This window comes from Anolis carolinensis, unplaced genomic scaffold (assembly GCF_035594765.1).
Source record: "Anolis carolinensis isolate JA03-04 unplaced genomic scaffold, rAnoCar3.1.pri scaffold_8, whole genome shotgun sequence".
NCBI lineage: Eukaryota > Metazoa > Chordata > Lepidosauria > Squamata > Dactyloidae > Anolis > Anolis carolinensis.
In genome coordinates, this window is record NW_026943819.1 from 2,015,242 (window position 1) to 2,139,897 (window position 124,656).

The 124,656-nt window shown below is 42.8% G+C and overlaps 4 protein-coding genes and 1 long non-coding RNA gene across 8 annotated transcripts; 2 read left to right on the forward strand and 3 right to left on the reverse strand.

Moving 5' to 3' along the window:
- The first annotated feature begins 4,264 nt into the window (after positions 1-4,264).
- On the forward strand, positions 4,265-65,713 carry sik2 (salt inducible kinase 2). Its single transcript, XM_062960787.1, has 15 exons — positions 4,265-4,556; positions 14,531-14,647; positions 17,355-17,418; positions 28,256-28,417; positions 36,290-36,414; positions 38,913-39,036; positions 41,086-41,306; positions 44,284-44,436; positions 46,799-46,963; positions 54,303-54,531; positions 58,712-59,002; positions 59,665-59,837; positions 59,957-60,070; positions 60,374-60,465; positions 61,935-65,713. The coding sequence occupies exons 1-15, from the start codon at positions 4,344-4,346 to the stop codon at positions 62,530-62,532; spliced, it is 2,841 nt and encodes a 946-aa protein (XP_062816857.1). The 5' UTR covers positions 4,265-4,343; the 3' UTR covers positions 62,533-65,713.
- Positions 65,714-73,763: 8,050 nt separating this feature from the next.
- On the reverse strand, positions 73,764-106,892 carry LOC100554974 (ALG9 alpha-1,2-mannosyltransferase). The gene is made up of 21 exons (XM_062961233.1): positions 106,770-106,892; positions 105,251-105,450; positions 104,998-105,154; positions 103,963-104,166; positions 103,332-103,490; positions 101,636-102,772; positions 99,896-100,159; positions 96,018-96,156; positions 94,810-94,944; positions 94,506-94,576; positions 94,239-94,327; positions 92,727-92,862; positions 91,242-91,329; positions 89,741-89,846; positions 88,402-88,524; positions 84,330-84,484; positions 84,013-84,142; positions 83,767-83,914; positions 80,723-80,852; positions 79,369-79,499; positions 73,764-75,369 (listed from the first exon to the last, which is right to left on the reverse strand). Exons 2-21 carry the CDS (start codon positions 105,435-105,437, stop codon positions 75,243-75,245), a joined length of 3,816 nt encoding a protein of 1,271 aa, XP_062817303.1. The 5' UTR covers positions 105,438-105,450; positions 106,770-106,892; the 3' UTR covers positions 73,764-75,242.
- Positions 84,585-87,708, reverse strand: LOC134293403 (uncharacterized). Its single transcript, XR_010000367.1, has 2 exons — positions 85,315-87,708; positions 84,585-85,190 (listed from the first exon to the last, which is right to left on the reverse strand). It is a non-coding gene; the product is annotated as an uncharacterized LOC134293403 (long non-coding RNA).
- Positions 106,893-106,926: 34 nt separating the features above from the next.
- On the forward strand, positions 106,927-112,752 carry cfap68 (cilia and flagella associated protein 68). Of its 4 annotated transcripts, none has more exons than XM_062960793.1 (4): positions 106,927-107,076; positions 110,317-110,544; positions 112,057-112,123; positions 112,418-112,752. In XM_062960793.1, exons 2-4 carry the CDS (start codon positions 110,320-110,322, stop codon positions 112,594-112,596), a joined length of 471 nt encoding a protein of 156 aa, XP_062816863.1. In that variant the 5' UTR covers positions 106,927-107,076; positions 110,317-110,319; the 3' UTR covers positions 112,597-112,752. The 4 variants fall into 4 exon arrangements, with proteins under 4 accessions (XP_062816863.1, XP_062816862.1, XP_062816861.1 ...); XM_062960792.1 differs by having other exon boundaries at positions 106,927-107,067; XM_062960791.1 differs by lacking the exon at positions 106,927-107,076 and adding an exon at positions 107,390-108,436.
- A 1,433-nt stretch (positions 112,753-114,185) lies between these two features.
- Positions 114,186-118,542, reverse strand: cryab (crystallin alpha B). The gene is made up of 3 exons (XM_062960790.1): positions 118,099-118,542; positions 114,680-114,802; positions 114,186-114,530 (listed from the first exon to the last, which is right to left on the reverse strand). Exons 1-3 carry the CDS (start codon positions 118,318-118,320, stop codon positions 114,327-114,329), a joined length of 549 nt encoding a protein of 182 aa, XP_062816860.1. The 5' UTR covers positions 118,321-118,542; the 3' UTR covers positions 114,186-114,326.
- Between the last annotated feature and the right edge of the window lie 6,114 nt (positions 118,543-124,656).

The window sequence follows — 124,656 nt, forward strand, 5'->3', positions numbered from 1 at the left end:
CTGGAAAATGTTAAATTGCCTCTGTGTCTGTCTATATGTTTCGTATGTCTAATGGCATTGAACGTTTGCCATGTAGATGTGCATTGTGATCCGCCCTGAGTCCCCTTCGGGGTGAGAAAGAAGGACGGAAGATAAATACTGTAAATAAAATAAACTAAATAATGGAGACTCCAAAACACGCATCCTATAAAATAAGGACTGTCACCCAATGAAATAAATTTTATCAAATCATACAATGGATAACTCGATAATTAGTTAGACGTGCATATTGCTAGGTTAAATAAGGGACAGTTCCTCTCCTCTTTGTGTAGAAGAGAGACTTTCAACACATGCAAGAAACACGACACTAGAAAAGCAAAAGTACGCAGCGACACTAGATGGCGCCTGAGTTTTATATTTGATGCAACCGAAGCCATAATTTTCCGACTTTTTTGACAAATACGTATACAATAGGTCAGACTCGTGACCGTTGCAGAGTTCTGGAAAAACGCAATTGCATTTGCAGGAAGAAAGCTCTGGAAAGGAGGCCCTGGCCTCTCGTTTTAATCCTTTCTAGCGGAAAAAGTGTTGCAGGTTTAATTGATTTGACTTTTCAGATTCAAACTGCATTAGTGTAGACCCAGATGGCCCCATCCACACCGCATATAATGTAGTTTGAAACTGCATTAGATCGTCAGTATAGACCAGGCATGAGCAAACTTGGGCCCTCCGGGTGTTTTGGACTCCAACTCCCACAATTCCTAACAGCCTATCGGCTGTTAGGAATTGTGGGAGTTGGAGTCCAAAACACCCGGAGGGCCCAAGTTTGCTCATGCCTGGTATAGAACTAAATAATGCAGTTCAATGTAGTTAAGCTGCGTTATATGAGTCTACAATCTATCTATACAGTAGAGTCTCACTTATCCAACATAAACGGGCCGGCAGAATGTTGGATAAGCGAGTATGTTTGATAATAAGGAGGCATTAAGGAAAAGCCTATTAAACATCAAATTAGGTTATGATTTTACAAATGAAGCACCAAAACATCATGTTAGACAACAAATTTGGCAGAAAAAATAGTTCAATACGCAGTAATGCTATGTAGTAATTACTGTATTTACGAATTCAGCACCAAAATATCACGATATATTGAAAACATTGACTACAAAAATGTGTTGGACAATCCAGAACGTTGGATAAGCAAGTGTTGGATAAGTGAGACTCTACTGTATATATAAAAGGAGAATGGCATCGCTCCACCGGGCAAAACAACAAAACTAAAGGCCCCCCCAACCTAGAAAATTGACAACACAACCCCTCATCCACGTCTCTATGTTCTTACAAACAAACTACACATCCCTAGTAGAAAACGGCCAGGCTTTGAAGCAGTGAGGCTATTCACTGCAATTCCAATTGGCCACAGCAACGCGTGGCAGGGCACAGCTAGTAACCATATAATGCAGTTTTGAACTAAATTTTATATGGCAGCGTAGTTCCAGCCTTAGGGAACAGTTTTCAGTCTTACTTAGGAAAGCAGAATATAAATAAAATAACTACCAATGCACCAAACAGCAATTAAAGTGGTGTCAAATTGCATTTGGTCCACAGTGTAGATGCACCCAAAGACAACAAGTTGAACCATACAATATTTAAAACTGAATTGGGATCTTTGGGAGAAATGTCCCCAAAGTACTTTTAAAGGAATAATTACATATTCGAGCCCCTTAATGAATCAGCGGTGACCTATGAGGAAGGGATAACAAATGGCCTTGCGAAAGGAGCGAGGCCGCGGCTCGTGTATTATCGTCCTATAGCCGTTTCCAGACACTATTCTTAGCCCGCTTTGCTTGCATCAAGCCTCGTCTCCAAAGGGCTGGAAGGCTGACTCATTCTGCCCGCCGGAAACTTCTTGCGAGGGATAAATATGGAAGGCAGTCAGGCATCTGCGAGCCATACACGCAGTAAGTCAGCGCCGACAGAAGTGTCCAAATTAAAAGGAGGATAACAACCATAAAACCCTACCGACTCGACATGTTTTGGAGAAGAGTGGGCACAACTGGACCAAACACAGAAATAATTTCCATAACAGTGTCGGCTCTGTATAAAGCAAACCCAAGATTACAAGATAATTAGATTTATGTGCTGGAATTTCGGAGGCGTTGGGGTGGAAATCAGATAACCGCATCGTCTCCGGTCTTTATTGTCCAATCTTGGGAAGGAATAAAAAGCAGGCTATAAACAACAATAGTATTTCAATATAATAATATTTTAATTTTTAATATATTTATAAATATATATGTTGTATATGCATATGTATATGCATATAATATTGATATTTACCTTTACCTAATAATATTATAATGAAATACAATATTATACAATATTATACTAATATACAATATAATAATATTAATTATATATATTAAATGTAATATTACTAATAATATTACCATATAATGATATAGTAAAAGGTTAAGGTTAAGGTTTTCCCCTGACGTTAAGTCCAGTCATGACCAACTCTGGGGGTTGGTCCTCATCTCCATTTCTAAGCTGAAGAGCCGGCATTGTCCGTAGACACCTCCAAGGTCATGTGGCCATAGGCATGACTGCATGGAGCGCCGTTAATGATATAGTACAATATAGTAATTTAATGCTTATATTGTGCTATGCTAATAATATATTGTATGTTCATTTGATTTGTAAGCTGCTCCGAGTTCCCTTCGGGGTAAGAAGAGCGGGATATAAATATAGTAAATAAATAAATAATATTTGTTTATCCAACGTTCTGCCAGCCTGTTTATGTTGGACAAGTGAGACGCTACTGTATTAAGGTTGTTGTATGTTTTCCAGGCTGTATGGCCATGCTCCAGAAGCATTCTCTCCTGACGTTTCGCCCACATCTATGGCAGGCATCCTCAGAGGTTGTGAAGTATGGAGAAACTCAGCAAGAAAGGTTTATATATATCTGTGGGAAGTCCGGGTGAGGGAAGAACTCTTGTCAGTTGGAGGCCAGCGTGAATGTTTCAGTTAATCACCCTAATTTGCATTGAATTGCTTCATCTACTGGCTACTTTCTGCCTGGGGGCATTCTTTGTTAACTGCCCCTACCGTAGTTCCCATGTCTCAGAGTGTTGCTTCTTATTTACTGTTCTGATTTTTGAGTTTTTTTTAATATTGGTAGCCAGATTTTGTTCATGGTTTCCTCCTTTCTGTTGAAGTTGTCCACATGTATGTGTAGTCTGACATGATAGCTGTTGGAGTGGTCAAGCATTTCTGTGTTCTCAAATAATATACTGTGGACTTCCCACAGATATATATAAACCTTCCTTGCTTAGTTTCTCCATACCTCACAACCTCTAAGGATGCCTGCCATAGATGTGGGTGAAACGTCAGGAGAGAATACTCCTAGAACATGGCCATACAGCCTGGAAAACTCTTCTGTTTTCAGTGTTGCTTCTTATTTACTGTTCTGATTTTTGAGTTTTTTTTAGTACTGATAGCCATATTTTGTTCATTTTCATGGTTTCCTCCTTTCTGTTGAAGTTGTCCACATGCTTGTGAATTTCAATGGCTTCTCTGTGTCGTCTGACATGATAGTCGTTGGAGTGGTCAAGCATTTCTGTGTTCTCAAATAATATACTGCGTCCAGGTTGATTCATCAAGTGCTCTGCTATGGCTGATTTTGAGTATTGAAAAACTCAAAAATCAGAACAGTAAATAAGAAGCAACACTCTGAAAACAGAAGAGTTCCAGGGGCAGTTAATGACTCTGAACAAAGGATGCCCCCAGGCAGAAAAGCCAGGAAATGAACCTTTTCAATGCTAATTAAGGTGATTAACTACAACATTCACACTGGCCTCCAACTGACAAGAGTTCTTCTCTCACCCTGGACTTTCCACAGATATATATATTTAAACCTTCCTTGCTTAGTTTCTCCATGCCTCACAACCTCTGAGGATGCCTGCCATTGATGTGGGCGAAACGTCAGGAGAGAATACTTCTGGAACATGGCCAGACAGCCCGGAAAACATACAACAACCCTGTGATCCCGGCCATGAAAGCCTTCTACTGTATTACATTTGCTATTTTACCTTCACAACAAAATATGCCCAGCTTCTCCCCAAGGCCCGACTGGACAGGCCTGAGGGAGCGGGCGCTTAAATACCGCGCGGGGGTCGACGGGAAGGCGAGTGGGCGGGGACGGGGAGGTTGCCGTGGAGACGCGCAGGCGCGGCGGCGGTGACGGCAGCGATGACGCGAGAGGGGGCGTGTCCCGGGCCCGGGCCGGAGCTGTCTCGGCGGCTCAGTCCTCCGCGAGGTAGCGGCGGAGGCGGACGTGGCTGGGAGGGGCTGCGCAGGGCAGCATGGTGATGGCCGAGCCCCGGCGCCTTCCCCCGGCCGCCGCTCCGGCCTCGCCCGCCTCCTCCTCGCTCCTGCTCCCGCCGCCGCCGCCGCCTCCTCCGCCCCGAGGGGGTCCCGGCCCGGTCCGCGTCGGCTTCTACGAGATCGAGGGCACGCTGGGCAAGGGCAACTTCGCCGTGGTCAAGCTGGGCCGGCACCGCATCACCCGCAGCGAGGTGAGGGGACGCAAACAGGCCTCCACTCCCAGCCTCAGGCCCTTTCCATTTTCCTCTCAGCCGCTTAAGGGAAAAGGAGAAGTTGGGCCTTCTCTTCAGGTGTTTTGGACTCCAACTCCCAGCATGCCTCACAGCCTCAGGCCCAAGGGCCTGAGGCTGTGAGGCATGCTGGGAGTTGGAGTCCAAAACACCTGAAGAGAAGGCCCAACTTCTCCCAGGCCTAGTTCATAATAATAATAATAATACATGTCTTATCCGCCTCTCCTCAAGGCTTGCTGGAATCACTGGGTTGTTGTGACTTTTCAGGGCTGTCTGGCCATGTCCCAGAAGCACTCTCTCCCGACGTTTCGCCCCCATCTATGGCAGGCCTCCTCAGAGGTTGTGAGGGATCTTGGAAACTAGGTTAGTGAGGTTTATATATCTGTGGAATGATGTCCAGGGTGTCTGTTAGATGTTGTCATTAATCACCTTGATTAGCATTAATGGCTTTTGCCAGCTACATTCCTCCCTAGGGGAATCCTTTGTTGGGAGGTGTTAGCTGGCCCAGACTGTTTCCTGTCTGGAATTCCTCTGTTTCCTGAGTGTTGTTCTTTATTTACTGTCTTGATTTTAGAGTTTTTAAAGGTTTTGTTGTTGTTGTTGTTGTTAGAGAGGAGAGGCAAATAATACATTATATTATTATTATTATTATTATTATAAGAGGGAGCGAATGGTATTTATTTATTTATTTACTACATTTATATCCCTCTCTCCTCACCCTGAAGGGGACTCAGCAGCTTGCAAATCAAATGAACATACATTATATTATTAGAATAGCACAATATAAGCATTAAATTACTATATTGTACTATATCACTAACGGCGCTCCATGCAGTCATGCTGGCCACATGACCTTGGAGGTGTCTACGGACAACGCCTGCTCTTCGGCTTAGAAATGGAGATGAGCACCAACCCCCAGAGTCGGACATGACTGGACTTAAAGTCAGGGGAAAGCTTTACCTTTACCTTTTTGCTATATCATTATATGGTAATATCATTAGTAATATTACATTTAATATATAATATATAATTAATATTATTATATTGTATTATTAGTAGTATAATATTGTATTCCATTATAATACTGTAATCAATATTATATATATTATTAGAGGAGAGAGACGAGTAATACAGTAGAGTTTTTTAAATACTGGGAGCCAGATTTTGTTTATTTTCATGGTTTCTTCCTTTCTGTTCAAATTGTCCACTTGTTTGTGGATTTCGGTGGCTTCTCTGTGTCGTCTGACATGATGGTTGTGTGTAAGCCGCCTTGAGTCTCCCCTAGGGGTAGAGAAAGGCAGGTTATTAATAGGGGTAAATAAAATAAATAAACTAGGCTAGTGAGGTTTATATATCTGGAAGGTCTTGCCTGTTTGAAGAAAGTGTGAATGTTGCAATTAATCACTGGGGGAAAAGAAGGAATCTATGTTAATTGCTGCAATAACATGTTTCATGTGTATCTCTATGTTTGATATTTTATAGTTTTAATGGTTTAATCTATACTTATGTGTTTTTTATTTAGATATGTGGTATATTTTTATACATATTTGAGGCATTGAATTTTGCTATTTATTATGTTGCAAACCGCTTTGAGTCCCCCAGAGGTGAGAAAAGCAGTACAGAAATGCAGTTAATTATAATGATAATAATAATTCTGTGTTGTCTAGCCATCTTCCAGAAGCATTCTCTCCTGATGTTTCACCCCCATCTGTGCCAGGCATCCTCAGAGGTTCTGAGGCCTGTTGGAAAGTAGGCAACTGAGGTTTATATATCTGTGGAATGAAGTCCAGGGTGGGAGAAAGAACTCCTGTCTGTTTGAGGCAAGCATAAATGTTGCAGTTAATCACCTGATTGGGTTGTTGTGTGTTTTCTGGGCACGTCCCAGAAGCATTCTCTCCTGACGTTTTGCTCACATCTATGGCAGGCATCCTCAGAGGTTGAGAGGCCTGATCACCTCAATTATCTAAAATCACCTGATTAGCATTTCATAGAATCATAGAGTTGGAAGAGACCTCATGGGCCATCCAGTCCAACCCCCTGCCAAGAAGCAGGAAAATCACAACTAATGTTTCTAGGCTGGAGTTCCAGCAGACTGAAGTTCTTTCTCCCACCCCGGACCTTCCACAGAGATTGATCATCTTCCCCACTTCTTTCAAAACTGAAGGAGTCAGTTTCTGAGAAATGAGAGACGCTGTCCTGTTGGAGACCTCCCATTCAAAACAAGAATAGATAGATCCCGGGAGCAACTTATTGTGAAAAATAAGGCCCCATCTCCACTGACCGTTTAATGCAGTTTCACAACAGTGTTGAAGAAGGTGGATGATTACAGAAAAAATCCTAGAACTACTTCAAAGCCCAGATGGTAATTATGCAAACAATACTAATATACCTTATTTCTTTCACGTGCTTTGGTGAGTAGAACTGCATTAAATGGCCTGTGTAGATAAGACCTTGGAAATGAGTGTTTACTTTAATTTACAGAGACCAAAAAATTTGCATTAAACCAGATTTTAGAAAGATTTAATGATCTCTGTTACAGCGGGCCTGTTCTTTACCCCGTTTTGCCCTGTTCCCAGCCCTATAACTGTAGCTGTATCTGAAGCTTGGCTGTTGTATTCCATCTGCGGAAGTGGATTGCCATCCATGAAAACGTGTTAAAATGCATCAGTCTTAAAGATGGAACCCTGAAATGTTTCCCCCCTGAGCCCCAGATGAGGACACGAAGCCCATAATCCCATTTTTGGCTACGAAAGCAAGATAAACTTGAGAAGATGAAAGTAAGGGGGACACTTAAAATGTGGAAAGGTTTTGAAATCCAAAGAGCCCCAAAGGAAAAGAAATAGGACAGAATGAGCTGTGAGAATCTCCCTTGTGGTTAGTGTTCCTAAAAGGAGAACGTGGCAGTGATAAATTGGTGGTGGCCCCTTTGAAACCAGAGGAGAAAAAGCTGATATTTTTCAGAATTGGAGTTTGGTGTTGTATGGAGGAGGAAATAGAAATTAGAATGCAGGAACAGGAGACATTCCGTGATTGAGTCATCAAAGAAGTGCAAGGATTTGACATCAGGAAGGGCACTGCATCTCAAGAAAAGAATAGTTTGATTGTGGTCATGGTGTGTGTGTTTACAATAAGGTTAGTCTGAGAAGGACATCTTGCAATGGGGAATTGGTGGCGTGATTCAAATAATAATAATAGGAAGGTAGAGGTTTTGTTATTAAGTAGGATCTGGCTTAGAAAAGGATTGCATCTTCCATTGTTGTTATGTGTTGTCGAAGGCTTTCATGGCCAGAATCACAGGGTTGTTGTGTGTTTTCTGGTCTGTATGGCCATGTTCCAGAAGTATTCCCTCCTGATGTTTCACCCACATCTATGGCAGGCATCCTGACAACCTCTGAGGATGCCTGCCATAGATGTGGGCGAAACGTCAGGAGAGAATACTTCTGGAACATGGCCATACAGACCGGAAAACATACAACAATCCATTGTTGTTGTTATTATTATTCAAGTGAGACTGGTCTCTGGGCAAATGATTCCCCCAGACTAAGGAAGAAACCTCTTTTGGTGCTCACGAGGACAGCCTTTTTTCTTCTGTTTTCACTCGCTTCTGTTCTTTTTTGGACACGGACGGCCTTTGCCTCTCCTGGCGTTTTATACTTGTAGCCTTGACCACAGTCACTTCCTTTCCAGGAGCTGGGAATGAGGTGGGATGTATGATTTCCTTTGTCCCCTTTTTTTTTCTCACATAGCAACAGCAAGTGAGGCAAAGAAGTTAATCCAGGTTTGGCACAATCTTGGCATCTCAGTCGAAGAGGGAAGGGAGAAGTGGTTCCTTTTCCCTTTCATAGCTTCCCAAGCGAGAAAGTCGTGGCAAACTTCACCATGACTTTTGCTCCCAGGAAACAGTATTTAGGGGCTTCAGATCTAGACTGGAGTGGTGTGTGTGTGTGTGTGTGTGTATATATATATGTGTGTGTGTGTGTGTGTGTATGTATATATATATATTTCTTGGATCAAAATGATCGTAGGACTTGTGGTTTCATCGGTTCCAAATCACAACCTTTGGGCCTCAAAGTGTTAAATCGTACATCCTTTTTAAGCAGAACGCAAAACTCTTTTCCTTGACCTGGCGTCAGCTTAAAGGAGGATGTCTCTGTTTTACCTCCAGAGTATATGAATCATCCCGTCTGCGTATTGAATTAAGGCCATAGGAAGCTACATATTAAACGCAGTGCAAATCTTGGAGGGGGAAAAAAGAATGCAGAGAGTACACGTAATTACAGTTTACTGAATAGATAGGTAGCTGGGCTAAGTATTACATTGGAACAACGTTGGTTGTGTAATATTGGAGCATCTAAAACCAATGTTTTTGTAAAGAAATTGAGGCTAGCGAACGTTTGCTCCTAATGAAAATTAGTTTCCTAACTGATGTGGTTTCTCAATCATTTCTCTCTACTCTTAAAGTTTTATAGAGTGTTTTCCGATGGCCTTAAACAAGTTTGAGAAGCTATCCGTATTACAAAAAGGAATCCAAAATGCTAAATTAGTTCCTGTGTACAAGAACAGGCTGACAACTAGAAATATCATCTTTCTGTCATGTACATTTGCTTCATTCATGACATAAAACCCAAAATCTCAGTTTTGAGAGAGAAGGTGGGCCAATGTCGAATAAATAAATAGAAGCATAGATCCAACAAAATGGCTATTTCTTTTCAAAATATTTTGTTCTTTACAACCCGAGTTTTGTGAACCAGTGCCTTCAAAGAATGCTATAATTTTTGCTTAGATCTTTAAATTAGAGGAATACATAATTTGAAACCTGAGTAACGTGCAATAATTAGCCTATCCAGTTGGGCATTCTATGTTTAGGAGTATGGAATATGCATTCATAGTTAAGCCTTCCTCTTGCAGAAAGGAAACATAAATTCAAATGGGTTTCATTCTTAGTGAGACCAGTTTGCCCACTTCAGATTTGAAAGGCATTTACCTCAATGACAGCTGCCAACATGGAGAGATTCCAGTCTTGTGGCCATCCTGGTAATATCTCCTGAGTACTTTTCTTATTCTTCACTTAGCTTTCTATTTCTATCCATCATCCCATCTCTTGAAGCCCAAGTGAGCTCAAGTGCAACTTGCATCATGTTGTCTTCTAGTAGTTCAGCCTCATTCAAAGTTGCATCAATACTGCCGTCTCGCTTATGTTTTAAAGCTATTTGTTGCTTCATTTAGTATTATCTGGTACTATATTTGTAGGCAATGAATGGGGGTGTCACTTTGGTCTGTACATAGTTTGATGTGCATTTGAACAAGCCAGATTGAATTATAGCGATCTTCCTGATGATGTCCTTCTCCCGTTTTCTCCTGCATGATTGTCTTGTCTCCTACTTTGCCTAACTTGTGGCTTGCTATCCAGTTATCATGAGCTACAGTTAGTTGAAATAAGCAAGCTTTAGGAGTTATGGTATGAAGTTGCCATTTTGATCATGCTACCTGAAATTAAAGAACAACCCAATTAAAAACAATAGTTATTGGATCTAATCTTGTTTGATCTAACCATAAATCGTAGTTTGAGGTCTGGATGACACGGCAAACAGCAACCGAACAAAAGCTTCCCAACTCTGTCTGGTTGTGAATTAGAGGGAGAAGGGTATGAACCCAGGGCTTGCTATGTCTTGTCCCTCTTTGTTTGCTCTTAGTAAACTTTAGAGCTGAAGAGCTGGGGTAGTAAGTAGCATACTCTACTTGAAACATTTGAGCGTCTCGAAATCCCATTGTCTCAGTCAGAAGGTTCATAAATTATGTGAGTTCTCCTTCAAAAACAACTGATAATAGGCATCAGATGCTTTAATGTGACAAGCAGTCGCTACCACATTATTTTCACTTATCTACGTACTAAATCAAAGACCTTGTAGCATATCTCTTGTTCAAAGACACCAGTGTTGGATCCCCCTTTGGGGGCTTCAGAAGGAGGAGTGTGTTCCTCATTTCAATTTGCCTTACTCCTTTTTTATTTGTCCCAATTGTTGACCATCGTCGTGTCTTGAGGTTTAGGCTTATTTGGCCGTGTGCCGACACCTGAAAACCACGCTGTGGATGTGCTGATTCTTTGGTCCACAACTCCAGAAGGTTTTGGGGGAGGATATGACTTTGTGGGGAAGTTGTCTTGCAAAGCCACACATGACTCCACTTTATTACCCCAACCCCTGCTTTCTGTTCTTCTTCTCTTTTCATGCCGCATCACGTAGCCATATATGTTAGAAGCTGTTACTTAGGTAGGCATTTGAAACCAGTCTCCATATCAAGTTCATACAGTATATTTTGAAGAGTATAAAAACCACTTGAATTGGGATGTTGCTTGCAAACACTTAGTTACTTGGTCAGTAATGCCCATTCTTTGCTTTATGACAGTCTGCTTCCTTCTGTATGTGTGTGCCACCATTTTTAGACATAGTGGTTTCTTAGAGACAGGTAATTGTGCAGAAATATTTGTCCATAATGTATAATAATAATAATAATAATCTGTCAGAGGAATAGGGTAGACTATATTCACTTCAGTGGGAAAGGATAAATAGAACTGGGCATGATGCATTTAGTGAAATTAGGTGCTGCAATAGTTTTTTAAAAATCTGAATTGTATAGAAAACCTAACACGATGGTCCTGTGGAAAAAGGGCACAAACACCAAGTATTGGTACAAAGTGTTCCCTAGAAAAGGATGTGACTGTGACGACTGGTATTGCATTTACACTTCCAGAGACAGTCTCTTTGGAAGCTGGCTCTACCCAAAATGCTTTGGCATTAATTTAGGATCTTGTTCCCGAAGCTGAGGAAATTATGTGGAAGCCATTAAAGTGCACATCCTCAGATTTGCTGTGAAATGCCTGACTTACTGGGAACTGGATTTCTTGGAACCGCATAGCTTGAAGACCTTCAGTTGAAATAATTTATTTCGTCATTGTTTGGAAAGGTTATATGAAGATAGCTGTCACGTGCAGAGAGCAAGGGAGCAGCGGAAAACTGGAGTGACACTGTGAAACTGGAAGCAAGTTTACAGCAGAACTGCTCCTGTCTCTTGACATGGTGTCTGTCTTTGGGGTGTTCTGAATTGGTAGCCTTAGCCACAGGTGAATGCTGTAAGACGAATATATTGCATTGTTGAGATACAAAATAATGGAATTAACTAGCAGAGTATAACTAGTTGGAACCCCCAGGGCTACATCTACTCCCTTTCAGTTTCAGCTAGACCATTTAAAAATGTATTTTCCAATTTAGTTTCCATTACAGCAGCTTTATCCCACCTGCATTTTCTTGCATTCTTCTGAATTGAGGCCAAAACCTGTGGTTGCTTCTTTGGTAGTTAACTATCAGAGGCAACGCTGATGGAATTGTTCCAAAAGTGTGTAGACAGTCTATGTTTCGCAATACAGTAGAGTTGGAAGGACAACAATTTGGTCTCCTTACAAATGTTCCGGTCCTCAAACACCCTCTGCTCTTACTGCACAAAGCTGAACATATAAATGCCACAGTTTTCCTAATAGGCATATATAAGTACCTGAGGATTTGTTTTCCACGTAAACAGGAGCTGATTCCAAAAGAACGAAGGCTAATGTTTTGAGTTCATCTTTAAAGTTCATAGTTTGCAGCAAGCCGTAGACAGTTTATGGCTAAATTTTTGCAACCATTTTGAGTTTGTCTTTATAATTCATAGTCTACCTTTTTTCAACAATTGCCTTCAGTTTTTCACATGGAATTGCATCTGCCTTTTCATGCACAGCTTTCCCAAATAGAAATTATTTTGGACCAGAGAACAGCATTGCAAAATTAAGGGAAATGAAGAAACCAAAGGCTCTAAGTTTTTGGCCTATGAATCAGTTGAGAAAATGTGTATTAGGTTAGCTTTTATGAAAATGCATGCCAATGTAAATTCCATCAATTTCCACATGAAACTTGGTGGGGGGACCATTGTTGCTGCTTATAACCCTGGTTTTCCTACTGATGGACAATTCGTTGCCATGGCTATGAATGAAGAATAATATCCTAGAATTGCTGGATAGGGCAGCTGAATTATCTTCAGATGCGTTCAGTACTTTTTCGCAGGGGCTCATCCTAGTCTCATGACAGCGGTGGCCCTATTTCTATTGTGTGCCGTGCGATGTACCCATAGCCCTGCTGCTGTATTGTCTTGGGCCTGTATTATTTATTGATCTATAATACATCATACTTTTGTGAACTGTTGTGGGTCAGGGTTCAACTAGAAATGCCAGGCAGAAAAAAGGCTAGTATTTGAGTACTCCAGCCGACAAGGACACATGCTTTGTTTGAATGTTTTCATGGCTCCCTGTGAACTACTGCCTTGATATCTTTGCTTTTTGCAATGGAGGCAAGGGCTTGCATACACATCATTATGCGCAGTGCCCTTGGTGAATGGCGCGCAAGGTGCCTGGGCCGGATAAGAACGCCTTCCCTAGTAAAATGTGTATCTTCTCATGATTCAGTTGGCTTTCCCTATTCTTTAAATTAAAAGCTGAGCTAATCTTAATGATATATTATGACGCTTTCGCAGGTTGGTTATCTGTTGGGTAAACAAAGGAAGTATGTGCTTTATTCTTCTACAAAAGGGTATTGATTTGCACCTTTCTTAATGTGCACTTGATCTTATTACAGAGAAGAAATGCGCCTCGAAGTAGCTTTTTACAGGTGTGGGGCCTTGAGCCCTTAAATATATATATAGACAGCCTTGAAGTTGTTGGAATTAGCAACACTTCAGACTTATGGCAGAGGAGGGAACCTTTCTCAATTCTGTCACATCTGGATAATAGTCCACCTGCAGATCCCATTTTCCTGTTGTGGCTGACTAGCTTCTGTGGATCTTCCCAGTAAATAAAAAGGGTCTTTCCATGGAACATTGGAAGAGGCTCAAAGATCTGCTTGGACCGCATCACCACTTGGAAAATATCCCCTGAAAAAAAAAAGAGATCCTCATTCTCAAATATGAGAAAAGCCTTCTGTCCCCAGAGTGACCAGCCACAAACCAGACCTTGTTGGCACACAGTGCCTGCTTGCTTGTTTTTCCCAGCCATCGATCTTCAGAAATGTCCTCTTGACATTTTATAGTCTTCCTGGCTAGTAATTACCTGATTACTAGCCACTTGCAAGCGTGGCCTGACTTGTTTTGAAGCCATCTAGGTTGGCAGCCCTCACTATGTATTGCTGAGGGCAGTTCCATCAATTTTAACTGTGAGCTGTACAAAGAAGCACTTCGTTTCGCAGTTTTGCAATTCACCTCGATTGATGCCTCTCCTAGATGCCAATTCACCTAGATGCCTCTCCTCCACAATCAAAGAGTATGGTATGCTATTCCGAAGCTTGGTCAGATAATATGGTAAATATCATTAGAAGGAACCAAGGCATTCATGAAAGGGAGTGTATAAAAAGGTGTATTAAAAGGGAGTGTAACACCAACATAGAAGAGTTGAAGCATCCATTGACAATTTTCTTTTCAATGACATTTTTTGGTCTTGCGCTGTTTTTTAGGCTTGGCACACATAATAGCGAATTGCGGGGGGGTGGAGTTAGGTATTTTATTTTCTATAAAATACCAGTGCCCTAAAGAATGCACAATGATCGCATAGGATCCCTGAGGATTTTTAAATCAGGGATTATTACATTTATGAATTTTGCTAGTAGGAGCAAAGTAGGAGCTATTTTGAGATTCATAAAGACCCCTTTTCCCCATGATAATTAACTCTTCCTGAGACCACTGCGACCCCCACCAATGACTGATCAAAACCCAACTAGGCACACAGAGCCCCCATGACCCACTCTAGATCAATATGCCCAACTTTGAATACTGGTGGGTTTTGAGGAGAATTGGTTTGCATAATCTGGTTTGGGAACATTAACTCAAAATCCCCTTTGTGTGCATTTATTTCATCCCAGGTGGCGATAAAGATTATTGACAAGTCTCAGCTGGATTCTGTGAACCTGGAGAAGATTTATCGCGAAGTGCAGATCATGAAAATGCTGGATCATCCACACATCATCAAGCTTTATCAGGTCTGTAGCCATCCTTCCTCTCAAGTTGGTGGAGATCGAGCTTCTTGCCCCATAAAGTTGTGTCAATTTGTCTAACTTCTCTTGATTCCAGCTCTTGTGTAGTCACCCATTCAGGTTTTACACACCTGAAAGTGTGTAAAGTTTGTTTGTGCTCAATTCTGTGTAGTTGTTGACATCTGAATAGCTTTCAAGGATTCATAAATTGCCAGAGGTGGTAGATGTCCATTGGCGTGAACTGTATAACAAGAAATTATCTATGTACACAGATCTGATCATGATGATTTGGTCTTGCTACCCTTCCCTCTATTCTTTTTATTGGAAAGGGCATGCTTTAGGTCTGTTTGATACTATGAAGATCAGAGGAAACAAAGTAATTATCTTGGGGTTTTTTCCCCCCAGTGTTGTTATTTTTGTTTTCTTTGTCTACTCTAAAAGTAGCAAAGAAGTTGCTTACAGTTGCTGTGAGTTTTCCAGACTATATGGCCGTATTCCAGGAGCATTCTCTCTTGACGTTTCGCCCACATCTATGGCAGGCATCCTCAGAGGTTGTGAGGTCTGTTTGAAACTACGCCAGTGGGGTTTATATATCTGTGGAATAACGTCCAGGGTGGGAGAAAGAATTCTTGTCTGTTTGAGGCAAGCATGAATGTTGAAACTGGCCACCTTGATTAGCATTGCAGCTTCAAAGCCTGGCTGCTTCCTGCCTAGGGGATCCTTTGTTGGGAGGCCCTGGTTGGTTCCTGTCTTGAATTCCCCTGTTTTCTGAGTGTTGCTCTTTATTCGTCTTGATTCTGGTACTTTTTAGTACTGGTAACCAGTATAAAAATACTGGCTCTTCCTCCCACCCTGGACATTGTTCCACTGATATATAAACCCCACTTGGCTAGTTTCCAACAGACCTCACAAACTCTGAGGATGCCTGCCATGGATGTGGGCGAAACATCAGGAGAGAATGATTCTGGAACATGGCCATATAGTCTGGAAAACCAACCCAGTGATTCCAGCAACAACACAAAGCCCACACAGCTTTATTTTCACATAGCAAGAAACTCTGGCTCAGTTCATGCTGAATTTTTCAAAGTCTGAACTCACGGAGGAACCTAGCTCTAAAGGTATCAGCCGTTATTCAACAGTCATTCGTGATTAAACCCAAATCTCGTCCCAGTCTCGCTCTTTGGGTGTTCTAACAAGCATGGAGCTTGTGGAATCAATGAAACTTCCTTTCTCACGGAGTCCTGTTGGTTTTCCAATTTCCAGTTTAAGAGGAAAGTTCTGCGGCTGCCGGTTCAGAAGTGCAGCTCACAGTTCAGCCAATTAAATAGTGTTGAGCAGTGAACCTCAAAGGTAGTATAAAGCTTGGAGCGTGAGTTTTCTAATTTACGGGGTTTATGCCAAGTTGTGTGGTTGAATTGGAAAAACGTGTGTGTGTGTGTGTGTGTTTAGAGGTGCCTAAGTTTGTATGGCTGACTTTATACAAGTTTCTTTTTCTCTTGTCCTGAATACTAAGAGGGCGGAGGAAAACATCCCTCTTTCATGACTCAGTTGTTTTTCTCTCTTAGTCAGACACGGCTTGAGAGATTGATTGGGTTGCTCATGCCTCTTGTGGAACCTAAGGGCCCGTGTGTCCTATAAATATAAACTAGGATGAAATGTCAGTGTCGTTGCTTCCCCCCATTGGATTCGTGCCTTTTTGTTTGCTGAATTCTGAGAATTCTTGCTGAATTTCCTGGTGTTTTTAGAGTCATGCACCTCCGCTGCTTCCTTGATCAAAGCCACAAAAGGTGTCGCTGGGTTTGAAACTCTTTGCCTGTAATAAAAGGATGCAAACATTTTTCTAAATTGGAGTAAAGGAAAGAGTTATTAGCAAAAACAGCACAGCAATTGAATTCCTTCCTCTGGAAATGTTTCCACCAATAGTCACCTTAAACCTGCCTTGAATGGGGGTGTTCTTTAAATATGAAGTAACCCTTTTGGGGGGACATGCATGATACATGTTACAACTGTTACATAAACCAAATGTGTGTTGAATAATTACATACAGTAGAGTCCCGCTTATCCGACTTCCACTTCGATCTCATGACTTCTCGGTCAGTAGTGATTTATTGCAGCTGGCTACTAACCAGCTGTGACACAGCCTGGCCCTAGATGCAAGTCAGTACAGTAAATATGCATTAGATTCGAATAAATACAGTATCTTTTTCTTTCAATACTCTTTATACATTTTGGATAATCCTAATTTCCTTCCAGCAAAGGGAACCAGTTGGCAAATGCTGGACAAAAAGAATCAAATATAGGGCTATTGACAAACAAGAGAGAAGCTTGCGGAAATGGCAAACAAATTCAAAACAAAGCAACACCGAGAAGAAAACGGCTCAAATAAAATACAGGAGCAAACCACCATGATTCTGATACTTTGTGGGTGACTTCTCCCAGTTCAGCATCCTTCGTGTCTGTTTCTCCAAAATGTCAAGTGTTGGCTCGGAACCTTTTGCCTACGTTTTGCAATTATTCCTGGAAAACGTAAATTTCTCTTACTCTTTGTTTAGAGAAGCTTGATCGTAAACCCGTTAAGTAAACAGCGGCGGTGAAGCTTTTAGTGGCTACTTGTGATGTGTTTGGGGACAAAGTAGAAAAAGGAGTTTCTAGGAATTGCTTCTTTCCCCTCTTTTTGCCCAGTTCAACTAATGTGTGGCTTCTCTGTCCACAGGTGATGGAGACCAAGAGTATGTTGTACCTGGTGACGGAATATGCCAAAAATGGAGAAATATTCGGTAAGCCATCTCACAGTAAAAATAGCTTGCTAGCTTATTTTGATGACGGCGTGCTCTGAATTATTTGGGGATTGTTTTGATTTTAAACGTGGAAGATTTATATCTGCTTTATGCTGCACCCAGTGTTTCCTTCAGGCATAATAAAGCAATAGCTAATTCAACTTTTAAGAAATCCTTGCTGTGCTGGTTCCTTAAATGTAAGGAAGGATAGAGAAGAATATGGGAAAATGCAGTTAAGAGGGTCATATTCTGTTCAGTTAGTTGCTTGAGGGAGCGGTTGAGGTCTTTAGAAAAAGGCTTTCTGAACCATGGTTTGAACCTGTTTTAATCTCTTTAATCCAGCCATCTTGGGCGGTGGCTGAACACGATAAGGCTTTGAATACCTTCCAGGATTTGCGGCTCTTCTGGTTTTTTTGCAAAGCAAAGCAGATGATCAGCCGTAGAAACATCTTCATACATCACATGTTTTGGGCACATGTTGTATCATGGTATCTGCAGACCTGTTGGTTAAATGATGGAGTGGTATCTTTAAAATCCTGCAAGTTGGCTCTCTATATCCATAGATGCTGCATCAACGCATTCAACCTTGGTTGTGCCATTTTGTATTAGGGGCACTATTTCCCTACATTGCTGTATATAATGCGGCTTGAGCATCCCCAGATTTTGGCATCTATAGGGGAACCAAACCCGATTGGAGACCAAAGACCCACGTGTTTTAATTTGGGAGGAGAGGATGTTCCAGGATAAAGCAGTGACATCAGAGTCATGGCCTAATTGTTGAAATGTTTGAAAACCAGTGCCCGAGGCCCCATCGACACTGCCTTCTAATCCAGTGTCTGAATCCAGATGATCTGCTTTGAGCTGGATTTATATGGAAATGTAGACTCGTATAATTCAGTTCAAAGCAGATAATATAGATTTAAAAATTGGATTATATGGCTGTGTAATGTAAATTAATCACACCAATTTCTGTATAATGTGGAGTTATGTGTTCGGGGGGGGGGGGGGGACAGACTATGGGGTGAGCCCACTGTATGTTTCATATCTTACTGTTTTTACTTTGCGTCTCTCGCTGCCTCTCAAATCGTTCATGGGGGTAGTTTGGGAAACTCAATGCCTTGATGCTGGGACAATCCGTACTTCCCATGTCCCCAAGTGTGAAATTTGAGCAATCCTCTGTTGTTCCCTCTCAGACGCGGCGCGTCTCTCTCCAGCGTTTGCAGAGATGTCTCCTGAGAGGAAATGCAGGAATGAGGGCACCAACCTGCGTGCGAGGACAAAACCAACACTCTTCTGTTCATTATCACTTTATCTTTTCCCACAGCAATTGTTTTTGGGCTGTATCCATGTCATGTAGATGAGGCTTCCTGTAATTCACCGGCTGCTTTGCTTGAGATGGCTAATTATCGTTAGCATTCTAGATAGCAATCCATGTCTACATTGCCAAAGGCAGCATGGATTTGGAGACTACACACAAACACACAGACAGACACTTAAATATATATATTTATACAGACACATATACCTACAGGTAGACATGCAGAGGTCCAGATAAGGTTGAAATCTGCCTTGATCTTTATGTTGTATTCCAGCCTGCACCTGAGTTGTCAAGTGAGCCTGAGGTTGGGCCTGTTCAAACTTCACCCATAATATTATTATACTTACGAAATGAATTTACAAGCCATTTGTAGTAATAGGAGCTATTTTAGAAAGTGGTTGTTTCCCTCTTATGTACAAATGAGGAAATTCTAAACAAAATGCATCAATGGTTGTTCATAGAATCATAGAATTGAAAGAGACTGCAAGGGTCATCTAGTTCAGTCCCCTGCCATACATGTGTTGTTGCTGCTGCTGCTGCTGCTGTTGTTGTTATCCCGCACTTTTTTCCCAGGACTGGGGCCTAAAGCAATCTTAGAAGTGTTCAAATTGCAAATAGCTAAATAAATCAGTTTAAAAACCATTCAAGTAAAACACAGTTTAAAAAAATTGAAAAAGCTAGAAGCAATTCAACTCAAACAGTTGTCACAAGACCAAGTGCTGGGCGCAGCAGAGGTGACTTTCACGAAAACGTTCCTCAACAATAGGTCTGAAAGATCGTATGTTTGTGTAAGTCATGGCTTAAGCACATTGCGGTTACATCATCCAGGAACAGAACGCAGACCGGCATTCATTCCTGAAACCTGGCTTCAGGTCTGGAACGGCCTGCTTGCTAATCTGGGTGAGATATTCTACGAAGGGGAAAGCGACACTGAAGCAGTTAAGGGGAAAATCTTGCTGAAGTCTCTGCCTCTAGTATAAATGATAGACCGTCAGTGTTGATTTTTCAGTATTTTTGGGTGGAGGAAAGACTCTTTTGACAGAAAACTGACTGGAGCTAAATTCATGCTGGAGGAGAGGGCTTTAGGGATTGGCGAACGGAGGAGGTGGAGATGCCAGGAGGCAATGCCCTCCTGTTTGCTTAATGCCTCTGCTTTAGAGCAAGCCTTGCTGAACTGGCAGCAGTCCTGAACATGTTTGTCTGTGCTGTATTTTTGCTCTGGGAGCTTATCATTGAACTGTACCTTGCGGCGTCCTGGGTGTTGGTCAACCAGATGTGCACGAGAATGTTTTATAAGAGCCCCAAAGCAAGCCTGCTATTGATAACGAAAGCTGGCAAAGAAAATCAAACTCCCTTGTGCCGCTGAAGGGCTTCCTCCTCTTATTGATGCCAACCAAATTATTTAGCTGGATTCTTAACCCAACAAGCTATAACATTGAACCCTTTTTAAAACTATGCCTTTCAGTACCCAGCTGGGTGTCAGCACCCCATTTCTTGGCTGCACGTAGACATTCTGTATGCAGGCAAAGTGAGATTTCAACAGCAGCAGCTTTTGCTTATCTAAGATACTGTTTTCAGTGACCTCCTTGCCCTCTCCTGTACCTGAAGTGTTTTAAAAGCTTTATAAACGTACTTCAAATATTCAGTCAGCAGGACATAAAAGGAATAAGCTCTGGGGCAGTTATCAGACCTCTCCATCAGAGATTGGTTGTTTCTGTTTGAAGAACACTCCTACAAATCAATGCTGGGTGTCCTTACACATTTTCTTGGATGTTCACAACTGCAAGTGTACCTTTTGACCTACGGTGGTCTCGTCGATGTTACGTAAGGATACTCAGGAGTAGTTTTGCCCGTTCCTTCTTTGGAAACATAGACTACAGCATTTGGCATTCGCTGCTGGTCTTTCATCCAAGGACTAACCAACACTGGCCCTGCTTAGCTTCCAAGATCTGGTGCTTTTGTAAAAAAAAGCTTTAGAAATACCTGTTGGGAAAAAATCAGAATGGTCGATTTGTGCTTAATTTCTGTTAGGTCATGTGTTTGGAAATACCAGCCCGTTCCAAGTTCTTCCACATGTTTTACCTCCAAATAAGGAACATACTGCTGAGAGCGGGACAGGAAGCCACTTCGCTTCCAAGCGAAAGGCCTCTTGATTCCAGCAATTGTTTTGCTCAAGTCTGAGGAGGTTTCCAGATTTCTACTGAATTGCCCTGAGCAATTGGAGAAGGCGAAACGTGTCTGTAACGCGAGTGTCAGAGGATAGGCGTAGCTTACTAATATCTGGAAAGCGAAGGAGGATGTAGTTGCTGCTTTTTGAGTGTAAAGTTAAGGATTATTGATGTGAACCATAGTATATAACTGGGGGTGGAGTGCTTCCTTGAAAGGGCCAAGTCTTTTGAGAGCGCTCTAGGTTGGACTACTGCAACGCACTCTCCGTAGGGCTGCCTTTGAAGACTGTTCAGAAGGCTTGCTTAGTATTGAATGGCGGGGTTTGTGGGAGCTAAATAAAAGTTTTCCATCACATTATGACTGGTTTGGTGTACCTGTATTGACTCCCTGTTCATTTCTGAGCTAGTTTAAAGGCTGGGCTGTAGCACAGCTGGGAAATCACCAGCAGTAATAAGATCTACCAACTGAAAGGTGGCCAGTTCGAAGCCCGGTCAGGGTGAGCACCCGACCGTCAAGCCCAGCTTACTGTTTACCCTAAGCAGTTTGAAAACAGCTTAGAGTTGTAAGTAGAGAAATTAGGTACCGCAAATTGTGGGGGCGGTATTTTACGGTACCATAAAGAACAAGACCAGAAATGAGGTGACCAAAAGGAAGGGGGAAGGAAGAAGTTCTGATGGCTCTTCATCATAGTGAACGGGGCAACAGCACCCCACTGTGACTGAATCCGAGCTCAATCTCCAAGGCACCAAAAACTGGACTTCAAGACAACATACCTCCTTTCTGTCTGTTCTTAAGCGGCCGAGGGGAAAAAGGAAAGGGCCTGAGGCTGTTAGGAATGGTGGGAGTTGGAGTCCAAAACACCTGGAGGGCGCAAGTTGGCCCATAACTGCACTAAAGCCTATTTCTATGACTCTGTTTCTGTGACACAAGAAGAGTTATTGGCCCTTTCCATTGGAGTTTCCCCTGGCTGTATATAATGGGAAACTAGTCCTGAGACTTGGTCTTGCAATATCCCTAATAAGCAAGTCATCGTCCCTGGAGAGAAAGCTGCAGCTTAAATTATTATCTTGAAGTCGGCTCTTCCAAATCTCCTTAGAGCAAGGTCCAGCTGGTGTGTCGTGTAGAATAGCCGTCTGTCATCAGAACCAACGAGTTGCCTTCTGCTTCAAATCCTAGACATCCAGCATCTCTATTTTCTCCTGGATTTGTGTCAGCGACTGAAAAGCACCAATAGCCACACTTTGACCATCTTGAGTTAGTGCAGCTTTATAACGATGTCTTGACACTAATTATAATCAACAAGGCCCATCGTTGAAAGGGCTGTCTGTCATAAAACTGTCAGTCTCTACTGTGCCGTCTGTGGCCGCTAGTTTATATTTATTCATACAAGAATAATGTGTTGTTTTATTTCATAATGTCTTTATTATCTCTCAGTTCAAAGACGTTCACAGCAGCTCAAAACATAAAACAGTCCACAATAATCATCAGATTAGATGAGAACCGAAACAGAACTTCATAGGTTAGAATAAAGGCTCATAAAGGAATTAAGGGAGAAAATGAATGAAATGAAAAGATTGTAACAGTGCATCTGAACACCAGTAATGAAAGAGCCAGGAAGAAACCTTAGTGCTATTACAGATGACATACAGTTTCTTGCCAATATGTGGTCCTCTGGTGGTGGATCCTCGCCAATATGTGGTCTTTAGGTATGGATCCTCGCCAATATGTGGACCTGTAGATATGGATCCTCACCAATATGTTGTCATCCTGAAATGGATCCTTGCCAATATGTGGTCTTCTAGAGATGGATCCTCACCAATATGTAGCCTTCTAGAGTTGGATCCTTGCCAACATGTGGTCCTCTAGAGATGGATCCTCGCCAATATGTGGTCCTCTGGAGATGGATCCTTTCCAATATGCCATCTTCTAGAGATGGATCCTCACCAATATGTGGTCCTCTAGATATGGATCCTTGCCAACATGTGGTCCTCTAAGGATGGATCCTTGCCAACATGTGGTCCTCTGGAGATGGATCTCGTCAATATGTGGTCCTCTGGAGATGGATTCTCACCAATATGTGGTCCTCTAGATATGGATCCTTGCCAACATGTGGTCCTCTAGGGATGGATCCTTGCCAACATGTGGTCCTCTGGAGATGGATTCTCACCAATATCTGGTCCTCTGGAGATGGATTGAGAGAAAAGTCCAGTACTTTCCACTGAGGAGGCAGGTTTTGCCCTGACGGGGCATTGTTTTTCAAAGCCTTGCCTTTGCTTTGAGGGATTTGTTGGTGTTCACGGAATCAATATTCTTTGATAGAGAATTGTGGACGTAGCTCTTGTGCATCTTCTTAGTGGGGAAATGAGTTTCCCGACTCATTTCTTGGCTCTTGCGTCCTTTGATGTAAATGCGCGCCTGACACATTAAGCACTCTTTGTATTTTCCCCAGAGAGACAGAAGGGACGTCCTGATTGGGAAAAAGGAAAAAGATGTGGGGTGCAGGGACAGATGCGTTTCTGACAGACTGTCAATGAACTAATCCGGTCAGAATTGGCTTGCTTTTGCCGGGGGCTTCCCAAACCTGTCGCTATTGAGAAATTAAATTTTCTAGGCCATCTCCATTCGGCCTGCTGCAATTGCATAACCAGTTTGACTGAAATCCGTAAGTAAAACCATTAATCAGATCTTACGACGAGATTATTACAAACAGGAGCAGGCCTTGCATCCATCATTACATCATCTCCTTTTGTTTACATTTTAAAAAGCAAAAGCTTTGACCTCCGCCAAGCGAATTCAGCTGAGCTTTGCGCTTAGGAATTGCTCATTCCTATCACAGCATTAGTAGCTCGCCAGTGTCAATCAAGTATATTATGCAGCATTGTTTGTATGTTCATTTTTCTGCTTTGGTGGGGAGGGACCTCAGTTCTTTCCACTGAAAGATCTCCCCAAGTGCTTCTGGATGACTGAGCACATTTTAAAAAATGGAATTCAGAGTCCATTTTACTGTGTGTTTATACAGAATCATGAATGACAGTCCGAAACCACCCTTGGGTTTCACATGTCATTCTTCACTGCTCCATTGATATTAGAATTAGCAGTGGACACCCAGCTTGCCTCCTTTGCAGGATCTGAATCAAACCCTATCCTAGCAACCCAAGCTAGTGAAAAAGGAGCAACAAGCCTCTCTTAGAGAACTCGCTGAGCATCAGAGATGGAAGCAATCCTGAATTTGAGATTCACTTTGGCTCGGTCAGGCCACATCTCCTTTGGAGTAAAGGCGATTGTTGACATTTCTAAGCCAAAGAGCTGACATTGTCTGTAGATACCTCCAGTCTTCCAGCCAGGGCAGTACGTATTGATATACTCACATTTGCATGTTTTCAAACAGCTTGGTTGGCAGAAGCTGGGGCTAACAGTGGGAGCTCACCCTGCTCCGCGGATTCAAACTGCCGACCTTCCGATCAGCAAGGTCAGGAGCTCAGCAGTTTAACCTTCTGAGCCACTGCAGCCATTTAACTCATACATTCCCCAGTAAGCTTTTTTTTCCTTCCAAAGTTTCCACAGAGATGCCAGACATAATTATAATTAACACGCACAATCTCTAGAAAATAACTCCTGCAGATTGTAATGGAAGCCACAAAGTCTTGTGACTTCTTTCAAACTGACAAATGAATTACCCTGTGTAACACGATTTTTGTTCCTGGGTTATAAAAGTCCTTTCGTAATTGGTTTGATCACAAAAACCTGGAAAAAGTTGATTAAACTGGCAAAACTTTGTGTTTTGCGGGAGGGACATCCTGCAGCACATTTTGCTATAGTTTATCAATGCATATGCCATAGAGTCTCAGCTGATTCAACCCAGCTTGTGCAGCCACGAAAACAAAGTTTCTGGAGCAGAACTACAATGTAGAATAATAATAATAATAATATTAAGGATACAAAAATAAAGCTATAATAATAATAATAATTATTATTATTATTATTATTATTATTATAGCTTTATTTTTGTATCCTGCCTCCGTCTCCTCGAATCGGGGCAGCTTAAATGGGGACAAGACTGGTCAAACATGGGTTAAAAAGATATTCAGTAATTTAAAACATTATATCACATAAAACCACATAAAACATATCAGCAGCAGTTTAGAATCTGAATAATAGTAAATACTGGAAATTCAGAGGGTCTGGGTTTCAAAGCTAGTACTGCACAATAAAGAGGAAATAATACTTTCAAACCAGGAACAGATTTTTTTTCAAATTTTGTGTTATTCTTGACGCTTTAGAGGACTCTGGCGTCCTTTTTTCCCCTCTGAGCCCACTTCCTCTTTGGCGTCCCCATTCCTTCAAGCCTCCTTACGTGTGTGTGGCTACATACACACCAGCTGACGTCAACCTGTAAGGCAGGATCACACTCCAAGCACCGGCTGACATGGATTGAAATGCATGAAAGCCGAAGCCGTCCGAAACGCATGAGTCTTGTCAGGTGCCCACAAGGCTCTGGGTTTTGCTGCAACGTGGCTGCTCGTGGGGAAACGGGTTGAATGGGAATCCCTCCCAGACAGAATGGGCCACCTTTTTCATCTCATCCGCTTGTTCCTGTTAGAGAGAATATTTGCACAAAGCCAGAGAGAGAGAGAGAGAGAGAATAACAAAATAAGGACGACGTGTCCCAGATTCCTACCGATCCAAAACAAATGTCTCGCCTTTCCTTTACGGCCTTTCTCTCTTCATACTAACACCAACAATCACCGTCTGTCGTGTTCCTTCTTTGAAATCTGCCTGTCCTCTGCTCCCCAGATTCCCTCTGTTGCCAAGGTGTTTGCTATATAGTGCAAAAGCACTATGGTTATCCTCTATCTCAGTGTTGGCAGCTGTCTGTCCATCTTTTCTTCGTCTCTGGAATCATGCACCTCTTGCGCTTATTCTATTGCTCTGCCCTGTATTTCTAACATTCTTGAAGCAGCACTTTCATGACTTTGCAGCAGGAAATGGGCCAACTTGGGTTCTCGGTGTTTTGGACTTCAACTCCCAGAATTCCTAACAGCTCCAGGCTCTTTCCTTTCCCCCCTCAGCTGCTTAAGTGTCATGAAAGTATGCATGTCTGAAAAGAGTGTTACCAACATGGAAAGTTTGGACAGCTCTGGCATAAACTGAAAAAGAGGCATGAGCAAGAGAAACCCTTTGCGGAGAAGAATGCTGACAGTTTGATATTCTGGAAAACCCCGTTAGGAAACAACTGAGATTCCAGAGCCATGCAGTCATGGCCATTCTTCCTGCTAAATATACCCTTCTGAGAAAGCCAAATGTCTACCAGCAAAATGCCCCAGGGCTTTGAGCTGAAAGTTTGTCATTCCCTTCCCATGTCTGCTAATACTTGGTTAGCGTAACCCTCGGGCCCTTGGTCGCGATTCCTTCCTTCCTTCCTTCCTTCCTTCCTTCCTTCCTTCCTTCCTTCCTTCCTTCCTTCCAAGGAGCGCTCTACGTCTCCCTTCCGATTCCCAAGCCGCCTACTTTGGGACGGAGGCAGTTAAACGTCCAGCGCAGCGGCTTATCTGTCAAGGAGTGGGTCGTGGCGGATTTCAGCCCTGATTCCTTGTGGGTTTTGTGCTAGCCAAGTTCCCCTCATTACGTTCTGATCATAAACAAACAGCTTAACTGGTCCTGTAAATTAGATTTGTTCTTTTGACAATTTTATGTGCTGCTGAAATATTGCCAGAGGAGAATGTTTGTTCCTTCTCTCGGTATATTAAGCTTCAATTATTGCGTGTTCCAAGATGTAGAAGGTTGTTTTTCTCTGCTGCTCCTTTTCCCCTCCAGCGATGTGGGGATTACGGTCTCCGGCCGTCATCCGTCACATCGGAAAGCAGACTTCCTCCAGTAATTAATAAGTCTGCAATCATCTCTATGCCGAGAACAACCAAGGCCTTGAGGGTAAGGGGTGTAATGTAATTGCAGCTTAGAAGGGTGCATTGAGAGTTGTTCCTTGATTCACTGAAAGTGTGGGCCGGTTTGTACTATGCCTCTGGATGATCTTGAATGAGTCACACTCTCTCAGCCTCTGAAAAGGCCAAGGCAACCCCCAATTAAGACACACAATAACAACAAAATACTGTGCCAGTGGGGCAATGGGTTAAAAACTTTTGTCAGCAATATTTTCAATTGGTCATGGGAGTTCTGGGTACCAGGTTTGGTTCAATTCCATCATTGGTGGAGTTCAAAGTGCTCTTTGATTGTGGGTGAACTATAAATCCCAGCAACTTCAACTCCCAAATGACAAAATCACCCCCCACCCAACTTCACCAGTATTCAAATTTGAGCGTATCGGGTATTTGTGCCAAATTTGGTCCAGTGAATGAAAATACATCTTGCATATCAAATATTTACATTAGGATTCATAACAGTAGCAAACGACAGTTCTGAAGTAGCAACGAAAATAATTGTATGTGGGGGGTAACCACAAAATGAAGAATTGTATTAAGGGGTCACAGCATTAGGAAGGTGGAGAACCACTGTTGTAGGTGAAGAGAACAACGTTGATATCTGTACTACCATGTTTCCCCGAAAATAAGACAGTGTCTTATATTAATTTTTGCTGCCAAAGATGCACTAGGTCATATTTTCAGAGGATGTCTTATTTTTCCATGAAGAAGAATTCACATTTATTGTTGATAAAAATGAACATTTATTATATACTGTACAGTAGTAGTTGTTATAACTAGACAAACTGTGAATCCTATAAATCTTTTCTTGTTACTACCATTATTTCCATGTACAACATCTATGGTATGTACATTTACCAATCCTGCATGCTCTGGTGTTCTCTTTGGCGGGCATGCTTCCAAACCAACACTTTACTAGGTCTTACTTTTGGGGGAGGCCTTATATTTAGCAATTCAGCAGAACCTCTACTAGGTCTTATTTTCAGGGGATGTCTTATTTTTTGGGAAAGAGGGGAAACATTCGGGACTATAAGTATCATGAAGGATGGGTGAAATGTTGAGACTCTAGTAAGGTCGATGGCATTTATTCTTGTTCTTTCTGCCTACCTTTGATGCATGTTTGAAATAATAATAATAATAATAATAATAATAATAATTTATTTATTTATTTTTATACCCTGCCTCCATCTCCCCGAAGGGACTTGGGGCGGCTCATATGGGGGCAAGCCCAGGTAATCGTAATAAAACAAAATAAAATACATACATAACGCACATCGTCGACAGTAAAAATTAAAACAGAATAAAAACACATTTATACACAATGGCATAGTAAAAATAGTAAAATAGTTTTTAAAAATGGCATAGTAGAAATTGATAGGCTCTCCTTGTGATTATTCTTTCTTCCTTTCCACAGATTACCTTGCGAACCACGGCCGCTTGAGCGAGTCGGAGGCCAGGCGTAAGTTCTGGCAAATCCTCTCTGCGGTGGAATACTGTCACAGCCGGAAGATTGTGCACCGTGACCTCAAAGCCGAAAACCTCCTGCTTGATAACAACATGAATATTAAAATTGCAGGTATCCCAATCTCTTTTTTCCCTTTTGAGCTGTGGCCTGGGTTGAGATGGTCAGTTTAACCCTGGAATGGGCTAACTTGGGCCCTCCAGGTGTTTTGGACTCCAACTCCCACCGTTCCTAACAGCCTCAGGCCTCTTGCTTTTCCTCCTCGGCCGCTTAAGCGGCCGAGGGGAAAAAGCAAGAGGCCTGAGGCTGTTAGGAACGGTGGGAGTTGGGGTCCAAAACACCCGGAGGGCCCAAATTGACCTATGCCGGGTTTATCCTGTTTGCATTGCACTTAATTCAGAATATTTGGCACAGCCCCTCTTACGTTTCTTCCTTTTCTCTTTTTTAGAAAATGACACTGATTTGGGAGGTTTTACCCATTTTTTCGTGAGTGTGTGTGTCGTGACAACAGATTAGCGCTGCCAGATGTGCAGGTTACAATCAAATTAATCAAATAATTCTCCAGTATTAAAGGAGGCGCTCGAAATGGAAGCTCTCCGGTTTATTTTAGCACGCTTGGTTTAGTTTTAATTACAAATTTAGACACAGCAGATGTTCCTTGCAATGGGATAATTTTCTTTTCTTTTTTTGGTCCTCGGTATAATAAGAAAAAACTCCTTGGATTCTCAGAGCAGATTTTCAAAACCAAGGGATGCTCAGACGTGGAACATTTTGAAGCAGCTGAGCCTGCTTGGAGTAAAAAAAAAAAAGTCTGGTAGAGTTGCTGTGAGTTTTTCCGGGCTGTGGAAATTGTCCAGATGCTTGTGGATTTCAATGGCTTCTCTGTGTAGCCTGACATGGTGGTTGTGAGAGTGGTCCAGCATTTCTGTGTTCTCAGATAATAGGCTGTGACAGTAAATAAAGAACAACACTCAGAAGACAGGGGAATTCCAGACAAGAAACAATCAGGGCCGGTTAACACCTCCCAACAAAGGATTCCTCCAGGCAGGAAGCAGCCAGGCATTGAAGCTGCAAGGCTATTCCATGCTAATCAGGGTGGCCAGCTGTAGCATTCACACTTGCCTCCAACAGACAGAGTTCTTTCTCCCACCCTGGATATTATTCCACAGATATATAAACCCTACTTGCCTAGTTTCAAACAGACCTCACAACCTCTGAGGATGCCTGCCATAGATGTGAGCAAAACGTCAGGAGAGAATGCTTCTGGAATGTGGCCCGGAAAACTCACAGCAACCTAGTGATTCTGGCCATGAAAGCCTTCGACAACACAACTCTTCCAGACTTTTTCAAGCTCCACAAAAGACATACTGGGAGGGATGCAAATATAAGGCATCTCAGCCTTTCCTAATACTAATACTACTACTACTACTAATAATAATAATAATTATTATTATTAGGCCACCATACTGGGATCTGCGCACATCATCCAAAAATACATCACTCAGTCCTAAACACTTGGGAAGTGTTCGACTTGTGCTTTTGTGATATGAAATCCAGCAGATCTATCTTGTTTGCTGTGTCATACTATGTCATTGTGTCAATAATATAATAATAACAACAACAACAACTTTATTTTTATACCCTGCCCCCATCTCCCCAGAGGGACTCGGGCGGCTTACATGGGGCCAGGTGGTTACAGACAATGTAAAAGACATAACAATATATAAACAATTCAATAAAACATAAGAATCAGCATATAAGAACAGCTACTGCAAGGCAGGAAGGAAGGCAGGCAGGCAAACTGCAGTCAGTTCTGCTTGTTGCAAACATCCCTCTTCTCGAATGCAAGAATCGCTCTGGAAAATGAATAGTGCTGGAATCAAACGCTCCCTGGAAACGGGAACATAATGACTTGCGCTGGTACAGAGGAAACGCGCACACGGCTTGGCCCATCTATTGATGAGTGTTACGGAGGGGTTTCTCCCTTCCTTTCGAAATCATTCCCTGCTTTACAGTTGGCAAACAGTGCGCTCAGGACACCCGTGCCAATAAATCCCACGTGATCGATGTTGGGCAGGGGGAATGGGTTGCCAGTGATGTATTGAGCAACAGTTTAGTGAAAATCAATGGGCGATAAAGCGCTGGAGCACTAAATCTTAAGACTGAAAGATTTGGAGGAAAGTACGACTCAACGTTTCTGCAGTCAACACCAATAGCTGCTTATGAGGATCTCGGAACATGTTTTTCATTTACAGGAAAAAAAAATCTTTTTTCTTTTTTTTTGCTGGTTTACCTTTGCAGTAAATTAGATCACGAACAGACAAAGCAGAGCTTGTGAGCAGTCTTTTCCTGATGCGTTCCCTTAGAATACCTCTGACCTTTTCCTTCCCTGCTGTGATGAGTTATACATTGGAAAGCAGAAGCTGGGAAAGGGGAAGTGTTTCTGTTTCTCATCGTATATGGTTTGCAGTTCGAGCTAAAATGGGTTTATGTACACAGGTCATCCTTTTGAAAATCTCTTGAGGGCAGGAAAGAAAAAAGAGGGGAAAAGACAAGCTTAAAGCTCTAACTCTTTGAGTACCTTAAGCAGTAACATTGTGCAGTTCGGACTCTCTTTGTAGCATGAGCTGTTTTTAACGTGAGTCAGTTTGGTTTGAGAATCAAGTCATAAATGCTTCTGGCATCCTTTTGGGCAGATGTACTCAGTCATCCTTATCTCCTTGTATTCTCCCCCATATTGTGCTGCAAATAGTTGAACTATGGAATTAGTTGGCATACAAATGGTTGCAAATTTGGATAGTTTTGAAAAGGGGAGGATCATTGACCTGTACCCGAGATGATTATGTGCCACATCCACCATGAGAGTCAGCATAATGTGGAGCTGGCCACTGCATGGACAAAACGCGGGACTGGATAGGCCTTGGTCTGATCTTGCTGCAAACACGGAGGATATTTTTGTCTGCAATGACGCAACTGGTGCTCGTTGTCCTCTGTCTCCTCTAAGATGACATCATGGGTGAAGAAATCACCATTGGAAATCTGTGTACTCAGTCACAGTGTCCTAAATGCTCACAGCTTGTCTTGGGTTAAGGTTGCATTGATGAGGAAACCTGCTTTTCCTTGATGAGCATCCTTGGTTTTACTTCTTCCAATAATCCTATGAGATAAATTTTCCAGGAAGTCATAAACCCAAGTGCTGAGGTGCGTCCCAGGATTTAAATCCAACACTTCTTTCACTCTGTCATTATTTTAATTCATTAATACATTACTGTATATATTCGAGTATAAGCCTAGTTTTTCAGCCCTTTTTTAGGACTGAAAAAAAACCCTCTTCGGCTTATACTCGGGTGAGGGTCCTGGTGGGCTTATATTCAGGTTGGCTTATACTCAAGTATATATGGTATATTTATTATTGTTCTCTATTATTATTGGTATTGTTACATTTATTATTTTACTCTATTAATTATTATTATTATTACATTTATTATTTTACTTTATTATTGTAGTTACTTTTACATTTATTTTACTCTATTTTTATTATTATAACATTTATTATTATTATTACATTTATTATTTCACTCTATTATTATTAAAAGGATACATAAGCACATTTACATTGAAGAAGATGAAAATAATGATTTAATCAGAGTTGAACAGTCATATCTTAAATTACAGTTTGATGTAAAGATTCAAAAACATTTAAACTACTGATGCCTCAATTAATTTAATTTTATTGGTTTCTCGGCTTATACTGGAGTCAATGTTTTCCCAGTTGTTTTGTGGTAAAATTAGGTGCCTCGGCTTATATTCGGATCGGCTTATACTTGAGTATATACGGTAATTAAATTATGCCCTGACTTTTTTCCCATCTCTGAGACTCAAGGCAAGACTCTGAGACTTGAGTTAGCAACAGTTACTGGTGAAAAGCACAGATTAGGTATAGCAAGCAAACAGTTCAGAACTGGAGGCCTGTTTAAAGCAAAAGGTCTTTTCCTGCGGGCAAAAATAGATCAAAGAGGGAGACCAACCGAGACTTCCTTTTTGGAGACTCATATGGTACTGAGTTATTTCTCTCTCCAAAAGAATATTCCTCTGACTGGATTGTGCAGTGTTTTGTGGGGCATCTGGAGGCCTCTATAAAGAGGGGAACTGTCTCCCACAATCCTCCGAAAATGAGAAGGCTGTTTCCTTTGCTTCCTTGAGACCTTTTGGGGAAAGGAAAAGGTGATGCAGGCCAGAGCTGATGATTGTAATTGCAGTCCTTTGCGGCCTCCGGAGATGCTCTTTTGTGCGCTCCTGGCTCGTTCCCGAAAGTCTGTGTCAGCCTCTTGAAAGGTCAGGAAGGGCAAAGCCCAGCGGAGATGCGGGCACAAAAGGGCGATGCTTGGCAGAGCAGAGGTTCCCTGGGATTTGATGGCATTTGGGTGGTTCGATGGAAAGTAGGTGCGGGAGACTGTTATTCTGAAAGCGTGGACAGGCAGCCTTGTTCCCCCCGCTTTTCTTTTCCTCTGCCGGTGGACTGTGTTACTCGCATTGACGTCAGAGGCCGGCAGTCGGTGATCAGTATTCAGCCCCTGCGGCGGGTCAGGTTTATTCCTCCCTCCCTCCTTCCCTCTTTCCCTCTCCTACCTTTCCTTATATCTGCACCTCTCCCTGCCATGAATGCGTTGCTCTCATTACCTAATAACAAAAGAGCCACGCATCTCTCCTGTGACGCCAAGGAAGGTGGCTTGCGATAGCGCCCAGATCCCCTTTCATAAATGACTCTCAGTTTACATCATTTGCTCTTTTTTTCTTGGATCAAAGTTCCCCCCTTCCTCGTGCAGTCCAGGGAAGACCCTTTTAAAAAAATCCCAAGTTTTGTGTAGACAAAGCTGGTGTGTTTAGTATTTTCAGAAAGCAGTTGAGGCAGAAAGATAGACCAAGGCCTATGGAAAGCTGCCTTAATACTACTCCAAACCAATTGCCCCAACTTTCCTAACAACAGCCTCATTCTTTTAATTGTTACTCCAACAGCAGGGATTTATCTGGGGGAATTCTGCTCCATCGCTCAACATTTTCCTTCAGTCTCCAAATTTGTCACATTGCAAAGAGTGAAACATGGACAATCATTTACACCTGAAAGAGCCCTGTTTGCTGTGCTGGCCTTCCCGTGAGAACCTTGTTTTGTCCCATTTCTTCAGGTGCTCCGATGTATTTCTAAATATTCGACTGAAGATTTAAGTCTCTGCAATGCTAGATGTTCAAGGTTCATGTTGGAGGGGTAGGATTCCTGAAGAGCAGTGACCTCACCTTCCTGGTTATCCTGTTGGGTTCTTATCTGCACTGTTTCTAAGAAGATAATATAGATATTTTGCAGTGCACCTTAAATGAATAGTTGTGTACAAGTCTGTGCAGAAAGGAAAAACACCCTAAGAGACAAGCAGTTCCCTATTTACATTTGATAACGTTCTGACATTCCACACAAAGGATTAAAAATAATAGACAGTAAACAAGCTGCGTGGTACTTGTATTTCAGGTACATTTTTGCTGGTGTCATGAAGAGATCATCCAAATATGTGGGGAGACACACCTCTCATGTCAACTCAGGCCATTTGAATTAATGGTAGATCATGGGTCCCATCTGTCTTGTAAATGTTGTGGCTAAGGTGGGGCAAGGCATAATTTCTTTTCCCAAATTATTTTCAAAAAGACATATGCTACGCCTGTGAGCTTTGGGATTGGCTCCCCAAACATTGGGTCAACCTTCACCCAGGAGATGATTTTGCCCTGAAGCCACTTCAGTCCCGAGTTTTGGCTTAATCTGCTCCCTATCTTTGGACCATACAGAGAAGCAGAGATGGCAGAAGGTGGTCTGGGAGGTCCAGGTCATGCCAAGTGAACATGGACTCTCTTTCTCCACCCAAAGGCACTATGCCCAATGCTGGAACAGAGAGACCTTGGTCCATGCCCGGGCCTCCTCTCCTCATGGCTCTCACATGCTTCTGAACAACTCAGATGGGAGATAAGGCTAAACCAACAGTCCTCTGTTTCCCACTGTTTGAAATTCAGTCATAAAACTCCCCGGACTCCACAAAGAAACTCTTCCCCACCAGAAGGCAATGGGCTCCTTGTTTTGTTAGGAATGGCTTTCTTCAAGGAGCCAGCTTGAGTTATGTACTTTGGAGTTTTTGTTATGGTTTGGTTTGGGTTGCTTTATTTTATTCTTTTTTAAGGTCAGCTCCTTTAGAGAGGCCATTAAGTGAGAAGCTAAGCCCCCTCGCTATGCTAATAGTAAGACAAATGTTATGCTGGTGAAATGCAGGTCTGCTGTGCATTCGACAGAGTAAAGTGCAGAGAGAGTTGGGAATGTGCCTCTGGGTTCAAATCAACGCCCTCTTGCACTTTTGTTTCCTCCTCCACATTAGCGGCACGGGAGACTTTCAACGGCAAAAGGGCGAGAACAGGCTGTTGCTTTCCCTCCATTGTGTCCTCATCCCCAAGGGCCTGAATTGTTCGCCTCCTCTCCGCACTGGATCCATACATTTCTGCCCTTTTAAGCTGTTCTGACTATGTAGGTAGGCATTTTAGCTGCTTTTAAGGCACCCCAGGACTTCGATGAATTAGAAGCGGAGCTGCAGAGAGGTACAGCGGGGCTGGAGTTTGCCCATTCAGATGCCAACTGGCTGTTATTCAGCTGCAGGTTCTTGGTGGGAGTGTTGAATGCCCCAGAGAGGCCTCCTCAAAGCAGAGGATAAAGTTTAGCCCCCATCAAAGAAGAATGGGGCAAGACGAGGCAAATGGAAATCTGGTCAAGGTTAAAAGCTGATCCACGCACCTTCAGAAAAGGTTCCTAAGACTTTTCCAGTCCATATTCCCCAAAGACTATGCTTTTCCACAAGCAGGGAGTACCCTTCAGTGTCGTTTCTTCAGTATCTTTAATGCTTTCAATTAAGAGCAGGCAATCAAAGACCCCCCAGAGGCATTGACTATGCAGTATTGGTCCAGGGCATGTGGCCATCACCAGGTTGCCCTTGCTTCAGCTGTTAGCCTTGCCTTTGAAACCGTGTGAGATGAGCCTCTGTTGTTGATATCCAAGAAAGCCCGAGGGCATAAGAAGCGCTCCTTCAGCCGAGGCACAGACAGTACTTCATTGTCTTCAGGAGCTCCAGTGATTCAGGCAGCCTTTCATCAAGACCCCAAGACTCAAATATATCAAATAAAATATCAAATAAAAGCAATAACAGTGTACAATACATCAATAAACAAAAACATACACCAATTATAAAATCTGAGCATTAACATAAGATATAAAAACACGCTTAATAAAACATATTAAAAACACAGAATTAAAACCAGCAAGGTTGCAGTCATAGATAAGCTAAAGTGCACATTATAAGTTGTACATTCAAGATGACAAATAAAGTGCAGTACATTCGTTTGGAGTCAGTTTGGGATGGGAGTTTCCCCCTATTCTGCCAAAGACCCCTGCCACATTTATGGCATTTTATTATCAGAGCCACATTGGTGCCTAAATGCTCCTTGCAGGCCAACAGCCAATAGCTGACAGACTAACATTTTTCCATAGAGCACTGAAAGATATTTTCAGTTGTTGATGACTACAGCTCCCAAGATGATGAAAATGAAAAGAAAGAGATATCACATACTCTTTAGGTATATTTTTGACAGCCAGGGCATACAATTAATACACTTCCCATGTGGGCAGAAGGGGTACAATGGTGGGACAAACTGGGCCTCCTTTTCTTCTTGAGTAGAAAAGCTTTCCAAGACTTTTATTAGAGTCAAGAGATTTTCCATTGTGCTTTAAACTGTCAAATGTTGACCAACAAAGAAGTGTGACCTTCAAAGTCCTTCAAAGTCTCTTGAAGTCTAGAGGGCCCATGGAGTATATAAAGGCTAAGCCCCTTCCCATTTTGTTCACCTAAACTACTAAATGCTGAAGACCTTCAACATTTTATTTAAAAGCATTTCTTTCTTTCCTTCCAGATTTTGGGTTTGGCAACTTCTACAAGAGCGGCGAGCCCCTGACGACGTGGTGCGGGAGCCCCCCCTACGCAGCCCCCGAGGTCTTCGAAGGGCAGCAGTACGAGGGTCCGCAGCTGGATATTTGGGTATCTCCACCATATTAAGTAAAGAAACCGCTCCCTCCTTCCCTTTGGCTCCTTTTCTTTTGCCGGCCCATGGATCCGTTGCTCTTGCCTCTTTCTGCGGCAGAGTCGGATATCTTTGAAGCCGCCCTCTGATCTGGGCCATTATTGTGAGACGGGAAATAATTCAGCGGAGGCAGAGAGCTGACCCTCTCCTTCCCGAATCTGCACAAGGCCAGCCATGCTGTGCTTCTGAGCATTAATCCCTCCTGCCGTTGGAGTTCAAACCAAATCCTCTCCAGCGCCAGAGGCGTTGTCTGAGTCATTTGCACATGGCTGTTATCTGCCCTCTTTTTGTGGAGCGGACAGCCTGTTTCTCGCTGCAGGCAGGTGCATGCAGAGGAGCCCGAATGAGCGTGTGTGCGCGATGTGTGCGCGATGTGTGCGTGTTCGCTTAATGGCAAGGGGCTCTCGGGGTGGCAAGGAAGTCTCGCAAAGTGCAGGGATGAGAGAGGGAGAATATGCTGAGCCAGAGCCCTTAAACATCTTAAGGCATTGTCAAGCATGCTGCTCCTCATTTGTTCTCCTTCTAATTGGGTCTTAGTGTCTCTGAGTATTAGCAACGCCGTCCTCACAGCGGGGTTTTGCAGCCGCTTACGGGGCCGGATTTAGGGTAGGAGCAGAGACGTGCCAGGAGGGATATTTCACTGACGCTTAGCTCAGCAGTTTTTGGACGGGTTTGCTGTCGTTGAGGCTAGGAAATGTTTTATCTTCTCAGGTACAGATCCATTGGGTCCGTGGTCATCCCACAGTGGGAGGTTTGCAAATGCTCACAATCTTCTGCCTTGGAATTGGCATTCGTTCTCTTTAGAAACAAGGCAGGGCCCAAGTTGGGGGGAGCGTTGCCTTCCGACATGTGAAGAGACATCCACGTTGTTTGATGGATAAACACAGCCCAACAACAGGCATCAAAGGAACAGATCTTGCCTTGTTGCCCTGTAACTTCCAAGTGAACCTGGTGCACGCCCTGTCCGCACCCAGAGATTTACGCGGTTGAGGCAAGGATGGGCTCGGACAAGCAGAGGTTGGGGAGATGTTTGCGAAAGTGGCTGACTTTGCCAGGTTGCTCACAAAAGAGCTGCAGAAACAACATCAGAAGTGATAGAAGTATGTTGTCTTTCCAAAAAGAGCAGTCCGCATTCCTCCTATAATGAGGGGATCGGGATGAATAGCCACGATCGCCATCACCCCAAATCTGTTTGAGCCAGAACAACTCCTGCCAAGGAGAACAGAGACAGGGCAGTAAAACTACTTGGACAATTGGCATATATAGCCCTGTCCCTCTCAGAGGTGCCACAGATTTTACAGCGTCCACTCGCGCTCTTAGATAATGTACATCCATCCGAAAGAGAGCTCAGCTGTCAGCATATCTTTGATACTTTGACTTTGCCTCTTCCCTCTCCCGCCTTATGTAATAACTCTTTAACGGGCTTTGCATAAAATCAGGATCCGGGGCTCTTATCCTGACCTTCGCAAGGATTTTTTTCCCCTAAGCTTTTTCAAGTTGGGGACTGGAGTGGATCAGATTTGCGTTTTCATGCAGAATTTGGGGTGGGATTCATACGCGGCTTGAGCATACTCATACTTCTGATCAAGATGGTTTGCACTTTTTGTGAGTAAAGCCAACGTCTTGACTCCAACCTCCTTCGTCAGTATTATTAGTTTACTATTCCAAAATTGCAGAAGTGATGGTAAGGTTTTTCAGTTTTGCTAGAACATAACTACAGCCTTTGAGAGTATATTCGTGCTCTCAGAGTAGATCCACTGAATCAATGGAATGGATCTATGTCTTGGCTGGCCATTCAACCACTGAGTCAATACAGTCATTGCTGGATTCAGTGGATCTACTCTAATTGGAGCTATCCATTGGATGTAAGCTGGTATCTCTGCTGCTTGGTCTTCGGAATTGTATGAAGGAAAGTCTCCCTGTCGTGCTGTTGAGAGGGTTGGTGTTGTCCCACTTGATGTGTCATCTACCAAATGTGGTGACAACACTGTAATGGAGGACAAATATGGAGGTGTCACTTCCAGATGGATCCAGCTGGTTAAGCAGAACCACAAGTGTCTCTTTGGATCACAGACATAGAACAGATGGAGAAGGCGCTGCCCTAGCTCTGTCAGTCCATTCCAGGTTTCATAACATTGTGTAACATGGTTTTTGTTCCTGGGTTATAAATGTCATTTCCTCCCTTTTGAAGCAAGTCCAACCTGGGAGCATTCACCAAGAAGGCATTTGCTTACCTTGAAAGTAATGAGATTATGGAACGGTACTCAAAGATCTCTCTTAGAAGATAGCATGGCCTGGACTCAAATCATATTTTGGATAGTTACTGCATTTGTAAACATTTAAGATGTAGATGAGGCTTTGGTTTGGGGGTAGATCTGGACCTTAACTCCTGAGGATCTGCATTGGCCTGTGTTTAGAGGCAAGCCCAGAACTCCTCCGTTTCCTTCTTTTCCAGAGCATGGGTGTTGTCCTCTACGTTTTAGTCTGCGGAGCCCTGCCTTTTGACGGTCCAACCCTCCCCATCCTGAGGCAGCGGGTTCTGGAAGGAAGATTCCGGATACCCTATTTCATGTCCGAAGGTAATGCCATTGTTGCGGAGAGATTTCAATTTCCCTGTGTTAGTTATGCAGCGTCATTGTGGCGAGGATGCAGAGGAGGAAGGACGGACATATAGAATTCTGAAGTCAATCCCAGTTTGTCAGTCTGATTAAGAAAAATGGATGCTCAGATCAGAACAGTAACCATTTTGAACATTAAAAAGGAGCTTAAGGATGGCTTTAGATGCCAGAAAGCCAGAACTTAAGGGGGAAATATGATGGGAAGACGGCAATTGACCTTAAGCCCTCGTCACAAACTACGCTGGCAAGGAAGCGTGGGAGTTGTAGTCCAAAAAGGAATAGTTTCAAGATCTGCTGAAGAGCAGACTTGCTGAGTATAAACCAGGATTTGTGGTTTAGTTTTGACAAACCATAGAAACAATCTAGGGTTTGAAATGTATTGCAATTGAGAGTTTGATGAAACCTTGGCTAGCATTTAAATATAAGCCAGGGATCTACTGAAGGGAGACTAAATAATAATAATTATTGTTATTATTAAACTTTATTTGTACCCCGCTAGCATCTCCCGAAGGACTCAATGCGGCTTACAAAGGCCAAGGCCTCAACACACAATATAACAATACAAAACAAAGGCAAATTAAAAGGAATTAAAACAGTATAAACCACAAGCAATAACAATACGCTAAAACACAATAGAACTGGGCCGGGCCAGAGTAATGGGTACAAGATTAAAAGTGCTGATGTGACAGGTGATATATAAGGCTTATAGGGCAAGTGCAGAGTGCGATAATAATAATAATAATAATAATAATAATAATAATAATAATAATAATAATAGTCCTAGACACTTGGGAAGTGTCCGACATGTGATCCAATACAACAACCAGCAGAGTGTCTGCTGTGGACTCATCTTATTGTGTTTCTAATAATAATAATAATAATAATAATAATTATTATTATTATTATTATTACAAAACTTTATATAACTTTATTTAAATGTACAATTATGCAGGTTTTTAATGTATATTTTAATTTTAAATTTTGAAAGACTTTTAAATTTGATGTAAACTGTTTTTCTGATGTGTATGTTTGTATTGTAGGCCGCCCTGAGTCCCCTGATGGGTGAGAAGGGCAGAGTAGAAGTGATGTAATAAATAAATAAATAAATAAAAGTTTATTTATATAACTTATAAATGACTAAATCCCCTTCTGACATTCCTACTTAGATGACACTAAATTAAAATATGTTCTTCACATATGAACTCATCAAGAAGGTGTGTGTGGATATATATGTATGTGTGTATACACACACATACATATACATATACATATACATACACACATACATGGCCAGGGAGCTGTGTTTTGGGGCACAACGCAGCGTCCTCTGCCACAGGATCCCTGTGACGCATTAGCTGTAAAATTTTAAAAAGCCTTTTCTAATCTCGTCCTGACGCATTGTTGGCCCTTGACGACGCGGTGCTTTTGTGAAGACGTATCGACCCCATGAGTGCGAAAGCATTACGATTATTCCTTGCGCTGCGACTGCCGTGAGAAATAATAGTGCTGCTCCCTCTGATGGTTCACCTGTGGGGAAAATGCATTTTGGCCTTTGTCGAGATCTAGGCGTATTTTTTTAAAAAAATTATTTTCAGGAAAGCGTGAATTGCCTTTCAAGCCATGTACGGAGTTCGTATCAAAGGGCACAAAAGCAGTCGTAGAGAGAGCGAGGGCTTTTGACTAGATCCTGTTCCAGTTTGATGAAATTTGGAGCTTGGAGTTCAGTTTCCCGAATCCCATAGCGCGGGCATGGGCAAACTTTGGCCCTCTTCTCGGAGTTTGGACTTCAAGTCCCATCATTCCTAACAGCCTCAGGCCCCTTCCTTTTCCCCCTCCGCCGCTTAAGCGGCGGAGGGGGAAAAGGAAAGGGCCTGAGGCTGTTAGGAATGGTGGGACTTGAAGTCCAAACACCTAGAGGAGGGCCAAAGTTTGCCCATGCCTGCCGTAGCGGCTGCTGACGTTGTTGCCCAGAGATCCAAATAGCTGATCCTTTCCGTTCCTTCTCTGCAGAGTGCGAGCACCTTATCCGGAGGATGCTGGTCCTGGACCCTTCCAAGAGGCTGACCATCGCGCAGATTAAGGAGCACAAGTGGATGCTGGTGGAGGTCCCTGTCCAGAGGCCGGTTCTCTACCCTCCGGGGCAGGAGAACGAGCCTTCCCTTGGGGAGTACAACGAGCAAGTGTTGCGGTTGATGCACAGCCTGGGAATCGACCAGCAGAAGACCATTGAGGTAACAGTCTCTCTCACTCAGGGACACCTTTCCTTCTCTGGAATGAGAGCATCTTTCCTTCATGCTCTTCAGCTCTTGCCAGGCTTTTTGTGCGTCATTGTTGTGGTGCAAGAACTGAAGTGAGCCCAGTGGTTTAGGAAAACCATTGGAGCAGAGGATTGACAAGTTCCAGGGGCTAGAAAATGCGCCAAAGAAAGGATGGCTTGGCTGATGCCTTTGTCTTCAGGAGAAGTTAGAAAGACACCTCAAGGCCTCCATGTGTTGGCAGAAATGTGAGAAAAATTAAATTACTGTATATACCCAAGTATAAGCCTAGTTTTTCAGCCCTTTTTTAGGACTGAAAAAGCCCCTCTCGGCTTATACTTGACTGAGGGTCCTGGCTGGCTTATACTCGAGTATATATGGTACATTTATTATTTTTCTCTATTTTTATTGGTATTATTACATTTATTATTTTAAATGGCTTATACTCGAGTATATATGGTACATTTATTATTTTTCTCTATTTTTATTGGTATTATTACATTTATTATTTTAAATGGCTTATACTCGAGTATATATGGTACATTTCTTATTTTTCTCTATTTTTATTGGTATTATTACATTTAATGTTTTACTCTATTATTATTGTTAGTATTGCATTTATTTTACTCTATTTTTATTATTATTAATACAGTAGAGTCTCAGTTATCCAACATAAACGGGCCGGCAGAATGTTGGATAAGCGAATATGTTGGATAATAAGGAGAGATTAAGGAAAAGCCTATTAAACATCAATTTAGGTTATGCTTTTACAAATTAAACACCAAAACATCATGTTATACAACAAATTTGACAGAAAAAGTAGTTCAATACACAGTAATGCTATGTAGTAATTGCTGTATTTACGAATTTAGCACCAAAATATCACGATGTATTGAAAACATTGACTACAAAAATGCGTTGGATAATCCAGAACGTTGGATAAGTGAGTGTTGGATAAGTGAGGCTCTACTGTACTTGAGTATAAGCCTAGTTTTTCAGCCCTTTTTTTAGGACTAAAAGCCCCTCTCGGCTTATACTCGAGTGAGGGTCCTGGCTGGCTTATACTCGAGTATATATGGTACATTTATTATTTTTCTCTATTTTTATTGGTATTATTACATTTATTATTTTAAATGGCTTATACTCGAGTATATATGGTACATTTATTATCTTTCTCTATTTTTATTGGTATTATTACATTTATTGTTGTACTCTATTATTATTGTTAGTATTGCATTTATTTTACTCTATTTTTATTATTATTAATACATTTATTATTTCACTCTGATATTGTTATTACATTTATTATTTTATTCTATTATTATTAAAAGGATACATAAGGGCATTTACATTTAAGAAGATGAGAATAATGATTTAATCAGAGTCGGACAGTTTTATCTTAAATTCGAGTTTTATGTAAATATTCAAAAACATTTAACCTACCGATGCCTCGATTAATGTAATTTTATTGGTTTCTATTTTTATTTCTGAAATTTACCACTCTCGGCTTATACTTGAGTCAATGTTTTTCCCAGCTTTCTTGTGATAAAATTAGGTGCCTCAGCTTATATTTGGGTTGGCTTATACTCGAGTATATACGGTAATAAAATAAAGCTCTTAAGAGGGTACTGGGGCAATTTCATCATGACTTCTCCTTCAACACAGGATAGTTTAGGTTGGGTGAGATTTTTTCCAAAACCGAAGTCGTGTCTGGTTCATGCTGGCCTCTACTCTGCAAGCTTTCCGCTTATGGTTGTTTCGACAAGTCTTCGGCCATAGTTAGATGACATTAATAATGTGAGGACCCATAGATTTCACCAAGCCCTTTACATGACTGAGATAGACTATTGTTGTTTTATATCTGCAGCTATTGCTGTACTTTATTGATTTTAACCATGGGGTTTCATGAACAAAGATATTTATGTTGGCTGCTATTGTTTTGTGTTACTGTTTCTGAATTTTATTTTATTTTTGTATTTTGTGTGTTGAAACTTTGAGTGCCTTGAAAGCTGCCCTGAGTCCCTCTGGGAGATGGTGGTTGGGTATAAATAAAGTTTCATTATTATTTATTATATGCTGTATTGGAACAGACCAGGCCTCTCCTTGGCCTGAAATAGCTCCTGAAATAATGGTGACCCCCCCCCCCTCCAAACATGCATGTGCAATGCAATCCCTTTTTTCCCAAGTTTAGAAATCTATATTTTTGGCGCCAAACAAATGAAAATATCCCTATCTCGATAAGCACGCAAGAACCCGTACTTTATACCCAAATTCATTTATTTCCCCCCCATAGGGTTTTGTGGCCTTCTGGAAGCTAGTAGAGATTTCTGCGACTAAAATCCCTTTCAAACTTTGTAGGTCTTGTGGTTTTTTGAGCCACAGGAATGACATTTTTTTATTTTCCCAAATTTTCATAGCTGAACCCTGCCCCATTTTATAGCCCAACGCAAAGAGGAGAATGGCCATGTTTCTCATAAGTTGAAATGACAGGTTTTAGGAAATAATGAATAGCAAAACAAGGAAACAGACCTTGCTTTTCCTGTAATCTTCCAAAACATGAGATTTGGCGACGTGCGGTTAAAAAAATAAGAGAAGTGGGCACTTGCCTGTGTGTTTTTGGTGTCTTGGCTGGGATTCCAAACCGGGTTTCTTACCAGAAATACATGCTGAAATGCTTCCCCGAGGAGTGGGTGCGATTGATATTTTTAGCCAGTGTGGAGCTTGCGGCATCGATGCTTCCTGCCAGAGAGTGACATGGGGAGTGGGTTGGGAGAGGAGGGCCGAAGAGGGGGTGTTTGAAAGCATCCTCCCAAACCCAGCTCTGGGTCTGTGAATTTCCCCCAAGGAAATACTCCTTGGTGGGACCTCATTCACTCCGTTGTCTCCATGGCTGTGTCGACCCTGCGACAAAGTGAAAGGTACCAGACCTGCTGACGTCCCCTTCTCTTCTCAGTCCCTCCAGAACAAGAGCTACAACCACTTTGCTGCTATCTACTACTTGCTGGTGGAGAGGCTCAAGTCCCACCGCAGTAGCTTCCCAGTGGAGCAGCGGCTGGATTCCCGGCAGCGGCGGCCAAGCACCATCGCGGAGCAGACGGTCGCCAAGGTAAGCATTGGAAACCACCTTGTGCAAGACTGGCAGCAGGATCCGAGAGTTTGCCACCATGGATTGCCCCGGGGAGCTTCTGCATGCAAAGCAGGGACTGTCCCGCTGAAATGAAAAGCCACTCAGGCCACCTTTATGGCCACAACTCTCACCGAGAGATTCCCTTGCTAATACCGTGTTTCCCCGAAAATAAGACAGTGTCTTACATTAATTTTTGCTCCCAAAGATGCACTAGGTCTTATTTTCAGGGGATGTCTTATTTTTCCATGAAGAATTCACATTTATTGTTGAACAAAAAATGAACATTATATACGGTACAGTAGTTGTCATCACAAACCAGCATAACCAGACAAACTGTGAATTCTTGTTATTACCCTTTTTTCCATATACAACACTCTATGGTATGTACATTTACCGATCCTGCTTGCTCTGGTGTTCTGTTCGGCGGGCATGCTTCCAAACAAAAACTTTACTAGGTCTTACTTTCAGGGGAGGCCCTATATTTAGCAATTGAGCAAAACCTCTACTAGGTCTTATTTTCTGGGGATGTCTTATTTTCGGGGAAACAGGGTAAGTTTCCATTCTGCTTTGGATCCCAGGCCTTGAGATGAAAAGGATTTCAGTGTCTTCTGTGTGGCCCTCCCTTGAAAAGGATGTGGCACCAACTATGCAGTTCTTAGCCTGGGATGGGGTTAGTGCAGCCTGCAGGCAGCATATATGTGCCTCCTGGCTGTTCCTCAAAAGTCTTACGGTGCTCAGAAATATCCACACCGCACTCTCACAGGTATCTTGGAGCCCCTAAACACCACCGCATTCCTCTAAAATGATAACAGGAGGTGACACGATGCCACTTCCTGTTGCCATTTGGAGAGGGACTACAGAGGAAGCTGGAGAGGAATGGCTTCCGTGGGGGACAACAGTGCTCAGTTCTCCACCTTTGCAGAAAATGTTCTGTCTGCTGCAGCAAAACCGGAAGGGGAGTTGAGGTTGCTGCCCTTGGTGCGTATCTTTGCAGCTGATCTCTCCAGCGGCCACCAAATTGGGGCTGGTCTAATCTCCGAGAGGGTGACCCAGGAAATCCCTGGCTCAGTCTTGCTCCTGCCACACATCCCGTGTCTCTCGAGCTCCGCTTCCCGCCGCTTATTTTTTTGCATTACGGGCACGGTCGTATTGACCTTCCTGAAAGGGCACTCTGCGGGGATTACTGTCCGTGAAGCTGTCTGACTGCCCCGGAGTGCGATGCAAATGCTCGCTAAGTAGCTGATGGCTTTCCCCACAAATCATCCCTTCCCTTGCTTTGGGCAGATGCTGCTGTTCTCCTGGCATGCGATTCACAAGCCTCAGGGTAAGAGCTGCCCCACATTAACGCTCTCGTCAAAGCAGCCGGTGGTCCGGAAAGCGCTGGGGCTGCTAAACCCTTTTTCAGACAAGTCAGCGAAACGTGCCGACAGTGAGCGATTCTCACGCTCTTCCCGTTTTGGGAGCCCTGATGGACTCCCTGCCGCGTCTCGTCTCAAGGTCACGTCGGTCAAACGCATTGTGTCTTACATCGGCAGTAACGACAACAACATTTGGTCCTGATGGAGCCTGAGAGGCTTTGGGGGCTCAAGTGAAGCTGGGGGCAAAGGGACACCCTCCGGGCCTCACATGGTGGCACATGATGTTGAGGCTGCAGTCTCCTTGCCAGCGGGCATCTTGCAGCCTCTGAGTCAGCCCGGTGCCAATACCAGAAACATCCTGACTTGCACTTTCTTGCCATAATTGCCAAAGCTCTGCTTCCCTGTGGCCTCCGCCATCCCCTTGGTGGGCAGGCTCCAAAAGTGGGAATACTGAGGACATTTAGTGCCGGCGCACTAAAAAATGAAAGGGCTCCCTGTTTTTACTTCTTCTTGTGCCTCTTCCTTGTGGCGAGGCTTCCCTTGAGTACTTCAGTTAGGTTATTGCTTTTCTGCCTTTCTTCTATACTCAGATCTGTTTGTGTGCTCTTGTTTCCCTACATTCTGGCACTCTTAGGCCTTCCTTTCTCCTCAGGGTCTTTTCAGTTCAGTATTTCTGTTTTTTGAGCTGGCATGGTGCTGTAGTTGGAGTGTTGGGCTAGCCGATTTGCAGCGGCAAAATAAACGTTGCCAAGAAAGCTCTATAATAACGGGGTGGCCCGAAGGTGCAGAACAACAACAAACCATGTAGTAGATTCTGAGGAGCATGGGTTTGAATCCCCACTCAGCTGCCATGCTTCCAGTTTAGTGCAAGGCAATGGCCAGCCTTTTCTGAAGTTAGGAGTTGCTTTCTTTGAAGGCCACTTCACCACCTAAAGCGTGTCCTCTCTGTGTCTCTTACAAATGTGGTTTACTCTCCCTCCTAGGCCCAGGCCTCCATGCCTCCCGTCAGTCTGCGTCCCCAGAACGTGCGGCTGCTGAGGTCTCCCGGCCTCCCACCAGCGTCTGCTGCTGAAGCCTTCTCCTTCCCGCTGTCGGCCTGCCAGGCGGAGTCTGCTTTCATGGAGGAAGAGAGAATCGACACGCCAAAGGTGAGTCTTGTATTTTTCCAATGCCTTGTGCCTCATCCCTTCACCTTTAGAGCAAAGAGGGACATCCTTTTTGATATCTGTCACAGTTTTCTGACGTTTGGTGATACCATTGTCTTGTTGTCTTGTTCTGAAGTGATCAGCATTAAGATGCTTGGGATTCTGCCCAGGGTTTCACAGCAAGTGCCCTTTGTGTGCAAGAGAGCATGATCTGCTTGTGAACTTCCTGTAAGAGTGTCACTGGTCAATGTAGGGAATTTTTTTTTTCCGTGTCAGGAGCAACCGGAGTTGCTTCTGGAGTGAGAGAATTGGCCGTCTACAAGGACGTTGCCCAGGGGACGCCTGGATGTTTTGATGTTTTTACCATCCTTGTGGGAGGCTTCTCTCATGTCCCTGCATGGAGCTGGAGCTGATAGAGGGAGCTCATCCACACTCTCCCCGGGTGGGATTCGAACCTGGCAGCTTTCAGGTCAGCAACCCAACCTTCAAGTCACAAGGCTTTTGTCCCCTAGGCCACCGGAGGCTCCATGTAGGGAAATAATGCTAGCGGATATGGGCCTGTGATCTGATCCCATAACTTCTGTATCAGATTAAAAGGCTGCTTCGTCCCTTGTTCTTTCCCTATAGTGACTGAGGACATGTACAAACAGGGCTTGAAGGCAGCAGTGTCTTCCTCTTTGTGTTCCCCAATAACTGATCTGCAGAAGTATATCGTGTCTGCTCTTGGAGATAATATGAAGCCATCTTGACTGTTATCACCAGCTGGAGCTCTGTTCTCAAAGTTAGTGGCTGTTAATCCATCCCGTCGATTGGCAGTTGCTTTCTTCTCTCCTCCTCCCCCCCAATATCATTCAGCTTCAGAGCGGGATCCCCACTTCTGGTGCTGAAAAGAGAAATTGATGTTCCAGTTGGAAAAATAAACTTTTCTCTTGTTTCTGTTCTCCATGCCCTGGCTAACATCCACTTTAGATCACAGCGATAACGCTTTACAGGGGCTTCCTATGACACTGGAGGTGTTGATTGTTGCAGAATGCCATTGTTTCAGTCGTATGAGAAGGGCTGATCAGATCAAGGCAGTGCTTAAGGACTTAAAGTTGCTGTCAGTCTGTGAAACTATAAGAGACCGAATAGCTTGGCACCAGGATACCGGAAAGAATGGAATTTGGAAAGGTTAGTTTAGGGAATTTCCAGAATCCTGCAGCAGTGTCTAGAGAGGGGTTTGGAAGCTATGAGAGAGGAGAACGCTTCCTTGGTGGCCACGTCTGCTTTTGGAACCCTGGCCTCTCTCTTATGAACCAGAACCAATTTTTGGAGGTTTGGGCCCCTAGAAAAAAAAGGTGCATTTGATTAATTGAAATTACGTTGCTGGTATCGTTTTAGAAGGATTGATTTTGACGGTGCTTTATGTGCAACGTTTCTGTGTTGTTTTGTGTCATTATTCTGTTTCTGATTTTGCAAGGTACTCTGGAGAAATCCTGGCAGGAGATGTTCAAATAATCAGAAAGCAAACTCTGCCAGTGCATTTGCTCTCTTTCTTTCTCGCTCTCTCTGGCACATGAGCTGCAGTTGCTCACTCTGTTCACGGCAAAACTGTGTTCAATTTCCTTGTGGTGATGTATGGTCGCTCCTGTTCATTTGCGGCGGTTGGGAGGGTGTCCCTCTTTGCTCTGCCTTACCACAAAAGATGCCAGAAGCAGGTAGTTAAAGAGGAGAGGCAAGTGAGGAATGGATTCGGAGGCTTCCGTTCAGCAGCAGGAAATGGGTATTTTCCAGGATGAGTGGTTTGCAGTGCTCCAAGATAAACATGGCACCTGAGCCACCTGACTCTTTCTGGGTCCAAGGAAAGAGCTCTTTCCCAGGAACGTTTCCTTATTCCTTATTCGTTGAAATATTTTTATCCCACTTCCCAGATCTCAGGGCATGCAAACCGACTCATATTTTGAAAAGTATAAAACAGTAAACTTTTCTATAAAGCTTGACATAGAACAAAATAAAAGAGATTAAAATATATTGTAAATGATTTATAAGCCTGTACACCTGACAGAGGAGCCTCCGGTGGCTCAGTGTGTTAAAGTGCTGAGCTGCTGAACTTGCAGACCGAAAGGTCCCAGGTTCAAATCCGGGGAGCGGAGTGAGCGCCCGCTGTTAGCTCCAGCTTCTGCCAACCTAGCAGTTCGAAAACATGCAAATGTGAGTAGATCAATGGGTACCACTCCGGTGGGAGGTAATGGCGGTCCATGCAGTCATGCCAGTGGCCACGTGACCTTGGAGGTGTCTATGGAAAACTCCGGCTCTTTGGCTTAGAAATGGAGATGAGCACCAACCCCCAGAGTCAGACACAACTGGACTTAATGTCAGGGGAAACCTTTACCTTTACTCTTACATCTGATAGAAATGCTGGCCTTGAGCTGGGTGAAGCGTGTGTGGTGCATGAAAGCCAGGAAGGAACAGTGGTTGCTCTCAATGTCTGACGGTAACCCTGTTGAGCATGCTTTGTGTGTCACAGGATTAGCCAAAGGTGAAGCAGGGAAAGTAGTAGGGCCTCGGATGCTTCTGTGGCATTGATTTGTACATGACATCTGTTTTCAAAACCTTTCCTGTCAGAGAAGGAGGTCCATTTCTGATGTCCGATACCACTGACACGAGTAGTTATCCTCATCTTGTCCAGCTCAGCATCTTCTCTGAGCAACAGATGGACCAGGAGGGGCTGAATAGGATTAGATTGGTTTTGCAGTCGGCCATGTGTGTGCGTTGTGTACCTGAGCTTTGTCAAGGCGGCCGATCCTCCCACGCCTGGAAAAGGGGGACTCGCAACTTTTATCCCACTTACATGGAACCAAAAAGGCTTCGAGGCTCAAACAAGAAACTTTTCAGGCCGGAGGCTCAGAGGGCTTTAGTCTTATCAGCCATTTCAAAGGAGTAGCTCTGGAGATCGATTAGCTTTCCTCCCATGCTTTAGTGGCGCATCTCTGGTATTAAGCCTGGATTACATTTGAGCAGGGCTGCCATTATTTAGCACCTGGCTCTGGGCAATCTCTGGCCCTGCGGTGTGTAACCTTTTCCCCCCCGGCGATTAACTCCTTAATTGAAATGGTGTGCCTTGGAGTAGGCAAATCTGTCAGGGTTTTCTTGGCGAGGTGGTTCAAAGCCCTTCGCGAAGGATTGTAAGACTTTGCCAAGTTCGTAGATGTAGATGGGATCTTTTAGACTACTTCCCTGAACAATATAGGGCTCTGTAGCTTTTGAGCAGCACCTTGAGTTAAACTATGCTCCTGATACCTTTTGTCGGCAAACAGACAAGTAGCCAAAGGAGTTATTTCAACAAGGAATAGCTTTGTTCTTCCTGTAACTGACCCCAAACAGTTTCCAAAGGCAGCCCCACATTATCATCATCTAGACAGAGTACCATTGAGACCTGTGTCACTTTGAGCAGCTTTGAGCTCTCCTCCCTTTTGAGTGACTTCAGACCAGTTGAAAATGAATTTATTTACAGTATTTATATTCGGCCCTTCTTTCTCACCCCGAAGGAGACTCAGGGCGGATCACAATGCACATATACATGGCACACATTCAGTTTCGTTAGACATGCGGCATATATAGACAGACACAGAGGCAATTTAACATTTTCCAGCTTCCGGCTTCATGAGGGTATGCTCAATTCCGTCCACAGGGGGAGCTGCCGCTTCACCGTCCACTTGTGACACCGAGTCCTTGATGGAGTACTTCCTCATTCTTCCACACGCTGCTGGAAGGTTTTTTTTAATGGTGTCGTAAATTACTGTATATACTCGAGTATAAGCCTAGGTTTTCAGCCCTTTTTTGGGCTGAAAGAGCTCCCCTCGACTTATACTCAAGTGAGGATCCTGGCTGGCTTATGTTTGGGTCGGCTTATACTCAAGTATATAGGTAATCAGACTTAGACAGTCTTACCTTATTAAAGTCTTATTATTATTATCATAAATTACAATTTTATTTAAGCATTCAAAAACATTTAACCTATTGATGCCACAAATAAAATAATTTTATTAGTATCTATTTTTATTTTTGAAATTTGCCAGTAGCTGCTGCATTTCCCACCCTCGTCTTATACTCGGGTCAATAGGTTTTCCCAGTTTTGTGATAAAATTAGGTGCCTCGGCTTATATTCGGGTCGGCTTATACTCGAGTATATACGGTAGTTAAATTAGCCTCCCCGCATAAAGCAGTACCTACATTTCCTACTCGACAGGTGCAACTGTCTTTCGGACTGCGTAGGTTAACATCAAGCTAGACTATTAATGGTCGGGAGCTTACTCCGACCCGGGCTGGCTTCGAACTCATGACCTCTTGTCCGTTGTGATTTATTGCAACTGGCTATTACCCAGCTGCACTACAGCCTGGTCCAAAACGAAGCCTGGTCTCCGTCGCAACAGGTGGCTTGTCTTGAGTCACTTTTGTTGACGCTTTCGGCAGGGATGACTTGACCAGCCCCGTCATTAATGTCTCCAAAGCCATGACGCAGCAGTTGTTATGCGGCGCTGGCCACAAAACCGAGCCCGAGTCATCCGCTGCTACAGGTGGAGTTGCCCTAAACCTGTTTTTCTCCTGCGCTCGGCTGTCAAATCCCATATCGCAAGTGGGGCGTATCCCTCCCGGTTATCGCCATGGAGCCCGTGTTCGTTGGCTGGGTTCCGGGTCTTACGGAAACCAGCCGTCAGTCGGAGTCTTTACGTGTACGGACTCGCCACTCCAAATCTGGATAGATTCCCTGTGGCTTTTTTTTTCTCACGGGGCAGGCTATATAACACGCCATCTGTTCAGGCTGGGCTTCCATTGGGAGGGCTTTAGGGACAGGTATTGCATAGCACAGGTATAAGAACATCAGTGTAGATCAGGCATGGGCGAACTTGGACTCTCCAGGTGTTAAGCTTAAGCGGCTGGGAAGGAAAAGGAAAGGGCCTGAGGCTGTTAGGAATGGTGGGAGTTGGAGTCCAAAACACCTGGAGAGTCCAATCGCCTCTCTCAAATGCCACAACCACCGAAGTCAGAAAAGCTTCTTTTCGAGATCAGCACAAGCCCCGAAATCACCGGGACCCTTGGCCCGGCCTCAGCCGCTCCGCAATTAACTAATTTTGAAGCTGATCCCGTGGGACAGATTTCTCAGGGGAGTTCGGGAACGGCGGCCAAAACGGCTGGGAATAAGTCAAGAGCAGCGAGGTCGGTCACCCATCCGCCGGCCAAGAGGGCTGTTTGCTTTCAGCACCACACACACCTGGGACACAGGCTCCTGGGAACCTTTTCCACATGATCCTGGCTGGACAAGAGCACCTTCTGCGGATTAGAGAGAAGCCTTCCCTGTCGTTTGCACCCTGCTTTTTAGTCTCCAAGCGATTTCTTTTAGCTGGACAGTGACCCTGTGCCTGCTCACTTCTCACACCATCAAAACGTTATGTTAGTAAAACATGCAGAAAATCGAGACTGACTTCAATAAATACAACGAACATTAGGGATTACAGTAACAAGATTTTTGTTCCTGCGTTAGAAATGCAGTTTCTTAATTGGTTCTATCATTAAAACATGGGGAAAAGTTTATTAAGCTGCAATTGCTTTTGCGGGAGGGACATCCTGCGGCACATTTTTGCTCCAGTTTTTCAAGGAATATCGCATAGAGTCTCAATTTAACATAGTTTGTGGCAGCCACTAAAATGAAGTTGCTGGAATAGAACAACTACTGAACCTTCAAAGGAAGGACTGCACAATAAACGGGAAATAACACTTTCAAATCAGGAATGGAACATTTTCCAAATTTTGTTACATAATAATATAATAAAACTTTATTTATATACTGCCCTATCTCCTGGATGGGACTCAGGGCAGTTTCCAGTCATAAAAACAACACAAACATTACATAACAACATAATAACACATTATTAAACAAAGTAAAATAATACAATTATAACAATAAATAACACTTACATGACCAGATCAAGGGGACGGGAACCATAGGCAAAGGTAAAGGTTTCCCCGGCATTAAGTCCAGTCGTGTCCGACTCTGAGAGTTGGTTCTCGTCTCCATTTCTAAGCCGAAGAGCCAGCGTTGTCCGCAGACACCTCCAAGGTCCATGACTGCATGGAGTGCCGCTACCTTCCCGCTGGAGCGGTACCTATTGATCTACTCACATTTGCATGTTTTTGAACTGCTAGGTTGACAGAAGCTGGGGCTAACAGCAGGATCTCACCCTACTCCTGGGATTCGAACTGCCGACTTTTCCGTCAGCAAGTTCAGCAGCTTAGCGGTTTAATCCGCTGCGCCACTGGGGCCTTTGTTATTTATTTATTTATTACAGCATTTGTATCCCGCCCTTCTCGCCCAAGAGGGGATTCAGGGTGGCTTACAATAAAAGCACATATATAAAAATAATACAATACATTGCAATTCAATTAAAATTAATTACATTAGACACTCGTAAAAATACACTTATAAATATTCAGATTGTTACATAGTGTGTAATTAGAAATTGGATTCTTTTACTTTTGCCAGGTACAAGTAATCATTATTTATTAATAAGGTGGCACTGGAACAGCTTACTAATCACAACATTACTATTTTCATGGCTTGTGATTGATGCAAAAGCCCAAGAGAGAAGGAAGAGAAGCCAGTGGACTGAAATATGATTTCCCAGAAAAGGAGGAGGATTAGACAGGGAGACCAGGCTGCATCTGAGGTGGGGAAACTTCAGGTGCAGGAAATCTAAAAGAATCCGTGAGAAAGAAGCGCAGAGGAAGGAACCTCAAGGTCAAAGAAATACTTACATGTTTTACAGCCCTTAAATCAGAAAGCGCCTCATTGAGATTTTAAATCAGGCAGCACTGCTGAATAGTAAGGATGTCCAGTTCATGCGTTACTTCCTGGGAGTTTTGATTCATGTTTTAAAAGCCTTGGTTTTTCTGGATTCATGTTCCGTGTTTTGATTTTTGTTTTCCTTGGGTAATGTTCATGATTTGATTCTTGTTTTCCTTGGATAATGCTCATGTTTTGGTTCTTGTTTCCCTGTACCATTTGGATTATTGCCTTTGAACTGTTTGTACTCCCCACCAGCTTGGTTGGGCTTTTCCATATTGACTACCTTTTCTGCAGCCCGCTTTCTGCAAAGGTCACTTCATGGGTGCTTGTTTCTCCTGCGCCTCGCCAGCTCCGCTCTTGACTCTTCAAGAGGCAGATCCACGGTTTGTGGCAGGCTGCTTCAGCTCCGTTCTCAAACGTTTCTGCCTCTCGAAGATCCCACATGTCAATCTGTGTGTGTGTTTGTGTGTTGCTTCACTGAGCCTTGTCTGCTTCCCTCCCCGCTCATCGTGGCGTCAGGTGAACGGCTGCCTGCTGGACCCAGTGCCCCCGATGATGGTCCGGAAGGGCTGCCAGTCCCTGCCGAGCAGCATGATGGAGACCTCCATCGACGAGGGGATCGAGACGGAAGGGGAGACGGAAGAGGACCCGGCACAAGCCTTTGCCGCCCTGCAAGCCACCCGCTGCGGGAAGAGGAGGCACACGCTGGCCGAGGTCACCAACCAGCTGATGGTCATGCCGGGCACAGGTATTTTTATTATTTATTTTATTTACAGTATTTATATTCTGCCCTTCTCACCCCGAAGGGGACTCAGGGCGGATCACAATATGCACACAATTGGCAAACATTCAATGCCATATACACATAGAACAGAGACAGACATAGAGACGTGGTTGTTGTATGTCTTTCGGGCTGTGTGGCCATGTTCCAGAAGTATTCTCTCCTGATGTTTCGCCCACACCTATGGCAGGCATCCTCAGAGGTTGTGAGGCATGGATAAACTAGGCATTAGCGCTGGTTTCCAACTGACAAAGGACTCTTGTCACACCCTGGACTCTCCACAGATATAGATTTTACCTTCCTTGCCTAGTTTATCCATGCCTCACAACCTCTGAGGATGAAGTATAATCAATGTGTTACGAACACACATACATAATTGAAAGCAGAACTCTTATATTCAGGGTTTGTGGGTTCAATGACAACCAGAGTTCATTTTCCACATAGAGGTCTGTATAAATCACTAATTGTAAGTCCAAATCTATCTGTCCAAGTTAGTGAATCCTTTTTTTTTTAATCCAATGTTTTAAATAAATCCAAGGTTTTCCAAATTATACAGTCCTCTATGTGGAACATGAACTCTGGTAGTTCTTTTAGACCAAGCCTGAGCAAATTTTGGTCCTCCAGGTGTTTTGGACTCCAACTCCCACCATTCCTAACAGCCTCAGGCCCTTTCCTTTTCCTCCCCAGCCGCTTAAGCGGCTGGGGAGGAAAAGGAAGGGGCCTGAGGCTGTTAGGAATGGTGGGAGTTGGAGTCCAAAACACCTGGAGGGAGAGCCCAAGTTGGCCCAGGTTTCAAAGGGATAACTTCATGAGTTCTTGATCGGGCAAAGTTTGCCCAGGCCTGGTTTAGACAAGAGTTTTCTCAGCACACTTTCTTTGCTGCAAGTTTAGGAAGCCAACGTTTCAAGGGAAGAGGCAGGAGTAGATTTGCAGACTCGGGCTCTGCTTGACATCCTGCTGAAACGTAGCCGCCGACAAAGAGAAGCCCTCTGTGTGTTTTTATTACCTCCGAACCAACAATGAGTGTGCTTTGCTGCAAGATAAGAAGGCGGGGGTAAATGTACAGATGGCTTCTGCTTGTTTTGCCAAGCGGTCTCATGGCTGCCACGCAAAGACTGGGAAGAGCAAACAGACCAGCCGTCAGCTAATCGAGGGCTTAACAGGACCGGGGGGGGGGGGGGGGGGGAAGGAAATGGAAAAGCCCCTCCGCGAAGAAAAAGGTCTCTCTTGTCGTTCCCGGGCAAATAGGAAAGAGGCGGACGCGGCGTCCTCGCCTGACCCGGGAAACGTCTTGCTTCTCGGAGATAGCGCCATGGATCCGCGGGGGGAATTCCTGGCCGTGACGTGGAAATAAATAAAATCCACTGTGGTGACATGGCAAGCGGTGTTCTGCCAGAATTGTGGTCGGACAGGCCTCCTCCCTGAGATGTTGAGGGACGTAAAGCAACAGAGGAAGCCTGTCGCTTCACCCTGGGTGCATTTGAGATGTTTGAACTCGATCCCTTTGGCTCTTGGTTGGAGGAGAAGTGTCTCCAGGCCATGGGACCACCACAGTCCCACCATTCCCCCCCCCATTTAAAGTTGTTCTTGTACCTAAACCAGTAATGGCCAACCTATGACACGCGTGTCAGCACTGACACGCCTAGCCATTTTTGCCGACACGCTGCCGCATGCAGATTGATTGGATGACGAATGTCTTTTGTGGCCAAATTTGGTGTGATTTGGTCCAGTGGTTTTGTTGTTTAATCCATGGGAATTATGCACATTACACACACACACACATATATATAATTATTTTATTATTATTCTATTATTATTGTAGTATATTATTATATTATTACTATTATATTATTCATTATTCATGACTACACTGAAACTATAATAGAGAGAATTCAGCGTGGAAACTGCAAGAGGTACCGTAGATTGTTGTATATGGAAATAATGGTAGTACAGTAGAGTCTCACTTATCCAACATAAACGGGCCGGCAGAACGTTGGATAAGCGAATATGTTGGATAATAAGGAGAGATTAAGGAGAAGCCTATTCAACATCAAATTAGGTTATGATTTTACAAATTAAGCACCAAAACATCATGTTATACAATAAATTTGACAGAAAAAGTAGTTCAATACTCAGTAATGCTACGTAATAATTACTGTATTTGGAATTTAGCACCAAAATATTACAATGTATTGAAAACATTAACTACAAAAATGTGTTGGATAATCCAGAATGTTGGATAAGCGAATGTTGGATAAGTGAGACTCTACTGTATATATAATTATTTTATTATTATTCTATTATTATTGTAGTATATTATTACCCTGTTTCCCCGAAAATAAGACATCCCCAGAAAATAAGACCTAGTAGAGGTTTTGCTGAATTGCTAAATATAAGGCCTCCCCTGAAAGTAAGACCTAGCAAAGTTTTTGTTTGGAAGCATGCCCGTCAAACAGAACACCAGAGCATGCAGGATCAGTAAATGTCCGTACCATAGAGTGTTGTACATGGAAATAATGGTAGTAACAAGAAATTCTTGATAGGATTCACAGTTTGTTTGGTTATGCTGGTTTGTGATGACAACTACTGTACAGTATATAATAAATGTTCACTTTTTTGTTCAACAATAAATGTGAATTCTTCATGGAAAAATAAGACATCCCCTGAAAATAAGACCTAGTGCATCTTTGGGAGCAAAAATTAATATAAGACACTGTCTTATTTTCGGGGAAACACGGTAGATTGTTGTACCTGGAAATAATGGTAGTAAATAGTTTTTGATTTATTAAATACAGTTATATATTACAATTATATATTTTTGTTATTTAAACTATATATATTGTGAAATTTTGGGGGTTTTTTTTCTCGGAAGTGACACATCAAAATCATGCTAGGTTTTTTGGTGAATTTTGACAAAGCAAGCGCAAAAGCTTGCCCATCATTGACCTAAACTCACACAGGATGCATGGAAACATAAGAAAGGACCTACACCATATTTGTAGAATCCATTAGTATGTCTATTCTTGTTGCCATTCTTCCCAGAATGACAACAGAAGGCGACGTGACCACACTTCCTATTGCCATTTCAGAGGAAAACTGAGATGCTTGGGTTTGCCGGAGATGGGGGTCTATGGGGGGTAATTGTCCTTTTCCCAGCACTCTTCCATTGCCTCTCTCTGTGCCTGGAGCAGTGGTTCTCAACCTTCCTAATGCCACGACCCCTTAATACAGTTTCTCATGTTGTGGTGACCTCCAGCCATAACATTATTTCCGTTACTACGTCATAACTGTCATTTTGATATTTCTATGAATCGTAATGTAAATATCTGATATGCAGGATGTATTTTCATTCACTGGACCATACTTGGCACAAATACGCCCAAATTTGAATACTGGTGGCATTAGGGGGGGGGGTTGATTTTGTTATTTGGGAGTTGTAGTTGCTGGGATTTATAGTTCACCTATAATCAAAGAGTATTCTTAGCTCCATCAACGAAGGAATTGAACTGAACTTGGCACAAAGAACTCCCATGACCAACAAAAAATATTGGAAGGATTTGGTGGGCATTGACATTGAATTTAGGAATTGTAGTATTTATAATGTGTTTTATGAATACTAGTGTAATTTAATAATAATTTTAAACTGATTTATTGTGCACTGTACAATTTTTATATATGTGTTTTTTGGAAGCCGCCCTGAGTCCCCTGTTGGGTGAGAAGGGCGGGATATAAATATTGTAATAAATAAATAGTTCGCCTACATCCAGAGAGTACTGGGGACTCAAACTATGATGGATCTGGACCAAACTTGGCACGAATACTCAATATGCCCAAATTTGAACACTGGTGGAGTTTGGGGAAAATAGACCTTGACATTTGGGAGTTGTAGTTGGTATGATGTATAGTTCACCTACAAAGGGGTTCCCAAGACCATCAGAAATATGTGTTTTCTGATGGTCTTTGGAAACCCTTTTGACACCCCCTAGGAATTCTGACCCCCAGGTTGAGTAACGCTGGCCTAGAGTCCTAAATATTTGTTAAATGTTTGGACACTTTCATGTTAAGCTTCTCTCTCATCAGTCGGTCAGTAGACAGGGCTTCTGTCCCAGGTGGACTTCCATGCGTGTTCTTTTCTGGGTTTCTCCAGGGAAGGTCTTCTCCGTGGAGGAGAACCCATCCTTGAGCAGCGTGGACTCCGAGTACGACATGGGCTCCATCCAGAGGGACCTCAACTTCCTGGAAGACGGCCCCGCCTTGAAGGAAGTGGTCCTGGCCAACCCGCCGGCTCCTCGGATGACGCCGCCGCTGCCCTTCATTGGCCTGAGACCCGCCAACCCCGCCATGCAGGCCCTGGCCCCCCACAAGCGAGAGGCCCACAACCGCTCCCCTGTCAGCTTCCGAGAGGGACGCCGGGCGTCCGACACGTCCCTGACACAAGGTACGGCGGGGCATTGAGCAAGAAGAGTGTGCCGTTTCAGGCGCCCTGGATACGATTTGTAGCCTGGTTGCTGTACCAAATTCTTATTTCATGGGGTGATGCTTTATCATAGGCCTGTGGTTGCATTTGTCCACCTGGGTACTGCTTTCCTCCATATATTTCTTGTGACTGGGGGGAAATTTGGTTTGTTTGTGACTTTCCGCACAAATATTCAGGGCAGCTTACAACAGTCAGCAATTATATTGCCCAAAATACATTCAATAAAACAGTAACAGAATCCATAAACAATAAAACATTACCGCATTAATTAAAACTCTAATTAAACTCTATTAAACCATGAATTATAAAATTTAAAATGCATATATAGTTAAGTTCGTCCACTAACACCTTTGCATACGCCTTGATTCACGTCATATCGACCTCAGATGTTACTCCTTGAACGCTTGAGTACATAGCCATGTCTTCATTCCTTTCCTGAAACCTAGGAGAGTTGGAGCTTGTCGAACATTACTGGGGAGGGTAAAAATATTGTGCCTATATACATGTGCTGATTACATATACCATAACCTAAGGATTTGCAACAGGGCTTTACTTTCACAGTCGGGAAAGACACCAGGATAGCTTTCGTTCTTAAGAAATCGCTTTGGTTGTTCCTGACCCAGGAATCGTAGCGTTTCGGCAGCACCTCCAGCACCTGGCGAGAACCAAAGGGATCCTGGAGCTGAATAAAGTCCAGCTGTTTTACGAACAGATGAGGGCCGAAGACGCGCCGGCCTTGGGGGGCCCTTCTCCTCAGCTTCAGGACCTTCAGGACCTCAGGAGTGCTCCACAGCAGGTACGGGGTGTGCCGTATTGTTCGTTGTGAAGCCTCACAAGGCCCTGGAGCTGCGTGTTCACTGTTTTCCTCCATTTCTGTCTCCTTCTCTCTATCTCTCTCTCGTTCCTGTTTCCAAGGAGGAGGCTTCCCAGCCACCGGATGCCACCGGGGCCTTCCCAAACGGCTTGCACCCACAGCTGCTCTCGAGGCGGCAGAGCTTAGAAACACAGTATTTGCAGCACAGGCTCCAGGTACGGCGGCTCCTCCCCAAGCAGCCATCCCGTCTCTTTCTCTCTCTCCATTGTGCGTCAGTGTGCACAGTTGTTGTAGCGATGGCCATGTTTGGCAGTCTGAGTGTAAACAAAGGAGAGAAGAAAATGTAGCATTGTGGTGCCTTTCAGGCTATGCGGTTTATGCAATGGGCCCTGGTCCATATAAAGCTGAAACAAACTGTTTTGTAAAAATACCACAGGGCTGTTTGTTTCCCCCTTTGAGAGACGTAGCGCTCTTTGTATGCAGTGACCGTGCAACCGTTCTTTTCCTCTTTGCTCCAGAAGCCCAACCTGCTTTCCAAAGCTCAAAATGCCTGCCAGGTGTTTTGCAAGGAGTTGCCCCGGAGCCTGGAGCAGCAGTTACAGGAGCACAGGTGAGCGGGGAGCGGGGGTCTCGGGAAAGGGGTCCCTTGGAAACATGGCAACAGGAGGAAGCCTTGGGACGGGCAAAGAGAACAGAGTCCCCTTGGGGTGACTTCCAAGAAGGAAAAAGCATTCAAAAACAGTAAAGCACCAACAACAGCAGTAGTAGCAGCAGCAGTTCGGCAGATTGGAAGCTTCTGTGCCAGCAGTAGAGCGATTGAGATTTAAGGAACACACGAACAGTCAAGCTTAAAAAGTTACCAAAGACTTTATTCAAAGAACTATATAAACAGATAGGAAAGTTGACACTGGGCCTCACTATCTCACAGCAGACATCTTGCCTCTCTCCATGCTCACAGGAGATGAACAAAAGAGGAATAAAATGGAGGGCTCAGGGGTTTGCCATGTGCTCAGAAAAGTTGCCGTGTCCCTGAGAAGGTGATAGGAAAGGAGAACAGAGTGACAGGCAGGCAGACAAGCCAATGGAGGAAGGGCTTTCCCTGCCTGCTGACTCATCTGCCTTGATGAGGACTACAACCTTGTGCAGGATGGGGTTGAGTTCCAACAAGTAGTGCCAGCAGCTAGCAAGAGCAACCTAGAACAACAAAACAGCAGTGGCAGTAAGACATAGGCCAGGTAGCCCAAGCCAGGCCCCTCCTAGCCCCCAGGCAGGCAGATTCATGGGCCAAGGCAGTCTTTCATTGATAAGCATCTGCCATCGAAGTTCATGGACCAGGCCTGCCCACCTCCTCCGCTCCAGATACAACTCCTTTACTTTGATCCCTTGGATTACGACTGCCATGCCTTGGGTCGGTGGGAAGAACCTCCCTTGCGGAGAATGTGGGGGGGAAGCGGGTTCAGGCTGGGCTGACACGATGCAGATGTGCAGATGAAGGCATGTTTAGTCTGCCCCAGTGCTCAGAAGGAAGGAAGGAAAGAGAAGAAAAGTACTTTTGAAAAGGGCTGGCACAGGGAGGCGGGCGGGGGTTCTGCTCTGGGTCAGCGGACAGCATCAAGTCAGACAGAAATGCCTTTTGCACCCACTTGCTTCCAGACCATTCCCTGCGGAGCGGGGCAAGGGTTGTTACAGGGAGGATAACGCAAAACGGGAAGAGCACTGGCTTGTAGATTTCTGGGTCTCTCTCTCCACTCGGAGCTCCAGTGGCAAAGTGTGTTAAGGTACTGAGCTGCTGAACTTGCAGACCGAAAGGTCCCAGGTTCAAACCCCGGGAGCGGAGTGAGTGCCCGCTGTTGCTCCAGCTCCTGCCAACCTAGCAGTTCGAAAACATGCCAATGTGAGTAGATCAATAGGTACTGCTCCGGCGGGAAGGTAACGGCGCTCCATGCAGTCATGACCTTGGAGGTGTCTACGGACAACGCCGGCTCTTCGGCTTAGAAATGGAGATGAGCACCAACCCCCAGAGTCAGACATGACTGGACTTAATGTCAGGGAAAATCTTTACTTTCTCTCTCCACTCAGGCTCCACCAGAAGCGCCTGTTCCTGCAGAAGCAGTCCCAGCTGCAGGCCTACTTCAACCAGATGCAGATAGCGGAGAGTTCGTACCCGGGGCCCAGCCAGCTGCCGCTCCCTTGCCCCGAGGACCCTCCGGCCCCGACTCCGGCCCCTTTCGGCCTGGTGCCGCAGCCCCTGAGCCCCCTCCTGGAGCCCTCCGTGGAACAAATGCAATACGACCCTTTCCTCGGCCAGTACGCAAAGCTGCAGCCGCTGGAGCACCAGCCCCCCTCGCCCCCGATCCACGGCGCACCCCAGCTGCCCATGCAGCAGCCCCCACCCCAGCATCAGCCACAGCAGCAGCATTACCCTCCTCCTCCTTACCAAACGTGCGACTTGCCACAAGTGTGCCCTGCGCCGGAGCCCGACTACGCCAGCCAGCACCAGTATCCCCAGCAGAGCGCCACTGTAGCAATGGGCGACGGCGCCCAGAGGAGCTCCGAACCGCCCGGGTCCCAGTCCGGCTACGAGGCGTTAGGTCTGGCGGAGCTGCCGGCCCTCTTCGATTGTGAGATGATGGAGACCGTCGACCCTCAGCACAGCGGCTACGTTTTGGTGAACTAGAAAGAGAAGGCGTCGCTGGGCTGTTCTCGGAAGAAGGTGGAAGCGAAAGACCAGAGACGTGGGTGGGTTTCCCTGTGCGCCCTTTCCTTTAAACACGTGTCGGCTTCATACCCAGGCCTTGCCCTGAATGGACAACTAGACAGGCCCTTCTCTCATTGGTACTAGCAGGGGATGCCGGAGGAGAGCGGTTCTGCACTTTCAAGGGAAGGAGAGGAAGGTCTCGGAAGGGAAAGAGGCATCGCGCTTCAAGGAAGGAAGGAAGAATACATCTTTGGTATTCTCTTTGACGTGGAAGCATAGATATGGGACATACCGTATGTCTTGGCAATAAAAGCAATACATTTACCCCACTTGGACCTGGACAAAGGTGTGGGGCTGACACTAAGGCGAATCAGGAACGGAGATGTGGACTGACTTGTCTCTGAGCCGCTTGAGTCAGGCTCCGTTGCTTTCTTATCTTGGCTGGTGACTCTTAGGCCCGTCTTGATGCCCTCTTTGACACCCAGGGCCACCCATCATTCCAGGATTTCCAGCACACTAAAATGGATTTGGGAGATGGCCCAAAGACCAGCGAGATCAGAGAAGCAAGGGGAAGGGGCCGGAGGGAAGGGAAAGCGGATCACTGGAGAAGTCGTCATAAGCTGCCCTCTTGCTTTCCCCTCCTTTTTCAAACGAAGCCGCTCTCCTGGGATCGCTGGTGGCTTCGTAGGCTTTGTATATTTGGACAACTCTTTAGGGATGTAGCAATTTAAGGACAACACAAAACGAGCTTATCAGAAAACCCATGTGAAGTGATAGTGCCGTGCCTTTTTTTTTTTGGGTTCTTTTCAAGACTCTTACTAACCTTTCCCCTTCCCTACTTCTTTCCTCCCGAGTAGAAAAATGCCCCGTTTTGTGTCCGCGCTGAGGCCAAAGTCCCTTCAGAGCCCACGTTCCACCTTTTCCTGGAGCGGTTCTGAGCCGTTCCTCTATATATCCGAAACGTTAAGAAGTATTACAGCAATATCTAGGAATATCAATAACTGTTGGGTTTGCTAACCTCTTCCAACAGCCAATCTGCTCTGCCAAGCCCTTTGTTGACCACAGATCCATAGGAAGAAGACAGTCCCTCGACCGCCTTGCGCGGAAGGAAGTCTTTGTCGGCCTCTGTTACTCTCTCTCTCTTTCTCTCTCGCCAATTGCTGTTGACAGTGTTAAGGGACGGCACTGGTGCTCTGGAGCAGATACAGAATCAAGCACAACACAGATTGGTTTAAGCACAAAGATCCGTGGACTTGCAGGGTTGATTCGGAGCAGTGAGGGATTCAGTCTGTTTCTTCTACTCCAAGTTGTAAATGTGACAGCAGAGCAATTGCAGAGGAGCCTTGACGCAGCCGCTGCCTGTTCTGGAGATGAGGGGAAACACACCACGTTCCAAGGGAAGGACTAGTTGGACCTGTGACCTCCAAACTCCCGAATCAGATGGTTTGGACTTCATCTCCCAGAATTCCTGATAGTTGGCCATGAAGTCCAAAACCCATGGAGGATCCAAGTTTGGGAACCACAGATCTAGACCAGAGCTTCTTCAAACTATAGCTCGGGACCCAAATGGGGTTGCCATAACCATATTCCTTTCTCTCTCTCTTGCCATCTCCTCTCTCTGCTTCCACCTCTCTCGAGTGTCTCTACTTTCTCCCTCTCACATCTGTCCTCTCTTTCTCTCTCTCGCACTCATCTCTCTCTTTCTCTCTCCTCTATACACTTGAAGTTGTGTAAACATGTCTCGGGTAAAAGGTGGTTGCAAGTTTTAAAAAAGCATAAGAAGCTCTGATGTAGATCAGCCCAGACTTGGCACCAAACCCATTTCTCAGCAGAGTACATTTTACTGAACCCTCAACTTAGAGTCCTCCTCCTACCCAAGTCCCTTCCGCACCCCATGGTTCTAGCGCTTTGATTCCACTTTGACTGCCTTGGCTGCGGGTTGGTGTTGCAGGGAGCTCGCAGGGCTCTCCGGCAGAGATTTCTGCATACCTCATGACATGATGGGAGATTCCATGGAATGGATCCACGGCAGTTAAAGCGGAATAGAAAGGCTGGCCTTATTCGTCAGAATGGGGAAGGAAGTCCAGCTGTCCCTACAGACGTGTTCTGTGCTACAAATCCAAAACCCATGGGCCCTTTTTAGTCCTTGGCAAGGTATCCTTGCACCCAGATCATCAGAGCCCCTCAGCTTATACTTGCCAGACAAACAGCAGGCAAAGAACAGCCATGGGTTGTGAGAGTCAAGAGCATGGAATATTTTTGCCACGTTTTGGAGATCATCTCGGGTCCAAAATAGGAAGCAACTAAACGTTGCCCCCCAAAAAGTCTCTCTTGGACCTAAAATAGTCAAGGGATGCCTCCGGAACATGGCGAAAACGCCCCACGCATCTCTAAAGAGCATCATGGGGCCACAAAATAGGTTTTGAAGAGATCTGGAAGGAGTTTTAGGGTTCCTTGGGGGGCCCGATGCAACTCTCAACCATAGATCCTAGATGATGGGAGGCATCTGGTAGGTCTTGCAACACCAACCCGGTTCTCTTTCAAGCCTCCCAAGCAGTGCGGAGAGCGAATGCTCCAAGTTGGAAGGATGCCCATCTCCAACAACAATGCTCTTCCTTGGCAGACGTGTGAGCAGTCCTCTCTTTGGTCCGGTGAGTCTTGAGAGAAGAGAAGGTTTGTCTCGAGAAGAAGGGCCTGAATGCCAGCGGAGCAGCATTCAAGGGCAGAGAGGGGATCTCATTGGTTTCTGAATGTACAAACTAGACGAGTTCCCCCTTCCACTCCCTTTCCAACGCCGTGCCCATTTGGTGTTACTTCTCTTACCGTAATAGGGAGCAAAACCCGGGTTCCTCGGCCCCCCTTGAAGGACTGCCTTTCCCTCCTCGGCCTTTTTGCTGCTCCGCAGTAGCTGCTTCTGTCGTGTCTGCCGCGTCCGTCGTTATAGGATCTGTGTCTACTACTGTATAACAACTACTAGCTTTATGAGTTCTTAATACAGGTTCCTTTGGAGAGACTTTGGTGAGAGGGTGAGTGTGCGGGAGGGGCGATGAAACAACCATTTTTTTTCTTCTTTCCCCCTCCCCAATCTGGAGACAAGTGCAATATGTGTGTGTGGTACGTTCTTTAATGTATTTTTTTAAAATAAAAAGAGTTGAAAGGGTTTGAGTCTCGGCTTTTGCGAGCATCTGTTCGGAGGCATCCGCCTGTCAGGTTGACGACACAGTCGGGTTGCCGGACTCTGTAAAAGCAATGACGGTGTCTTGATGCACAATAAAGAACGTGGACCTTCGTTTTTAAAGAAATGTTTGGTGAGCTTGGAGCGGCATCCTCGACCGTTGATGTATGAAGCACAAACAAGCCAAGCTTCTGTGGCCTCATTTGCTCAGGTGAGTCTCAGAAATGTTTTTGAAAGTCACCTGTGTGTTTGGGAAGAGTTTCTGCTCCGGTTCACTCGTATTTCCCAAAGGACACGAGAGCAACGAATGCAAAGGGAGATTCCTATAGCTTCGGCCATTTCTGCTCCAAGCTTCCTTCATTTGCAGAGTGGCCTCAAATTGCCAAAAAAAAAAAAACCCTTTTCAGGATTGGCTTTGACTTCCTCTCCTGTAGTCACCGTGATCTCTTCCATAAAGGGGTTTCTTTTGGGAATGAAGACATTGGCTCACGGATGCATTTGCTCATCAGATTTCACTAGCCATGTCTTCTGATTATCTTCCGCCTTCTCCATCAAGCCGGGCTCTTTGCGGCACTGAAAAACAAATCTGAATAAAATTATCTCTCTTTCCCTAATGAACCTGTGGAATTAATTTGCAACCTCTCCTTATCAACCAAGTTGAATTATTCATATCCTGGCAGGAGGCAGGTATTGGAAAAAAGGGGGGACGGGCTCCGGGGACCTGGGAAGACGTTCTTTATTTCCACGATTCTTTCCTCAAACGTCGACACTGGTGTGTTGCCTTTGTGGTCAATTCCAACGATGATTCTATGGTATGGATTCTCCTTTCAGTGCAAAGAACTCTGCACACAAACCCTCTGGTTTGGCGTATAAGACTTTTTAATGTTCTCTCTTCTCCGCAAAGCTGAGCAGGCATCCAGAGCGGAGAGCAGAATAACAATAAAAATGTGAAAACATCCCCCTTTTGTCAACGCGGCCTAGAAAAGCGACACTTGCCAAAGTTCGGCTGTGTTTCCCAATCGTGGAGTCTGTTGTCCTCACATTCCATGTCTTCAGCATTGCAGATGTAGGTGTATCTATTTCCTTCTTTCTTTAGCTCTCAGAAGCATCTTTGCTGCACGCCTCCCAAAAGTTTCTAACCAAAATACTATGCTGTTTGATGGCCACAACTTGCAATTCAGGCTGACTTTTTTCTGGTGAATCAGAGACCTCCGAATCCTCATTGTCCACAGCTCCGCTGAGGTCTTGCATACACATGGCTTTTATTGAATAAGTCTATTAGAATGCAGCCTTTTTGTGGCATGGCCAAGGTATGATGGCTTCAGTTGAGCCGTCTTGGCTTCTTGGGAGAGGCGAGGCTTGATGTGTTTTGTCCCATTTGTGTCCCACAAATTGCTTTTGCGAGGGAGGGTTAAGTCACCCATCTCCCTTCCTCTTCCTGCCCTTTTCTTGGACCGATTTCTCTCCCAATGGAAGTCCAACAAGTGGCAATCACCTAGGCAGATGTGTCAGCATGGCAACGGCTCCAAGGAGACACGAGGCGGCTGCCTCGTGGTGCGGATGCCAAAGCTTCGCCGTCCCTTGGCCTGCGGTCACCTTGAGCGAGAGGCAACGGCGGACTTCTCTGTCTCATTACGATTCCAGCAACGGCTTTGACGAGGCTGAATAATGCATGGCTTTCTCGCTCTCTCTTTCTCTTCTTGCTCAGCAGCATGAATCCATCTTCAGCTGGGCACAGACAGGAAGCCAAAGAAACTGGTCCGGCTTTTATGTTAACTCTCCAGTGGAAGCAGGTGCATCCATACTGTAAAAGGCATGCCATGGATGAATGCAATGGGATCCCTGGAATTGTAATTTTGCAATGCACCAACACTGGCGCAGAGAAGGTGAAGGACATTATGAAACTATAACTCCTAGCATCCCATAGCATTGTGCTGGCAAGACTGCTGACCTGAAGGATGGGTTGCTGACCTGAAGGTTGCCGGTTTGAATTTCGGGAGTGTGGATGAGCCCTGTCTGTCGGCTGCAGCTTTCTATGTGGGGACATGAGAGAAGCCTCCCACAAGGATAATAAAACATCCAAACAATGTCCCCTGGGCAATGTTCTTGCAGATGGCCAATTCTCTCACACTGGAAGAAATAGTTTCTCAAGTTGCTCCTGACACGGAAAAAAAATAGCATTGAGCCAAGTGGTGCCAAAAACTGCTGTAATTCTGTGGTGGAAATGCACTCTCAGTCACGGCCACAACACTGACACCGAGCAACTGAAATGTTCAGTCTATTGGCCCAGAGAAGCTTAACAACAACCTTGTAAGGCAGGCCTCAGTGTTTTGCCTGTAAAATGGGAATAAGTTATAACTCTGGAGCTGATATTTCAAGAGGGAGCCTTGTGCTGGCTTCCCTGTGGCCACGGAATCAGAACATCCAGCCGGTCTTCCTTTCCTCTTTTGCAGCTGGATCCAAGATGCCATGCGCAGCCGCTGCATCCTGCCAGATTCACATTGACATCAGCAGTTGCCGAGGAAACGGTCCTTCCTGCTTTCCTCTCCGTTTATTTCAAATTTCGGGAAAATACACACTCAAAGCAAACATTGCCTGCCTGCCTTCCCTCCTTTCTGCTTTCCTTCCTTCCTTCTTTTCCTGCCTTCCTCAAAGAAGTCAAATCAACTTTACAGATCTTTCCTCTGAAAGAGCCCATCTCAGGCCTTTTACGTCCATCCCGCCTTGGCCAGGACTTTTCCCCGGGTTCTTTTTTTCCATTTCTGATGTTGCATCCGTGCCATTCCTTGAAAACAAAGCAAGGGATTCAAAGGATTTATTTTTTTGAGTGCTGGGATTCTTTCTTTTGCAAAATATGATGATGAATGAACATACCCAGTCATGTTTTCAGCCTCTCCCTGTTCCTCCTGTTCTGCCCACCCGTTGCCCTTCAAAGCCCTTTTCCTCCCAACCCCACTTCCCTTTATCAGCTATTTATTTATTCTTGCTCCAGTTCAAAGTCCAAAACCTCCCGTGCTGGGTTTTGTTAATATTTTTCTCGAAAAACAAGCACATTTCTTTTTGATCTCTGGCCAATGAGACTTGGCTGAGAGTTCGTTTTGTGACAAAACTAAAAAGTTTGGGTTCTGGCCCCATAGTTGCTTGAGAGGTGAAGCAAAGGGTGGGCTATTTTGTCCTTTCCTTTTGCTATACTTGCATCTGTTGTCATTCATTTTGCTTTGTTTTGAAAGGACGATCAGAAGAATGAAGATGGATAAGAGAGCAGGGAAGTAAAGAAGGATTGGATGTGCAATAATTATTGGTGGATAGCAAAGAACTCTTGACATTTTAAGGCATAATAACAACCAACAATAATAACAATGGGTGATTTGTTGTAAATGATTTTCAAATGAAGAGGTAACATTCAGGGTCTTCCCAAAAAAAGTCAATGCTTGGGGTGAGATTTCTGAAAAATCTAGCAATTCTGGAAATAGTGGAGCTTCTTTGTTCCCAAAACCGGTGCACCCATGGAAGATGAAATGGCCCGTTTCATACCGCAAGAAAGCAGGAAAGCCAAAGCAGTTCATTTTAACTGTATGAAGAAAACGTCAATCAGCTTTTACAAAATTTAGATATATTCTTGATTGGGATGCTTATTCTCTCAAACTGACTCAGGTCTCTTTGAATACATTCTAGTGCTCCCTGAGGCAAAACAGGATTCTTTCTGAAAGAGAAATGAAGTTGAACTTCTCCTGAAACCTAATTAGGACTCAATAAACATATACTGATCAATTATACTAGTATTCTTCCCATTTGTCAGCCTGTATCTCACTTTGCTTTATTATGTGTAGAACTTGATCTCATGCAGACAGCTAATCCAATCCAATATGTCATTTCCAATTTATAAATTTAGAAGAACATTTTTTTTAAAATCCCAATTGGTTTGATTCCATTTTCACGTGGGCTACCAGGACCTTGGCTCTGCTTGCTCCTCGGCTGAGAATTTGAAAAGAAAACAAATCCCTGGGCCGAAGCCAAAACCAACCCGGAATCAATGGGAGAAGCTCCACGGCCGCATTCCTCTCGGTCACAAGGCGCAGTGCGGTGACGCAAGGGTTTCTGTTGACACACAGAAGAGGCTGCCTGAGGTCAAGTCCTCTCGTCTGCGAGCAGGAAACAGACCGGCCTCTTTGGGTGCTTGAAACATGCGTCTTTCTTGGCAGAATCCTGCCTCTTTGTCCAGAAGCTCAGGCCAACTAAATGGTGGGTTTGGAGAAGCCAAAGGAGGAGAAGCGTCACCAATCAGACAAAGCTTTCCAAGATCAACACTGGCAAGGAGGGCTCCTGTACCTTCAAGGGCTGTGCAGAAGTCGCTTTGAGTCTCTTTTGTATTGTATTAATAATTATGATGATGTAGACGTCGCAACCAGATAGTAAGCAATAGAGATGTGCATGGTATTTTTTTCATCTGTTTCATTCACCTATCTATTTAGTATTGTCCATCAGGATGCACGAAACGCAAGATGCCATTTTCGGATGAAACAAAAGGCGACACGAAAGAGAAAGCTGCACAGTGACGTGCTTGCTTCTATTTCCTTTTGTTTCAGGCTTTGTAACAATAAGCAGGTACCAACAGAGGTCTGCTTTGCTTTCACATGACATCTGATGTGTACCAAAGGGTGTTAATAATAATAACAATAATAATAATATAAATAATAATATAAATAATAATAGTTATGCTGGTATCCTATGCTGAGTCTGAGGAGTGCTTCCCCATGACATCTGATGTGTACCAAAGGGTGTTTATAATAATATTATTAATATTAATAACAATAGTTACTCTGGGACCCTAAGCTGAGTCTGAGAGAGGAGTGCTTCCCCATGACATCTGATGTGTACCAAAGAGTGTTAATAGTAATAATATTAATATTAATAACAATAGTTATGCTGGGATCCTAAGCTGAGTCTGGGAGAGGAGTGCTTACCCATGACATCTGATGTGTACCAAAGGGTGTTAATAATAATAATAATAATAATAATAATAATAATAATAATAATAATAATATAAATAATAATATAAATAATAATAGTTATGCTGGTATCCTATGCTGAGTCTGAGGAGTGCTTCCCCATGACATCTGATGTGTACCAAAGGGTGTTTATAATAATATTATTAATATTAATAACAATAGTTACTCTGGGACCCTAAGCTGAGTCTGAGAGAGGAGTGCTTCCCCATGACATCTGATGTGTACCAATGGTGTTAATAATAATAATAATAATAATAATAACAACAACAACAACAACAATAGTTATGCTGGGACCCTAAGCTGAGTCTGAGAGAGGAGTGCTTCACCCATGACATCTGATGTGTACCAATGGTGTTAATAATAATAATATTAATAACAATAGTTATGCTGAGAACCTAAGCTGAGTCTGAGAGAGGAGTGCTTCACCCATGATATCTGATGTGTACTAATGGGTGTTAATATTAATAACAATAGTTACTCTGGGAACCTAAGCGGAGTCTGAGAGAGGAGTGCTTCCCTGTGACATCTAATGTGTACCAAAGGGTGTTAATAATAATAATAATAATAATAATAATAATAATAATAATAATAACAACAACAATAGTTATGCTGGGATCCTAACCTTTACCTTAAGGGTCACTTGGAGAGACAAAAAATCTTGGCTCCGTTATCAGGGAATTAATCTGATACAGCCAGGCTTCGGAACTGCGTTCATCGCAAACTATGCCCACGAGATAAAAGGTCAGTTCTGCGTTGCAAAACAGATGTGGACCAATACTGGCAAGAGACAAGGCCCAGAAGGTTGGCGGCTTCCAGCTGAAGGAGTCCCATGGATCCGACTGCCTCTTTTCCTCTCCGCTCTCCCCTTCTGTCAAGCGCTGTGACAAAAAATAACCGATATTTATAAGCCAATCTTGTCTTGAGGCAGCAGTTTCCCGGTCTAATAATAGTCCCTGAGCTTGTTGACGGCATGATTCATGCGGCGTTGCATAAACCGGCCGGGGATGTCGTGACTCTCAAAGCGCCGGGCTGCACACGGACAAAGGCCCGCCGGGTTCCTCCTGTGCGGTGAGCAGATGGATGGGCAGTATTGACCTCCAAATGCAGAGATTCTTCTGAAAGGAGACTCAGCATTGTGTGGCAAGGCTTCCATTGTCTTCTGAGCAGCAACCGAAAGGCAACTCCTGTCCTTGAGCGGCTTGCCTTCCTCTGAAAATGCAAGGGATTAAAGTGCCAGCGGATGAATGAAGCGGCTGAGGGGGAAAAAGAAGCATGGGCTCTCCCTCCAGGTGTTTTGGACTCCAACTCCCACCATCCCTAACATTACTTACTTAGGCGATCCCTCGTAGCTCGACGATTGTCTTCCATCCTTGGTGTCTTGGGTGTGTGTTCTTAGGTGGCTGAAGAGACCTATTCTTGATCCGCATATTCTCCCGCAGTGAGGACATCGGTTTCCAGACGGTCGGGGTTAGTTTGACGCTCCTTCCTCTTGGCACGTTTCTCCCTTAAGCCCTCTGTTCGTACCTCTTCGAACTCCACAGCACTGCTGGTCACAGCTGACCTCCAATTAGAGCGCTCAAGGGCCAGGGCTTCCCAGTTCTCAGTGTCTATGCCACATTTTCTGAGTCCATCTTTAAATCTCTTTTCCTGCCCACCAATATTCCATTTCCCATTCTTGAGTTTGGAGTAGAGTAGCTGCTTTGGGAGATGGTGATCTTTGGGCATTCGGACAACGTGGCCAGTCCAGCGGAGTTGATGGAGTAGGAGCATCGCTTCAATGCTGGTGGTCTTTGCTTCTTCCAGCATGCTGACATTTGTCCGCCTGTCTTCCCAAGAGATTTGCAGGATTTTCCTGAGGCAACGCTGATGGAAACACTCCAGATTTGGTGTGACGTCTGTAGACCGTCCACGTTTCGCAGGCGTAGAGCAGGGTTGGGAGGGGAATGGCTTTGTAAACAAGCACCTTGGTCTCTCTACAGATGTCCCAGTCATCAAACACTCTCTGCTTCATTCGGAAAAATGCTGCACTCGCAGAGCTCAGGCGGTGCTGTATTTCAGTGTCATCTGTAGACCATCCACGTTTCGCAGGCGTAGAGCAGGGTTGGGAGGACAATGGCTTTGTAAACAAGCACCTTGGTCTCTCTACGGATGTCCCGGTCATCAAACACTCTCTGCTTCATTTGGAAAAATGCTGCACTCGCAGAGCTCAGGCGGTGTTGTATTTCAGTGTCGATGTTGACTTTTGTGGAGAGGTGGCTGCCAAGGGAGCGGAAATGGTCAACGTTTTCTAATGTTACACCGTTAAGTTTGCAAAAGGATTAGCTGGTGCCTGTTGGAAGAGCACTTTGGTTTTCTCGATGTTCAGTGAGAGGCCGAGCTTCTCGTATGCTTCTGCGAAGGTGTTTAGAGTGGCTTGTAGGTCTTCTTCTGAATGCGCACAGACTACGTTGTCATCAGCATATTGGAGTTCTATAACAGATGTTGTGGTGACCTTGGTTTTGGCTCTCAGTCTGTTGAGGTTAAATAGCTTGCCATGATTTCCACTCCGGTGGGAAGCTTCCCATCAACAAGGTGAAGTATCATAGCGATGAAGATGGAAAATAAGGTTAGGGGCAATAACACATCCCTGCTTGACACCCGATTCCACCTTAAATGGGTCACTTTGGGAGCCGTTGCTGTCCAAGACTGTTGCCATCATGTCATCATGGAGGAGCCTCGGGCCCGACCAAGAACTCATGAAGTCATCCCTTGGACACCTGGGCCAACGTGGGGTCTCCCTCCAGGTGTTTTGGACTCCAACTCCCACCATTCCTAACAGCCTCGGGCCCTTTCCTTTTCCTCCCCAGCCGCTTAAGCGGCTGGGGAGGAAAAGGAAGGGGCCCGAGGCTGTTAGGAATGGTGGGAGTTGGAGTCCAAAACACCTGGAGGGGCCAAGTTGGCCCATGCCTGAATTAGTTAATTCTTCTGACTTGACTCAGCCCTTCCTCTCATCCTCTCCTTTCCCCAAAAAAAGTGTGTCTGCAAAGTCAAAGTCTTGTTTTTAATCAAGTACAGACTGCACACAACAGAGGACAGTGAAGGGTGGGTGAGAGAAAGCTCTCCTTTATCCATCGTTTACAATGTCAGGATTGGGTTGCTGTGAGTTTTTTATTTATAGTATATACTGCCCTATCTCCCCAAAGGGACTCAGGGCGGTTTCCAAACCTATGGCAAGTATTCAATGCCTATACAAGACAAAGCATTTTCAATGGCTTCTCTGGAGAAATGTGAGGAAAAAATACTTATGGAACATGGCCAGACAACCCAGAAAACTCACAGCAACCCAGTGATTCCGGCCATGACAGCCTTCAACAACATGGTGTAGGATCTCTTTACACAAGCATCCCAACAGACCTCACAACCTCTGAGGATGTCTGCCATAGATGAGGGCAAAACGTCAGGAAATGATGCTTCTGGAATATGGCCAGACAGCCCGGAAAACCCACAGCAACCCAGTGATTCCGGCCATGACAGCCTTCAACAACATGGTGTAGGATCTCTTTACACAAGCATCCCAACAGACCTCACAACCTCTGAGGATGTCTGCCATAGATGAGGGCAAAACGTCAGGAAATGATGCTTCTGGAATATGGCCAGACAGTCCGGAAAACTCACAGCAACCCAGTGATTCCGGCCATGAAAGCCTTCAACAACATGGTGTAGGATCTCTTTACACAAGCATCCCAACAGACCTCACAACCTCTGAGGATGTCTGCCATAGATGAGGGCAAAACGTCAGGAAATAATGCTTCTGGAATATGGCCAGACAGCCCGGAAAACTCACAGCAACCCAGTGATTCCGGCCATGACAGCCTTCGACAAAAACAATGTCAATATTGTTTCCCTAATGGACCCAGACTGGATAGGAGTAAAAAAATAAAACAATACCTATTTAAAATGAAACAACCCCCTCGTTTTTTTGGCAAAAGCCGACGACAACGACAACGGAAGTCTTGGGAAAACGTTTTCTCTCTCCATGAATGTTTTCTAAAAAGTGCAAGTCAGTTTGTTTTGAAACCTGGAGGTGCCCGATGCTGCAGTCCTCTCCAAGTAGAATAATTTAAGGAAGGAAAACACACAAACAAATGCACCCACCCCTTCCAAGACAGGCGGGAAAAGTTTCAACGGAGGAGGAAGAAACTGCGGAGATGCCTACTTACTGCCTTGTCGAGTAGTCCTTTTCGTCAAGGCAAGTCCTCTGTTGACTATCCAACAAGGAAAGCAACAGGCGGGTCTGCTGCTTGCGTAATCCCAGGAGAGGGTTCGGAATAGTTTTATCAAACCCAACCCACCCTTGGTCTCTCTGCAGACCACCCATCCAGCCATCCAACAACGGGAACCCTTCACAACCGTGGTGGTTGTCTCTCCTCTTGAGAGCGCCAAGCCACGCTGGACAAAAAGGACGGTGGGGAGAAAGAAACCTGTCTTGTTCGTGTCGTTCGCTCGATCTCTTTTTTCCCCAGGCTCTAGCCACCGCCGGCCTTCTTCCTGCCTTGCTTCAACCGCCGGGGCTTGAGGATGGTGTAGTTCACGAAGGTGGTGTGCTGGTCGGAGAGGAAGGGGACGTAGAAGGCCCGGAACAGCTTCGAAGACCTGCGGGGCCGAGAAAGGGTTCACAAAAGGTGAATAATAATAATAATAATAATAATAATAACAACAGTAATAATAATAATCAGCTGATGACCCAAAATGCAGACTGTGCAAGGAAACCGACGAAACCATTGATCATATCCTCAGCTGCTATAAGAAAATCGCACAGACAGACTACAAACAGAGGCACAACTCTATGGCCCAAATGATTCATTGGAACTTATGCCTCCAGTACCACCTCCCAGCAGCAAAGAACTGGTGGGATCACAAACCTGCAAAAGTATTGGAGAATGAGCAGCAAAGATACTGTGGGACTTCTGAATCCAGACTGAGAAAGTTCTGGAACACAACACACCAGACATCACAGTTGTGGAAAAGAAAAAGGTTTGGATCATTGATGTCGCCATCCCAGGTGACAGTCGCATTGACGAAAAACAACAGGAAAAACTCAGCCGCTCTCAGGACCTCAAGACTGAACTTCAAAGACTCTGGCAGAAACCAGTGCAGGTGGTCCCGGTGGTGATGGGCACACTGGGTGCCGTGCCAAAAGATCTCAGCCGGCATTTGGAAACAATAGACATTGACAAAATCACGATCTGCAAACTGCAAAAGGCTACCCTACTGGGATCTGAATGCATCATCCAAAAATATATCACACAGTGGGAAGAGTTCGACTTGTGATTTTGTGATGTGAAGTCCAGCATGTCTATCTTGTTTGCTGTGTAATAATAATAATAATAATAATAATAATAATAATAATAATAATAATAATTTTATTTTTATACCCCGCTCCATCTCCCCGAAGGGACTCGGGGTGGCTTACATGAGGCCAAGCCCAGACATCAGACAATATGAAAACAAAGCAATAAAACAAATCATAAAAGATCACATACAACAAATAAATGATAAAATCTTGGGTTGGCTCCAAAAGAAACTGGGTCAAAAGTGCAAGTAGTGAAAACACAAGCGTTGTTTATTACACCACTTCTACCCCGCCCTTCTCACCCATCAGGAGTGACCTTGCAACCGCCATGGGTTGCTTTTTCTCGATGTATTTATTGCTGTGTTTGGATTAGTTTTTACTGTTGTATTTTTATATTGTTTGGGCACGGTCCCTTTGTAAGCCGCCCCGAGTCCCCTTGGGGAGATGGGACGGGATAGAAAAATAAAATATTATTATTATTATTATTATTATTATTATTATTACTATTACTATTACTATTACTACGACTACGGGTCGCCCTCGCAGATGTGCATCTCCAAGCAGGAGCATGGAGAAGGAGAAATGCCTTCTCTTGGTGCTTCTATTATTGGAGAGCTTTGGTATCTCTTTAGTAGGAAGTCTTTTGGGCCTTCTCTTATTTCAATACATGCAATTGGCAACTACAGCAGAGTCTCACTTATCCAAGCTAAACGGGCTGGCAGAAGCTTGGATAAGCAAATATCTTGGATAATAAGGAGAGATTAAGGAAAAGCCTATTAAACATCAAATTAGGTTATGATTTTACAAATTAAGCAGCAAAACATCATGCTATACAACAAATTTGACAGAAAAAGTAGTTTAATACGCAGTAATGTTAGGTTGTAATTACTGTATTTACGAATTTAGCACCAAAATATCACAGTATATTGAAAACACTGACTACAAAAATGGCTTGGATAATCCAGAGGCTTGGATAAGCGAGGCTTGGATAAGTGAGACTCTACTGTACCAACAAATGTGCATCTCCTTGCAAGGAGATGGGATGGGATAAAAGAAAAAAGTTGTTGTTGTTGTTGTTATTATTATTGTTGTTGTTATTATTATTATTATCAAAGGAGAAATGCAATATAAGGAAAGAAAACACACATAAACAACTATGCATCTCCTAGCAAGGAGCAAACTTTGGCCCTCCAGGTGTTTTGGACTGCAACTCCCGCCATATAAACGTCGCTAATAAATAAATAGTAAATAAATAATGTTGCAATTGGCCAGCTTGATTAGCATCAAATAGCCTTGCAGCTTCGAGGCCTGTCTGCCTACGGCCTCAGGAAAGGATGCTTTTGGGACATGAAGAAAACTCAAAGCAACCTGGCCATGAAAGTCTTCGACAACACTGTCCATGCAGCCTGAGGTTGAGAGAGGACTGCATATCCCAAAAGCCTTCTCAGCGATGGCTTCCAACCTCCCAAAACTCCATGGGATTTGTAGTTTGCTGAGCCGCCGCACCGTTCAGTTGAAGGCTCAAAGCAGTATCAAACTACAACTCCCATCATTCCACCACCTTGAGCCTTAGTTGTTTAAGCAGTGCCTAAGTGCATTGATTGTAGTGTAGATCGGGCATGGACAAACTTGGGATTTTCCTCCAAATGTTTTGGACTGCAACTCCCACCATTCCTAACAGCCTCAGGCCCTTTCCTTTTCCCCCTCAGCCGCTTAAGCGGCTGAGGGGGAAAAGGAAGGGGCCTGAGGCTGTTAGGAATGGTGGGAGTTGCAGTCCAAAACACCTGGAGGGCCCAAGTTTGCTCAATCAGTGACACAACTAATTTCAAGCACAGAATTTACGTCTCTTAGGAACACATGCATTTCACCCTCTTCTGGGAAATTCTCACAGTGCCGCTTCCCATCCGCCCACGCGCTCAGCAATTACATATACATTTTGAGGGGGAAAAAGGTAATCATTCTCAATCGCTGCTCTCGCTCTTCCCTTTTAAAAGTATTTTTCAATCCTGTGTGGGGGAGTGCAGACGATGGTGGAAAACAACGCTTTTGATGAGCCAGACGACAACGCCGTCGCAAACTTTGGGAAGTGGATCACAGGCAGCGCTCGTGAATACCTCAGACACAAAAATCCCCTTGTACATAATGATAATAATAATAATAATTCTGTATATGGAGGGCCCAAGTTGGCCCATGCCTAATGGCTTAGGCACAGATCATACATGACAATAATAATAATAATAATAATAATAATAATAAATCTGTATATGGAGGGCCCAAGTTGGCCCATGCCTAATGGCTTAGGCACAGCTCATACATGCCAATAATAATAGTAATAATAATAATAATAAAATGTTTATATGGAGGGCCCAAGTTGGCCCATGCCTAATGGCTTAGGCACAGCTCATACATGACAATAATAATAATAATAATAATAATAATAATAATAATAAATCTGTATATGGTGGGCCCAAGTTGGCCCATGCGTAATGGCTTAGGTACAGTTCATACATGCCAATAATAATAATAATAATAATAATAATAATAATAATAATAATAATAATAATAAATAAATCTGTATATGGTGGGCCCAAGTTGGCCCATGCCTATTAGCTTAGGTACAGCTCATACATGCCAATAATAATAATAATAATAAAATGTTTTATATGGAGGGCCTAAGTTGGCCCATGCCTAATGGCTTTGGTACAGCTCACACATGCCAATAATAATAATAATAATAATATGTTTATATGGAGGGCCCAAGTTGGCCCATGCCTAATGGCTTAGGTACAGCTCACACATGCCTATAATAATAATAAATCTTTATTTATGTCCCGCTGTTCTCCCTGAACAGGACCCAAAGCGGCTCACATTATATAAAAACAATATACATATGTAAAACACTAGCCTATAAAAACAAATTACAATAAGAAAAACATTTCTCTAATACAGTTATTGCATGCAACTCAACAAGATAGATGGGGCTCTTAGTTTGACTCAATCTGAAAACTATAGAGTTTCAGATTGGGTGCAATGGCTGTTCTCATGCCTTTGCTCTCCATCCCAACTGCCCTTCATTTCCAGCAAGGGCTTCTTCTCCTTACTGTTGGGAAGCTGCAAAAAGGACGGTTCAGACCATGACAATATGGCTGCTTTGGGCTCCCATGACTCTATGCCCTATAATAATCAATAATAAAGCTTGATTTGTATCCTGCCATCTTCTCCCTGAAGGTTCTTGGAGCGGCTCACCAAAAGTACTCAATAGTGCAACGAAACACAAATATGCCCTCCATGTCTCTCACCTCGAACTGTCCAGGAAGGGCTTGTAGGCGATCGTCGTCCACTCCTCTTTGTTAGCCGCGTACCTCGGCTCCCGGGGCGCTTCGGTCGGGGTATCTAAATCCACCAGGTAATGGCATTTGGAAATGTCGAACTGCAAAGAAAGAGGTCGTGTTTTGCGACAGGTTTCTTCTCCTTTCAGAGAGGATGAGCACACTATCCAGGTTGGCGCTTTCCAGGTACAAAACAGGCCTTGCAAATTGTGCCTTCAAGATATTTCCAACTTATTAAGACCCTGGGAAAGCTTACTGAAGGGGCTGGGCTGTGGCGCAGCTGGCTAGTAACCAGCTGCTATAAATCACTACTGACCGAGAGGTCATGAGTTCGAAGCCTGGGTCGGGTCCCGGCTTGCTGTTGACCTATGCAGCCCCGAAAGACAGTTGCACCTGTCAATTAGGGAAATTTAGGGACGCTTTATGTGGGAGGCTAATTTACAACACCATAAAACTGCCAGCAAAACACGAGGAAAGGAATGAGGAAGTACAGCCACTACTGGACGGTGAAGCAACAGCTCCCCCTGTGGCCGGAATCGTGAAGCTGGAAAAATGTTAAAAATGCCTCTGAGTCTGTCTAATGTATGTTGTTTGTCTGTTGGCATTGAATGTTTGCCATATATGTGTTCATTGTAATCCGCCCTGAGTCCCCTTCGGGGTGAGAAAGAAGGGTGGAATATAAATACTGTAAATAAGTAAATAAATTTTCTTTTGCTCACAAAGGTTGGCCACCATTGTCTTCCTCAGAGGCTGAGAGAGTGAGACCTCCCCAGGGTCGCTCAATGGGTTTCTATGGCCAACACTGATCCTAGCCCAAATTATTACACCTTATTATGCTTGCCCTCTTCAGTTTCAGCAGCCTTATTGCTAAACATTTCTCTGTTCCTCCTCTTTTGCATCCCATAACATTTTCTAGAAACACGAAGAGCCAATGCATCTGCAGCAGAACTAGTTTTTAGAGCAGGAAGAATGTTCTATTAGCCAAAAATGACTATATTCCCTCTCTTAGATATTGCTCAGAAGCAAGGGGTAAGCAATGCGGAGGGATATGAACCATTTCCTCCCAGACTCTCCGAGATGGAGGCGATGCAATATTATTTCTGCCTGACATTATTTCTGGCTTTTTGGGAGGAAGGGGTGGCAACTATGTTGGGCTAAATCACTCCAAAACTGTGTGTTTACAAGTTTGGGAGGATCTGGGAGCCACACTCCCAAGGGCTGAGCATCGCTCTGCTCTAAAGGGACACAGAGATTATTACTGTTCATCAAATAGCCATAGAAAGGCATGGGCAACATGCATTTCAAAAAGGGCAGCGCCACTTACGTATCTGGAAGGTTCCTCCTGGTTTTGGTCATTCATCTCTGTCGGAATGATGCGTGTGGCCATGGGTCCCTTGGCAAACGGTTTGGGCAACTGGCCCCTGAATTCCGACGAAATGAACTGAAGCTGCCAACTGGAGAAAACAGAGGAAATGATAATAAAGCCTCAGCTTCGTCCCAGAGTTTCATAAACTATGGGTCCCAGCCCCAAATGGGGTCCATTTAGCTCAATGTTGGGGTCCCAATGGGTTTGGCAACAGTCAGAGAGGGATCCTCTCACCTCTGCAGGAGTCTACCATATACCATGCATCGGTGAACAAGTCTACACAGGGATCACAAAACGCAGCAGCATTGTCCAAACAAGAATCAAGGAACATGAAAGACTCTACAGACTGACTCAACTAAAGAAGTCAGCCACACAAGAGCAGCTGATGAACCAACCTGGACACAGGATATTAACTGAAAACACAGAAATGCTGGACCACTCTCACAACCACCAAGTCAGACGACACAGAGAAGCCTCTGGAATCCACAAGCAGGTGGACAATTTCAACAGAATGGATGAAACCATGTACATGAATAAAAACTGGCTACCAGTATTTTAAAAAACCTCTCAAATCAGGACAGTAAATAAAGAACAACAGTCAAAAACAGAAGAATTCCAGACAGGAAATAATTAGGGCCAGCTAACACCTCCCAACAAAGGACTCCCCCAGGCAGGAAGCAGCCAGGCCTTGAAGCAGCAAGGCAATTCATTGCTAATCAAGTTGTCCAGTTGCAACGTTCACACTTGCCTCCAACAGACAAGAGTTCTTTCTTTCTCCCACCCTGGACCTTCCACAGATATATAAATTCCTTTCCTCGTTTCCAACAGGCCTCACAACCTCTGAGGATGCCTGCCATAGATGAAACGTCAGGAGAAAATGCTTCTGGAGCATGGCCATATGGCCCAGAAAGCTCACAGCAACCCAGTGATTCTGGCCATGATAGCCTTCGACAACACACAAGTCAGAGGTTGTTTTAGACACCTACGCAAATCTGTAGTGCAGTGTTTACTCTGCAGAAGGTGCTTCAGGTATACTTTTCAAAAAAAGGGTAAAATCTGTGTTTAGCAAGCCTTGCAAATGCTGATTTATAATAAGTGCATGCTTAAGATGCCTATTTTATATACCTTAAGATGCATCCCTATTTCTCAGGCTTAAAGGGGTCATGAGTGGAAAGGTTTAAGAAGCCCTGCCTTGGAGGATAGTACAACGCAGAGAACAGGAATGCTGTTGCCATGAGAGGTCAGGGAGGGAGAAAGAGGGCAGCATTCCTGGAAAAGAAAGGTCCTTTGTTTGGGAAAGAACTGGGCATGGCTGGAGCTTTGAAAAACCACCTTTCCCGTAAGCCCCGGAGAAGGTTTGCAGGTCAAGTGTTGTTTGGAAGATGCATGCGATTGTGAGGCCAGTTCTGCTCTGACAGGCAGGCACTTTGCTCCCTTTGGTGACTCCAGGAACATCCTAAATATCTGTCCCCTTGCAACAGACAGAGCTGGGATTCAGAGCCTTGCTCCCCACTCTCTCTTTTCAAGACGCTCGTCTGGTGTTTTGTGATCTTAAGAGCCTTGAGGTTATTAAAGCTGCGAATTTGCAGCAACGTCTCCCCAGAGAAAACCGTGAGAAGCTGCAAAGATGCTGAAGAAAGCAGGGCAACAGGAGCACCGTGCTGCCTTTTAGGACTTTGGAGCCAGAGCAGACACATCTGAGGCGCAAAAAGGCCCACCCACCAACCCTGACAACCCAAAGAAGTTGGAATTAACGGATTCACATCTCCTGAACCTCACAGGAGAAAGCCTGCCAGCCTCTTGATGTTGGAACTCAACCCCATCCTACTCAAGTTTGCAGTCCTCATCAAGGAACTAGAGACAGATGAGTCAGTTGGCAGGGAAAGCCCTTCCCTCGTTGCCCTCGTTGTCTGCCTTTCTCTCTCTTCTCTCCTCCGATCCCCTGCTTCTTAGACTGATACTTCATAGGGACACACATCTTTCTATAGGTTAAAGGTAAAGGTTTTCCCCTGACATTAAGTCTATTTGTGTTATCTTCCCACTGGAGCAGTACCTATTGATCTACTCACATTTATTTATTTATTTGCAACATTTATATCCCGTCCTACTCACCCAGAAGGGGACTCTGGGCGGCTTACAAGTTATATGTACATACAATATATTGTATTATTAGCATAGCACAATATAAGCATTATATATTACTATATCGTACTATACCACTATACTGCAATATTATTAGTAATATTACATGTAATATATAATATACACTTACAATAGTGCATTATTATCAGTATTATTATTATATTACATTATAATATTATTATCAATATTATATGTACACACAATATATATTATTAGCATAACACAATATAAGCATAATATATTAATATATTAGACTATACCACAATACTGCAATATTATTAATAATATTACATGTAATATAAATATGCGATAATAATAGTGTATTATTATTATATTGTATTACATTATATTATCACTATTATATGTACATACAATACATTATATTAGCATAGTACAATATAAGCATTATATATTACTATATCATACTATACCACTATACTGCAATATTATTAGTAATATTACATATAATATATAATATACAATTATAATAGTGTATTATTATTATTATATTGTATTACATTATAGTATTATCAGTATTATATGTATATACCATATATTATATTATTAGTATAACATAATATTAGTATTTTATATTATTATATTGTTATGTTGACACAGGAGACATAGTGGAAAGGTGTCTTCCTGGCTGCCCTTCTTCACTCTGGCCTCAGAGTGGCAGTTAGTCTTTGGAGGGAGGGGTTAACATGTTTTCGAACGGCTAGGTTGGCAGAAGCTGGGGCTAACAGCGGGAGCTCATCACACTCCCTGGATTCGAATCACCGACCTTTTGGTCAGCAAGTTCAGCAGCATATCTAATCATATGGCAAACCCCATAGACAAAACAGGAAAAGGAAACTTACTTATGGGGCAAAAGGAAGCTGCTGGGAAAGCGATACCACTCCTTCCCGACACAGACGTGGACCGGCCTCCCTTCCGGCACCGTGTGAACCGTGGGATCCGTGGCGATTCTGTGGAATGCTGGGTAGAGGTCCAGAGGCCCGTGGTAGCCTGTGAGGAAGAAACAGGAGCAGGAGGTTGGTGCTTCCTGGCGATTCGTGTATGCTGCAGGGAGAAAGGAGTGCTGACCCAAAGGAGCCCAAACCGACCTCGGAACAAGGCCACGGAGCGCGACACAGAGAGCAGCCCGAAGGCGAAGACTGTCCCCAGGGCCAGCCAGTTGGAAGAGACAGTGTAGTGCTCCAGGCGGTAGCGCTGGAAGACGAAGTGGTAGCATTTCTGAAAGGGGAGGGAGAAGCAAAATATCAGTACTGTATAAACGGTAAGATGGGACTTGCAGCTCCTTTGGATAAGGCACCTCTCTCCAGGGCAGGCAGGGGCAAACTTCGGCCCTCCAGGCGCTTTAGACTTCAACTCCCACAATTCCTAACAGCCTACTGTCGCCATCTCTGCCCCCAAAGCACACCTGAAGGGCGGAGAGTCCCACGGCTCCACAGAGACAAATCAGGGGGTAGACGGGATACAGGAACCGCTCCTCCTTGTGGGGCTGACTGAAGAAAATCAGCATCCAGAGGTACATTGGGGAAAGCGTCAGCCAATAGGGACGACCCAGGTTCTGAACTGGAACAAATAATAATAATAATTGAAGTAACCTGCTTTGATTGAAGTCAAAAATCAGAAACTCCTCAAAGCACAGCAGACAAAAAAAATCAGTACAAGAAAGGTTTAATGTTGCTATTTTAATGTTGGTATGGGATACAAAAAATAATAACAACAGCAATAATAATAATAATAATAATAATGGGATCTGCGTTCATCATCTGAAAATACATCACACTCATGACCATTCATCATTCACTGCACCCTCACAGTGATGTTGACCGGCTAGAACTGCCTAGAAGATCAGGGGGCAGAGGACTCTTACAAGTAAAACAAGCAGTCAAAGAAGAAGGACATGCCCTGGCAGAATATGGAAAGCAAAGTGAAGAACCTGCTTTGATTGAAGTCAAAAATCAGAAACTCCTCAAAGCACAGCAAAGAATCAGTACAAGAAAACCGCACTACAAACTAGAGCTGACAGCTGGCACAACAAAACATTGCATGGAAAGTTCCTTGACAAAATTGAAGGAAAAGCTGATAAGGAGAAGACCTGGCTCTGGCTCACGAATGGGACCCTGAAGAAGGAGACAGAAGGCCTGATCCTTGCAGCCCAGGAGCAAGCCATCAGAACAAATGCAATTAAGGCCAAGATCGAAAAATCAGCTGATGACCCAAAATGCAGACTGTGCAAGGAAACCGACGAAACCATTGATCACATCCTCAGCTGCTGTAAGAAAATAGCACAGACTGACTTCAAACAGAGGCACAACTATGTGGCCCAAATGATCCATTGGAACTTATGCCTCAAGCACCACCTCCCTGCAGTAAAGATTACTGGTGGGATCACAAACCTGCAAAAGTATTGAAGAATGAGCACGCAAAGATACTGTAGGACTTCCGAATCCAGACTGACAAAGTTCTGGAACACAACACAGCAGACATCACAGTTGTGGAAAAGAAAAAGGTTTGGATCATTGATGTCGCCATCCCAGGTGACAGTCGCATTAACAAAAAACAACAGGAAAAACTCAGCCGCTCTCAGGACCTCAAGATTGAACTTCAAAGACTCTGGCAGAAACCAGTGCAGGTGGTCCTGGTGGTGATGGGCACACTGGGTGCTGTGCCAAAAGATCTCAGCCGGCATTTGGAAACAATAGACATTGACAAAATTACGATCTGTCAATTGCAAAAGGCCACCCTACTGGGATCTGCACGCAACATCCGAAAATACATCACACAGTCCTAGACACTTGGGAAGTGTTCGACTTGTGATTTTGTGATACGAATTCCAGCATATCTATCTTGTTTGCTGTGACATAATAAAATAAAAATAAAACTTTATTTATACTCTGCCGCCATCTCCCCCGGGAACTCGGGGCGGCTCATATTGTTACAAGAGTAGCAACACAAATACATTAGCACAATATACACAGGTTTAAACACAATAAGGTAATAAAAGTTAAAACAAAAGTTAATACAACAGTAATAATATCAAACAACCACCAATACAATTCAGTCAAACTTCATAGGTGGGGGGACTGCAGCAGCAATATAAAGATAGAATCATTTGATTAAAATACCCAGATAAGAGGGACCTAGTAAAATTCAGAATAGAATTACAGTAGAGTCTCACTTATCCAAGACCCGCTTATCCAACGTTCTGGATTATCCAACGTAAAGTGCTACAAGTTTGTTAGAGGTCAATCTGGGACGAGGGGGCCCTGAGCCAATATCAAGTAACCAGGAGAAGTGCGACCAATATAAAGATATATATAATTATAGCTTTAGTTGGAAATTGGAAATCTCGAGCCCCAAGACGTTTTGCCTATTTAATCCCAACCCATTATGGTTGAGAAGTTTTGCACTAAACCATCCTTCGCATCCCTTCCAATGAAGCAGGATGTCATTTTTTTTGAGGGGGATGAATAACAGCAATGACTCCAATTTGCAAAAACTATGGAGGCAGCTCGATATATGTTTATCAGACTGTCTCCAATGCGCTCTCTATAGAAAACAAGCCACTGGTGCCCCCTTGTGTGCAGCCTTGGAAGCATAGCTAAGCATATGACTTCGGTGTGCTTAAAGGTAAACAAATGTGGTGGTGTTGTTTTTGGGTGCCTTCAAGTCATTTCTGACTTATGCAAACTCTAAATCAGGGTCTTAAGGACCTACTAAATGATTTCCTGACTGTCATGAGGTTTAGAAAGCGATTGAAGGGACCCTAGAAGCCATCTAGTCCAACCCCCTTTTTTTCCATGCAGGGAAAGCACAACTGGTTAAGGAAAGGGTATTTTAAAGTCCAGGGCCATATCCACAAGCCTTGTATATAAATTTATTTATTTATTTATTTGATACATTTATATCCCACCCTTCTCACCCCGAAGGGGACTCAGAGCGGCTTACAAAGTAAATTTACATTCAATATTATATTATTAGCATAGCACAATACTGGCAATAAATTACCATATTGTACTATATCTATATAAAAATATATATCTATATATTGTAATATTATTAATAATATTACATGTAATATATAATATATAATTAATATTATTCTATTGTATTAGTATTATATTGTATTACAAAATAATATTATTAATATTATATGCATATACAATATATTATAATATTATATATTATACTATTATATTGTATATCCACCTGTGCCCGGCCACGCGTTGCTGTGGCAAAGTGGTGGTGGTATTGTTTAAAAATTGTTGTGTAATTTTTATTTGACGTTATTTGCATTTTTTATTAATTTTATTGTAAGTTATATTTTATTTATTATATTTTATTATTTTCTTGTATTATTTTTAGTTATTTTCTGTTATTATAGTATTTTATTGTATCAATTTTTTAGTGTTTTTTATTGATTTTTTTTGGTTGCTAGGAGACCAAGTTGGAGGAGCTTAGCCTTCTAACTGGCAGCAATTGGATAAAAGCAATTATTCCTCTCTCTCTAATTAGGACTTTATTTTTCTTTTCTTTTTGTTGTATCAACCTAGAGGCATGGATGATGGGTTGTGTTGTCAAATTTCGAGGTTGGGGGGCCTGTAGTTTTGTTGTTTTGTGGGTCGCCGTGATGCCATCACTCTTTTATATATATATAGATATGTATATACAGTAGAGTCTCACTTATCCAACATAAACGGGCCAGCAGAATGTTGGATAAGCGAATATGTTGGATAATAAGGAGGCATTAAGGAAAAGCCTATTAAACATCAAATTAGGTTATGATTTTACAAATGAAGCACCAAAACATCATGTTAGACAACAAATTTGGCAGAAAAAGTAGTTCAATATGCCGTAATGCTATGTAATAATTACTGTATTTATGAATTTAGCACCAAAATATCACGATATATCGAAAACATTGACTACAAAAATGCGTTGGATAATCCAGAACGTTGGAAAAGCGAGTGTTGGATAAGTGAGACTCTACTGTATGCATGTGTGTATACATATATATACAGTAGAGTCTCACTTATCCAACGTTCTGGATTATCCAACGCATTTTTGTAGTCAATGTTTTCAATGCATTGTGATATTTTGGTGCAAAATTCATAAATACAGTAATTACTACATAGCATTAATGTGTAATGAACTACTTTTTCTGTCAAATTTGTTGTATAACATGATGTTTTGGTGCTTAATTTGTCTTAATATTTCCTTATTATCCAACATATTCGCTTATCCAACATTCTGCCGGCCCGTTTATGTTGGATAAGTGAGACTCTACTGTATACACACACAAACACACACACACACACACATACATATATATGTATATAATTAGCAAAGAATGTTACTGGTGGGAGGGACCTTCAAATTTAGTCCCTACTATGACAACAAAACAGAACGACGGCCTTCCAGATGTGACCATATTACAACTCCCATCAGCTCTAGTCTAGACTAATGATGCAGAATTTTCCCACCTTGAAACTTCTGTAGCAAACTTTCCATGAGAGAAGTCAAAGGCAAGGCCAGAAGCGCCAAAGCGAAAGCCACGTTGAAGTTCAGGAAGCCATTGATGAAATAGAAGGACCAGGGCTCGGTGCCTGCATGGGGAAAGCAAGGAAGAAAACCATTTGTGGGAGAATGTATGTTCCCAGATTGAAAACTATCACATATCCTTCTCTTTAGGAGATGCCCAGTCATACACCTGTGTCAGGGATGTATGGCCATCTGTCAGGAGGGCTTGGATGGTGCTTTACCTGCCTGGCCAAAGGGTTTGGACTAGATGGCTCTCTAGTGCAACATATTATCCCACTGATAATAATAATAACAACAACAACTTTATTTTAATATCCCGCTCCCATCTCCTAGAGGGGACTTACATGGAGACCAAGCCCAAACAATCTATATATATAAAAGGGTAATGAAATTTCGGCCTAGGACAAAACAACAAAACTACACATCCCAGAAACACCAAACTTGGCAGCACAACCCCGCATCCATGCCTCTACGTTCATACAACAAAAAGCTCCAGCTACTCCAGAAAACGGCCAGGCTTTGAGACTGCAAGGCTATTCAGTGCTATTCCATCTGGCCAACAAAGGATTCCCATAAGCCACAGCAACGCGTGGCCGGGCAAAGCTAGTATACAATAAAATACAAACATACAATAAAATACAAACACTATAAAATGCATACTAATCACAACAAATTAATACATCAACAACTGTAAAAATAAAAAATAAAAACGTGGTCAGTAATCACGCTACTCTTGATACGAAAAATGTGAGCATTCAAAATGTAATTCAAGCCTTGCAATTTCAACTTTGTATATTTCATCTCAACGTACTTCAAAATGGACACAGGCATCATCTCAATAGACATATTCCTAGATTGGAGATGGTTCAGACACCGATCGCAATATCTCTTTAGGATTCCTCTCGCTTTTCTCTCCAAATTAATTTCTCGTAATAAGATTACAGGTAGATTCCCCACATAAACAAGGGAGCAGATGCCGCGGGATTAATATCCCAGGGAAAGAAAGCTCTTTAGCTACTCAGGTATTCAAAGCCGGGCTGAACTTACATGCAGACGCGGCTGTGAAAGCAGACTTTGCTCATCGTTCTCAACTCAAACAACATGCTTAATGTCCAAAGTGAAAAGATACAAAGACACAAATCCGCTACAAGCAGTAGTAAAACAATCACAAAAGTAAATATTTGTTGCAACTTATATACAACAACAATGAAGATGTATACAAAGAATGTATACAGAGTGAAAAGATGCCCTATTCCTTCCATATCCTACATATGGGCTCACCATAAAGATCTGGTCCGTGTGGCGTGAAGACGTTATACAAGACAATGTTGAGAGGAGCCACCACCAGCTTCCCGTAGTGATAACTGTCAATGGCCACCAGAGGAACCTTGAGGAAGAAGAACAAGCAGCAGCATCCATTTATAAGTTAGGCAAAGTCTAATGTTTGAACCCCCTATATTCAACCCAGCAAGAGTTGCTCATCTCCATTTCTAAGCCGAAGAGCCGGCATTGTCCGTAGACACCTCCAAGGTTATGTGACTGGCATGACTGCGTGGAGCGCCATTAACTTCCCGCCGGAGCGGTACCTATCAATCTACTCACATTTGCATGTTTACGAACTGCTAGGTTGGCAGAAGCTGGGGCTAACGACGGGAGCTCACCCTGCTCTTCAGATTCAAACTGCTGACCTTTTAGTCAGCAAGTTCAGCAGCTCAGCAGTTTAATTCACTGCACCACCGGGGGCCTACTACTACTAGTAGTAGCAATAATAATAATAACTGTAATTTAGGTATTACCCGCCTCTCCTTGCAGCTCGAGGCAGGGCAAATAATAATAATAATAATAATAATAATAATAATAACCTGCAAAAGTATTGGAAAATGAACATGCAAAGATACTGTGGGACTTCCGAATCCAGACTGACAAAGTTCTGGAACACAACACACCAGACATCACAGTTGTGGAAAAGAAAAAGTTTTGGATCACTGATGTCGCCATCCCAGGTGACAGTCGCATTGACGAATAGCAACAGGAAAAACTCAGCCGCTATCAGGACCTCAAGATTGAACTTCAAAGACTCTGGCAGAAACCAGTGCTGGTGGTCCTGGTGGTGATGGGCACACTGGGTGCCGTGCCAAAAGATCTCAGCCAGCATTTGGAAACAATAGACATTGACAAAATTACGATCTGCCAACTGCAAAAGGCCACCCTACTGGGATCTGCACGCATCATCTGAAAATACATCACACAGTCCTAGACACTTGGGAAGTGTTCGACTTGTGATTTTGTGATACGAAATCCAGCATATCTATCTTGTTTGCTGTGTCATAATAAAATAAAATAATAATAAACTTTATACCCCGCCACCATCTCCCCACGGAGACTTGGGATGGCTAACATGGGGCAAGGCCCGACCAGCATAATTTACAAAGAAGACAGCATAAATATATTGCACAATATACAAAAATAAAGCACAGTAAGACTATAAAACAGGAGTTAATACAGCAGTAATAATATCAATCAACCACCAAGTACAATTCAGTCGACTTCATTGGTGGGGAGGACTGCAGCAGCAATATAAAAATAACATCATCAGTTAAAATACCCGAATAAAAGGGACCTAATAACATTCAGGATAGAGTTATAATGCCAACTGAGGTTCAACCAGGGAGATTAAACAAAACACTATCGAAATACATGTAAGATATATCTATATAGGTAAAATTCACCTAGTGGTTCCCTGACATCTCACATAGAGAACCAGTTTGGGAGGGAGACTCACCAGAAACACCACCAGCGACACAAGAGACCACTTTAGGAAGCTCTTCCACCTCCTTTTCAGGATCAGGAAGTCAAAGGCAATGGGAAGCCTAGTGAAAGGAAGGCAAAGGCAATGCGTCAAGGGAAGAGACTCGGGGCATTTCTTTTCTCTTCGTTGGACGAACAAGTGGTTAAAACTCTTCCTGGATGCTTAAGCGTAGCCAAACAATCACTACTGAAAAATGGCCTTCGATCATATCCTCAAATAACAGGCCAATGTCCCCTCTCCACTTTTTCGAAATGATGCAACACTTGTGAAATTAATGCATTTTCTTTTTCACAACAGGAGAGAGAAGAGGAAGTGAGCCTTAAAAATTATAGGAATAGAGAAGTGCCGCTGGAATATGGAGAAGGGAATAGAGAGTGGGATGTTTTCAGAAATGTTTTGACTGCATAAAGAAAAGCCTTTCCAAGTATGGCACAAAACTATTAACTGAGAACATATGGATTATTTTTCAAATTTTGTTACATAGTGTTGTTATTATTTTTATTCTTAAGATCCTAAATCTAAGTAAGCTCCATGCAACGAAGAGGAGATGATTCTCCTAAATATAAAATTAATAGTACTGTACTCTCAGAAGCAACAAACACATATCTCAGTAATGTAAGAGTCCAAAACAGTCCAAAACAAGTTACTCTCTGAGCGCAACAGTGAAAGAATCTGAGCCTGAGTGTAACGAAGTGTGAATTTTTTAGTTTACAGATGTCATGTTTAATTGCGTTTTAAAAGGGTCAATATTTCAGTTACTCTGCACTCATAAGTTGGTTACCATGGAGAAGTGGGCGGAGCCAACTGCCGTTTTGGTGGAGAAGTGCAGGTTTGAAAAAGAAGCAGTGAGTCTGTGCCCTGATGAGGTACAGTGAAGACTGATCCTCAGTTGAAGGGATCAGGGAGACTCAAATGCTTATTTTTGAGTCAATTTAAAATAAGTTTGGTGACTTATTTTAAGGTAGCCTGTCTCCTGATGAGGAACAGATAATCTGTGATTGTAATTCACAGGGTGACCGCAGTTTAGAGCAGTAAAGAAAGAAGTGACAATTTTAAGAATTTTGAAACACCTCATTCTAGCCTTGCAACTGTTAACCAAAGTGCTTCTAAAGAGAAAGTTACTGTAACCATTATAAACGTGTTATTGTTCTTTTAAACATCTCAGCTTCTGTCATATATATATTACCATCAAAAACAAGCAAGAAGAAAGAAGAAAAACAAAATTTAAAAGATCTCCTCTCTAAGTAGCTAGAGGCTATATCTTCCCATAGTGGTGGCAAGCGTGGATAATCCCCTTTACATCTGGTGGCCACATTATAAACATCTTTACACTGGTGGCAGCGGTTATAATATAATAATATAATTAAATAAACATCCAACGTCTCTTCTCTGCACTGAGCATCTCTATTGCCAACCTACCCCAAGGGCCCAGAATGCCCCGGTTTCTGCCTCGCTTACCCGAGTGCGGCGCTGAAGGGCCAGCCCACGATGGCCCCCGCCGCCACCCCCAGGACAGCCAGGGAGACCTTGTCCATGTACCACCCGGTCATGGCCACGATGGTGCTGTACATGCAGAAGCTGCTGGGGAGGAAGGCTGGAAAGCAAGAGCAGCAGAGAAGGAAGGGTCAGGGCTGGACGTTCAAAATCCCACAAGGTGGGATATCTTCTTTTTGGCCTCAGAACATAGAAAGGCCCTCAATTCATCAATCTGTATGCAGAGAGTCCCAGGTTCCGTTTCTGGCATCTCCCCTTGGAAGATAGTCTGGAGCAGAGCTTCTGAAACAACGAGCAGAGCTTCAAACAGGGTCATCATAACCGTATGTTGGGGTCGCCTTTCTTTGTATCCTGTGCGCACACGTGTCCCTTCTTTCGCTCTCTTCTCTCTCTGCTTTTTCTTCCCTCTCTTTCGAACACATCTCTTTCTGCTTCCCACCTCTCTCGTATGTGTCTCTCTCTCTGCTCTCCCTTTTCTCTCCTCTCTGCTTTTCCTTCTCCCTCTGCTTTCCCTTCTTTCTCAAACATACCTCTTTCTTGAAATTTCAACAGAAAGGAGGAAAACCATGAAAATGAACAAAATCTGGCTCCCAGGACAGTAAATAAAAAACAACATTCAGAAAACAGGGGGATTCCAGACATGAATCAATCGGGGCCAGCTAACACCTCCCAACAAAAGATTCCCCAGGAAGGAATAATAACAACAACAACAACAACAACAACAACCTGCCATCCCAGGTGACAGTCTCATTGATGAAAAACAACAGGAAAAACTCAGCCCTCTATCAGGATCGCAAGATCGAACTTCAAAGACTCTGGCAGAAACCAGTACAGGTGATCCCAGTGGTGATCGGCACATTGGGTGCCATGCCAAAAGATCTCAGCCGGCATTTGGAAACAACAGACATTGACAAAATTACGTTCTGCCAACTGCAAAAGGCCACCCTACTGGGATCTGCGCGCATCATCCGAAAATACATCACACAGTCCTAGACACTTGGGAAGTATTCGACTTGTGATTTTGTGAAACGAAATCCAGCATATCTATCTTGTTTGCTGTGTCATACAATAAAATAATGATTTTGTTTTTATACCCCGCCCCATCTCCCCGAGAGGACTTGGGGCGGCTTACATGGGGCCAAGCCCAGGCAACAAACAATATAAAACTCAACAGTAGAAAACAAATCATAAACAGATAAAATCACATATTCCAATAAACAATAAGAATACTTTGGTTTCAAGCCAGACCATGAAACTGAAAGGCTATTTGGTGTCAATCAAGCTGGCCAATTGCATCATTCACACTTGCCTCAAGCAGACAAGAGCTTCCTCAGAAAATACATGTCCTCTGAAGGGTTCCATAGACAAAAAAGTTTGGGAACCCTTGACCTAGAGAATCACTGCCAATCAAAGCAGATGTTAATAGACATCCAGACTACTTTATCAGTTTACAAGGTCAATTTTGTCTTAACTTACCAGCCGCTGAGCAGAACATCCCAGTGCTGAGCACCAAGAAGGCCAACATGAGGCGGCTCACATGCAGCCCAAACTTCTTGCACACTGCCCTGAGCAAACAGAAAAGGAGAACGAGAACAATCCAGTTCACACAGGAACCAACGACATTCACCATGTTAACAGGCCACAGTGGGCCGGATGGGACAAGGGTTTAATGATGCAAAAGGAGTGGGACTCATGCAACCCAGCCATATATTCACAACAGAACGAGAAGCAAAAAGTACTCACTTATAGAAGTAAAGCTCACACACACAACTCAGGAAGGCCAAAAGACAGCGCAGGAAATAGAAGATCAGAACCTAGGAGGAAGGGTGGCAGTTATACTCCTTTCAAGAACAAAGAGTATCTCAGCCCATACTTCCCCAGCCTCTCATGAGACATAATCAAACCTCACTGGGCAAATCAGGCCCTCAAAACAAGGAAGACTGCTTTGAAGAAGCAAAGGTGGCTTTCAGCTCCAGGAATTTCGACCAGACCCTAACACTGCCCCATTCGATATCCACCCAGCAGACAGCAAACACAGTGCACTTACCTTGTTGGTTTGCAGAACTCTGGCATGGAAGACAGCCGGTAAGGCATGGAGCCACAGATATGCATAAGAGCGGATGGCATAGACAGGGGAATATTCCCACGTCTGGAAGCCTTTCCCGTAAACGAGGTAGTGCATCTATCAGGATCAGAGCAAATATAAATCAGGAAAACGTCTGAAAGATTGTTCCTTTGGCAGTTCGAATTCATTTGCCAAATGAACATTGATCCCTGCCTTTTGTTATTTTCACTTGTCAGTTAAGATCAATGGGTACTTTGGGATTCTCTGAATTGAGTATTATGTATTATTATACATATAGTATTTAATTATACATATTTATTTAATACATATTATAGTACAGTAGAGTCTCACTTATCCAAGCCTCGCTTATCCAAGTCTCTGGATTATCCAAGCCATTTTTGTAGTCAATGTTTTCAATATATCGTGATATTTTGGTGCTAAATTCATAAATACAGTAATTACAACATAACATTCCTGCGTATTGAACTACTTTTTCTGTCAAATTTGTTGTATAACATGATGTTTTGGTGCTTAATTTGTAAAATCATAACCTAATTTGATGTTTAATAGGCTTTTCCTTAATCCCTCATTATCCAAGATATTCGCTTATCCAAGCTTCTGCCGGCCCGTTTAGCTTGGATAAGTGAGACTCTACTGTATTTATAGTATATTATTATTATTATTATTATTATTATTATTATTATTATTATTATTATTATTATGTGCTTTCAAGTCACCTTTAAGTTGGCTTATTTATTATTTATTTATTTATTACATCATTTCTATTCCACCCTTCTCACCCATCAGAGGACTCAGAGCGGCTTACAATATAAAAACACATACATCAAAACAATTTACATCACGTTTAAAAATCCATTTAAATTAAAATTACATTAAATTAACAGCCTACATTAAAAAACCTACGTAGTTATACATATAAATATACATTCAAGGCGCCTTTCAAGTCCAAATGAGGTCTGTCATTGTCTGGCTTTTGGAGATCCCTGCCTTAAGCCGGGTAATAAATAAATAAAGTGTTATTATTATCATCATCACCATCACTATTACCATTAGCCAACTCAGAGCTGATTTATTGATGCCTCCTTCTGAAAATAACCTTGAATAATATCTGATATTCCCCAGTCTTGCAACCCTGAAAGACCCTTCGCAGTGAAGCCAAACTCACTCACCGGTTCCCAGTAATTGAAAGTCTCGTCGCAGTCGGAGATGTTGCTCAGGAGGGCAGCACAGAACCTGGCGGAGATTAAGCACTTGAAGGCTGTGGATCCTTCGGGGGCCCAAACGTGGCTGGCTTTGCCCCCAGTTGGCCTGGAAGGCAAGCAAAAGGCACCTGAGTTCGCCCTATTTGGAGGTTACAGGAAATCGGGCGTGAGTGGGATATCCACTGAGGTCGACGGAAGGATAGCACACTCCGCATGTTACTCTGGATGTTTAAATAGCAGACCTAAAGCAAAGCTATATATAAAGGATGTCCCTTTAGCAGCTAACAGTAGCTATGCTGATTATTTGAAGGCTGAGCAAACATAGATATTTTAAAGAATATATATTATTGTTGTTGTTGTTGTGTGCCTTCAATTCATCTCCATAAACTGGAATATATAAATACATAATTAGATGGGATATAAAAATAATGATGAGAATTATATAAATACATAGTTATATAGGATATAAATATAATTATTAGAATGTATTTATTTATTTCCATCATTTCTATCCCGCCCTTCTCACCTGAAGGGACTCAGGGCGGCTCACAATCTGGCAAAATTCAATGCCAATATACAATACAAAAAGATAAAACATAAGCACTTAAAACAATTAGGTAATTTAACAAAATACAATAAATAGATTTAAAACCATACATTATAATACATTATAATAGAATAATACATATTTATATGTGACATAAATGTAATGACTGGAATAATATATAATAATATATAATATATAATATTATAATATATTGTATATGCATATAATATTAATAATATTATTTTGTAATACAATATAATACTAATAATACAATATAATATTAATTATATATTATATATTACAATATATTTATATAGTACAATATAGTAATTTATTGCTAGTATTGTGCTATGCTAATAATATAATATTGTATGTAAATTTAATTTGTAAGCCGCTCTGAGTCCCCTTCGGGGTGAGAAGGGCAGGATATAAATGTATTAAATAAATAAATAAATAATATAAATACATAGTTATATGGGATATAATTATAATGATTGGAGTAAGTACAGAAATACACAGTTATGTGGGACATAAATATAATGACTGGAATAATATAAATACATAGTTATATGGGATATAATTATAATTATTGGAGTAAGTACAGAAATACAGTTATATGGGACATAAATATGATTAGAATAATACATAGTTAAATAATATAATATTATATATTATAATATCTATATATATATATATGTATTATATAATACATAGTTATATGTGACATAAATATAATGACTGGAATAATATAAATACATAGTTATATGGGATATAAATATAATAATTAGAATAATGCACAGTTATATATGACATAAATATAATGACTGGGATAATATAAATACATAGTTATAGGGGATATAAATATAATGATTGGAGTAAGTACAGAAATACAGTTATATGGGACATACATATAATGACTGGAATAATAAAATACATAGTTATATGTGACATAAATATAATGACCGGAATAATATAAATACATAGTTATATGTGACATACATATAATGACTGGAATAATATAAATACATAGTTATATGGGACATAAATATAATGACTGGAATAATATAAATACATAGTTATATGTGACATAAATATAATGACCGGAATAATATAAATACATAGTTATATGGGACATACATATAATGACCGGAATAATATAAATACATAGTTATATGGGACATACATATAATGACCGGAATAATATAAATACATAGTTATATGTGACATAAATATAATGACCGGAATAATATAAATACATAGTTATATGTGACATAAATATAATGACCGGAATAATATAAATACATAGTTATATGGGACATACATATAATGACCGGAATAATATAAATACATAGTTATATGGGACATACATATAATGACTGGGATAATATAAATACATAGTTATATGTGACATAAATATAATGACCGGAATAATATAAATACATAGTTATATGTGACATACATATAATGACCGGAATAATATAAATACATAGTTATATGTGACATAAATATAATGACAGGAATAATATAAATACATAGTTATATGTGACATACATATAATGACTGGAATAATATAAATACATAGTTATATGTGACATACCTATAATGACTGGAATAATATAAATACATAGTTATATGTGACATAAATATAATGACCGGAATAATATAAATACATAGTTATATGTGACATACATATAATGACTGGAATAATATAAATACATAGTTATATGTGACATACCTATAATGACTGGAATAATATAAATACATAGTTATATGTGACATAAATATAATGACCGGAATAATATAAATACATAGTTATATGGGACATACATATAATGACTGGAATAATATAAATACATAGTTATATGTGACATACCTATAATGACTGGAATAATATAAATACATAGTTATATGTGACATAAATATAATTACCGGAATAATATAAATACATAGTTATATGGGACATACATATAATGACTGGAATAATATAAATACATAGTTATATGTGACATAAATATAATGACCGGAATAATATAAATACATAGTTATATGGGACATACATATAATGACCGGAATAATATAAATACATAGTTATATGTGACATAAATATAATGACCGGAATAATATAAATACATAGTTATATGGGACATACATATAATGACTGGAATAATATAAATACATAGTTATATGTGACATAAATATAATGACCGGAATAATATAAATACATAGTTATATGGGACATACATATAATGACCGGAATAATATAAATACATAGTTATATGTGACATAAATATAATGACCGGAATAATATAAATACATAGTTATATGTGACATAAATATAATGACTGGAATAATATAAATACATAGAATCATAGAATCATAGAATAGTAGAGTTGGAAGAGACCACATGGGCCATCCAGTCCAACCCCCTGCTAAGAAGCAGGAAATCGCATTCAAAGCACCCCCGACAGATGGCCATCCAGCCTCTGCTTAAAAGCCTCCAAGGAAGGAGCCTCCACCACGGCCCGGGGGAGAGAGTTCCACTGTCGAACAGCTCTCACAGTGAGGAAGTTCTTCCTGATGTTCAGGTGGAATCTCCTTTCCTGTAGTTTGAAGCCATTGTTCCGTGTCCTAGTCTGCAGGGCAGCAGAAAACAAGCTTGCTCCCTCTTCCCTATGACTTCCCTTCACATATTTGTACATGGCTATCATGTCTCCTCTCAGCCTTCTGTTTTGCAGGCTAAACATGCCCAGCTCTTTAAGCCGCTCCTCATAGGGCTTGTTCTCCAGACCCTTAATCATTTTATGTGACATAAATATAATGACAGGAATAATATAAATACATAGTTATATGTGACATAAATATAATGACCGGAATAATATAAATACATAGTTATATGTGACATAAATATAATGACCGGAATAATATAAATACATAGTTATATGTGACATACATATAATGACTGGAATAATATAAATACATAGTTATATGTGACATACATATAATAACCGGAATAATATAAATACATAGTTATATGGGACATACATATAATGACCGGAATAATATAAATACATAGTTCTATAGGACCTAAATATGACTGGAACAATAATAAAACCAATAAACATGGAGATAACAGTGTGAGGGAGGCCTTTGCGGGGCCCTTTCTGTGGGGTTTCCTCTCCTCGCCTCTGGCCTTTCAGGCGAAGCCTCCCCCGCGCTCCCCCTCCCTGTGTTCCCCTCCTGCGGGGCCCCTGACCCCAAAAGGCCACCCAACACCCTCACGGGAAGCCAGGCCCCTTACTCGGCTCGAGGCTCCTCGGGAGCCGGGAGAGGTCCGTCCCCGCCGCTTCCTCGAGCCCGCAGCCGGGCCCCTCTGGCCGCCATCTTGAGCGCGGGCAACAACAGGGCGATGGCTCCGCCCACTTTGCCGCCAGAGGGAATACACTTCAACGCAAGAGCCCGGAAGCCGCCATGATGAGTCCGGGCAGAGATCTCTGCGCATGCGCGACTTATCCTGCCTCCTTCCTGGCTTGGAGCTGGAGCCCCCAAAGGGAACTTTCCCAAGCTCTGGGACTGGGAACACATCCTGCACTGTATATCTATATCTATCTTTCTATTTATCTATATTATATAGACCTGAATTTTACACTTACAGACATATATAATTCAGGTCTATATAATATATGTAATTCAGATCTATGATTCAGGTCTGTGTGTGTATATATTTATTTATTTATTTATTTATTTACAACATTTCACCCGAAGGGACTCAGGGCGGCTTACAAAAATTGGCAAAATTTAATGCCCTGAATACAATCATAAAAACAAAACAGTAACAGATATATTAATAACATCGTTAAAACACATTATAAAACCTTAAAAACGTATATATAATTAATTCCATTCGTCCGAGATCCTCATTCTTCATCCTTAAATCAGTCCATGTCAACTTTGTCATTTACTCATCAAAAGCTTGGGCACATAACCATGTTTTCACAGCCCTTCTGAATCCCAGCAGGGATTATATAAAATATAGACCTGAAATCAGGTGTGCGTGTGTGTGTGTGCGTGCATATAACACACACACACACATATCTGAATTACAGACCTGAATTATATAATATAAATATTGATTTGATAAATATATACACACATATAATTCAGGTAAATATGTAATTCAGGTCTATAATTCAGGGATGTGTGTGTATGTGTGTGTATACACATATGTATATATGTATACACACACACACACACACACACACCTGAATTACAGACCTGAATTATATGATATAAAATAAATATTAATATAAATAATATCTATGTTTATATAAATTCTATAGAAACAAACAAGCATATCTAGATATCTAATGTGAAATATATATATATTCAGGCAGGCTTTTACAGAAGTTTTTAAAGATCAAGTCAAGGGCTGCTGTGGTTTTTAGTTTTGGATTTTAACTAATTTTTTCAAATACCGATGATATTTAATTCTGTTTTAATGTTTCTATATTTCATATTGTATAGAAATGCTTTTAATATAAGCTACGTTGAGTCTCCTCGTGGTGAGAAAAAGTGGGGTATAAACAAACATAATAACCATATATTCCTTCATCCGATTTGTCTTCATTCCACTACTTTGGGCTTCACGCAAATATACCATTTGTCAAAATATATGATCCTGTGCTATCCTTTTCCATTTCGGGCCGAAGAGCTTAAACTTGGATAATATTTTGATAATATATTACATGTGTGTATATATTCGGTCAATGACCATGAAAACAAGCAGTTAAAAAAAACGCCGAGTATCAGAGTGACTGGTGAAATATTTACTTGGATCCGAAGCATTGGCAATGGGTTCCAGGTCATGTGAAGGGTGCAGTTCAATCAGATACGGGCCAGTTTGGGCCCTCCAGATGTTTTGGACTTCAACTCCCACAATTCCTAACAGCCTACCGCTGTTAGGAATTGTGGGAGTTGAAGTCCAAAACATCTGGAGGGCCCAAGCTGGCCGATACCTGAGTTAAATGCATACGGAAGGCGCTATCTGAGAGTCACGTGGAGGCGGCGCTGGACCTCTTTTCTCAGCTCAGCCTGCATGTTGGCTGCCTGCTTTTGACTGAGCGCCCGGTCGCAGGACTGGTAAGTGAGCCTGAAGCAGAGGCTGCTCTGGCCAGAGCCGGGCTGCAGGAAGCGGTCCAGAAGCTGGACAGAGACCACCATGTCATGGGATGCAGCCCTTGCAATGGCATGGAGCTGGACTTCACTGAATTCACTGGCTTTGGTGACCCAGAAGCTGATGTCATGCACATAGGAGGGCGGGTGGAGTGAGAAGGCTTCAAAGGGCCCCAAACGCCCTCCTGCAAACTGCGCCAGGAAACGCTCATCCCACGTCCAGAGAAGGCGCCAGTCAGGGATCCCACATATCCACATAGTGAGAAGATCAAGGTTCAGTGAAACGCACACGATTTCTCTATCCGTGTTCATCAACCGGCACGGGACTGTATGAATCACCCCCACGCAAAGCTTCTTCTTTGGAGCCTGGTTCAGAGTCATAGTGATAAAGTATTTTGGATTAGGAGTTAAAAAGGCGAGCAATTCCGGCTCATCTGTTGCACAGTCCAACTCGAAACCTGCTTCTTGGAGCAAGGAGTTCAACGTCCTTGTGAGGTTTTTCACAAGGAGATGCGAAAACGCGTCTTCCGAGTCTTTGTTCGTCAAAATGGCGAAAAGAGCCTCGTGATAAACAGGCAGAGAATAGTCCGAGATCGTGCAGTTCCTAAAGGCCAATCCGCTCAAAACCAACAAAGTCCCCAGAGGAAACTCTGCCTCTTCAAACACTTCATGAAGAGAAAGCAGCAGAGAAGGCCTCAAATAGTATTTCCCCGAGACACAGTCCCTTTCCTGGCCAATTAAATGGCTTCTCTGATCAGTATATTCCCAGCCAGGAAAGGATACGGCTTCGGTTTCCTTTGGAGTTTTGCTAACCACACCGTCTGGGTTTCCGTTTATTTGAACTTTCCAAAAGGCCTCCAGAGAGGAAGGAGAGCTGGAGCTTCCTTGGAAAACCAAGGGAAGGGAAGAGTCTACTCTCTGAACTGGGAATGATTCATTGAGTCCGTCCACAAGCTTTTCAAGTATGGTTCTTATAGGATGTTCTGAATCCCTGTCTAGAAAGCCCCTGTTTGAAATAGCAAACAGACAAACAGGAAGTATATTAGAGAAAGCATTGAACCCACCATCTGTACATTTTAAAAGAAGAGCAAATTATTATTCGTGCAATACCAAACTTGCAAAATGTTCCATCATACTCAAACCATTCACTATTGTTCCCATTTCACAGACAGAAAGGCTGTCTAGCTTCACATCTCTCTTCCTGATTCAAGCCATATAGAGTGAATTTATCTCCTATGAGTGAATGAGTAACATGTTCAGAGTTGCATAATAATAATACCTGTAATAGTAATATTCCAGAAGCCAGGATCTGAATCTCATTCTTCCTGGAATGGGAGTACATCAAGCCACGGTAACTTTTTTACATTATAATTTTTGATATTGAGTTCACTGCAATCCCAAATACATGGCTGTATATGCATTTGGAAGTCAGTGGAATTTACCCCCAAGAAAACATGGCATGAATTCGCTTGCAATTCCAAAGATACATCAAGGCTAAGGCCATCTGAATTTACCATTCCATGATTATGGACAAATTAATAGTATTTGGAAACTTGGGTACATACCTGCTTATTTTATCTCGAAATACATCTGGAACCTGGAAGGAAATAGTCTCGCCTCCCAATTTTGTGTGACAGATCCCAGGTCCAGGGTTTTGCAAAGAGGAACTTCTTGTGAAGATGTGGTTCAAGGCGCCTTCTACGCAAAAGGACTTATCCTGACTTCTACAAATAAACAGGACGAGATTATTGTTGTGCTTTCCACTTGAACTACGAAGCTCACTGCCTGATTTGGCTGGCAACCAGTCACTAAGACTGAGAATCCCTATCAAACCAGTTGCGGTTTCCATTTGCACCAATCGATTGTGCCGATTTGAGATCAAATCAAAAACTTCCCATACACAATACTTTGCATCACAATAGGAACAGATTGCAGTATATTATCCCTAGAAATTCCCAGCGCTAGGTCCCTTAATTTCTTATATCTTGATGTAGTTCCTTTAGTAAAATTCTCTGATAACTTTTAAAGCTTGACTCTGCTCCTGAATTGCTGGAGCTCATTTGCTCTACTGCTATGCATTAGAAGGTTCTGATCTGCTAAACTGCTGCTGCTGTGATTCTTGCTGATTTATCTTTTCAAATGCTTTTTCCTTCTTTTTGGAAATGACCCGACATCAGTCTGGTAGCCACAGCTTACCTGTATCCTGTGCATGTATATCCACGTGCGTCCTTGTCGCAAAAGGGGTGGATGTCGCTGAGGATGAATCCGGCCTCTGCAGCCATGGCCACGACTTGCCAACTGTTGTGCCATTCCCTCCTGGGATGGTCAGCGGGGGTCCCGCCTTGCCCCCTGCAGAGCGCCACATGGACCTCTCCCTTCTCGGCCAGGACCTCTGCACAACTGAGCGAGAACAAGAGGCGCATGGATCGTGTCTCCCATGCAACAAGTCAACAAGTCTCTAGACAGGTTGGCTTCCATTGACTGGTTGGTGGTAATGGAAGGAAAGGGCAATGAGACATTGCGGAGCATTAGGAAATTGGAACTCTATGCAGGCAGTCCCCAAATTACAAACACGCAACTTACATTTGACTTCAATTGGGGCTGACCCAATTGAAGACCCATCTCTTCCAGCAACTTTGAATCATGAGTTTTGGATCTGCATTCTATTACTGCTGTATGTTGATTGCTGCATCTTGTGTTGGATTCAACATCCCTTTGAAGGCTATCATATGTGGATGTGGCCCTCTATGAACGTGAGTTTGATACTATTTTAGATAATCCATTATTTTGACATTTCTCTCTAGTGTGTAGAGAGAAATGGACTACTATATAAATTGTAGATGGCCCTCTGTATTCACAGATTCTCTGTCTATGGATTCAACGTCCTGCTCTCATTGAGTCTTGCTAAAGGTATGGCATATTGTGGCCTTGGCACCTTCCCTGTTTTCTTTAGTTAGTATTTCTTTTCCTGTTCTGATTTATCCCTCCTAAAGTGGATTATTAATTAGGGAGGACAGTGAAGAAGAATGGCAAACCACTTCCTTCATTCAGATACATCCAAATATTCCATCACATCCCACCACACTCTCTGAAGGACAAAAAGGATAGAAACAGAGAGGATCGTGAAATCATTACGATACGAAGTAGCAACAGCTCGGAAATTAAAAAGGAATCTTAGCTCAGGAAATAACGCTGCAACGGAGAAAGAGCATATTGCCATCTTGTCCTCACCTGCAGAAAAACTTGGCAAGAAGCTCCCGGTTCTTCTTCACTCCGGCTTTTCTCCCACAATGGGGGAAATTGAAATAAATGCAATCGAAATCCCTCTCCGCAGGCAAGAAGACCTCCTGCAGTTTTGTGCAGTCAACACAGAAACGAACTTCAGCCCCTGGAATCCAAAGGGGAAAAATAATTGTGCAAGGCGTACCCTAAGGCAGGAATCAAAGCTGACACGTGCCACAGTTCTCTTTGCTGCCATTCTCACCTCTGCTCCTCAGGTATTCCACATTGGATCGAGAAAGCGCTTGCCTGGAAACCACGTCTTCGCTCTCAAAGCAGGTTGCGATGATGCAGACCTTGCAGCCCTTTGCTTCACACAAAGCAGCTGAGAAGGAGAAATTCCCTTCTCCCACAAAGAGAAGGCGAGGCTGAGGGCGGCGGAGGGGATTCATGGTTGAGGAAGCTCTGAGGGAAGGAGGAGGAGAAGAGGTCAGGCCGTATTCCAAAGAGATCATCATTACCCTGAGGACACAGCCCATAGTCTGGGGGGCAAGGTCGTCCTGGACTCAGCACTGGCACTTATAGTGTGTCGGTGATGGCTGGGAGAGCCTTCGCACAGTTAAAACTTGTGCGCCAGCTGCGACCATATCTCGAAAAGCCTGACTTGGCCATGGTGGTCCACATCTTTGTTACTTTTAAAGCAGCTCCATTGGTTGCCAATCTGTGGGTTATTAGCTATAAAGCCCTCAACGGTTTGGGTCCTGACTATTTACATGACCACATCTCTTCTTATGAACCTGTTTGGGCCAGGGAGGCCCTCCTCTCAATCCCATTTCCCTCATAAGCACCATTGGTGCGGATGAGGGAGACGGCCTTCTCGATAGTGGCCCCCCGATTTTGGAATGTCCTCCCCAAGGAAATTAGACAAGCACCCAACCTCATAACATTTAGGTAAGAGTTGAAAACCTGGCTATTTAAGCAGACTTTTGATGATAATAATAATAATAATAACTTATGATTTATGATTTTGTGATATGAAATCCAGTATATATATCTCATTTGCTGTGTCATACTATGTCTTTGTGTCAATAATAATGATATTATTATTATTTTATTATGACACAGCAAACAAGATAGACATGCTCGATTTCGTATCACAAAATCAGAAGTCGAACACTTCCCAAGTGTCTAGGACTGTGTTGTTGTTGTTATTATTATAATTATTATTATTTTATTTTTGTATCCCGCTTCCATCTCCCTGAAAGGACTCAGGGCGGCTCACATGGGAACAAGCCGGATCAACATAGTTAACATATACAGTAGAGTCTCACTTATCCAACATAAACGGGCCGGCAGAATGTTGGATAAGCGAATATGTTGGATAATAAGGAGGGATTAAGGAAAAGCCTATTAAACATCAAATTAGGTTATGATTTTACAAATTAAACACCAAAACATAATGTTTTACAACAAATTTGACAGAAAAAGCAATGTTATGTAGTAATTACTGTATTTATGAATTTAGTACCAAAACATCACAATGTATTGAAAAGATTGACTACAAAAACATTGACTACTAAAAGGCAGACTGCGCTGGATAATCCAGAATGTTGGATAAGTGAGACTACTGTAATAACATATAATACAGTATAAAGACTTGGAGGGAAGCGGCTGAGGGGGGAAAGGAAGGGGCCTGAGGCTGTTAGGGATGGTGGGAGTTGGAGTCCAAAAGACCTGGAAGGAAGGCCAAAGTCGGCCCAGGCCTGGCCTATTTATTTACAGACCTCTCGCCTCAGAAACCGCGTCACTTCCAGCAGAGACCGCTCTCCCCCTTCCGGCCGCCATCTTCCTTTCCGCTGTTTCCGGCGCGGTTGCTATGGCGACGCTTCTCTTCAGCCGGATCCAGGAAGTGGGCGAGCGGCAGGGCCTGGCGAGGTGCGCGAGGCGTCTCTGGAGTAGTTCCCGCCCGGGGAGGCCCCTTTTTGGGGACTGCAACTCCCAAAATCCTCCCCCTGTGCACCTGGGAGTGGCAGTCCAGCCGAAGAGGGCTTCCGAGCTTCTCCTGAGAGGATCGTGGAGACAGTTTGTGTTGTTTGTGTTCTGGCCGAAAGGGATCATGGGAGTTCTTTTGTGGCATATCAATAATAATAATAATAATAATAATAATGATAATAATAATAATAATATGATATAATATGATATAATACTAACCCTAATCCAATATAATAAGGATATATCATAATAATATAATAGAATACATATTATTATAATATAATATACTATAAAATAATAATAATTGTATATTATATTAGATTTACTAATCCAATATAATAAGGATATATAATAATAATATAATATAATACATATTATTATAATATAATACATATACTATAATAATTATAATATAATAGATAATATAATATGTGATATTTTGGTGCTAAATTCGTCAATATACAGTAGAGTCTCACTTATCCAACATTCACTTATCCAACGTTCTGGATTATCCAATGCATTTTTGTAGTCAATGTTTTCAATACATCGTGATATTTTGGTGCTAAATTCGTAAATACAGTAGTTACTACGTAGCATTACTGGATATTGAACTACTTTTTCTGTCAAATTTGTTGTATAACATAATGTTTTGGTGCTTAATTTGTAAAATCATAACCTAATTTGATGTTTAATAGTCTGCTCCTTAATCTCTCCTTATTATCCAACATATTCGCTTATCCAACGTTCTGCCGGCCCGTTTAGCTTGGATAAGTGAGACTCTACTGAAATTACTACATAATGTTATTGTGTATTGAACTGCTTTTTCTGTCGATTTGTTGTCAAACATGATATTTTGGTGCTTGATTTGTAAAATCATAACGTAATTTGAGGTTTAATAGGCTTTCCCTTAATGCCTCTTTATTATCCAACATTTTCGCTTATCCTACATTCTGCCGGCCCGTTTATGTTGAATAAGCAAGACTCTACTGTACATATTATATAATAATAATATAATACATATAATATTATTATTGTAATATAATACATATTATTATAGTATAAAGGCCTGTTACAATTGCAACAATTGTAGTCTTTGTGGAGAGAAAACTCTCCTTATTCTATAGCATCAAGAAACGGCCATTCAAGTGGTGCCGTGTACTTTGCCGCGGCAAAGTGCATTTGTGATCATTTGGGACAGAAGGGACTATGGCTGCCCAGTGACATCAGGCCAAGCTGATGACCAGGAAATTGCATCACAAAATAATCAGTTTTTCCTGCTTGGCATCTGCACTCGAGCAAAATCTGAAGCCCCTTAGACATGATTGGCAGCCCTTCAATCTGCCCCATTCAGGCTCTCCATTTTCTCTGAGATCCAAGTTTAAGAACAGAGCGAAGTAACAAGGGTTTATTGGGTATGGATGAGTCCAGTAGCTCTTACACATCGACTTCAGATTCGGAGGTATTATTTATTCTCCGGGTGGATTCCAGTCCCAAAAGCCAGCCCAGCCCTTCTTGGATGTGTTTGGACAAAATAGGTTCAGGTTTGGAGGCTTTTGAACGGCAGCTGGATGGCCATCTGTCGGGAGTGCTTTTCCTGCCTGCCAGAAGGGGGTTGGACTGGATGGCCCTTGGGGTCTCTTCTAACTCTATGATTCTATGATGCTATCTGTAGTCAGTCTTCATTATTACTGACTAGAAAGAACAGAAAGTTACAATCCAGACTAAAGTATAAAAATAGGAATTGACGAGATCTTGCCATGTCATTTTTTTTCTAGTCTCTTAAGCATTGCTGGTTTCTTTCCTCTTTAGTGGCAACAGTCTAATACAGCTATAGCCCTGGAATGGAAAATAATAACTATTTTTGAGCATTGATCCTAAAATATGTTTCTCAGAAAGTAAGACCGATTTTAATTTGGGCCCTAAAGCTAAAGTTGGGTTATCTTAAACTCAGAACTTAGAAAAAATTTATTTGGGAAAACTAAAACCATAATGTGATCATTAGCTACATTGCCTGGGCATTGTAGTCCTCTCCGAAAAGCAGTTTTTCCCCAAATATTTGATAAAATATTATTTATTATATGGTTAGCACATTGATACAGATTTGTATTGGTCCTTCTCTGAGCTCAGCATAGAAGAAAGTAGGCTGATGAAGGAGGTGGCACAGGCTTTTGGGGAGGAATTAGACATTTCTCCTGCCTCTTCCAGCCTCCAGCAACTAAAAATGTTCATCAATAAGTGATTTTGAGGAGCTTATTTAAGAAACTATATACTGTATATACTCGAGTATAAGCCGACCCAAATATAAACCGAGGCACCTAATTTTACCACAAAAATTGGGAAAACTTATTGACTCGAGTATAAGTCGAGGGTGGGAAATGCAGCAGCTACGGGTCAATTTCAAAAATAAAAATAGATATTAATAAAATTGCATTATTTGAGGCATCAGTAGGTTAAATGTTTTTGAATATTTATATAAAACTTTAAGATAATGATAAGACTTTAATAAGATAAGACTGTCCAACTCTGAATACCTATATACTCAAGTATAAGCCGACCTGAATAGAAGCCGGCCAGGACCCTCACTCGAGTATAAGCCGAGGGGAGCTTTTTCAGCCCTTAAAAAGGGCTGAAAAACTAGGCTTATACTTGAGTATATGCAGTAAGTCATACAGTACAGTCTTACTTATCCAATGTTCTGGATTATCCAACGCATTTTTGTAGTCAATGTTTTCAATACATTGTGATATTTTGGTGTTAAATTCGTAAATACAGTAATTACTACATAGCGTTACTGCATATTGAACTACTTTTTCTGTCAAATTTGTTGTATAACATGATGTTTTGGTGCTTAATTTGTAAAATCATAACCTAATTTGATGTTTAATAGGCTTTTCCTTAATTCCTCCTTATTATCCAACATATTCGCTTATCCAACGTTCTGCCGGCCCGTTTATGTTGGATAAGTGAGACTCTACTGTATTAGACAAATGTGATGCTTTTGTATGCAGACCTATGTTTTCCTCCTGCATCAAAATGCAGTTTTCTTCAGAAGTCAAGCAATTGGATTCCAAGTGGGTGCACCTAGCCTTAACTTACATAAGTCAGTCTCACTACTTTCAATGCGCATCTTTAATGAATGTGTTTACGATGAAAAGCGTTGGCGCATTGGATTGGCATCCATGCTTCCTAGGAGATGCTGAGAGAATGAACTGTACTGGAATGCTAAGCACATCTTCCTAGGATGCTTTGAGAGCGTTCAAAGTGATATAGATCAGCCTTGGCACTCCACTTGTACCTCTTGGGAGCAGACCTTTACGCTGCTGTTCTTTCTCTTCCCAGACCATGTCCTTCTCTTGCTTCTATAACCCTCTCCATGGCTGCCTATTGCATGCCAACGGCCACGGAGAAGTGTGGACGGACTGGAACAGCACGGCCAAGTTCTTCCAGTATGGATGGCGATGCACCACCAATGAGGACTCGTACAACAACAAAACCCTTTTGGGGAACTGGAACGAGGAGCGTTACGACGTCCGGAAAGTGCTTCAGGCCAAGCCCATGCCTTCCCAGGTCAGCGGGTCCTTGCTCACCTCTCCCTTTGTTGTCTAGTGGTCTGCTTTGAGTTGATCAGCTTCCTAGCACAGGGCTGGGGAGCTGTTTGCCGTGGGAATTGGGGAGGAAATTATCATCTCAAGCAACTAGAAAGCCAAAGTATCCCCATTCCTGATTTACAACTTTTATCTCTTTTTTAAGCAGTAGTTTCCTCCCTGAAAAGTTCTCTCAAGTCACCGATAATCTGTTTTTAAAGATGCAGGGCACATTCTTTTCTGGAAAATTACCAGATACTATATTTTCTTTTTAAGATTTTGCATAATAGACACAGACATACACATTTATCCATAGATATCTGGGGTGTTGTATTGCTGGACTTAATATAGGATTCAACGTCCCAGATATCTATGGATAAATGTCTGTGTCTATTATGCAAAATCTTAAAAAGAAAATATAGTATCTGGTAATTTGATGTTGTATTGCTGGACAACGTCCCAGATATCTATGGATAAATGTCTGTGTCTGTGTCTATTATGCAAAATCTTTAAAAGAAAATATAGTATCTAGTAATTTGATGTTGTATTGCTGGACTTAATATAGGATTCAACATCCCAGATATCTATGGATAAATGTCTGTGTCTGTGTCTGTTATGCAAAATCTTTAAAAGAAAATATAGTATCTGGTAATTTGATGTTGTATTGCTGGACTTAATATAGGATGGAGCCCCCAGTGGCGCAGTGGTTTAAAGCCTTGTGACTTGAAGGTTGGGTTGCCAGGTTCGAATCCAACCTGGGGAGAGTGCGGATGAGCTCCCTCTGTCAGCTCCAGCTCAATGCGGGGACATGAGAAAAGCCTCCCACAAGGATGGTAAAAACATCCAGGCATCCCCTGGATAACGTCCTTGCAGACAGCCAATTTTCTCACACCAGAAGTGACTTGCAGTTTCTGGAGTCGCTCCTGACACAAAAAAATATAGGATACAAATCTCTAGCTCAGTGGTTCTCAACTGTTGGGTCCCCAGATGTTTTGGCCTTCAACTCCCAGAAATCCTAACAGCTGGTAAACTGGCTGGGATTTCTGGGAGTTGAGGCCAAAACACCTGGGGAGGGACCCACAGGTTGAGAACCACTGCTGCTGGTCTTCTAATATAGACAAATAATAAATAAAACAAGAGGACTCAGGCACTGACAAGCCCCTCAATAGAATAGACAAATACCTTTGTCTATGTTATGGATGCCTGCCATAGATGTGGGCGAAACGTCAGGAGAGAATACTTCTGGAACATGGCCATACAGCCAGGAAAACATACAACAACTCTGTGATCCTGGCCATGAAAGCCTTCGACAACACATTAAATACCTTTTTCTGTCTGATTCTATCCACTTCTCCTCCTTAGCTTTGGACCAGAGTGGGAAAGGACTTGTAAACAGAGATATCAAAGTGGCAAGATCTCGTAAAACACCAAACTCAAATTAATGGAGATTGTTTTGTAAGTAAACCTGAATTCCTTCTGTGCTTTCTCTTTTCAGTATGCCCACTGCTTTGAGTCCACCTACTCCACCGATTATTCCAAGGAAACACCTCACAGCACTAGAAGTAAGTGCACGGAAGGGAAACCCCAGCTCAGAATTTGGGGGTTGCAAGGTGACCTTAAGGGCATCTAGTCCCTGATGTGATTCTGAAGCCTAGTTACCCAAATAATTCTGATAATTGATTCCAAATAAGAAGGCAGGTCGTGAGAGTATATACCCTGAAGAGTCAAATGTCATATTAAAATGACAGTAAGGAAATAATCATGTTGCCTGGTGCCTCTGGCTGCATTATCATTAGGCAGATACACTACCCTTGGAGCTCCTCAGCCTTGTCCTCTCTCTTTCTCTCCTTTCTAAGGAGTTATGCGAGAGCCACACTGGTTCCCGGGACACCAGCCAGAGCTGGAGCCACCTCCTATCAAGCGAACGGCTCGGTCGTGTTACATGATGGCTTACGACGATCCCCATAGCAAGGAAAGCCGCCACTTAGATGAGAAGTTGCTCAGAAAGCCAGAAGAAACAACACAGAAACAGTAGGATGTTTTGGAGGGGCTCTATCGTGCCTTGGGACAACCTGAATGGTCAGAAAGACAGTTTACAAGATCTGGGTATCCTCTCTCTCTCTCCCTTAAAGCCTGGGTTGCGGGGCAGGGACTCAGAAACTGTGTCTGGAAATAAAATGTGCACCAAATACATTATTTTCTTCCATTAAGGTAAAGGTAAAAGTTTTCCCCTGATGTTAAGTCCAGTCGTGACCAACTCTGGGGGTTCGTGCTCATCTCCATTTCTAAGCCGAAGAGCCGGCGTTGTCCGTAGACACCTCCAAGGTCATGTGGCTGGCATGACTGCATGGAGCGCCGTTACCTTCCCGATGGAGCGGTACCTATTGATGTACTCACACTCTGGGGGTTGGTGCTCATCTCCATTTCTAAGCCGAAGAGCCGGCGTTGTCCGTAGACACCTCCAAGGTCATGTGGCCATTGGCAGGACTGCATGGAGCGCCGTTACCTTCCTGCCAGAGCAGTACCTATTGATCTACTCACACTCTGGGGGTTGGTGCTCATCTCCATTTCTAAGCCGAAGAGCTGCCGTCATCCATAGATACCTCCAAGGTCATGTGGCCATTGGCAGGACTGCATGGAGCGCCGTTACCTTCCTGCCAGAGCAGTACCTATTGATCTACTCACACTCTGGGGGTTGGTGCTCATCTCCATTTCTAAGCCAAAGAGCCGGTGTTGTCCGTAGACACCTCCAAGGTAATGTGGCCATAGGCATGACTGCATGTAGCACCATTACCTTCCTGCCAATAGGAGCAGTACCTATTGATCTCACATTTGCATGCTTTCGAACTGCTAGGTTGGCAGGAGCTGGGGCTAACAGCGGGCTCTCATTCCGTTCCCGGGATTTGAACCTGGGACCTTTCGGTCTGCAAGTTCAGCAGCTCAGCGCTTTAACACACTGTGCCACCACCAGGGAAGAAAACAATTTCTTCCATTATTTTCTAATTTTTTAAAATCTGCTTGCTTCCCTTTACCTTGGCACATTGTGTGAAGCTCTGGCCATTAGCGGTGTTTGACTGTGCAGATGTGTTTTGCTAAAGCAGGGGTCCCCAAACTTTTAAAACTGAGGGCCAGTTCATGATCCCTCAGACCGTTGGAGGGCCAGACTATAGTTGGCCAGGTGGCCACCAAGCAATAATAATAATAATAATAATAATAATAATAATAATAATAATAATAATAATAATATTTAGCCCAACCCGTTTCTGCCTTTGTGCACAAGCAAAGCACCCCTGACAGATGGCCTCCCAGCCTCATTATTATTATTATTATTATTATTATTATTATTATTATTATTATTATTAATAACAACAACAACAACAACAAAAATGGGTTGGAAGAGACCCCTTGGGCCATTTAGCCCAACCCCCTTCAGCCTTTGTGCCGTGGGGGCCGAATAAATGGCTTTGATGGGCCGCATGTGGCCCCTGGGCATAGTTTGGGGACCCCTGTGCTAAAGCAACAATGGATTGGAGTCACTTCTTAGTAACCAAACCTGTCCCTTGTTCAGAGTTGTCATCATAAAAAAAAACCCTGTTTCAAAGAACTGGGGGGAAGAAGCCCCTGGATGCTTTACTCATGGTCTTTATTTGTTAGTAAACAACCTCATTTGCTTCTCAGCGCACAAAGAAATAACAACAGCTGCTCATCGGTGCCATCTTCTCGCTCGTGTCCAGTGGGCTTCCTCGGGTACAAAAGGGGCCAGTTCTACTTCTTTTGCCCGGCCGGGAGCGCCGGTTTCTCCTCCCTCGTGATGGGGATGGTCCGCTCGGGCACCTCCACCGCCTTCCTTGGCCCGTTGACCGTCAGGACGCCATCCGAAGAGAGCGAGGAGGTGATGGACAGCGGGTCCACGTCTGCCGGGATCTTGTACTTCCTGCTGAACTCTCTGGCGATGAAGCCGTGCTCGTCCTTTGTTTGGAGGAGAGAAAGGAGTAGGGTCGTGAGTGGGTGAAACAGACCCCTTGGACTGGGGCTGAGCTATCTCCCACGTTTCCTCCCACGTTTGCCTCCCCATGGCCCTGAAGAATGAAGGCTATTCAGGCCAAGACCGGACCAACCTGCCGCTCTTCGTGTTTCCCGTAGACTTCGATCATGTCCCCCAGAACCTTCACTTTGAGCTCCTCGGGAGAGAAGTGCTTCACGTCCACGTTCACAAAAAACTTGTCTTTATCCATTCGCATCTGAGGACAAACAATCTTGATTGAGATACAAATACAATAGGTATGAAAAGGGTAACATGTTAGAGATAACTATGGGACTGGTGACTTCTTTATCCAAATTCTGATGCCAGGAGCAAGCAGTACCGTTTATGGTCTTTACCTTTACAATACAATACAATGTGAGTAGATCAATAGGCACTACTCAAACATGCCATAAGTCCATAAGTAAGCCCTACAGTCTGAGAAAATAGCTAAAGGTAAAGTTTTCCCCTAACGTTAAGTCCAATCGTGTCCGACTCTGGGGGTTGGTGCTCATCTCCATTTCTAAGCCGAAGATGTTCAATAGGCTTTTTCTTGATCCCTCCTTATTATCCAACATATTCGCTCATCCAACATTCTGTCGGCCAGTTTATGTTGGTTAAGTGAGACTCTACTTTATATATAATTTAGAATATATGTGTGTGTACATATACACACACCTGAATTACATATAGTAGGTAAAGGTTTCCCCTGATGTTAAGTCCAGTCGTTTTCTGACTCTGGGGGTTGGTGCTCATCTCCATTTCTAAGCCGAAGAGCCGGCTTTGTCCGTAGACACCTCCAAGGTCGTGTGGCCACTGGCATGACTGCATGGAGCGCCGTTACCTTCCCGCCGGAGCGGTACCTATTGATCTACTCACATTGGCATGTTTTCGAACTGCTAGGTTGGCAGAAGCTGGAGCTAACAGCGGGCGCTCACTCTGCTCCCGGGATTTGAACCTGGGACCTTTCGGTCTACCAAGTTCAGCAGCTCAGCGCTTGAACACACTTTACCACCGGGGCTCCTTACAAATACAATATGCTGCTTTAATTGACCTTTCTGCCACAGCCTAGATAAACAGAAAGACTTTCAGTGAGGAATATAAGGAGGTGATTGCTAAGCTTAGGAAGGAGAAGAATTTCTGCAGAATGAAGAGAACAATACAGTCAGTCAGTCCAGGAGGGACAAAATCCTTCTCATAAAAGGCTACTTGAACCAGCAGACCATCTTTTAGTCCTCTTCAAATGTCTTAAGTCTGTGGGCAAAGTTCAGAGATTCGGCCCTGATTGTTTCTTGTCTGGAATTCCCCTGTTTTCTGAAAGTTTTTATTTATTTATCAGGGCAAGCTAACACCTCCCAGCAAAGGATTCCCCCAGGCAGGAAGCAGCCAGGCTTTGAATTTGCAAGGCCATTCTATGCTAATCAAGGTGGCCAATTGCAACATTCACACTTGCCTCAAACAGACAAGAGTTCTTTTTCCCACCCTGGACATCATTCCACAGATGATATATATATATATATATATATATACCCTACTTGCCTAGTTTCCAATAGACCTCCCAACCTCAGAATGCCTGCCATAGATGTGCGCAAAACATCAGGAGAGAATGCTTCCGGAACATGGCCAGACAGGCCAGAAAACTCAGCAACCAAGTAATTCCAGCCATCAAAACCTTCGACAACACTTTGCAACCTCTTGCGATTGGAAGACATAGACCAGAGTGACCCTTCTTTGTATCCTGGTTTCCTCCTGACCACTTTTTATGGTTAGATTACACTAGGTAACAAAAAATGGGGGAAAATATTTTGTTCCTGGCTTGAAAGTGTCATTTCCTGTTTAATTGTGCGGCATTTACTTTGAAAGTGGTTTTTTACTCCAGAAACTTTGTTTTTGTGGCTGCCACAGACTCGATTGTTAAATTGGTTGAGATAGTCATAGAAAAACTATTGCAAAATGTGCTATAGCATGATGTCCCTCCCGCAGAAACAAAGTTTTTGCAGTTTAATAGACTTTTTTCCATGTCTTTATGCTAGAACCAATAAGGAAATGACCCTGAGAACCCAGGAACAAAAGTTGTGTCACATCAACATTCTGCGCAGAATTCCCCAGTGTTGCAACAATACCAGCGGATGCAAAGAGGGGCATTGTTTGTTATTATTACCGTATATACTCAAGTATAAGCTGACCCGAATATAAGCCGAGGAACCTAATTTTACCACAAAAAAAACTGGGAAAACATTGACTCCAGTATAAGCCGAGAGTGGTAAATTTCAGAAATAAAAACAGATACCAATAAAATTACATTAATTGAGGCATTAGTAGGTTAAATGTTTTTTGAATATTTACATCAAGCTCTAATTTAAGATAAGACTGTCCACCCCTGATCAAATCATTATTCTCATCTTCTTCAATGTAAATGTGCTTATGTATACTTTTAATAATAATAAAGTAATATATGTAATAATAATAATAAATACAGGAAAATAATACATTTAGTAATAAATAGAGTAAAATAATAAATATTATAATAATAATAAGATCAGAGTGAAATAATAAATGTACAGTAGAGTCTCACTTATCCAACTCTCGCTTATTCAACGTCCTGGATTATCCAAGCCATTTTTGTAGTCAATGTTTTCAATGCATTGTGATATTTTGGTGCTAAATTCATAAATACAGTAAGTACTACATAGCATTACTGTGTGTTGAACTACTACTTCTGTCGAATTTGTTGTATATAGTAGAGTCTCACTTATCCAACATAAATGGGCCGGCAGAACGTTGGATAATAAGGAGAGATTAAGAAGAAGCCTATTAAACATCAAATTAGGTTATGATTTTACAAATTAAGCACCAAAACATCATGTTATAGAACAAATTTGGCAGAAAAAGTAGTTAAGTACACAGTAATGCTACGTAGTAATTATTGTATTTATGAATTTTGCACCAAAATATCACGATGTATTGAAAACATTGACTACAAAAATGCATTGGATAATCCAGAACGTTGGATAAGTGAGACTCCACTGTAACATGATGTTTTGGTGCTTAATTTGTAAAATCATAACCTAATTTGATGTTTAATAGGCTTTTCCTTAATCCCTCCTTATTATCCAACATATTTGCTTATCCATCGTTCTGCTGGCCCGTTTATGTTGGATAAGTGAGACTCTACTGTATATACATATCTATATATATAAAAGAGTGATGGCATCACGGCGACCCACAAAACAACAAAACTACAGGCCCCCCAACCCCTCCAGAAACTTCGTTTTTGTGGCTGCCACAGACTTGAGATATTCATTAAAAAACTATTGCAGGCTGTCCCTCCCGCAGAAACAAAGTTTTTGCAGTTTAATAAACTTTTTTCCCATGTCTTTATGGCTAGAACCAATAAGGAAATGACCCTGAGAACCCAGGAACAAAAGTTGTGTCACATTAACATTCTGCGCAGAATTCCCCAGTGTTGCAACAATACCAGTGGATGCAAAGAGGGCCATTGTTTGTTGTTATTACCTCTGCGAATCTGTTTTCCAGCCAGCCAGCGTTCCTGGGAAACCACGGCCTCCAAAAGAAAGAGCTAAAGGACCAGGAGGCGGGGAAGAGTTCGGACTCGGCCAGGTGTTCCCCGAACGTCTGGTGGTAGATGCGACTGGGCACGGCGGCAGCGGGGGCGGCGGGGGCGGCGGAGGAGAGCAGGGGCTTGCGGAAGAAGGGATAGTAAACGGAGATATCCATCTGGGTTGGTCCCGGGGGAGAGGCAGGCAGAAACCGGCTGCCCGGCCGAGGCAGCCAGGAGGGCTTTATATGCTGCCCGGGTGCCAGGCGGTGCCCGGGGACGAACCCTCCAGAACGGCGAGCTCAGGCCTTTCCATTCTCTCCCTTTCCCCCCACCGGCCCCATTCAGCGGGAGATTTCACCCACGTTGCTGAAAAGAGAATGCATGCCGCTGAATTCCCGCCGGTCAGCATGAAACCGCCTCCGTCCCACACTTGATTATTATTTTATTCCCCCCCGCCCCCCCCCGGTCTTTATAAAAACACCAGCAGTCCATTTAGGCTGAGCTGGCCACATCGGATGCCAATGCAAGTCACACGGTTGTGATCTCTTGTTGTGTCCCCTCAATAGAGCCCGGTTTGTCAACGTGACCCTTCTTCCATGCACATCAACACCAGTGGTTCACAACCTTCCTAATGCCGCGACCCCTTAATACAGTTCGTCATGTTGTGTTGACCCACAACCATAAAACTATTTTCGTTACTACGGCAGAGTCTCACTTATCCAAGATAAACGGGCCAGCAGAATCTTGGATAAGCGAAAATGTTGGATTAAGAAAAAAGCCTATTAAGGTGTTCCCTCACTACTTCGCAGTTCACTTTTCGCGGATTTGCTGTTTCGCGGTTTTTCAATAGACTCTAAAAGAGTACAGTAGAGTCTCGCTTATCCAAGCCTCGCTTATCCAAGTTTCTGGATTATCCAAGCCATTTTTGTAGTCAATGTTTTCAATATATTGTGATATTTGGGTGCTAAATTCATAAATACAGTAATTACTATATAGCATTACTGCGTATTGAACTACTTTTTCTGTTAAATTTGTTGTAAAACATGATGTTTTGGTGCTTAATTTGTAAAATCATAACCTAATTTGATGTTTAATAGGCTTTTCCTTAATCCCTCCTTATTATCCAAGATATTCACTTATCCAAGCTTCTGCTGGCCCGTTTAGCTTGGATAAGTGAGACTCTACTGTATTATAAATCATAAAAAATACAATTTACAGCCTAAGGAAGGGAGGAAGAAGAAGCCAAAGGGAGAGAAAAGGAGCCCAAGTGGCAACGGGAGGAGAAGGAGGTGATTTATCAACACAGAATTGGTTGATAAAGACTTAAAATAGTGTACAACTACGAAAATAATGTATAAATATTAAAATAAATATAGTGTCCCTACTTCGAGGATTTTATTTATTTATTTATTTATTTACAGTATTTATATTCCGCCCTTCTCTCCCCGAAGGGTGAGGGATTTTCACTTATTGCGGGTGGTTCTGGAACCTAACCCCGGCGATAAGTGAGGGAACGCTGTAAACATCAAATTAGGTTATGATTTTACAAATTAAGCACCAAAACATCATGTTTTGCAAGAAATTGACAGAAAAAGCAATTCAATACACAGTAATGATATGTAGTAATTACTATATTTACGAATTTAGCACCAAAACATTGCAACATTTACTACAAAATCATTGACTACTGAAAGGCAGACTGCGTTGGATAATACAGAACATTGGATAAGTGAAGCTTGGATAAGTGAGACTCTACGGTATTTCATAACTATAGTTTTGCTACTGTTGTGAATCGTATTTTCATTCATTGGACTAAATTTGGCACCAATACCCGATACACCCAAATTTGAATACCGGTGGGGTTGGGGAGGGATGATTTTGTCATTCGGGAGTTGTAGTTGCTGGGATTTATCGTTCACCTACAATCAAAAAGCATTCTGAACTCCACCAATGATGGAATTGAACCAACCTTGTCTCACAGAACTCCCATGACAAACAGAAAGTACCGGAAGTGTTTGCTGGGCATTGACCCTGAGTTTGGGAGTTGTAGTTCACCCACATCCAGAGAGCACTGTGGACTCAAACAATGATGGATCTGGACCAAACTTGGCACAAATACTCAATATGCCCTGTAGAATGCATGCAGTCTGAAACCATTTTGACCACCCAAACCACTTTGTTGTTCTATAGCCAAGCTTTCCAAACTGTGTCACGACATCTTTGTGTGTCGGCTGCAGTGTGTAGGTGTGTCGCGCAAACAATACAAAACCCCTGAGTCTGTATGAAATAATTGACTCAAATATATATATATATATATATTAAATTAGGTTTCCATGAGCTATGTCCCCATACGTTTCGTCCTCAACAATGTATGTATGTATTGTCGAAGGCTTTCAGGATCACAGGGTTGTTCTATGACACGTTGTTTTGAGACCTGCAACATTTCGCGACACAGTAATTCGGTTATTCGCAACGCAGTCCCTTATAAGAAACAAAAACACATACATACATTGGGTTGTTGCATGTTTTCTGGGCTGTATGGCCATGTTCCAGATGTGGGTGAAACATCAGGAGAGAATACTTCTGAAACATGGCCCGGAAAACATACAACAACCCAATGTATGTACAGTAGAGTCTCACTTATCCAAGCCTCGCTTATCCAAGCTTCTGGTTTATCCAAGCCATTTTTGTAGTCAATGTTTTCAATATATTGTGATATTTTGGTGCTAAATTTGTAAATACAGTAATTACAACATAACATTCCTGCATATTGAACTACTTTTTCTATCAAATTTGTTGTATAACATGATGTGTTGGTGCATAATTTGTAAAATCATAATCTAATTTGATGTTTAATAGGCTTTTCCTTAGACCCTCCTTATTATCCAAGATATTCGCTTATCCAAGCTTCTGCCGGCCCATTTAGCTTGGATAAGTGAGACTCTACTGTATGTGTTTGTGTCTCTTATAAGGGACTGCGTTGCGAATAAAACCGAATTACTGTGTCGCGAAATGTTGCAGGTCTCAAAACAACGTAAAATGTTTGGAAAGCTCTGATCTACACCACGAAATGAACGCAGCTTGACACCATTTGGAGCTATGGCTCCATGTTATGGAATCCAGGGAGTTGTAGTTTTGCAAGGCCAAAGAGGTTCGGCTGCCTCACCAAACTGCAACGCCTAGGATTGCACGGCAGCTCTAGCGACGTCAAAATTGCGTTCATTTCACAGATGCACCTAATGTGGCTCATGAAACCCATGGCTACAAGATGCTCAATTATTATGTTTACGCTTGGAAAAAGTTGCTTTGGAGGCTCTACAACAGGGGTCTTCAAACTTTTAAAGAAGCGGGCCAGTCCACAATCCTTCAGACTGTTGAGGGGCCAAATTATCATTTGAAAAAAAATATGAACAAATTTCTATGCACACTGCACATGTCTTATTTGTAGTGCAAAAAACAACAACAATGAAAGAACAATACAATATTTGAATATAAGAACAATTTTAACCAACATAAATCTATCAGGATTTCAATGGAAAGTGTGGACCTGCTTCTGGCCAATGAGATAGTCAAGTTAATTAGGATTGTTGTTGTTGTTGTGTGCCTTCAAGTCATGTCAGACTTTGGCAGAGCCTAAGTATAAAATTAATTATTTATTTACTTACTGCATTTATTTACTACATTTATATCCCACCCTTCTCACCCCGATGGGGACTCAGAGCAGCTGTATGTACATACAATATATTATATTATTAGCATAACACAATATTAGCATTATATATTACTATATTAAACTATACCACTATACTATTATATAATATGTAATATATAACATATAATTAATATTATTATATGTTATTACTATTAGTATTATATTGTATAACATAAGATTATTATCAATATTATATGTATATACAATATATTATATTATTAAAACTGATATAAAATATTATATTATAAAACTGAGGGCGGGGGCCAGGTAAATGACCTTGGAGGGCCGCATCCGGCCCCCGGGCCTTAGTTTGGGGACCCCTGCTCTACTGTATGTGTTTGTGTCTCTTATAAGGGACTGCGTTGCGAATAAAACCGAATTACTGTGTCGCGAAATGTTGCAGGTCTCAAAACAACGTAAAATGTTTGGAAAGCTCTGATCTACACCACGAAATGAACGCAGCTTGACACCATTTGGAGCTATGGCTCCATGTTATGGAATCCAGGGAGTTGTAGTTTTGCAAGGCCAAAGAGGTTCGGCTGCCTCACCAAACTGCAACGCCTAGGATTGCACGGCAGCTCTAGCGACGTCAAAATTGCGTTCATTTCACAGATGCACCTAATGTGGCTCATGAAACCCATGGCTACAAGATGCTCAATTATTATGTTTACGCTTGGAAAAAGTTGCTTTGGAGGCTCTACAACTCCCAAACACCCAAACCTTGCTTTCCTATGGCTCCCAGGGACTTTCGACACGGATGCTAAGAATAGACTCATTGCGCCAACTGGGTGGGTTCAATCCGGAACGTGGGAGCCGGCCGCCTGATCGTGGAAAGGCTCGGTTGCCCGCCTTGCGCCGCCTCCAGCTGAGCATGACATGAATGCGGCCAAACCTGTCTCTCTCTCTTCCTCTTTCCTCGCCCTCATGCCTTCTCTATGCGGCGCCTGGGAACTGCAAACACTGCCTTCGGTTTCATTGAAACCTTGCATCTCCCAAACCTTTGGCCGCTGAATGATTCCATCCAAACTTATAATAAGCCCATACAGTGGATGGTTGCCAACTTTGCAATTTTTCATTCGTTTGGAATATTGACGCAGCGTTGTTTTGTGTTTTACCTGTTGAATCATTAAACCAACAATATTACAAGTTGCTCAAATCTTTCACAAATGGAAACATTTTCATAAATACATAAAACAAGGAGTGATGGGCATCATTTCCATGCCTCGTTTTACTATTTTTCCAAAGTTATTTGACTCAGTGGAAACTCAAACCGCCTCTGGACTCCAACTCCCCAAATCCCTACGGCGTGAACCTTTTCTGTGTCAGGTTTAATGTTGCTATTTTAATGTTGGTGTATTTTTCGTTTTTAAAATCGGATCGGATTGGTTTTTTGCGAGCCAATAAAAGGTTTAATGTTGCTATTTTAATGTTGGTATATTTTCCTCTTATAGAGAGGAAAAATGGGAAACAAAAAATAATAATAACAGCAATAATAATAATAATAATAATAATAATAATAATAATAATAATAATAGACATTGACAAAATCACGATCTACCAACTGCAAAAGGCCACCCTACTGGGATCTGCACGCATCATCCGAAAATACATCACACAGTCCTAGACACTTGGGAAGTGTTTGACTTGTGATTTTGTGATACGAAATCCAGCATATCTATCTTGTTTGCTGTGTCATACAATAATAATAATAATAATAATAATAATAATAATAATAATAATGGGATCTACGCACATCATCTGAAAATACATCACACTCATGACCATTCATCATTCACTGCACCCTCACAGTGATGTTGACCGGCTAGAACTGCCTAGAAGATCAGGGGGCAGAGGACTCTTACAAGTAAAACAAGCAGTCAAAGAAGAAGGACATGCCCTGGCAGAATATGGAAAGCAAAGTGAAGAACCTGCTTTGATTGAAGTCAAAAATCAGAAACTCCTCAAAGCACAGCAGACAAAGAATCAGTACAAGAAAACCGCACTACAAACTAGGGCTGACAGCTGGCACAACAAAATACTGCATGGAAAGTTCCTTGACAAAATTGAAGGAAAAGCTGATAAGGAGAAGACCTGGCTCTGGCTCACGAATGGGACCCTGAAGGAGGAGACAGAAGGCCTGATCCTTGCAGCCCGGGAGCAAGACATCAGGATAAAGGCAATTCAGGCCAAGATCGAAAAATCAACTGATGACCCAAAATGCAGACTCTGAAAGGAAACCGACGAAACATTGATCATATCCTCAGTTGCTGTAAGAAAATTGCACAGACAGACTACAAACAGAGGCACAACTATGTGGCCCAAAGGATTCATTGGAACTTATGCCTCAAGTACCACCTTCCAGCAGCAATGAACTGGTGGGATCACAAACCTGCAAAAGTATTGGAAAATGAGCACGCAAAGATACTGTGGGACTTCCGAATCCAGACTGACAAAGTTCTGGAACACAACACACCAGACATCACAGTTGTGGAAAGGAAAAAGGTTTGGATCATGGATGTCGCCATCCCAGGTGACAGTCGCATTGACGAAAAACAACAGGAAAAACTCAGCCGCTCTCAGGACCTCAAGATTGAACTTCAAAGACTCTGGCAGAAACCAGTGCAGGTGGTCCCAGTGGTGATGGGCACACTGGGTGCCGTGACAAAAGATCTCAGCCGGCATTTGGAAACAATAGACATTGACAGGATTACCATCTGCCAACTGGAAAAGGCTACCCGACTTCATCCGAAAAGACGCTTGGGAAGTGTTCGACTTGTGATATTGTGATATGAAATCCAGA

Coding starts and splice junctions, on each gene's coding strand:
- sik2 (XM_062960787.1), top strand. CDS start 4,344: ATGGTGATGGCCGAGCCCCGGCGCCTTCCCCCGGCCGCCGCTCCGGCC. Junction 17,419..28,255: donor CAAAAATGGAGAAATATTCG/GTAAGCCATCTC, acceptor TCCTTTCCACAG/ATTACCTTGCGAACCACGGC. Junction 44,437..46,798: donor CGGAGCAGACGGTCGCCAAG/GTAAGCATTGGA, acceptor TCTCCCTCCTAG/GCCCAGGCCTCCATGCCTCC.
- cfap68 (XM_062960791.1), top strand. CDS start 108,392: ATGGATGAGTCCAGTAGCTCTTACACATCGACTTCAGATTCGGAG. Junction 108,437..110,316: donor CATCGACTTCAGATTCGGAG/GTATTATTTATT, acceptor TTCTCTTCCCAG/ACCATGTCCTTCTCTTGCTT. Junction 112,124..112,417: donor AACACCTCACAGCACTAGAA/GTAAGTGCACGG, acceptor CTCCTTTCTAAG/GAGTTATGCGAGAGCCACAC.
- LOC100554974 (XM_062961233.1), bottom strand. CDS start 105,437: ATGAATCCCCTCCGCCGCCCTCAGCCTCGCCTTCTCTTTGTGGGAGAA. Junction 94,577..94,809: donor GAGTTCTGCAAACCAACAAG/GTAAGTGCACTG, acceptor CCTTCCTCCTAG/GTTCTGATCTTCTATTTCCT. Junction 79,500..80,722: donor AGGAGGAACCTTCCAGATAC/GTAAGTGGCGCT, acceptor CTTTCTTTGCAG/TTCGACATTTCCAAATGCCA.
- cryab (XM_062960790.1), bottom strand. CDS start 118,320: ATGGATATCTCCGTTTACTATCCCTTCTTCCGCAAGCCCCTGCTCTCC. Junction 114,803..118,098: donor TGGAAAACAGATTCGCAGAG/GTAATAACAACA, acceptor GTTTGTCCTCAG/ATGCGAATGGATAAAGACAA. Junction 114,531..114,679: donor GGAAACACGAAGAGCGGCAG/GTTGGTCCGGTC, acceptor CTCCAAACAAAG/GACGAGCACGGCTTCATCGC.